Genomic DNA, 144,179 nt, shown 5'->3' on the forward strand with positions numbered 1-144,179 from the left:
TTGCAATTCTTTTCTTACCAATGTTCTTTGCTCAGCTGTATCATTCGTATTTTTCATTATGTTTCTTTTGGGAAGAAAGGGACACAGAGGAGTCTAATTATATCAGTTCTAATGGAAATGTAACTGGGAAGTGAATTGTATGTTCTTCTTGGGGTTTCAAATGTCATGTAAAATTCTCAATAATAATGCTAGTTTCTATTTTGTTGGTGTTTTCTAAAGCTATTTTATTTTATTATCTCAGCCATAGCAGTAAATTTAAAAAAAAAATATTTTTAAAAAGCTAGCTTGTTCATTGTCTGGCAGCTTTTATTATTTAAGTTATGCTCTCCTCTTAGATCGTCTATTTCAATCTAATTAATTTCAGCATCTCTCTGGTATTCCCGCAGAGAGTTTTCATTCACCCCCAGTGATTTATGATGAAACTCTTGGTTTACAGTTTCCTAGACTTTTAAAGAGTCTTTTCCTCAGGCCATGGTAAAACTCTTTGCTTCCAAAATAGGTAGAAATTGTGCTCTGACATCCCCCAACCATACAACCTCAATGGGACTGTGTGGGGTTTAAGTCAGGACAGAATTTGGTCCCTATGCCTTAAGCCCAAAATGTCAAACACAAGATAGACTTCCACCAATATACACAAGCTGGAGCACTGAGCACTACTTTCCCCAACACTCAAGACCCACAGAGAGTCAAGTATAGCTGCCTCCAATGTGGGAAAAGGTACAAGGGAAGGGGTCTCACTCACTAGCCCATCTTCTCTATGAAAGACACTCATGGACTTTACTGGTCCTTTCATCAGGCCCTAGGGCAGCTAAAAACTGACCCTTAGTGCCTGATCCAAAGCCCATTGAAGTCAGTCAAAAGACTCCAGTTGACTTAATGGGCTTTGGCCCAAATCCTTAATGAGCAATTCATCTATCACTGAACTAAAGTATAGTTTTATTTTGCAAACTCAATCAGCTTCAACTAATGAGAATCTAAACAAAACTCTCTTCCCAAATTGTTTCCGAGTTACAGCTTTGAATTGATTCCTATCAGGAAAGACCATTCTTACTTTACTTTCTTACACACACAAATACAACTCTGCTCTCCAGCTTTAATCAGGTTTAACAAAATACACTGATTTTCCCGTGTGTAGTACTAATATCAATACAATCTAAATACAATAAAACCAGATCCCTGACCTCTCTCCTTTCCATAATGCAATACTTTGTTGAAAGCAAATTATAAGTGGGAATCACTCAAAGAAGATTTTTCTATATTTCCTTTTTTGATGTAACCAGTGTTCACTTTCAACATATTTATACTAATGTTAAATCTGAAGAAACATGTACATCAGCATCTCTTTACTTTCTATAAAACCACCACTGTACTGTACCCATTCTTCAAAGAGGAAACCTTTGGGAAACTCGGGTTTGAAAAAATCCTGGGGAGCCAGCCTTGCAAACTTTGAAGCGTGGCTTTTGGGTCCTGCAAATTTGTAGCAAAAACTTCAAAGCCTTTTAGCCTTAATAGCGAAGCTGACTGGCTGTCTCCTCCGGAGAAGGTGGCTGCATTTCATGATTACTGAGGCACAGTGAAGATTTGTAACTCATCTTAGATATTATGGTGGAAGGGACCTTTGAAAGAGCATAGATGATGTTTCTTGATGATACTTGGCTCTAGAGGTAGATGGCTAGGAGGCCTGGAAAATAATGTAGTGATAATGCCAGCTGACTTTCAAAGGCCAGCCAGCTCAAGCAGGAGATGGCTGTGCTCCCAGGCTTGGAAGACCCAACGTACACTGCAAAGCCAGTGGACAAAATAATGAAATTGGTTAGCCGATATAACCAGATTCAATAAATTGCTTTTGTACTGTATAGGCTCTGAGGTTCCCTGAAGGTCACCCATGAAAACAAAATCTGCACCATGTTATCTCAGCTCGAGATTTTGCACTGGATTTAAATGAAAACACAAAGAGATCTGGGTGCATTTAACAAACAATGATTTCTTCATCAGATGCCTAACAGCTTGCATCAGGGGACTTTGTTTACTTCTTTTTAGCTAACTCAAAGGCCTCATGTTCACTAGAAACAACCAAAGTGGCATTTGGTATCAAAATCTGCCAACCTTTGGGTAAATATAACTTTAGGGAGAAACTTTGCCTGTCATTAGCATGCCACTGTGACAGCTTGCATGAACTTAGGCTTGCTGCAGTACTGCACCAAAGCTAAAGGATTACAATAGAGTTCTCTTTGCTGAGACTGTCACATCAAAAGTATCTCTTAAGCATATGGAGTGATACTGAACTCTACCCAATAATGGAAAGCATTTCTAAGAGCAAACACATCCTCAGCAAGGGGATAGACCTGAAAACCAAAGTGTCAGATATGATATTTAAGGGTCGATCTTTATCCCTTCATGTCACAAAACTCAAGGTAGTTGAAATCCAGATGTGGTTTGACTGTGCAGCCTGAAGTTATTTGGCTGGCATGAAGCCTGCAGCCAGGAAGGTGATAATCTCACAGTACTACGTGGTGAAAATACAATATTGTTGCCTGCATTGCTTCTAAGCAGATCAATTTTGTTCAGTTAGATCATGTCTGAAAGATCAATGTGATATAATAGATTAAAGCTGCACACGTTAAGACTTTGATCATAAAAAAGTATCTTAAAAAAACAAAACACAAAACAAAACAAAAAAAACTTACTTGTGTCATTTGGGTGATATTCCTGAAAACCAATGAACAGATGGAGGTAAATCCTCCATTCATCCAACTAAAGGAGGTCAACATATTGAGGAAGGATGCGGATTATTTTGTAAAATTTGATTTGCAAAATACAGGGCAGCACATCTGGGGCTACGTGATAACACTGGCATCATGCAAATGTGTCATCAGTGCATACGGTATTGTAATTAACTCATTGCAGTCGCTTGCAAATGAAATGAATATACAGACAGTTTTGCATTGGTATGAATTACAACCCATACTCAATGGGAGCCCCATCCTGAAAGAAATCTTTCCCAAATACCCTCTTCTGACCTTCAAACAACTCTCAGGCTCATCATCAGAAGCAAGCTCCCCACAGACCAGGATGCACCAACTCAAAGCAGCACTGGACCCTGCCAGAACAATAGATGCAAAACTTGCTGACATAATTCCACTGTTACTATGATCAGCACTCCCCACAACACACTTTTCAAGATCCATGGGTCCTACACTTGCCTATCACATGTGGTGTACCTCATCCAATGCACTCAAACGAACTCTAGAAAAATAAGAAAAGCCAAAAACACCATATTGCCAGTGTGCAAACCCTTTTCACAAAATGCTCACTCCATATCTGACTGCTCAGTCCTCCTCCTCAAAGGACACCTAGCACAACACTTTCAAAAGACATGCCTGGGAGCTTAAATTCATAACTTTGCTAGACACTAAAAATCCTGACCTTATTAGAAACACTGGCTATATGGCTTATTATGACAATCTGTAACTCACTTACCTGCTTTTTTTGTCCTATGACTGCAGAGGTGTTACTGGGCTATTTCACCTTGACTGGTCCCTTTGAATGTGTGTTACCTACTTATGCTAAACAACCTGTTCCACTTTGTGCTTAGCTGTGACACTCTGAGTACCTTTTCCAGACCTGAAGAAGAACTCTTTGCAGCTCAAAACTTGTCTCTTTCACCAACAGAAGTTGATCCAGTAAAATACATTACCTCGCCTACTTTGCCTCTGAGCACATTTTATAAATTTATGGCATACAAGGATGAAATGCTGTGTGAACTGGAATTGGCAGGGCTCACCTAGGTGTACCTTGACAAGTATTTTCTTTCTGAATTATTAAAAATATGGTATTTGTACTGCTTAGTTCCAAAGGGAAGGAGAATGTTTAGTTTGCCTCTTAGGATCTCACTCTGCCAGGAAAGTTGGTCAATATGTTATTTCAAAGCAGTGTCGTTATTTTGCAGAACAATTTAGTTCCAAATCCCTTGCTATAACCATAGAGATTCAGACTTCACTTATCTGACTTACAGGAAAGGGAAAGCATTGGCACTTATAGTCAGGCTAAGAAATCGATCAAACATTACAATTTCCAAACATTTTTAAGACTTTGAAAGATGACTTTATTTGCAAAACACAAAGATGAGCATATCAAAAACATTTAGCATTAGAAGGTGAGCATTTGCTAAAGCAGTAGTGTGTGTGGTTCCAACAGAGAATGCTACTACAGGTGCACTGAAACTGCAGGGCAGATGACAGATGGAACCATCTGTGGATAGTGTTATATATGGACCCAGCAGAGAAGGAGATAGATACAGGGAAGAACTCATTTAAGCATAGCTAGCTGCCAAGGAACCCTTTATTCAGGCAGAAAATCTGAAAAGAACACGAAAGTGAAGGTTTGTATTGGGGAGAGGAGAGTGTTAAAATGTTCAAAGGGACAGGATTTAGGTGGGAAGGCGATGACAGATACAGAAGCAGCTGTGGGAGTGACTCCTGTAGTGGAAGACACATTGAGGATGACGGGATGTGGAAGCTGTGGTATGTACATGATCCTGGAGGGGGGAACCGACAAGAGTTTTTTCTGCATGAAATGCCGTCTGATAGAGCTGATGGAGGAAAAGATCCGAGGTTTGGAGATGCAGGTGGAAAGTCTTGTTGAGTTTAGGAAGGAGTTTGAGCAGATGATGGAGCAAAGATATGAGGTATCTGAAGGGTAAAGCTCAGACTCATGGATGGAAGCAGGGCTGAGGAATTTTGAGGGGAGACTGGGTGAGGAAAGTGGTCAGTGGAAGCATTTGACTAAAAGAACCAGGCAGAGGAAAAGATGGGCTAGTGAAGGAGAAATAGAGCTTAGGAATAGGTTTGCAGAGTTGGAAAATGAAGAAGGGGCTCAGCAGGTACTTGTTGAAGGTGGAAGGGTAAGGAAGAAGAGGAGAGAGGCTAGTCCTATAGGAAAAGCAGAAGAGTCAAGGGAGACTACACCAAATATGAGCCCCAGGAGGATACAGGATGGGTTGAAGAGGATTATAAGGGAAAATAGGAATGGAAAGAACTTGCAGCCAGAAGGAACAGGGGAGAGACTGGAGAATAGCACCGTCACCAGGAAAAGTCAGGTCTATGTGATCGGGGACTCTTTATTGAGAAGAACAGACAGGCCAGTAACTAGAGCTGATCCAGAAAATAGAAGGGTGTGCTGTCTTCCGGGTGCTACGATACGGGATGTAGACTTGAGGTTGAAAAGGATCCTAAAGGGAGCGGGAAAGAATCCCCTAATTATCCTTCATGTGGGAACAAATGATACAGCTAGATTCTCGCTGGAAAGTATTAAGGGAGACTATGCTAGGCTGGGGAAGACGCTTAAGGAAATTGAGGCTCAGGTAATCTTTAGTGGGATTCTGCCTTTTCCTAGAGAAGGGCAACAAAGGTGTGACAAGATTATGACTGTCAACAGATGGCTTAGGCAGTGGTGCTATAAGGAGGGCTTTGGGATGTATGGCCACTGGGAGGCATTCACGGACAGAGGACAGTTCTCTCGGGATGGACTTCATCTGAGTATGGAAGGAAATAGACTTCTAGGATCAAGGCTGGCACAACTGATAAAGAGAGCTTTAAACTAGGAATTTGGGGGAGATGGTTGGGAGATGTCCAGGAAATCTCCACGCCAGATTTTAGCATTGAGAGGGAAGAAGACGAAGTAAGAAAGGATACAGCCGTGGGTAGGAGAATGTATATAAGGAGCGAGGGCGGTGTGGATACTAGTCTAATAGGTTATACTGGCTGTAGAATGACTGTGCCTAATAGGGTACAAAATGTGAGCGAGGCCAAACAGCAAAAATTAAGATGTTTGTACACCAATGCGAGGAGCCTAGGTAACAAAATGGAGGAACTAGAGCTACTGGTGCAGGAAGTGAAACCAGATATTATAGGGATAACAGAAACATGGTGGAATAGTAGTCATGACTCGACTACAGGTATTGAAGGGTATGTGCTGTTTAGGAAAGACAGAAACAAAGGTAAAGGTGGTGGAGTAGCATTGTATATCAATGATGAGGTAGAATGTAAAGAAATAAGAAGCGATGGAATGGATAAGACAGACTCCATCTGGGCAAAAATTACATTGGGGAAGAAAACTAGCAAAGCCTCTACGATAGTGCTTGGGGTGTGCTATAGACCTCCGGGATTTAATTTAGATATGGATAGAGCCCTTTTTAATATTTTTAATAAAGTAAATACTAATGGAAACTGTGTGATCATGGGAGACTTTAACTTCCCAGATATAGACTGGAGGACCAGTGCTAGTAATAATAATAGGGCTCAGATTTTCCTAGATGCGATAGCTGATGGATTCCTTCATCAAGTAGTTGCTGAACTGACTAGAGGGGATGCCATTTTAGATTTAATTTTGGTGAGTAGCGAGGACATCATAGAAGAAATGGTTATAGGGGACAATCTTGGCTCAAGTAATCATGAGCTAATTCAGTTCAAACTAAATGGAAGGATTAACAAAAATAAATCTGCAACTAGAGTTTTTGATTTCAAAAGGGCTGACTTTCAAAAATTAAGGAAATTAGTTAGGGAAGTGGATTGGACTGAAGAATTTATGGATCTAAAAGTAGAGGAGGCCTGGGATTACTTTAAATCAAAGCTGCAGAAGCTATCGGAAACCTGTATCCCAAGAAAGGGGAAAAAATTCATAGGAAGGAGTTGTAGACCAAGCTGGATGAGCAAGCATCTTAGAGAGGTAATTAAGAAGAAGCAGGAAGCATACAGGAAGTGGAAGATGGGAGGGATCAGCAAGGAAAGCTACCTAATTGAGGTCACAACATGTAGGGATAAAGTGAGACAGGCTAAAAGTCGAGTAGAGTTGGACCTTGCAAAGGGAATTAAAACCAATAGTAAAAGGTTGTATAGCCATATAAATAAGAAGAAAACTAAGAAAGAAGAAGTGGGGCCGCTTAACACTGAGGATGGAGTGGAGGTTAAAGATAATCTAGGCATGGCCCAATATCTAAACAAATACTTTGCCTCAGTCTTTAATAAGGCTAAAGAGGATCTTAGGGATAATGGTAGCATGACAAATGGGAATGAGGATATGGAGGTAGATATTACCATATCTGAGGTAGAAGCGAAACTCAAACAGCTTAATAGGACTAAATCGGGGGGCCCAGATAATCTTCATCCAAGAATATTAAAGGAATTGGCACCTGAAATTGCAAGCCCATTTGCAAGAATTTTTAATGAATCTGTAAACTCAGGAGTAGTACCGAATGATTGGAGAATTGCTAATATAGTTCCTATTTTTAAGAAAGGGAAAAAAAGTGATCCGGGTAACTACAGGCCAGTTAGTTTGACATCTGTAGTATGCAAGGTCCTGGAAAAAATTTTGAAGGAGAAATTAGTTAAGGACATTGAAGTCAATGGTAAATGGGACAAAATGCAACATGGTTTTACAAAAGGTAGATCGTGCCAAACCAACCTAATCTCCTTTTTTGAAAAAGTAACAGATTTTTTAGATAAAGGAAATGCAGTGGATCTAATTTACCTAGATTTCAGTAAGGCATTTGATACCGTGCCACATGGGGAATTATTAGTTAAATTGGAGAAGATGGGGATCAATATGAGCATCAAAAAGTGGATAAGGAATTGGTTAAAGGGGAGACTGCAACAGGTCCTACTGAAAGGCAAACTGTCAGGTTGGAGGGAGGTTACCAGTGGAGTTCCTCAGGGATCGGTTTTGGGACCAATCTTATTTAATCTTTTTATTACTGACCTTGGCACAAAAAGTGGGAGTGTGCTAATAAAGTTTGCAGATGATACAAAGCAGGGAGGCATTGCCAATTCAGAGAAGTATCGGGATATTATACAGGAGGATCTGGATGACCTTGTAAACTGGAGTAATAGTAATAGGATGAAATTTAATAGTGAGAAGTGTAAGGTTATGCATTTAGGGATTAATAACAAGAATTTTAGTTATAAGTTGGGGACGCATCAATTAGAAGTAACAGAAGAGGAGAAGGACCTTGGAGTATTGGTTGATCATAGGATGACTATGAGCTGCCAATGTGATATGGCTGTGAAAAAAGCTAATGCGGTTTTGGGATGCATCAGGAAAGGCATTTCCAGTAGGGATAAGGAGGTTTTAGTACCATTATATAAGGCACTGGTGAGACCTCACCTAGAATACTGTGTGCAGTTCTGGTCTCCCATGTTTAAAAAGGATGAATTCAAACTGGAGCAGGTACAGAGAAGGGCTACTAGGATGATCCGAGGAATGGAAAACTTGTCTTATGAAAGGAGACTTAAGGAGCTTGGCTTGTTTAGCCTAACTAAAAGAAGATTGAGGAGAGATATGATTGCCGTCTATAAATATATCAGAGGGATAAATACAAGAGAGGGAGAGGAATTATTTAAGCTCAGCACCAATGTGGACACAAGAACAAATAGGTATAAACTGGCCACCAGGAAGTTTAGACTTGAAATCAGACGAAGGTTTTTAACCATCAGAGGAGTGAAGTTTTGGAATAGCCTTCCAAGGGAAGCAGTGGGGGCAAAAGATCTATCTGGTTTTAAGATTCTACTTGATAAGTTTATGGAGGAGATGGTATGATGGGATAATGGGATTTTGGTAAGTAATTGATCTTTAAATATTCAGGGTAAATAGGCCTAATCCCCTCAGATGGGATATTAGATGGATGAGATCTGAGTTACCCAGAAAAGAATTTTCTGTAGTATCTGGCTGGTGAATCTTTCCCATATGCTCAGGGTTTAGCCGATTGCCATATTTGGGGTCGGGAAGGAATTTTCCTCCAGGGCAGATTGGAGAGGCCCTGGAGGTTTTTCGCCTTCCTCTGTAGCATGGGGCATGGTTGACTCGAGGGAGGCTTCTCTTCTCCTTGAAGTCTTTAAACCATGATTTAAGAACTTCAATAGCTCAGACATAGGTGAGGTTTTTCATAGGAGTGGGTGGGTGAGATTCTGTGGCCTGCGCTGTGCAGGAGGTCGGACTAGATGATCAGAATGGTCCCTTCTGACCTTAGTATCTATGAATCTATGAATCATACATAACTTTTACATACACATACTAACACACACATTATTTATACATATATATATATATAAATGAAGTGCATCTACCACTGCAGAAGTCACCAATAGCAACCAGACTCAACATCACAAGTGACCATAATGGACCTGTATATAACTCAAAAATAAACAATGTTTGGGCCCCTTGATTCCAATAGTGGTGGATAAGGGGAGAAGAGGTAGGGGAACAGCAGTCAGTGCTACTGGGTACAGCAGGAAAAATCCACAATCAAGGTGTTTGATCTGAGCTCCTTCGGCAGAGTCTTCTAATAATTTTCAAGAACATGGGGTGTTAGTGGACAGAGATATGGCCCTTTGTTTAATGCAAAGTCAGTGGCTGACACGAGTCACCACCACCCATGATTTGCTAAATGACAAAGCCTGCAGCTTTGCAACAACAACAGAAACCTGGTTGGATGACACGTTGAGACTCTTATTGATGCAGTTGCCTCTGGTGGAGTATTTGGTTCAGCATGAGGTGAAGGGGGAATCAGAGAGGAAGTGCTGTTCTGTATTTTGCTTCTCATCTCAAATTGTAGGAGATTACTCATTGCAAAGTTAGATCAGATTGAGGGTATGTCTACATTGAAGCTGGAAGGTGTTATTTCCCAACTCAAGTAGATACCCAGGGCATCTAGCCTGTCTGGCTTCTCTCACCACCATGGTTACACTTGTTTTTCTTAGCATACTAGTTCAATCAGAGTTAGCTCAAATATGTCTACTTGAGCTGGAAATGATACCTTCTAGGCTCCAGTGTAGACATGTCCCAAATGCATTCATCATGTGAGAGTGTCTGGGTATGAAGAAATTATAGGGTAGTTTTGGTGTATAGAGTGCCTCATTGTAGCACAGATGCCAGATCTAGACTTAGACTTCCCACATTTGTCACTACTGTGATGCTGAGGCAAATAGTGCTTGGTGACTACAGTGTCTCAGAGCAGATTACTTTTCTGGATCAGCTGAGAATTTTATGCTCCAATGAAAACCATGCAAATATTGTAGTTGGTTGATGGGTCCACTCAATGGATAAATATTCCCCCTTTGCAAAGAACAGAACTCTCTCCTTCAGTTTCAGTGACCCATTTTGATGGTCTGCACTCCAAGGTTGATGAAACTAGTGTGTTTCCCGTGAATATACTGTTTTCAGCAACTGGCCATTCCATAGATTATCAGGGGGGACTTTATAATCACCTTTTTTCCTGCTGTAATTGATATTGTTGTGGTTTCCAATCAGTATTAGTAGATACAAGCTGCCAACTCAGCATTCTTACACTTGTTTTTACTTCAGCAGATGGCTGGTAATGAGGATGTGTGTGAGTCTGCACTTGCGTGTGCACAGAAGTTTTGCAAGGCTTGAACCCACAGAATTTATTTGAGAATGGTGCCTATAGAATAGTTCCTCAGATATCTAAAACAGCACTAGGTTAAACCACCAGACTGTCTAAAACATCATACATGCATATATTTCATGAGTAGGAGTGGTATGTTTAATCTTGAGAAGTCCTATTTTCACCTATATTTGTCGTTGAAATGTTAAATAAAACTTCTTGAATTATATTGAATTGTTTCATTGAACCTCCATGTTTGGGGTAGGGGAAAAGAGAGAGAAGATTGGCCTAAGTACCAATTATTTGGGCATGCTGCCTTAACTGGCATCAGAACTGTAGTAACAACATGAGCTTGAACCTGGAGGTAATTTGACCCTGCCTGTAACAGCTATTTGGCTTGAACAAATATATTAATTGAAATTGATAATGCCCTATTACTTTTGAGGTCAATGACTAAACAAAACTACTGCCTTCCCAAATTGTTATACAGAATTTATAGAGAATTATTGTAAAATAAACTATAGTTTAAATCATCCTGCTAATTACATTAATATGAACCCATTTGATTCTAATTTGAATTGTTTTTATGTATTTTGTTTTATACGGTTGCCTAGTTATTTAATTTAATTAACAAAATATACAACTTAAAACCTGTGTGGTTCAGATGTTCCTTCCCCAGACTGAACCTGAGGAGTCCCCAGAGTAAATATAAGAGGCAACTCTGTGATTCACCTAGTGGTGATCCATAGAATTGCCCTGTAACTGGTACCTAAATATAAACACTTTGCTTTTGAGGGAAAGTTCACTTTTGGATTGATCATTTCTTTCAATAAACAACATGGTTTCCAGAACCTTTGAGGGCCTGGTGCCGTAGATATGAGTCAATCAACCTAAAGGCTGACCATTTCCCTAGAATAAGTCTGTACTCTTCATATTACTTGGCAGATAAAACCACTCAGATCTGGACTAAGCTACCTACTAACATGAAAAAAGAAGAGCAAATTGAAGGGCAAATACTCAGTCTTCTCTGAGCGAGTTTCTGTCAGTGCTGCACATGCTTGCACAAATGTTCTGCTCAAAGGCAAGTAGACAAGTGGATTTCATTTTACATCCTGGTCAAATGTCACCAAAATTGTGATTCACAAGGTCCAAGGTCAACACACATGTAATAAGGGTGCGGAAAATGCTAAGATATTGGGAACATTTTTTCTACAGGAATATTACATTCCTAACACTGTTGTCTGAACTAGATGAATATCCCCTGTTCTAGTATAGGTATGTCACAAGTCTCAAATTACATACCCACATACAAAACAGAAATCTGCAACCATTAATTTAACTCCAAATTATGCTTCTTCAAAATGCACACTAACCTTTTGTTGGAAATTGACTAGCTGATCCTAAACTATGTTAATTATTAAATTTTATGCTTGTGTCTATCCTGTAGTAGTGCTGCAAAGGCTAACAGGAAATTCATTAAAGGATAACTCACCAATATACTTTACAAACATATAAATTTTCAATGGCTCAGATTTTCATCAGCTTCCATCAAGGAAAAGTTTAATTGAGGGGTTCAGAAATAAAAAGATTCTTCCTTACCTCCTCCAGCTCAGGAGAAGAAACTTGTGCTACTGTACTCTACGTGCCTGCTACTTCGACTTCTTTCCAAGATTGCACTAGATTAAATGAGACTATAAATTATTCGGTTTTGACAACTGATGTATATATTTTGGTATATTGAGACTTTTGGGACTCAGTGTTGTCTGCTGCAAGCTATTGTAAGAAGCATTTAGGATTATTTGGACATTCTGAAATTTGTTATCTTCTAACTGCATTTGAGTGAAATAGGCCGAGTGAGACTGATTGAAGGGAAAGCTCTTGATGTTTGTTAGCTTCGTTCTGAAGTTTAACTGGCAGAGTGAGACATTTCCCAGTATTTGTCACTTGCGTTATGAAGTCCTCTCAGTTTTGAGCTGCTAGCTGCACATTTCCTGAAGCGCGAAGGAGGAAAGTTGGTGAGAAATCCTGCCGCTGAAGACTCACCATGTGCTGACAGAAACTTTTGGTACACTGACCCCCATTTGTTACAGGTTGCACATAATTGGAAGACATTTATTGAGTTATAAGGAACCATAATTCTGCAAGTGTAATCAGGAAAGCACAGTCCATGCAGTGCTTGCGTTATGACATGACATTACATTTTTAAAAGATATCCTTGTGGACTTCCATGGAGTATATGTATACCATACACAATATAAAATGTTCTTTATTGCATGGATTTAGTGAGAGGGGAAGAAAAATGGCCTTGTGCTTAAGGCACAGAAAGACCCCAGTGGTTGAGATTCTGTTCCTGGTTCTGCTACAGACTTCCTGTGTATCTTGGGTCACAATCTCTTTGTGGTTGAGATTCCTCTTCTGAAAACTAGGGATAATAATCCTTGAGATTAAAATACTATAATCTGTAAAATACATATACTGATACTGTGACTTTAGTCACTACATCATGACCACTGTCCCCATATTATTGGGAGATCAGTGAGGGGTGATAAAAACCTAGAGAGAGATAAAGTCAAGGTTTTGCCCAAAGTCAGTAGGAAAATGCTAAAATTGGAGAATAAAATGTAAATATCAACAGAAGGCAACTAATCTTATGAAACAGAAGCAGGCTCAAAGTAAAACATTTTTATCTGGAGCTGTTTAAAATCCAGATCAAGGTTTGGGATTTGAACCCCCCTCTCTCCACCTCACAATACAAAAATAGAGGTCATTTGCAAATTCATGCAACTTTCCCTAACATGCACAGGAAAATGGAGGGAAAAGCCACAGAGCTTCTAAGCTCCCACACCCTAGAATTCAGAGTCAGGTTTTGAAGCTGCTGTGCTTTTTTGGCACACAAACCATGGCTACAGAGAACTGAAATTTCTTCTTCTGTCACAATTCACAGCCAGTGGGAATTTTGCCTGAGTCAGGCCACAGTATTTGTTGCTACTTCGTTTTATACAACAAAAATGCAGTTAAAGATTTTGTTTTTAAATATAATATTGATTTTAATGAAAAGAACCAGCACAATGTATTCTCTTGCAACAGCTCTTTCTACAGAGCTCTATTAGCATTTCAAAACTGATGGACTTTCAGTGCTCCTAAATTTCAACCTTATTTTCTTTACCGGATTCACCTCCAGGCAGTCTGTCTAGAATAATATAACCTCTGTTTCTGTCTGAGTTACAGCTTGGAAAGTGCTACTGCATGTTTCTTTGAATCTTTAATTTTTCTTTAATTAGGCAATATGTAAAGATATAGATATATAGTGGTGTATTTGTTTCTGTGTCCCCTAACCTGGATGATGTGTCCCAATTGATTTAAAAATAGATAATTAAATCCACTAAAAACTGAAAATACTTTTTTGCTAAATCTCTTTGGACCATACGTTTTCAAGCAAAATACTCTACTGATTTCAAAGAGGAGCTCTGCTTAAAGACTGAAATGACTCTCTGCAGGCAATATTGTCTAAAGTGACTGCAGTTCATTTACTTTATTATTTTAATAAACAAAGGAGTAATGCTGAAAACCTTGTATGATTACAGAACCAATCCATCACGCACTGAAGTCTGTCAAAAGACTTCAAATGACTTCAATAAGAGCTGCTTTGGGACCTAGCCAATTATAATTTGCTTTACATGTGATGCTCAAATACATAATTAAGGATTACAAAATTAAAAACTATACATATTTATCAAACAAAATCAAGCAACAGACGACTTAGCTCTTTGGGGTGAGAACAGTCTTTTTGTTATGCTATACAGCACTTAGCACAATGGGGTCCTGAACCAAGACTAGAGCTCCTAGGTGCAACAGTAATACTACTAATAAAATAATAATTAAAAAGCTACAATTTATATTTTAACAATAATGGCAAAATTGAACCATTGTTTCATTTTACAAGTTCTGCTCAAAACTCAGTGGGATAGCATGGCCCTGTGAGATGGCAGCCCCACCTGGGATGCCCTCTGGCTGCAGCACAATCGGTGTGTCTACCTCAGTTTCACTTTCTTGACAGAGTCCCCGGTAATCCCATAGTTTTCCACATATAAATAGCCTTTACAGGATTATTTATTACAGAAGTCCTCTAAACATAATCCAGAATTCCCCAGCATAGTCCTAGCATTCAACATTCAATCTTTCTAGTTCCAACAGTCCATCAACAGACCAAGTACAGCCCTGATACCTCTCACCATCCCTCACCCCATCCCCTCTAGCTGGGGTGCTTCTCTGTCCTGTTTCATCCTCAAGTCTGGTTCTCTCTCTTACATGGAGAGATCAGTAGTCTGACACCTCCGTCATTCCCCAGCCTTCAGCCCTCTCTGGCCTTTTGGCTTCAGGTCTCCAGCTCAGAGCATCAGCAGACACCTTCTTCTGCTGTTCTCAGACTTCAGCCCTCTGGCCTGGAAAAGTTTGTAGGTAACACCTTGACTGTTTTCACCAGCCTGATCTGACTCCTCTGCTGACTAGAGAATTCTCACCGCTTCCTCCCTTCAGGGGGATTCCCTCCCTGCTGTTCATCTGAGCTTTCTCTCTCTTTTTTGGTCTCTGGGTTCAGAACTTTCCCTTGCCTTTAGGCAGTGTCCCATTTATAACCCCCAGGGTAGCCCTGTCCTCCTCATCATTCCAAATTAGGGCATACCTGGACCGCAACAGGAGAGCTGTTTAAGGCACCTGTTCAATTAAGGAACCAACTACCCTGTTACCAATCCCATGGTAATAATGGGATGTTAAATTAATGGTTTGGAATTTTTGACATTAGAAAAAAACAAATTAATTTGTAAAGCCCCCCCTTTCTCCCTTATCCTGACAATGAATCACTTGGGATCACAGACAACACATTAAACAACAAACAACATTTTTAAGGGCCGGATTCTGCCAGCCTTACTCAGGCTGAATAGTCTGTTACTCAGCAAGTAGTCCCATTGAAATCATTAAAACTAATCATGAAATAAGTTACTACTCAACTAGAATAAGATAACAGAATATGGCTCTTTTTATTAAATAAACCATAAAAAAACGAAAGGCCAAATAAATTAGTTTAGGTTCCTATTTTTGAAAAAATCCCAGCCATTTTCCCCCTTTGATTCTTCTTTCCCTTTATTGTGTGTAAGTCCTATATCTGGGCTGCAAGAGAATTTTTTAAATAAATACTTACAAATAAATATGTTCAGGGTAGCATAAATCCACTAAGATATGCCTGCTGTAAAATATAGACAGAAGCTCCTTCGGGAACATTAATGTCCTTTCTAGACATGCCTGTCATCACCTTTACTGTCAGCTCCTCCAACAGCACTGTTAATTTAAAAAAAAAAAGATTTGCAAACATTTTTGTTTGATATAAAGTGGGTTTGAGGTCACTGCTAACAGTAAAGTTTCCCTTTTCATAGTAAGAAATTCTATTTAAACTCTATTTGATTTAGATGAAGAATACATCTGAATATGAGAATTTAGTTGGTTCATGGTAGATGCTGTCCCATGTGAGTGATTGTTTTCTTCAGTGATTGAGTCAAAACTTTCTCACAGCCAATGTTAGTGACAAAAATCTAACTTCAATGGGAGCAGAGCTAAACTTGAGTAAATGATCTGACAATCAATTCAAGTCTGAATCCTACTCTTTTCCTCCAAGCCTAGTTTGATAGTTGAGCAAATGAAAGAACTCTAGGTTTCTTCTTTGACTGTTTCTTAGGCCTGGTGTATACTAAAAATTTAGATCAAACCAGCTACATTGCTTGGGGCTGTAAAATATCCACACCCCAGAGTAGCATAGTTAAACTAACCTAATCCCAGGTGTAGACAGTGCTAGGCTGATGGGAGAATTCTTCCATCAACCTAGCTATCGCCTCTTGGGAAGGTAGATGACATATGCCTACAGGAGAACTCCTGTCGGTATAGGTAGTATCTACACTGAAGCACTACAGCTGCGCTGCTGTAATGTTTCAAATGTAGACAAGCCCTAACTTTTCATAAGCAGTATCAAGGCTGAGCAGGATCCATGGTTTGTGTATAAGGAAGTCAGATAATCATCTGAGTGTTCATATGACTCAATTAGTCTTTCACTGTCCTTATATAAAAGCATGTGAACATATCACAGTTCCACCGTTAACTTAATTGCTAATGTAAATATCTTGCAACGCCGGCTACAACAGTGCCATGCAAACGCCTGTTCTCAATTTTAGGTGACATTGTAAACAAGAAGCGGGCAGCATTATCTCCTGCAAATTGTAACCACACTTGTTTGTCTGCGCGATTGGCTGAAGTAGGCCTGAAGATTTGTAGGCGCTGAAGTTTTACATTTGTTTTATTTTTGAATGCAGTTATATTTGTACATAATTCTACATTTGTAAGTTACATTTTCAAGATAAAGAGATCGCCCTACAGTACTTGTATTAGGTAAATTGAACGATACTATTTCTTTTGTTTTTTTACAGTGCAATATTTGGAATCAAATATAAAGTGAGCCCTGTACACTTTGTATTCTATATTTTAGTTTAAATCAATATATTTGAAAATGTAGAAAACATCCAAAAATATTTAAATAAGTGGTATGCCATTATTAACAGTGCAATTAATCCCACAACTAATCACAATTAATTTTTTTAATCTCTTGACAGCCCTAATTATACCCTAAATCCCCAAGGCTAATTATAGATTTTCCAGCACCCTCTTCAAAGTTCCCGACGCAGGAGGTAGCCACAATACTGCTGGTTTGTGGGGGGATGCGAGTCTGTTATAGCTCTCAACTAGTAAGCCTGGATCTATAAACTCAAGCTGTAGACAGCTGGGCTTTCAGCTCTGGAGGTCGCTGGTTCAATCTCCAATGTTTCAGCCACAAGAGCCGCTAATACACCTGCACCTATCTCTCTCACAATACCCTTGCATGTACAGTCTCCTTCCCCCACTGAGCTACTGGGTTGTAAGTTTGGCAGGCACTGGGATAGTTCACAATTAAAGCAGCACATTCCATAGACTGAGTACACTCAGGGGAATGAAGTGAAGATTGTATGGAAGTTGGAAGGGCAATAATTGTCTGTCAGGGCAGCCTCCGACCAGTGTGTAAAGGGCTCAGGGCTGCCTGGAAAACAATTTTGACAATTGTTTCTGATCCAGTTCCAAAGAACCACCAAACCCTTTCAAATCCATGTATGAAAAACCAAAGAGAACGACACCAGAATAGCAAGCATGGGAAACCCATGTTCAACTCCTTGCCCTGCTTGATTCAGATTAGGGATTTGAACTTTGGTCTCTCACATCAGTACTCTAACCTCTGAGCTATTGGTTCTCCTGGGTTTGCATTCTCTTTTGCTACACACAGTAATTTTAAAACTTGGGAGTCTTTCTTCCTATAGACAGTACCAAGGACAGAGGAACATTGAGTTTTACAGAAGGAGTTTGAACTACACATCTCTCTCTTTGTATTCTCACAATGGACTTTAGTCTAAAAGTGAAAACCTGTTCATGTTCTCTTCTTTAACCCATCTGTCTCTCTGTGTTCAATAGGTGTGTTCGCAATTTTTTTTAATTAATGAATTTCTTTATTATTTTGACTTGTATTTATGCAGAGGGTTTGGAAGGATTTAGTCCACAACTAAGGTAAGAGCTAGAGATCAGATATAAACCCAGCTGGGTGGTGTGCAATCTGCTCCTCTATTATACATGAGCAGTGGACTCTCCTCCCTCCCCTCCAGTTATCTCAGCTAGACTTTCAATTTATTGATGAGTCTGTGTAACTAGGATCAGATTGGGCTGGATAGTGAAAAGGGCCAGAATAATTAAAAGGCTACAATATTGTCCTCTCTTTGGAACTCTATTTAATCCTCCAAGCTCTTCAGCCATAGCAGCCAGCACCTTCAGGGCTTGGATGTGCCCTAGAACCTTCTCCCCTAGGAAAGACATACTTAGAAGACTGCTCTGTTTAGCCTTGGAGAAGATCTTGCCATGTATGCACGAAAGGAAGTGCTGTCTAATGGTTTTAGAACATGTAATGGGGAACTACTGTGAGGGTGTTTCACACAGCAAAAGAGAGAGAAACATTTAAAAAATAGGAAACATTTTGTTATGCAACATCTGCTCCTCCATCCCACTGCTAATTTGTACAAAACTTTACACTCTGTTTTAAAATTGGCTGGAATTACTATGTCCCTTTAAATCTGACAAAGCCACCTTCAATTCATAATACATTGTCTCTATACTCCAAGAGTAAGGCAAGCTTGACATACATCAGCTTTAACTTTGGAATTTCTTGGCTTTCATTGATATGTATCACAACCTTATTGTTATTTAAATGCAATATTTTAAAGACTGAATGTAGATCAGCACTGGACATCCAGTCCAGGGTAAATCAATGGATCCTTGTTAGTCTATGTCAAAGGTGCAGTGATGGAAACTGGAAAAGGACTCAGTAATACTGTTCTGCTTGAAAGACAAAGTTGGCACTCAAAGATAGTGCATGCCAGAGTATTTCTCTGGGACATTTGTTAAAAGTATTTGCCTTAAGAAGATTAAGAAAAAATATTTCATAGCAAGGTTGCCATTTACTGGGTGCCCCCTAATGGCCAGGGATGCATCTGTAGTGCCCTCACACTGTTCCCCCTCTTCAGGGCCCCTTAGGAACTTCCCACAGATTCTCACTTGGGACTACTACCAACCAACGCCGGCGGCTAAGCTGAAAACAGTTCAAAATGGCCCTCAGCGTCCCCCAAATTAAGTGCATTTTAACTCAAAACTTCATTCCCATTCCTAGTTCTTCTACCACATATGGAGCTCTTATTCTGACCCAGACTATCCTTCACGGAGCCATCGATTCGGTCATTCCTAGCACGAGCTCAGTCTTCTGACCCTGGGAACCTTCCCCTTGTCAGTGTACTGTTCTGACAGAGACAGCAGTGTATATACTGGCCTTCTTTGGAGAACTTCCCCTGATTGGTTGGGGAAGAGGGGAAGTCCTGCCTCACCCTACACTATCTGGCTCCTAGTCCTAGGCCCTTTAAGGGACAGTGTCCTGGTTTTTCTCATCCAAATACTAATTCCCCTCTTTTCCTGTTATCTGGACATTTCCAGGGCCTTATTCCACCATCTCTGGAATGGGGGTGTTCTTGTCCCTTCTAGTCTTAAAAGGGTCAGTATACCCCATTACAGACCTCCATTAGCAAAACATCAGCTGATACTCTAGCAGAAAATTAAACAATGTTTTTCACATTAATTTGTCAGCTAAATGGCCACAATTAGCCATAAACATTCCTAAACTAGACACTATGGCTTCAAAATATTGATGAAAAACCTCCACTTGCACCTCTAAGAATGTCAATTATTCAATATTTTCAGTATTCAGTCTTAAGCCCTACCAAAGGCTCTACCTGTAAAAAGAAAATGACAGAATTTGGCATTTCACCAGTTCTTTAAAAAAAAAAAAAAAAAAAAAAAAAAAAAAAAAAAGCACACCACACCACCACCACAAAAAAATTAAAAACCATTTTTTGCTGACACAGTTCAAGAGTATTGAGCATAATTAAAAAGCACACTTTGCTAGGAAGCCTTCCTGAAGTTTAAAAGGGACACTGCAGGTCAAACACACACAAATGTAGGTTTTAGAAAAGGTGGGAAAAAAACTTTACAAAATCCATCGCTCCACCTATATTATATATATAAAAAAGTGCTCACTCACCATGTTATCTAAGTGCTATCTAAAATGAAGGGCAACGTTCCCAGGAATACTATTTTAAAATGCCAGTGAGAACTACTTCAAAAAGAATTGACTGCACTGTTTTCAATCTCAATATTATACAAGTGCAAAAGAACCCAAAGGGGAAACTGCTAGAAAACTATAAACAAAAGTTTAATGGATTTCCTATTTTCATGGTCCAAGCTGAAAGAAGTATGATCAATAAACTGTGTAAATGGTGAAAAGTAATTTCTATTTTTTTTAAGTTGTTTCAGTTATAATAATCTATGGTGTTTGCGACACAGGCCCAGATTTTTGAAAATATTTTGGCGTTGCTCTTCTGAGTGTTGCCTAACTGACTTAGTGCAGAACCAGTATAGAGGCAGCCAGGCCTGGTGGTGAGAATGGGGTGGTATGTTGGGTCCCACACCAGGTTCAGAACTGGGGTCCAGGAGCCAGGGTGAGGAACCAAAAATCAGAGACCAGGAATCAGGCCGAGTCAGTAAACCAGGTGTTCAGGATCAGAAAATAAGAGCAGATAGCATTGGGTGACCAGTCCAAAGCAGTGTGGAGTCCACATTAATTCTGTATGGATTACTTCCCATTTCTCCTTCCGGTTTAAGTAGGTGGAATAGGCCAAACAGGAACTCCAGAGTTCCATCCATCAGAGCCCAGGCTGGAGCGTTTATCTGAGCTGGGCTTCAAGAAGTCTCAGTTCTAGCCTATGCCAGCTAGCCATCACATATAAGACTGGAGTGTGATGACCCCCAGGAACCCTGCAGATGTGGGTCTGAGACATGGGAGGTCATGAGGAGTCCAAGGCTAAGTCACTCCTTAACCTAAGCATTGCAAGACTGAGCAGAGCAATGCCTAAATTCCTTTAAAAATGTGCCTTATGCCTCAGCACCCCATCTGTAAAATGGAGATAATAGCACTTCCCTTCTCCACAGGGGCTGTATGAATAAGACAGACAGCTGCAGCGGCACAGGAGCTAGCAAAGAGTGCTGTAAACAGGGGAGTTTGAGTGGGAGTTCTGTTGGAAGAGAAGGTATTTGTACTTGGTTTTGTATTTTAAGTATGTGTGTGTGTGTGTGTGTAGAGGCTTGTAGGGGCTTTGTGCTGGGAGAGAAGCTGAGCCCTGATTAAAAGCGGGGCTTTTCTGACTAGGGGTCCTATAAAGGTAGCCAGCCAGTCAGGTAGTGGCAAAGGAGCTAGCAAAGAGAGCTGTAAACAGGGGAATTTGAGTGGGAGTTTGCAAGGGAAGTTTGTATTGTGCTGCTTGTTTGGGGTTTGTTTTTGCTGTGGGGGGTGGTCTTTTTGGTGTGTCTTGTGTTTCCCAGATTAACAGGATTTAGGTGGGAAGTCTATGATGGATACATAGGCAGCTGTGGGAGTGACTCCTGTAGTGGAAGACACAATGAGGATGACTGGATGTGGAAGCTGTGGTATGTACATGATCCTGGAGGGGGTACCTGGTAAGAGTTTTGTCTGCATGAAATGCCGTCTGATAGAGCTAATGGAGGAAAAGATCCGAGGTTTGGAGATGCAGGTGGAAAGTCTGGTTGAGTTTAGGAAGGGGTTTGAGCAGATGATGGAGCAAAGATATGAGGTATCTGAAGGGAAAAGCTCAGACTCACGGATGGAAGCAGGGCTGGGGAATTTTGAGGGGAGACTGGGTGAGGAAAGTGGTCAGTGGAAGCATGTGACTAAAAGAACCAGGCAGAGGAAAAGACAGGCTAGTGAAGGAGAAACAGAGCTTAGGAACAGGTAGTTGCTGAAGGTGGAAGGGCAAGGAAGAAGAGAAGAGAGGCTAGTCCTATAGGAAAAGGGAAAGAGTCAAGGGAGACTACACCAAATACGAGCCCCAGGAGGATACAGGATGGGTTGAAGAGGATTATAAGGGAAAATAGGAAAGGAAAGAACTTGCAGCCAGAGGGAACAGGGGAGAGACTGGAGAATAGCACCGTCACCAGGAAAAGGCAGGTTTATGTGATCGGGGACTCTTTATTGAGAAGAATAGACAGGCCTGTAACTAGAGCTGATCCAAAGAATAGAAGGGTGTGCTGTCTTCCGGGTGCTAAGATACGGGATGTAGACCTGAGGTTGAAAAGGATCCTAAAGGGAGCGGGAAAGAATCCCCTAATTATCCTTCATGTGGGAACAAATGATACGGCTAGATTCTCGCTGGAAAGTATTAAGGAAGACTATGCTAGTCTGGGGAAGACGCTTAAGGAAATCGAGGCTCAGGTGATCTTTAGTGGGATCCTGCCTGTTCCTAGAGAAGGGCAACAAAGGTGTGACAAGATTATGACTGTCAACAGATGTCTTAGGCAGTGGTGCTATAAGGAGGGCTTTGGGATGTATGGCCATTGGGAGGCATTCATGGACAGAGGACAGTTCTCTCGGGATGGACTTCATCTGAGTATGGAAGGAAATAGACTTCTAGGATGGAGGCTGGCACAACTGATTAAGAGAGCTTTAAACTAGAAATTTGGGGGAGATGGTTGGGAGATGTCCAGGAAATCTCCACGCCAGATTTTAGCATTGAGAGGAAAGAAGATGAAGTAAGAAAGGATACAGCCGTGGGTAGGAGAATGTATATAAGGAGCGAGGGCGATGTGGATACTAGTCTAATAGGTTATACTGGCTGTAGAATGACTGTGCCTAATAGGGTACAAAATGTGAGCGAGGCCAAACAGCAAAAATTAAGATGTTTGTACACCAATGCGAGGAGCCTAGGTAACAAAATGGAGGAACTAGAGCTACTGGTGCAGGAAGTGAAACCAGATATTATAGGGATAACAGAAACATGGTGGAATAGTAGTCATGACTCGACTACAGGTATTGAAGGGTATGTGCTGTTTAGGAAAGACAGAAACAAAGGTAAAGGTGGTGGAGTAGCATTGTATATCAATGATGAGGTAGATGTAAAGAAATAAGAAGCGATGCAATGAATAAGACAGAGTCCGTCTGGGCAAAAATTACATTGGGGAAGAAAACTAGTAAAGCCTCTCCTACGATAGTGCTTGAGGTGTGCTATAGACCTCCGGGATCTAATTTGGATATGGATAGAGCCCTTTTTAATGTTTTTAATAAAGTAAATACTAATGGAAACTGTGTGATCATGGGAGACTAACTTCCCAGATATAGACTGGAGGACCAGTGCTAGTAATAATAGGGCTCAGATTTTCCTAGATGTGACAGCTGATGGATTCCTTCATCAAGTAGTTGCTGAACCGACTAGAGGAGATGCCATTTTAGATTTAATTTTGGTGAGTAGCGAGGACCTCATAGAAGAAATGGTTGTAGGGGACAATCTTGGCTCAAGTGATCATGAGCTAATTCAGTTCAAACTAAATGGAAGGATTAACAAAAATAAATCTGCAACTAGAGTTTTTGATTTCAAAAGGGCTGACTTTCAAAAATTAAGGAAATTAGTTAAGGAAGTAGATTGGACTGAAGAACTTATGGATCTAAAGGTAGAGGAGGCCTGGGATTACTTTAAATCAAAGCTGCAGAAGCTATCGGAAGCCTGTATCCCAAGAAAGGGGAAAAAATTCATAGGCAGGAGTTGTAGACCAAGCTGGATGAGCAAGCATCTTAGGGAGGTGATTAAGAAGAAGCAGAAAGCATATAGGGAGTGGAAGATGGGAGGGATCAGCAAGGAAAGCTACCTTATTGAGGTCAGAACCTGTAGGGATAAAGTGAGACAGACTAAAAGTCGAGTAGAGTTGGACCTTGCAAAGGGAATTAAAACCAATAGTAAAAGGTTCTATAACCATATAAATAAGAAGAAAACTAAGAAAGAAGAAGTGGGGCTGCTAAACACTGAGTATGGAGTGGAGGTTAAGGACAATCTAGGCATGGCCCAATATCTAAACAAATACTTTGCCTCAGTCTTTAATAAGGCTAAAGAGGATCTTAGGGATAATAGTAGAATGACAAATGGGAATGAGGATATGGAGGTAGATATTACCATATCTGAGGTAGAAGCGAAACTCAAACAGCTTAATAGGACTAAATCGGGAGGCCCAGATAACCTTCATCCAAGAATATTAAAAGAATTAGCACATGAAATTGCAAGCCCATTAGCAAGAATTTTTAATGAATCTGTAAACTCAGGAGTAGTACCGAATGATTGGAGAATTGCTAATATAGTTCCTATTTTTAAGAAAGGGAAAAAAAGTGATCCGGGTAACTACAGACCAGTTAGTTTGACATCTGTAGTATGCAAGGTCCTGGAAAAAATTTTGAAGGAGAAATTAGTTAAGGACATTGAAGTCATGGTAAATGGGACAAAATACAACATGGTTTTACAAAGGGTAGATCGTGCCAAATCAACCTGATCTCCTTCTTTGAGAAAGTAACAGATTTTTTAGATAAAGGAAACGCAGTGGATCTAATTTACCTAGATTTCAGTAAGGCATTTGATACCATGCCACATGGGGAATTATTGGTTAAATTGGAGAAGATGGGGATCAATATGAACATCAAAAGGTGGATAAGGAATTGGTTAAAAGGGAGACTGCAACGCGTCCTACTGAACAGCGAACTGTCAGGCTGGAGGGAGGTTACCAGTGGAGTTCGTCAGGGATCAGTTTTGGGACCAGTCTTATTTCATCTTTTTATTACTGACCTTGGCACAAAAAGTGGGAGTGTGCTAATAAAGTTTGCAGATGATACAAAGCTGGGAGGTATTGCCAATTCGGAGAAGGATCGGGATATTATACAGGAGGATCTGGCTGACCTTGTAAACTGGAGTAATAGTAATAGGATGAAATTTAATAGTGAGAAGTGTAAGGCTTTGCATTAGAGATTAATAACAAGAATTTTAGTTATAAGTTGGGGACGCATCAATTAGAAGTAACGGAAGAGGAGAAGGACCTTGGAGTATTGGTTGATCATAGGACAACTATGAGCTACCAATGTGATATGGCTGTGAAAAAAGCTAATGCGGTTTTGGGATGCATCAGCAGAGCCATTTCCAGTAGGGATAAGGAGGTTTTAGTACCATTATACAAGGCACTGGTGAGACCTCACATAGAACACTGTGTGCAGTTTTGGTCTCCCATGTTTAAAAAGGATGAATTCAAACTGGAGCAGGTACAGAGAAGGGCTACTAGGATGATCAGAGGAATCGAAAACTTGTCTTATGAAAGGAGACTTAAGGAGCTTGGCTTGTTTAGCCTAACTAAAAGAAGGTTGAGGGGAGATATGATTGCTCTCTATAAATATATCAGAGGGATAAATACAGGAGAGGGAGAGGAATTATTTAAGCTCAGCACCAATGTGGACACAAGAACAAATGGCTATAAACTGGCCACCAGGAAGTTTAGACTTGAAATCAGACGAAGGTTTTTAACCATCAGAGGAGTGAAGTTTTGGAATAGCCTTCCAAGGGAAGCAGTGGGAGCAAAAGATCTATCTGGCTTTAAGATTCTACTCGATAAGTTTATGGAGGAGATGGTATGATGGGATAATGGGATTTTGGTAAGTAATTGACCTTTAAATATTCAGGGTAAATAGGCCTAATCCCCTGAGATGGGATATTAGATGGATGGGATCGGAGTTACCCAGGAAAGAATTTTCTGTAGTATCTAGCTGGTGAATCTTGCCCATATGCTCAGGGTTTAGCTGATGGCCATATTTCGGGTCGGGAAGGAATTTTCCTCCAGGGCAGATTGGAGAGGCCCTAGAGGTTTTTCGCCTTCCTCTGTAGCATGAGGCACAGGTCACTTGAGGGAGGATTCTCTGCTCCTTGAAGTCTTTAAACCACGATTTGAGGACTTCAATAGCTTAGACATAGGTGAGGTTTTTCGTAGGAGTGAGAGAGATTCTGTGGCCTGCGTTGTGCAGGAGGTCGGACTAGATGATCAGAATGGTCCCTTCTGACCTTAGTATCTATGAATCTGTGAATATAAATACAATAGAGATTGTGAGGAGTTCTGAATGGTAATGAGTGTCATGGAAGTACCATAGATAAGGATGCTTACTTATCAAAAGTACATGCATTTCAAAGTGACAGCATCTTGTTAATAGGGACAAAACTTCTGTGTCATACTGGAGGAAGAGCAGTGCCAGCCTTACAATTTACAGGCTATCTAGGGTAGTTGGAGAATATAACCCTGGTACAATGCAGGGAGATCCCTGGGTTAGGGGACACAGATGGGCCCACAGAGGTTATGCTCCAGCAGCAGCTCACTCCACAGCTATACTCCCTGGAAGGAGGGTCCTTCATTCCTGTCAGGAATTCAGTTCAGTCTGGGTTCTGGATTTGCCCCAAATTACCCCATTTCTAATACTCTCATTGCTTTGATATTGGGTTACCAATTGTGGGCTTCATTTGCAGTGTAAGCTCTGATGGTCACATAAATTAGGTGATATTAAGATGATCTGATGGTATTAAATTCAATACTGTATTTTTACTCGAAACATGTTTAAAAGTTTGAAGAGGTTTAAAAATTAAAAGTAATGTAGTAACTGTAAGTAGTGTGTTAATTACATGATCACCTCTTCCTTAGAAAACCAGACACACACTTTTTGTGGTACACCACAAGCATCTTGCTCAAGGAGTATAATTACTGGTTTTAAAAACAACATTTATGGGGAATTGTATTTTTAGCCTGGTACTAGTGGAGGACTTACAGCCTGAGAAATCTTCAGGTTTCTAAGTAAGGAAAAAGAGATGCAGACTTAATAATGGCAAACTTGTTGTTGATAAACAAAAATATTTGAGATGCTGAATTAATTGGCTATCTCTAGTTTAAAAAGAAAAAAAGGATAGTTTACCACAGTAGAATGCAGACCACAGCATGCTGTATCTTTATCATGTTCAAGGGAAGAATCTCTATGCCCATGCTGGGATACAGGTGCGAAGACAAGGAGGGCATTGGTGCCCAGTTTTCTGACTGAACAAGATGCACAATGTTTCTGAGTACTGGATGACTGATGAGCCAATAAGAGCGTGTACACTGTGTAGCAATGTACACTGTCCTCCTTGTTGGACCAGCACACCCACTGTCATGGCTTTATCTTTCTTTCCCCTTTCAGGAGTTTCTTTCCCCAATTTTTTCAAGTCTTTTTCTCCAGGACGATGACTGAAGTAATTTTCCTTTTTTGTTATTTCCTTCCCTCCTCAGGAGAAGCTGTCCATTCAGGATCTTGCCAAGATAGAAGAACTGGCAAAAAGCTTATGTAGCTCCTACTCCATTAGAAAATCTGCTTGACTGTAGCCCTTGTGACTAGTCTTTAGGCTCCAACAGCTAGAGACTGCGAGCCACCCTCTGGTTTCAAAAGGTACAATAATTTCATCCCACATTCAGCTTCCCCATTGCTTGGCAGGGAAGGAGGACTGGCAGTAACACTGCAAAAGTACACGTTATCTGAAAACATTTAGAAGTTCATGGAGCAAATGGCATTCCATTGTTTAACCTGATTTGTCCTGTCATGATGCCTGAGTGGGTGAACATCACTGAACACTTTGTATCTTTAATAACCACAGGAAACAATACAGGTAAGAGTTTTGGTGACTTTACACAGCTATAAACAAAGTCAGCCACAAGGGAGTAAACTGCATGATTTAGCTGAAGTCTACCTGGTCTTATTTTCTGCCAAGGGCAATCAAGTCAGACTGAGAGGATTAATGGCTCTGTGCAGCTAAACCTCTCTTTGGCATACTTGTCAACCTTCCACCAGAACTTGCAATTGCTTCTTAAGTCCTGGCCATCAGTCAGAGTATTTGGTGCTTTCTCTCTCGCTTTGCATTTAAGATCCCCTTGTGACCCTCATATATCTTAGTCAGAAACTCCTGTCACATTGATAAGGGAATAGCCAGTCTACTTACCTTCATTATCGATCCTTGCAGTGCTGTCACTGAATCCACTGAATATTTGTTTTGTGCCCTAAATTAGAACCACCTTCTCAGTCTGCCAATGTGTCCAGTTCATACGCTGTCTGTTTATATTATAAACTCCACATTTTCTTCACTGTTTCATTCAGTGTTGACTATATGGCTGGCACTTAGCAAATAAAATGACAATAGTGGGCTGAATCACGTCCTCATGTGGAAAGGAAAATTCAGAAATTCCTTTTATGGCATTTTCTTCTAATATTTCTATCACGGGCAGGTCTTTCCCTCCACAGGAAAGGAACAGGACCCCAAACCCAACAGATATTGAGAACCCAGGACCATCTATTTGGTGTGGGAACACAGGGCCTCTGTCACCTCATCTCCTCACTGCTATAGAAACCTACCCCTGAACTTCCTCTGCCACTGGCTGCTCCATGACCATCATGAAGGGCATTCCAAAGCACCAAAGGGTATCTTAAAAGTTAACACTTTTAGTCTTACCCTGATACCTCAAAGGGATTGAAGAGAAAGAAACTTGTCTCCCAAGCCCTCCTCAGCTGGAGATTGCTTAGTTTTGTGATAATTGGGTCTACCAATTTACCCTAATTGTGAGCTCAACTGTAAAAAGTGAGTGAAAGTTTAAAAAATGTCACAATAACCTAAATGCAAAAAGGGAGAGAGACTGAATAAGTCCAAACAAAAAGGCCTACTGATATAACTCAAGGACTGTGTTCAAATCACAGCTGGTAAACGAGGAAAGTGTGGGACCGTACATCAATGGATCAAAATTGGGGTGTCAGAAACTTGGCCTAGCTGGTGGACAAAATAATGAGAGGAGGAGATATTCCCCCCCCATAACCCCTTTTTAGGGTTCTTAAAAACATTTGGGATGGACATTGGGCATTGATGCTGGCTGACTGAAACAGGGGGAATGAATGGACCCTACTATCCTGACCAACATCTGTGTTATCTCCTGGGACCCAGGATCATGCTTGATACCACTTCCTGGTCCTGACCAGACAAAAAAGAGGGACTCAGATGACAATGCCACCTCCACCAGCTTTAGCTCAATCCCACATACGACCTGGGACGTGAGACTTTTTGTCACCCAACCCACTCATGTGTCCTTTTCCTTCCCCAGCTTCTCTCTTCTCTATCCCACTTCTTTTGACCTCTGTCTAATAAGAGTCTGGTTTAGCTGACCAAATCATTATATTTTGTAATACGGCTATAAACCTGTGACCAGAGAGGCAGATAAAAGCAATGTCCTAAGCAATTTGATGCCGATACGAATTTGCCTGGTCTCAGAATGGCTCATAAAACCATGTGCCGTGACTGTGCTGTTTCAGCAGTAAGGTTGCAAGAGACAGAATACCAGAGACAGAAGCTGCATTTTTCTTTCTTTGCTATTCTCCCTTCCATGTGTTTTGTTTGGTCTACTAGGAAACAGGATCGGACTTTAACAGCAGCAGCAAAAATGACAGCTCCAGACCATCTCAGCTAACTTTTCCTCTTTTCCCGCAAGAGGACAGTTATTACCATCAAAGAGACTGTCAAGCCTGGAGGGTTGGCCTTTAAAGACTCTCTCAGCTAAAGTGAAAAGGAACATGGGAGGTTGTTAAAATGAAAGCCTTACTTATAACTTCACATTTCAAATGCTTTATAATTAATAAAAAGTTGAATAGATTTTTTAAATATTGAGTTTGCCAGGGTGCTAAGCAGGCTGATGTATCTATACACCAAATCCTGAATGCTGTTTAACACTGTTTAATGTTGGACAGTAGCAGAGTCACATTAACACCTTTGACCCTTTGTTCCATCTAAATTAATACAACACAACACAACTCAGCAACCCATAGAGGTCAGGGCAGGCTAGGATGGTGCTATAAGATGGCCAACCCCATCACCCATGAGCACAGAGTGAGAGCCTTACTGTCACATAGTGATTTCAGGGGAGCTCTAGGGCACATTACTTCTGTTTGTACAAACTCTCTGCATTTGCACTTTTGATGTTGATAAGCCCTCATTTACCAACTTTTATGACTTGGGGGTACTTAAGAAACTGTAGGATTTCCTTGTATTTAGAACAAAATATAGCTGCACTTTCTCAGACCCCACCACATCGTGGACAGTATTGGGAAAATGTGATTTGCAATAGCAAACATTGAAATGTACAAGGCATTATATCTCAGGCTCTCAAATAATTTTAGTCATTAATTAAGTCTGACAGCACCTTTATCAAGGGCAGGTCAGTCACAGATATGTTAAGTTACTTGCTCAAGGCCAGAAAGGGAGTCAGTGTCTTAAGAGTATTAGTTTGTCTTTTATGGTAATGCTATTACCAATTTACAATATTAAAGAGATAATTAATTATATTCTTAGACTTCATATTAGAATATAGGGACAACAGCAGTTTGACTCTTGAAATTAGATGTTGATCCTTTACAAAGTACTTGGTTATTGGTAACTCTTTATTTTCATGGGCCAAATTAAATTTATTAAAATTTCTGAAGAATAATTTTAAGAAAACTTGTATTTAATATTAGAATTCAAGATTTGGTTTAAAGTTTAAGTTAATAGGCATCTATGTCAAATATCAGTTTAAAACATATTATACTATATGTAGGGTGGCCAGATGTCTCGATTTTACAGGGACAGTCCTGATTTTTGGGTCTTTTTGTTATATAGGCTCCTATTGCCCCCCACCCCGTCCCAATTTTTCACACTTGCTGTCTGGTCACCCTAAATATATGCCTTGAATTTCTTCCATACCCAAGTCCCCCACAGAAGCAAGTAGTATTTTGGAGTCCATGCAAGTATTTTGGAGTCCATTTTGTACGATGCAAGATCCAGAATAGTAACTGTAGCACAATTAAAAAGAAATAATTAGATCCTAGTGTAAGGATATGTCATGATTTCTCTAGAAGGCTTTAGCAGATCTTTGGGGTTTTTTTAATTCTAAACAAAAAGCTCAAGTGTACAGATTTCACCCACATTAAACTATAGTTTATGGATCATTTACTAATATCGTATGTTCTCTTATTCTTTAAGCTATAAAAAATAAATAGTTGGTTATGACTCACTGGTCATACCAATGCAAATGCTGCCCTTTAAATACGGCATGATTGATTTAATAGTTCACTTAGGCATGAAATTAAATGATAGGAATAAACAAGTTTCAGAGTAGCAGCCATGTTAGTCTGTATTCGCAAAAAGAAAAGGAGTACTTGTGGCACCATAGAGACTAACAAATAAACAAGTAGTTCAAATCCAATGGAATTTAATATTGTTTTTATAAACAATTTACAGCAATGACAAAGTTCTCAAAACCATTTTTAGTAGTAATCACCATTTATTGCTATTAAAAATCTCCTAATTCTTAGTTAATTACAATACTATGTAATATTTCAAAGAAAACTATAACATTTTTGCATTTAGCCTGTAATTTCCCCTGTCCTTATGTTGTGATTTTATAGGTGACTAGGATTTTGACATTGATTTTAAAAGTTAGCAGGAAGTATGGAAATCAGGCAAATGTAAATAGAGGAAGAAATTGGCATGGGAGAAAACAGAAACAAATTAAAAACAAATACACAAGTAACTAGAGTAGAATCAGATACTTTGTTTAAATACCTGTCAGTGTTTTTTCTCTTGATATAATTTGGGCATGCAGGAGATGATTATCTACAGTGAAAAAAAATAAACTAACAATATTTTGTTTGTTCATCTACATCCATCTACCATGGATTTTATTTTCACAAATCTAAATTCCCACTTCTGGTTAAAATTACAGTGATCAATGTCAGCTGTATTAATTTACAGAATGTCAGGCTGCTGAATAGGAGAATTCAGATTCATGGTACAGTGCAGCAGAAGACAGACATATAGGCCAAATTTGTCAGCCCTTACGCAGGACCAAAATGTGTTCCCATGGTGTTTCATATTCACCATCCATTTAGGAATGAGGAGCTTGCCACCTCTTTCCTCCGGGACAGGATATCATATTTCCTGGACTGTTGAATATGGCTTCAGGGTTCAACCATTTTGATCAGGTTTAACAGAATGACTGGTGTAATCATGATGGGGAAGGTGCCGCACAAGACACCACTTCTCCTTCTATTCACAACCACATAACCTCCTTATGGCTGCTACATGAAAAAGTAATGTTAGGAAGGAATTTAAGGTATTTTTCGATGAGGCAGAATAATCCACTCATCTGTTAGCACGGATTCAGGTTGGTTTCACTGATTCCCCTTCCTTGATGCCACTGTGCATTTTATTTTTGGCTCATTAATTTGTGGCTGCTGCTTTTGGCTGAAATTAAGTTTTATTTGATTTTCTTTTTAAACTAAAAGGGAAAACATAACAGCAGTCACTGGAGTCTGGATATCAACCCCTGTACGTGATGCAACATAAAGAAACAAAGTTGAGTTTCTTACTAGTGCTCCTATGTGCCACCTTTTGTAAAACTAACACAGCAAAAGAACAGAGCATGAGAGTAGAGGAGAAAGGCAGGAGCTATTGAACTAGGCTTTGGTCTCACACCGATGAACATCAGGAATAACTCCCTTAGGTCAAAAGAAAAGGAGTACTTGTGGCACCTTAGAGACTAACAAATTTATTTGAGCATAAGCTTTTGTGAGCTACAGCTCATTTCATCGATGCATTCAGTGGAAAATACAGTGAGGAGATTTATATACATAGAGAACATGAAACAATGGGTGTTACCATACACACTGTAATGAGAGTGATCACCTAAGGTGAGCTATTAACAGTAGGAAAGCGGGGGTGGGGGGGAACCTTTTGTAGTGATAATCAAGGTGGGCCATTTCCGGCAGTTGACAAGAACGTCTGAGGAACCGTGGGGGTGGAGGGGGGGGGAATAAATATGGGGAAATTGTTTTTACTTTCTGTAATGACCCATCCACTCCCAGTCTCTCTTCAAGCCTAAGTTAATTGTATCCAGTTTGCAAATTAATTCCAATTCAGCAGTCTCTCGTTGCAATCTGTTTTTGAAGTTTTTTTTTGTTGAAGAATTGCAACTTTTAGGTCTGTAATGAGTGACCAGAGAGATTGAAGTGTTCTCCAACTGGTTTTTGAATGTTATAGTTCTTGACATCTGATTTGTGTCCATTTATTCTTTTATGTAGAGACTGTCCAGTATGACCAATGTACATGGCAGAGGGGCATTGCTGGCACATGATGGCATACATCACATTGATGGATGCGCAGGTGAACAAACCTCTGATAGTGTGGCTGATGTGATTAGGCCCTATGATGGTGTCCGCAAATAGATATGTGGACATAGTTGGCAACAGGCTTTGTTGCAAGGATAGGTTCCTGGGTTAGTGGTTCTGTTGTGTGGTTGCTGGTGAGTATTTGCTTCAGGTTGGGGGGCTGTCTGTAAGCAAGGACTGGCCTGTCTCCCAAGATCTGTGACAGTGATGGGTCGTCCTTCAGGATAGGTTGTAGAGCCTTGATGATGCGTTGGAGAGGTTTTAGTTGGGGGCTGAAGGTGATGGCTAGTGGCGTTCTGTTATTTTCTTTTTTGTGCCTGTCCTGTAGTAGGTGACTTCTGGATACTCTTCTGGCTCTGTCAATCTGTTTCTTCACTTCAGCAGGTGGGTATTGTAGTTGTAAGAATGCTTGATATCTTTGAGACACCGACTTCCTGAGGAAACTACAATCCATCAGTGATCTTCCTGAAAACACCATCCTGGCTACTATGGATGTAGAAGCCCTCTACACCAACATTCCATACAAAGATGGACTACAAGCCGTCAGGAACAGTATCCCCAATAATGTCATGGCAAATCTGGTGGCTGAAGTTTGTCCTCACCCATAACTATTTCACATTTGTGGACAATGTATACCTTCAAATCAGTGGCACTGCTATGGGTACCCGCATGGCCCCACAGTATGCCAACATTTTTATGGCTGACTTAGAACAACGCTTCCTCAGCTCTCATCCCCTAATCTCAAATCCTCAGCTCTCATCTCCTGCTCTACTTGCGCTACATTGATGACATCTTCATCATCTGGACCCAAGAAAGTGAGCTGTAGCTCATGAAAGCTTATGCTCAAATAAATTCGTTAGTCTCTAAGGTGCCACAAGTACTCCTTTTCTTTTTGCGAATACAGACTAACACAGCTGCTACTCTGAAACCTCCCTTAGGTCAGAGGTTACCCTGGAATTAAACCAATGTGTGATATCAGTCAAGCCCTACACATTTCCTTTGGAATGATCTTTTCCTAAATCTTAACTTCCTCCATGTAGATTAGTAACATAAAAAAAACAACGGGACAGATTTTAATTTCAGATGCATAGTACATACTGATGCTCATCTCAAAAAAATCTGCTGCTATGTTTTCACATACATACATAGCAGGGGATTTTCCAAGCCATGTTATGAGGTCTTCTACTCATCTAAGATTCAAGTCTAGTCAAAAGCATACCATCTGCAGTGTCCCTATCAAAGTAAATTACCTTCATTTCTCACTTCCCAGAGGCCCAGGCAAACAGGAAAAAATTATCCTTAATTATGTACCTTCAGCAGTAAGTGAATTCTCCCAAAAATCTCATGTACTGAATCCAAAATAAAATTGTAGGAGCCATACAAAAATCCAGATTTCATAGACTTCTATACAATTTTAAATCATCATAAATTCCACATTAGACCCTCAGACACATGTATCACTCCTAGTATCTAGATTTCTGGGAAAAGTTTCCACAGAAAAGCAGCAAAACTCACTTGGTTTCAGGTTTCACTGCTAAGTTTATATAGAGAGAGAAGGGTAATGCTTTATGGGTCAAGTTTCCCAAAATGTTCAGGTTCTTGTGAACCCAAACAGAAGTGTACCTAGACCCTGACAAATAAACTCCACTGGTTTTGGCTCAAGAAAGTCATGTGAACTGAAACCGAGTTGTATGAATATTTCAAACCACTTTCCACAAATATTTCAGTGACTCAGTTTCATGTGTACTAATGTTTGCATAAAGCAGTCTTGGAATGTGGAAGCTCATAGCTAAGCTATTGTCACAAAAAGTGGAGTATTTTATATAGGATGCAGTAGGTCACTTTAGCACAAGGAGAGGTGCTTAAAATCCCTCTCTGGAATTCCTGGCACAGAAGTCATTGAATTACAGTTCATCTTCTGACCATATCCTTGCAACTAGGACTACATACATGATTACTTTTTGTGACTGCAACAAGAAAAAAAATCAATTTAAATTCTAGACCTAGCCAATCAATCTTACAGTTTCCTGATACTTCTAAAAACGATGCCTCGGGCAACGTGTGTGGCTCAGGAGGGAAAAGGTTTCAAATATTTTAAAATTCCCTAATTCTATCTACTATCTCTACCTAAAAACTGTTACTTGTCCCTGGAAAATTGAAAGCCTTTGTGACTTCAGCCTCTTACTCTCTTGATTATGGGCCTGATCCAAAGTCCACTGAAGTCAAAGACTTCCATTGGCTGCAAAGGGCTTTAGATCAGGTCCTGTAAGAGTTATTGCTCATCCAATCAAAGAACAAATAAGACTACTGTGCCAATTGTGTGCAGCTATGCAACATAGCTTAAATACGAACGATCATATATTAGGAGGTCAGAACTGTTCACCATCAATCCACAGAATAAAGACAAGGTGAAAAAAAATAAGTATATTTGAACAGTTAAATTCTGGTGAACCGTGGTCTAGCTCAATAAGCACTCAGTGAAAAAAAAATTCCTTGAGTAAAATATTTGGAGCTTTCCTACAGTTCTAGTTCTACCCCTCTTTCAATATCTTAATAGATATAGACCACAACAAAACACACGTGCCCACAACAAAACACACATTGGTTAAAACCAATCTGCAATATCCTCTGGGTCCGTTTCCAGAGCACTGCTACTCAGCAGCATTTTCTGAAAGTCTTCACTTTACTCCAAGAAAAAAACATGTCAGACCACCTTTGTAGTAACAATTCATAGGCAGCTGCCTATTGCAAGTTGGATGTTTCTCTCTCTCTCTCACACACACACACACACACACACACACACACACACACACACACACACGTCTACTAGTATGGAGAGATTTCTCAATGGACCTTCAATTGCAGTAAATTTCTATAAATTAATTAGTAATTTTAAAAGTGGAAATATTTCTGGGAAAAATTAAGAACAAAAAATGCTCCTCCTAGCTAAAATGAATAGTTCAGAAAAAGATTTTAACCCATTATCATGTAAGTATTATTAAAAGATTTAACCCTTAGCCAAATTGAGTCTAAAACAGCCTTAATTTAATAATATGGCTAGCATAGGTTTTCTTGCCTTTCTTTGGGCATACAAGGAAAAAGCCTTGGAGAAAAAAATGAAACAGTTTTGTATTCTAATCTATTTTTGCTTAACACCCCAAGAAGAAAATCAAAGCCATGAAATTGCTGTCTTTACAATATTTCCCCATTGTTTTCAAAGGATCTAATTGTTTACTGATCTTTATACAGTCGTAAACAAATTTACGAATTTTCATTGTTTGTACAAAGTAACATTTCAACACATTAACAAGTTTTTAAAAGATTAATGCTATGTGCATGTGTACATTATGTGCTTGTAATTGCACATATACACTACCTATCTTGCATTGACAGTCGTGATGAATACAGTTAGCATGCAATTTTGACCACCTCACACATATTCTGCCCACCAGTCTATTTCCATCTGGTCTGTTTTCAATATTCCAAATCTTTGACAGCTTCCAAAAGTGAAAAAACCCTTCTGAGGAAATGCTTCCTTTCTCACTACCCTTATCTTATCCTGATTTGAAGTGCAAGATATGCAATATTAAAATCATGCCCCAGTGACAGATTAATAATTAGGGAAAATTCCTGTAGAATTGAATAGGGATGACACCACTAAGGTCCTATAGAAATGTAATACACATTGTTGAAATTACTCTGAAGTCTTATGGGTTAAATAGAAAATAACTGCTCCATAGGCTCGTGGAACTCTCTCATACAACATGAAGTACATACAAATTTTTATGACATTCCACTGGATGATGCAAAAAATGACAATCATCATTTTCTACTGAAATCTGCAAGATTCTAATATATTGTCATCCTTCTGCAGGCAGTTCGGGACACCTGCAGGACAACAGATATTGGGCTCATGCAAGTTAGCACTTCCTTTGGGAGGAGAAATCAGCAGCACACAATTGGAGTATTTTCTTATTATAGATTGTATCATTTACACATATGTCCGCCAGCGTAGAACAGCTAGAGAACTTCTTTCAGGACCCTCAGCCCCAACACCAGTGCTCAGTTCCCAACAAGCAACTCCAGCTCCAGAATTAGGAAGAGGCTAAAGAAGGAGAACAAAGTCTCTTGCTGTTTGCAACAGCTCCTCCAATGAACCCATGTACTACAAACAAAACATAGCATTTCTTCAAAGACAGTACACTACTCACCCACTAGGGCTGTGTTTGCACTTCCAGATAGGGGTGTGATTTCCAGGCTCATGTACACATATTCATGCTAGCTCTCCTTGAGCTAGTGTGAGTAGAAACAGAAGTGTAGCTGTGGAAGCACTGATAGCAGAAACAGAGGCATGGCTGAGCCATGCCAAGTACAAACCTGCATGAAACTGATAGGTATGTACTTGGCACAACTCAGTGTACCTCTACTATTGCTATCCACGGTACTGTGGCTACGCTGCCATTTATACTTGTGCTAGTTTGATGAGAGGTAGCATGACTATGTGTATACAATGAGGAAAATCACACCCCTGGCTTGTAATGTATACATGGCCTAAAAAAATAACTAACACGACTGTGTAACAGTGCTACTTGGGGATACCTACCATAACAATATATTAATCCACTAGGCTGGAAACTGGATCTTTTTTATCATCAGATAGTGAATATTTCTAATTTACCAATGGGACACACAACACTCACTTCCAACCCTAGAAAGTCCTAGGATATCAGAACATAAACTTCCAAAGTGTTATGTACAGAAAAGCTATCACAAGGTTTCATACTAGTATTAGTTTTCATTAGTATTTAGTTCTCTGAAAACATCCACACAATGTGCAGCGGCAGTCAAAAAAGCAAACAGTGTTGGGAATCATTAAGAAAGGGGTAGATAATAAGATACAATATATCATATTGCCTATATATGAACCCATGGCATGCCCACATCTTGAATTATGCATACAGATGTGGTCGCCCCATCTCAAAAAAGATATTTTGAAATTGGAAAAGGTTCAGAAAAGGGTGACATAAATGATTAGGGGTATGGAACAGCTTCTGTATGAGGAGAGATTAATAAGACTGGGACTTTTCAGCTTGTAAAAGAGATGGCTAAGGGGGGATATGATGGAGGTCAACAAAATCATGACTGGTGTTGAGAAAGTAAATAAGGAAGTGTTATTTACTCCTTCTCAGAACACACAAACTAGGGGCCATCATATGAAATTAATAGGCAGCAGGTTTAAAACAAAACAAAAGGAAGTATTTCTTCACACAATGCACAGCCAACCTGTGGAACTCCTTGCCAGAGGATATTGTGAAGGCCAAGACCATAACAGGGTTCAAAAAAGAACAAGATAAATTCATGGAGGATAAGTCCATCAATGGCTATTAGCCAGGATGGACAGGGAGGTATCCCTAGCCTCCGTTTGCCACAAGCTAGGAATGGGCGACAGGGAATGGATCATTTGATGATTATCTGTTCTGTTCATTCCCTCTGGGGCACCGGGCATTGGCCACTGTTGGAAGACAGGATACTGGGTCAGATGGACCTTTGGTCTGATCCCATATGACCGTTCTTATGTTATGTTCTAATTTTTCCCCTGCTCTGAACCCTGAGCAGTTTGGATTAATGAAACTAAAAGACTTTGCTTTCATGGGTAGAGGAATATGAAAAAAGCACTCATCTTTTTAAGAAATACATAGTTAAAATATTTCTATAACAGCTACTTTGCAAAATATGACACATGTAGCAAATGCATTCTGGTATAATGGGAAATAAAGGACTAACTGAGACTTATTTAGGGTGACCCTAATGAAGAAGGCATCCCAAAATAAATCCAACAAATCCTTTATTCCACACCACCATGTATTCTCTATATAATCCCTACATGTGATCCAAAGTGAGAATTGTAAACGTTGTGGTTTCTGAGATTTTGCTGCCATCTTCTGATGAAAAAACAGTATATGGGGAGAAGTTATGCTGCTGGATTTAAAGCATCACCTTGTCCTTTACATTGCTCTCACTTTCAGAGGTATTACAAAAGAGACAACTGTACTTTTTTCTTTTTGGATTCTTATATTTGGTTATTTGCTGTAATTTGGAGACATGATACTTTCTTACATCCCTACATGCACACATCTGTTCTGGGGTCTTTTAGATTGTAAACTTTTTTAGGTAGAGGTTTTGTTTTCATATGTGTGGTATAGGGCCAACCACAATGGAGTCCAAACCTCTATTGGGGCTTATAAGCACTAACAAAATATAAACAACAGTTTTAGTATTGTTTGATAAGGAAAGAACCTAACTTGGTTGTCAGAGGCCAATGTGAGTTTGCGGGGCTGACAGTTACAAAGTGAATTTGTATATTGAGTAAATTGGCTATAGAATCACATGTCCATGGTAGTAATCTTAATTCTCAAACATTAAGATTTTCTACAAATAACCCATTTCAATTGTTTTTACCTTGTAACAGTCTCTCTTCTCCTTTGACAATGAGTAAATATTGATATAAAGGTCTAATTCAGTTGAATGAAACTTTAAATAGTATGCAGGAATGAGAGCATAACAAAAAACAATTCATTTTATGATAATATTGAACATCCATTCTGCATTACACAGATTTAAATCCTGAATAACACCACAGGCTTCCATGGGTTACTACATATTTACACCAGTATAACTAGAGCTCAATTGGAGCCAAGACTTCGTAATGGTTTTTCTTTAGTGTCTTTATCTGTAAAGCTTTTTCTCGATATCAGAAAGGATTTATGAATTTCCATGCCATGGTATAACCCATATCTTCCCATTTCTATTTTAGTTATATTCTTTTCAAGTCATTCCCTATTCTTCATTTCAGATGGAATCAAATGAAATAACTCTTTTAAAGCCACTTTTCTTTACTCAGACAAATGTCACATTCATAGTATTTCAGCATATAAGTAGGAACACTGGGGTTTTTTAATTTGCTGCACTTTGGACAAACGTTAAATTCCTCTATGGATGCTTACAAATTATTAATATCATTTCTGAATCAGCACAGTGTCATGTGCACTAGCCAAATAACTGAGCATTTGTTATCAACATTAACGCTTTCTTCACCACTCTCCAACCTATTCATACATTTGATAACCACCTGCGTATATCACCATAGTTGTTTCAGGGCGCAGCCAGGTGCAGGCCATCCCATAACCTGGCACTATAGACACCCTAACCTTAGTCTCCCCTCTGTTTATCTAATCAACTCATATGCAACTAGGGGTTTTAATAAGAGACCCTTTCCCACCCCATTGGGGTCTGCTTTATTAAACCATTTTGATTCTAAAACATCAGGTTGGCATTCTCCAGTCTCTGCTGTTTCTTTCTGGTCAACAGAGTTCCCCTACCACCCTCCTTTAAGGCACTGTGCCAAGTTGTCTATTAACCCTTGGCCCTCTCTAGCCTTCTTTCTAGGGACTGCAGTCATTCTGCTCTGGGAGCAAGGCTCTCAGCATCACTCCTACTAAGAATCTTAGGTCTTCCCCTGTGCCTTGGATGCAGGGTTTTCTGCAGTTCTTCCAGAAGAGCCTAAATTCTGGCATTTTTCCCCAGCTCGCTACCATCCTGGCTCTACCACAGAACCACTTTTCTGTTCCCTGCAGGTCCCACTCTCAGGAAGCAGGCAGCCCATCTTATAGGAAATGCGGCCTCCAGCCTGCCAGCACGTGATCCTTGGTCACCTGATCCAGGCACAATCCATAACCCCAGATCATGCAGTGACAGATCATGCAGTATCCAAATCAATATAAAATTATGTGTAGACTGGCAGATTCAATGCTACACCCATTGTCTATAGAATTGTTACATGGATGAGAGTCTGACTAAAGTTTTATCATACGGTATAAAAAATAAACTAAAAAGCAGCAAAATAAGCATATAAAGCAGCATAATTAACCACATAACTGTAAATGAGGATTTATAATACATCAGGAAAATAAATAGTAGGATCTAGTATTTCGGACCCTTGTTACGTTATTTATTAATCAACCTTTCATCCCCATGTCATTTGTTCAAAACTGTCCTACAGTGACCTGCGACTGACAGCCACTGTCATCTGATCACAGTTTGGCCTGCAGCTACAAGTGAACAAGTGTCTACATCATAAAGCATACCAAACAATAGCACCAGTTGATTCTCTTGTTGACAGGTTCAGCAAAGAAGCCTAGGTATAAGGGACAGAGTCCAAACTTCCTCTCACCCCCGCAGAGTTTCACTCTTTTACCTTTCTTCTTCCTGACATCACTTTGAATCCTATCCTTTTTACCACCCATCAAGGAAAGCTTCTCTCTTTTCTTGCTAACTAACAGCTTCTCGTAGATTCATTATTTTGCTGATGCCTGTAGTTTGGTATCCAACTGACCATACCAGTACATTCCTTTTTTGTGAACTTTGCTTCCCCGCTTTGCTCAGTCATCTGTTTACATGTGTATGCAATACTATACCAGAGCACATAGCTTTCTGCGGAGTGATTAGTGTTTAATCCAAGCTCCTTTTGTGCAGCTCTATTATGATGAATACTATAAAAATATACAGTACCAAGTAGGAATTGTAAAACATTTTCAATGCATCTGTTATCAACAGCAAAGTTAGTTTCATGTGAGCTCCTGGCCCCTTGTTCCAAATATTTGTACTGCTCTCTGACGTAGAGCACTGCAATCCTCTGACATGTCATGCAGAATCAATATAAAAATATATTCTAGAGTTTGGCATGATTTCGGAGCATACTTGCATTTACATGAATAGGACTTTGCCTATGCTAATTAATACATTTGGCTTCTTGTAGGATTTTGTAATCAGCCACTTTCTACAAGGTTTGATCAGAGATACGTCCTAAATTAGGATAATCACCTGATAGAATAAATCACTCCCTCATCTACTTCGCCATAATGAGCCCCACAAAATTCAGATGATGGGAAAGATAGGACTTCCATAATATCCAGAGATTATATCTGCAGTTTGTTTGCTTGGGAGAATCTAATACTATCTGATTAAGTTTTGCAATATTTACATGTTGTACTCCGAGCTTGTTCAAACGTCAGAAAATGAGGTTGACTTCTACAGAAAGTGATAAACAAATTAATGCAAATCAACTTAAAATGTGACAGATGGCATTGTTTATTATGGATGTGGATCTCAAATGTTATCAGGGTTCAAAGAATCACATTGGCACGCAGCAGACATTCTGCAAATAGGCCTACATTTTATCTAAAGAGGTTTAATTTAATATACTTATTCTCATGCAGAATTTATTACTGTTTCTTGTATAATGGCTACATTTTTAAATAGAGTTTAATGGTTGAACCTCATCTGTGCAGAATGGTTTTGGGAATCTTGGTGTAATGAACCATGGACACACAAAGTCACCACCAGCAACAGACCTGGGACATTCGCTACCAGAAGCACAAACGCCTACCTCTTAAACTAAAGGCCACAGCTGACAGTAAATTACAGGGATCAACTACTAGTTACATCATCACATGGATTAAATTCAACCTTAGCAGAGGGCCAACACAAAGCCTATGTTCTATTTAAGCCCCATTATGGCTTAGACCCCATGCCAGCCTTCTACCCCAGGGTTCATTTCACCCTACGCCACCTGTGATGTTTTGAGGAGACTGTGTTCACAGTTTATGAATTCTGACTGATCCTATGAAGTCATTATAAACATTGTTATGTCATTGACTGACTCAGTGAATGTGGAATCCATTTGCTGGCAAGGGCTGCGTCATATCCTCCCAGAGCAGATACAATGGTGGATCATTAGAAATTGATGGAATCTTATTAATGTGGAAATACCTTGGGACAATGGATTAGTTGAAGCATGTGAAATCTAGTTTTTTCCTACCTCTCTACAGGATGTTATCTGAGTGGAAAATCCTCAAATGCACAATAAAGAACCCAAGGGGTTGATGCCAGCTTTTAAAAACCACAGAGGCTGAGCGGGTCAGGAAAAGATTCAGAGCCACACAGGACACTTCGTGTAGGAGGGGGAAGAAATGGGGAGGTTTTGATAGCAGGGGTCGGGGGGGGAAAAGGATATCTTGCAGACCAGCCAAGAACAAGAAAATCTAGTTGACCTACAGAGAGATTAAATGTTTCTGGAGGGATATCACGAGCTGCAGAGGAAGGATTCTGTGCAGCTCAAGGGGCTTTGGACAAAGAACTCTCCAGAGTGGTGAGAAACCTGAAGCAAGAAAATGCAGATAGGTATGTTTATTATTTTGTCTAGATCTATGTATATCTTGTATTTCAGGCCTAGACAATTGGACTGCAGGGTCCCCACTACCAAGAGGATTGTCAGACACGAGGTCTGTATCTGGAGTGCACACCTAGAAACCCAAAGCTAAGAACAGTGCCTAAACTTTGCCCAGTCTCAGCAAGCTGAGGGTATGTAGGATTCAGTGGTTGGACCCCTCATAGCAGTCTTATGGGTGTCCAACAAGGGGAACTGTGACACCATATTACGTCCCTGCACACACAAACTAATCCCAAACATACAAGATCACAGGAGTTCAAGCCTATCTGTTACATCATTTAGTAATGGATTCACATCCAAATACATACAACCACTGTGATTATCACTGGCAATTGACTCTGGAAACTTAGAGCACCAAAAGTGTGCCCCTCTACATCAGGGGCCTCAAACTCAATTTACCTTAGGACCAGTGCCAGTCCTCAAATCCTCCCAGTGGGCCAATAATGTCACTGAAGATAGTGTTCAGAAAAAAATGTTTATATTGTATTTATTTCAAATTTCTTAGAAATAAAACTGTCATACAACTTTATAAAATTTTTCACCTACCAGACACCTGGCAATGCTTCAGTTCTGTCAGTTTGTTGATGTTTGGCCGCAGTGACTGAGCAGTTGAAACCTTCAGGATTGCAGCAAAGTGTGCATCAGATAGTTGGTATTTTGACTTGTTTATATTCATTGTGAAAAAAAAAAAAGTGATGCTGCCACCATGGCTGATTCTGCCCAGCAACTAATGATGCTGACTCTGCCAGGCAACTAATGATGGTAACTCTGTCCCTCTCCCCCAGCCAATGGGAGCTGTGGGGGGCAGCACGTGTAGCTGACATTGCGGCTGCATGCGTCTCTCCTCCATGACCCACAGTGGGGAGGTTCTCAGGCTGCAGATGGCCGTTGGCCGGGACTTTGAGACCCCCTGCTCTACATGCAGAATTTGTACTATGCACTTACTATACTTGGTACGCAATATGGGAAATACTATCTACATAAGAATGGCCATACTGGGTCAGACTAAAGGTCCATCTAGCCCAGTATCCCGTCTTCTGACAGTGGCCAATGCCAGGTACCCCCGAGGAAATGAACAGAACAGGTAATCATCAAGTGATCCATCCCGTCGCCCATTCCCAGCTTCTGGCAAATAGAGTCTAGGGACACCATTCCTACCCACCCTGGCTAATTGCCATTGATGGATCTCTCCTCCATGAATTTATCTAGTTCTTTTTTGAACCCTGTTATGGTCATGGCCTTCACAACATCCTCTGTCAAGGAGTTCCACAGGTTGACTGTGCATTGTGTGAAGAAATAGGTATTATTCTACTTCTGCTAATATTCAGTTTCCAAATGTTGTACTTCACTGCACTCATTCTCCACAGAACCTGAACCAGTGCAGAAGAGTCACTTTTCTGAAAATATTACCTTTATTAAAAATAAAACTATTTTTAAAAACATTATCTTTTTACAAACATCATTAATTCTTACTCCAGCTGGTGAGAAAGACTGGCACATCCTGAGAGGGGATGAATATTCACAAATTTTTATAAGCTCTGTTTCCAAGAAACCCCTCTGTCTCTCTCTCCTTTTCACCTTTTCTTTCAATAGTGTCAATTTAGCTAATTCAGGTGTTCTTCTTAAGGAAGATCTTTCTTGTTCTTGAGCAAATGACAGTTAAAGTTCTGCCTGCCTTTCTTCCATCACAAGATATTTAAATCTCTGCCAGGGCTGTTTCAAAGTGAGGAGAAACTATCTCCATGCCTGCAAGGTCTCAAGAAACTTAAAAGCCAAATGAAAACTTCATTCAGATTTGCTGAAGAAAAATTGCATAGAGAACCACAACATACTGCACCTCATATAATGCATACTGAACTGTTCAGTGGAAATAGAAAGCAGGTTTATATTTTTAAAAATTAGATCAGGGTTCAGCCAAAAAAGGAAGGAAGGACTGATTACATCTTTTTGTAATAAAGGCTAATGAACAGATGATAAGCAGAACTGTTTGCTTCATTTTCTACAATGACATCCATGAAGGAATCAATTGATTGTCAGGTCCCATGAAGAAACATATGTCTCCATCTTAATAATGTTAATATGCCCATATTTTGAAGTAATTAAAAGGCCACTATTATTAAACGGAATGTAATTGATATATAATGCGTCTTGTATTTCCACCTAGGGCTTTGCTTTTAAAATCTGTTCATTGCTATTTTCCATAATGCTTGTTAGTTTAATGGGCAGTTGTTCTGAAAATATGTCCATTTAACATTAGCAAAGCTCAGTGGAATTGCAAGACAAACCTGAGCTTTAAAACAGACTTTAAATGTACACTGTGCATTTCTAACTTTCACTTACTTCCTGGCTGCAGGCGTACGTAAGCCAGCGATGAAATCTGCAGCATCATTAGCACTGAATGCACCTGCTGCTGTTGTCCTTGAATCAAAGTTTATTTGGATCTATCCCTGGCCTCCTCCATCTTGATCCTCCTCTGATACGCTTTATTAGATCTTCTATCATTTGGGTTAAACCTTCTTATGAGTTGGGATAAAGATCATGCGTGTGAACGTGCCCTTCATTTAAACTAGCCGTAAGAGACAGTTAAAGAACCCCTCCTAAAACAAGGTGTAATGGAGGCTGCCCAGAAACTAGAACCATGTGGGCAGAGGGTTTCACTGGGTATTGTTTGTGTGAGAGAGGCTGGATAAAGCTGAAGTGCAGATAGATATTGAGAAAGACAGCCTGAACAAGTATAGTGTCTGATCCTGGAAGAAGAGAGGGGGCTTCTGAGCATGATGCTGGCTAAAGAGATTTGGGGCTATAAGCAAAGAAGCTCTCCCCTCCTTTTGTTTTGGGGGTTCCTCCAGCATTCAGAGAATCAGGACTTTGATGCAATCTCATATATTTACGTGTAATATACAAAGAAAATACCAGACTCCACATCAGTTTCTGCTCTCAACTGAACACCCTCATTGTCCTGAACTTTTACTAGCCACTCAGGTCAAAAAGGTTTAACAGATCTATGACTTGATCTGTGATCTCTTTCCCCAGAGTCTGATGACCATGCAACCTCCTGCTGCCACAAACCTGCTATACAAGTAAGTTCACATAGATCCAGATGAATCACAGTCTATAGTTCATGGCAGCCTGAAATAACCTGCACATACATATACTAGCCAGAAAAGATCACTGTTCTCATAGGTTACTGAAAAGCACAGTCTCCAGAACATACAAATGATGACCAGAACTCCATGGTGGCATAATATGTATTAGCCTTCTTATTCCAACGTAAGCTCTTCTTCCATCGTACAGACATCATCGTAACATCTGGACATAGGGAATATGAAATGAACAGCAACCAGGGACCAACAGAGAACCAGCCAGTGTTGCCAGGCCCTGCAAAATTACCTTTAAAGGTTGCATAGTTTCTAATCCCATTATCTCCAAGAGAGTGTAATTAGGAGGCAGAGAGCTATGAGGCCATTTAATCAACATAGGAACAGAAGAAGAGTGGTCATACTTAGAAGAATCGTGAAGAGGGAAGGGGAAATAGGAGTCTGAAATCTGGATAGTTTATTTAAGCATTTGATGTTTTAAATGCACTTCCAAGACATATCTCTTTTTGTTGTTTGCCCATCACTACTAGTTCAGATATAATCCCACTACCAGTGTAACTGATAGAACTCACATTGATTTTAGTAGAAACGGAGGTCAAACGGTTTAACTTCCTTATCTGCAAATCTAATATAGATTCTTTAATCATTCTTTTCTACAACTACCTTTTAATACCAAAAAAAGTTAGTAAGACTTTATCACCTCAGTGTACTGCAGACTAATACATTATTCTTCAAGTTCATTAGCATCAGTCTTACAGCTACTTGAAATTTTTCATCCAAAAAATTTTCCTGCCAAAAACTGGGGTTTACAAAAAAAAATTAGGAAAAAAAAGAAAATATCACTTATTATTATTATAATTAGCGATATTTTCACTTATTAATTCACTTCGGGCTATTAATTATTTTTACAGCAAGTTACAAAACAAAATTGTTATTTTTGATTTCATATTAAAGTCTTCCATTACATTTCTCCTTTCAAAAAAGTGAAATTTTTTTTTAATTTTTTGCTTTTCCACTTTTCCCCCCTCTGGCAACACTGAATGCAATAGAATTCTATGATGCCTTTTCCCCCTACTTTTTCTTTTTCCACTCCCCTTTTCAAAACTTCCTTAAATTTGCAAAATTTATAGACCAGATAAATAAAAAAATAGAAAGAAGAAAACATGAGCATTGTTCATTTTATTGAACTCAGTGGCAAAAAGGGGAAAATGTAGAAAACAGGAGATGATAAAGGTGAGAAAACAACATTTTGAAATATTTTGAAAAAGTCATAAAATTATGTAAAATGAAAATTGTTCCATTTCAAACCCTGCAAAGAAATTTTGAAACTTCATTTTTTCCAGAAATTGTTTTTCCATATTTTGATAATTTCTAACAAGTAATATACTTTATAACAAATTAAAGAGTCAATGGCAATGTTCTTCCAATCTTGCATATTGTAATTACTAAGCCAAATTTGATGTTTAATTATATTTGTGTATATCCAGGTTAACATTTTGACATAATTGGAGTTACTCTGGATTTACACCAGAGGAGTGGAAAGCAGAACTTGGCCAACTGGTTTATATGATGTTTTCATGGGTGCATTTGCAGTACATCTTTATTTTAGAAGACTATTCCTTAAATTACAATAGACTCCCATTATATACTCTGTACCATTCACTTGGAGTATGGAATGTAAAATTACGAATATGTTATAAACCATAAGATGTGAAAGGATAAAGGTTATAAGTAAAATTATTATTAAACTGCTGATCCAGAATGTTTCTGAATAACATCAGGGACAGATGTTCCCAAGTGCGTATGGCAAAGATTTTAGAAAGTAAATTAGTCCTTAGTGGTGTTTGATGTTAAGGGCACAAACTTTTTATGGATTTTCACAGATAATGAGGTGACAGGCACCAAGAAAAATTTGCATTTTTAGTTTGTGTTTGATGTATCACTTTTCAGGATGTAGCATTACAATGTAATTTTAATGTTCAAGTTTGTTTTCAAGATAAATCACTTTGTCTTGACATTTAAATGAAGATAAAATGAAGAGCTTTAGATTAGAGGGACCTTATGAATATGTTTATATTAGTAGATTAATGGGCATATTTCAAAACAATGAAATTCATTAATAATTCAATTAAGGTGCGAAATCAGAATATATGCTTCCTGCAGTAATGCTTTAAAATATCTAATATCCTATATATTACTACCTAAAATACAGAACAAGTTGGAGACATCAAAAATAAAGATACTAAATTACCAAAACTGTATACACATGCATACTCATTTCTACAGTCTTGTTTGAAGTTATGCTTTGATTAGCACTCCCCTTTATATGTTGTGTTCGCCCCTTTTAAAACACAAAATGCTGAGTACTGAAAAAGTATTTTTTAACAATTTATGATTGTCATTCTACAAGCAGGTGAGTAATCAGTTGAATTAAAGAATCAGAGGTACTCTGGGTAGCAAATCATATTATTTTAATGACAAATTATCATCGTCACGCAAAACACTAAAAGTGTGATAGATGCTTGTAACTAAATATTCTATAAGATTCCTCTTGAGTTATTAGAATAAAAGCAATAACACTGATGAAATTTTGGCTTGACAACAAAGAAAATGGAGGAGGAGGAAAATTATTAAGATTAAAACCAGCTCTGGATCCCTAACAAAGCCCGGAAGGACAGAAGACAAATTCCTTCACTTTTCTAACCAGTTATATGCAATATAAAATAAGACAGAGTTGATTTGAAATCTTAGAAAACAAAGGTCTCCCTACACTTCCTAAAGAAGGAGAATCATCTGAACTTTCCACTGAAATAACCAGAAAAGGGATCTGTTGGGTATTAAGATTCTAGCCAACAGGATCCTAATGGTTTAGCCATGGAAATGGAAAAAAAAATACTAACAACAAACTAATTTTAAGAAAGGTTGCAATTAGGCATTATATTTGGGAAATCTCACAAAATACTATATATGAGACTATTATCAGTGTACTCCCTAAAAATATAACCTACTTAAGGAATGTTGTCAACCTTCATCTCATCACTGTTCATATGACCTGATCCTGCAACCTTCGCTCACTAAATCCGTCTTTACAGAGCGAAAGGGATTACTCACATGAATAGGAATTGGAGCAATGGGCCACTTCAGGCCCAGTTCAATTCTCCCTGAAGCCTGCAGAAAGAATCCCTTTGATTGCAATGAGAGTAAGATTAGGTTTTTAGTCATTATTGTAAATCTTGCCAAACCACCATCCAATAAAACACAGGTTTCAGAGTAGCAGCTATGTTAGTCTGTATTCACAAAAAGAAAAGGAGTACTTTTGTGGCACTTTAGAGACTAACATTTATTTGAGTATAAGCTTTCGTGAGCTACAGCTCACTTCATCGGATGCAATTGAACACAGACCATTATGAAGATTACTAATGGTGAGGTTGATTTTATATTGGGAGAATATGGTAGGATAAACTAGACATATCCTTTTAAATTCTCCTCTTGATCCACTGAGGGGACAATCCTAATGTTTAGAAGCCTCCATTGATTTTTAAGAAGTCCTTAAGCCAGGTTTAAATGATTATATTTATTTCAGATCCCTTCATTCTGTTCCCTTGGGGTCTCATTGTTAGGGTGACCAGATGTCCTGTCTTTATAGGGACAGTCCCATTTTTGGGGGACTTTTTTCTTATATAGGCACCTATCACCCCCTACCCCCTGTCTCATTTTTTCCACAGTTGCTATCTGGTCACCCTACTCATTGTGAACCTTCAAGGCATCAACAGAGTCAATGAAGAAACATCTGATGATTCAAGACTGAGATTAAATGCCAGATTTGTGGCTTGTAAAACTACAAAATTCTATGATGATGTGTGGAATCACCTCCTTGACAGATCTGTGTCATGGATATGGCTGGGGAATGTAGCTGGCACTCCCCAGGCCAAGCTGAATACTGAGGGCTCAAACTAGGTTCAATCAGCCCAAATCAGAGGAAAATACTGCTCTGTAAAATGCAGCTGATTTTAAATGTCCCAGCTGTCCAAACAATGATGAGATCATTTTAATGTTTGACCTAACCTATTACACGCAAGGAGTACCTAGTTTAACATTTATCTGGATAGATAGTCTGAATTTTTATAACAAAGAATGCGTCTCCAAGCTAAGCCAGCTCCTCATTCTACCTACCCAATTTCCTCAGGTTCTTTAGTTGAATAAGCTTTCTCCTGTATTCCTTTAGCCTTACATTGTTGTGTGAAGTAGCTGGCGGCAGTACAGGATTACTGGCTTCCAGCTCAGCTGTCACTCCATTTTTGTGGTTGGTAAAGTGATCTCTAGTAATCTGCAAAGCATATTAATGCAAGTGAAAAGAACCCTATAAAAATCAGAAAACAACAATTTGGTGACCTGTTGCTATAATAGCAAGTATAAAGACAACCAGTGCTGATTTATCAGTGAAAGGGGAAGACACAAACAACTAGATAAGGGAGAACTGATTTTGCCAAATTTTGAATCTCCTCACAAATCAGGAATTCTATACTTAAATGGAATTCACACTTCAGGGAAATTTTAGTTCCATTTAGCTCTGCTGTGTCTTTTTATTTGATTCCCTTACTAGTCCTACAGGACCCAATACTGAAAAACATTTGGGATCAATGTTAGAAGTCAAATGGAGTGAAAGTGATGAGAAACCCCTCAGGAAGTGCTCAGTACCTTGCAGAAGTATTCTCATATGAGGCCAGGAATTACTTTCACAACAGTATCTATTTTATTATTGAAACAGATTTTGCAACAGGTGGCTTCTACTTTTCCCCCCTTATTCTATGTGGAGAAGTGGCATATCACAAAGAGAAGGCTCATATAATAAATATGCATTGCATATGAATGTTCATGAAAATAATATTTGCTTGAATAGTTAATTAACCCATGACATTGTAAACATGATCAGCAATCAAATAATTGATAAAGTTCATCCATTGGTTGCAAGGCGATACATAAACAGATCTGTAAAGGTGGCTTGAGGGATTTTTTTGTACTGGAGAAAATGTTACAGCAGATCTGGTTTTCTGTCAATTGTTCATGCGAATGGTACAGTTTAGCTATAGTACAGACTTTAGTGAAATGCATTTGAAAACATCAAACCATTTATGTGTATGCAAATGGTAAGACACATTTTAGGCTGTTGCTCATCATTGAGACCCTTCTCCAGCTCTGGGATGGGGTCATTTCTAAACTGAAATCCCACACAGATGTTTCTGAATCTACAGGAAATTGGTTGAATCAGTACTGTATTATTTCTGGCAGCTTCCATGGAATAGGGATTTCACAGAACTCACAGAAACTAAAAAAATCCTTATCCTTTTCCAGGTGCCACTACTATTTCTTACTATGCTGTATAAGTTATATTCAAAGTGCTACATTATAGCTATGGAAACAACCGTTTTATAAGAGTTAGGCCCTAGATAAAGGCTTAGAGTTTCTGTATGTGTTACTTCTTTAAAGCTGTGATCCGATACCACTATTCTTCCTCACTCATACCAGGCATTAATCCCCTACCTTGTTCCCTATATGTGTGGTTTGACCTGCTTCCCTGCCTGCCATTTCCTGTGCAGAATTGAGCTCAAGAGACGGCCTCTCATTCTGAAATAACCTCCCAACACAAAGGTGTCAATTCAGCCACCACCTTTGCTGGAAGCGAGGAGTGCTTTGCAGTGACACTGAAATTAGCAATGGCAATGAAGAGCACTTTTTGTGGCCCCGGTTTTGCAAGCGTTTGTCACAGGAAAGGTTTCCCTTTCAAAGGCAGGAACTTTTTGTGTAATTTCAATAGAGTGGCTGATAAATTCACAGGACGACAACAAATATGCTGGAGCCTAGCATGGTTTACATGGCAAACGGTGTAAGGAATCAATATTTTTTTTATATCCGTCATTTTTCAGCTCTGCCTTAAAAGGCAAAATCAAGAGGGCACACAATTGTACTTATTCTACAACTGCTAAAAATAGCCTGCATGCCATTTGTCTGTTAAGCTTTACTTTTCTCTCTCGTTCTCTTGGGCTGCATCTTCACTGCCAAAATTGGACCTCACAATTAGTAATGTTTCCATTAGTGCAGTTTCACTGGTGCTAGCAATGGTGGACGCTATAATATGGATAGGGCTCAGGTTTGGCTTTGTCAGCTTTTATCATTGTGTGGCAGGGAATTAGAGGACACAGAGCCAAGTCTACGCTACAGCTTCTGCTGTTGCTAGTACACTGTTTGTCTTGTCTTTACAGGCCTTGTTGTAGCAAAATGCATAAACATGATTAACTTTAAGCACATCAGCAGTCCAGTTGACCTCCTTGAAACCATGAATGTACTTAAATTTATCATATGCTTAAGTGCTTTTCCTGGACCAAGGCCTTACATTGTAATCTTGTCTGGGCAGGAATTATCCGTCAATGTGGGTATGTACAATGCATAACACTAATAGGGCATCAGGCTCAGTTGTGACTATCAGACACTGTTGTAATATAATTGATTAATAAGAAATGGGTGCAGCTATATCAATGTTGAATTACCGGTGCCATTTTTGCCAGCATAAACCAGACTTTGACACTGCTAAATTATACTGTTAACAACCTTGCTGCAACTTTGTGCAATGACTTGTCACACTATTTCCTTGGAAAGCCAACACGTTGGCTTTATCCCCATTTTTGTTTTTGGTACAAGTTACCCATTTATGCAGAAACTATTCTCACAACACATGCGTTTATGACAGGTACCTGGTGGGCTTTGTATATCAAGTACCCAACCATCTCTAGTTATGCTTTCAGCGAAAAGTTCAGCTCCTGATACAATTAAAATCGTTTCCTATGTTTGAAAGGTTGTGGAATGTTACACTGGATTGAGTTTGACACCACATCACTAAAGTGAATATAATTCACTTGATCTTCTGCCATTTAGAACCAATGGCCCATTCATGTGTAAATGCACAAAGTTTTAAAAAAACCATTCAGAACAACAAAATAAGGTTTGCTTAAAGACCAAGGGTGATACAGTCAATCAGCTTCATTGCGTCTCTATGATAAAAGTGGATGTAAATATTAAACAAAGGGATTAAACAGTTTTTATAGTTAATGGTGTGTGTAAACCCTATCATAAACTAGAGTTATAAAATGCAATTACTGGTTGTAACTTAAGTGTGTGCCTATATTTATATTCACACTTTGTATAGGTTATAAATAAGTAATATGGATAGATAATATGGGCCCCAATTCACCACTCTCTACTGAATTGGTCAATATACTTACATATGTAGTGGCAGAAAGTGAGTATGCATATAAGAAATAAATACATAAATATAGATGACTCCCTATATTACTCACTTCAAACAGGTCTACTGGCTAGTTCCTTTTAAAAGGAAATAGAATATACATTAGCAGAATCTGAGCTCTCATTCATGCTCATTCTTACATCTGAGATATCTTGGGTACACTGGGAGATGATACACTTGAGGTCCAGGAAGGGGAGGGGGCAGCTGTGTATTCTACAGTTGCATCATCAACACAATGGCACCAATATAAATTTGCGTACACATCCTGCAAGACAGAAAGCGAGTTCCATGATAACACTTTCCAGGAGAAATAGAAGGTTCAGAGCATAGCAACGTGGTAGTCCCAGAATAAGGTTTGGATTACTGGAGGACAGTGATCAGAACAAAATAAACAGAATGTGGGCAAACACTTCACTGGCTGCCTGGGAGAAGGTCCCAATCCAAAAATAAGAACAAACATAGCTACAGAATTTTTTAAACCCATCATAGCTCCTGATTTCTTTACACACATTGGGCATCACATTTTTAGTTACTGGAGTCCCACAGAACTTCAGTGCCTCTAGGTACAAATAACGCTGAAATGTTTACTCTCGCACACAACATTTTTCTAATACACCCTTATATAAAAAACAAACCAGATTCCTCGTCAGATCCCAGAGCAGTCATTTTTCACAAAGCCGTTGCCTGTATCATCATGGGTGGCATCTTGCCATTTGGTTGTATTTTTATTCACTATTTTTTTCATTCTAAACAGTATTTGGTCCCATCAAATGTACTACATGGTTGGTTTCCTGTTCTTAGTATTTATAATTCTTCTTATTACATGTTCTGAGGCTATAGTCTTGCTGTGCTATTTCCATCTATGTGCAGAGGATCATCATTGGTGGTGGAGATCGTTTATTTTTGTATGTACTTGTGTTTTGCAAACCAAGTTTTCAGAAAAAAAGTCTTTTTAGAAATCCCAAAATCATATTGTGCTCATGTGTCAAGTTTGGCTGACTGTCATATCACATTATATGATGTAACATGAAGCAATTTGGTGGGCAAATGACACCACGACTACACTTCTATTTATAGCATGCTAGCTTGATCTGAGCTGGAGCGGGTATGTCCACTTGAGTTGAAAATTACTCCTTTCAGCTTCGAATTAGGTATACCCTCAGTGTACATGCCAAGTAGGAAGTCTTCTGATCCAATTAGATCTGGTTAGGAATTTTCCAACTCAACTTTTTTCATCAGAAAATATCACTTCATCAAAACCAAGACTTTTTGTAGAAACCTATTGGCTTCAATGGACTTCTCATTCACTGCTGCTGTGGAGCCGGGACATCCATACTCTGTGGTTCCAGGGTAGACCTACCAATCTGGTTGCTTTGGATTCAAGGACCCCCAGGTTTCCACACTGCTGTGGAACAGAGAACCTGACTTCTGGGAGCCCTGGCTGTAGCAGCAGCTCTAGAGGTCTGCAGCAGGGAGTCTGCAAACTCTTAGGGTATGTCTACACAGCAACTAGACACCTGCAGCTGGCCCGTGCTAGCAAGTGGTGCTGGAATGCTTTTTATAGTGGGGGTGCTGAAAGCCAGCAAAATTATCCCCAAACTTTTTACCTCGTTCCATTCCTCCTATATACCCCCCTTCTCCCCCAGCCAGAGCTGAGGCCGGGAGCAGGGCCATGTCTACAGAAGGGGGGGAAGAGGACAGGGATAATGGGGCCATGGCTGGGTGCAGGTGTGGGGCCAGTAGTGGAGCCCACATGAGGGACTGGCAGCTGGGACCCCGTGGGTGGGGCCAGTAGCCAGGATGCGGGACCATATGCAGCCAGGAGTGGGGCTGGCAGTCAGGACCCCCAAGCACAGGGCCAGCAGCCATGATGCAGGACCCTGCATATATGGCCGGAAGTGGGGCGAGCAGCTGGGACCCCATGCGGAGCAGGGCTGGAAGCTGGGATCCTGCATGTGCAGCCAGCAGCTGGGACCCCACATAAAAGCTGGGGGTGCTGCAGCACCCCTCACACCCCTGCTTCCCATGCCTATGGTGCTAGATGACTCAGACTCAGGCTGAGGGGCTGTATCATTCTTATGTAGACTTCCAGACAGAGGCTGGAGCCCAGGCTCTAGGACACTTTGCAGTGGGAGTGTCCCAGAGCTGGGGCTCTAGCCTAAGCCCCAAAGTCTACACAGCAATGAAACAGCTCCTTAGCCTGAGTTAGCTGGCAAAGGCCAGCCACAGTTTTTTCTTTGCTGTACAAACATACCCTTGGAGCCCCAGCTTGAGAAAGTGCTCCCAGGGCTTTTGTGCTCCCTGCTCCATGGCAGAGGACTCCGGGAGAACTCCCTGGGCTGCCCCCAACTCCTCAAGAGCAGTCTAGGGAGTGCCCTACGAAAGTCCGCTGGAGGCAAGGCAGTTCAGGGAGTCCCCCAGAGGTGAGACAGGCAGATGCTCGGTTTCATTTATGAAAATATCAAACTAAAACAATTCAATTTTTCCAAAATGAAGTATTCAGAATTTCCTTCCAACAGGAAAATTTCTAAGTTTGATTCCATATCAGAACAAAAACTTCTAAGTGTCAGAACTTCCCAAGAAACAGAGATCACAACTTTCAACCAGCTTTACATTCCAACCCACCGCTTCCCAAAGTTGAATACCTAAATAGAGCAGGCAGACTACCACTGCAAAATTTTCTTACTTCCAATACGTTATAAGAAGTATGTGGTTTATACTTTAAAAAGTTATTCAGCTCTGAAAAGGGATCCTCTCAAATTGACATCAAGGGATTCCTTATTTATTCTCTAACTTTACAAGCTTAAAAGGATTTATCTAACTGTAATCTCTGCCAATTACATTGGCGATTTTAAAAATCAAGGCTTCTTTCTTCATCATGCCCATCAAGAATGCCATTTTAACTTTGCTGACAATTTTGCTGATGATGGTGAGCCACAACAGATTCCTGCTTTCTTTCATGAAGATAATGTCTCTGCAGAGGTAAAAGTTGCATTAATTTATCTCATAGTATCTCATCACAGACGAAGGCTACGTCTTCACTGGCAACTGAATGACAAAACTTTTGTCTTTCAGAGATGTTAAAAACACACGCACAAAAAGACAGAACTGCAGCCAATGGGAGCTGCGGGGGCAGAGCCTGTGGGCAGCGGCACCCAGAGACCTCCCCACCCCCCACCTAGAAGCCACTGTCAGAGGGGTGAGCAGGTCGCTTTCGGGAGCCACCCGAGCTAAGCGCCATACCCTCACACTCTCCCACTCCCCAACCCCCTGTCCCAGCCTAGACCCTGCACCAAACTCCCTCCCAAAGTCCGCACCCCTCCCTCACCCAAACTCCCTCTCAGAACCTTAGGCAAATGGGGGTGGGGAGGGACTTGGACCAGTTCTGGGCATCCCAAAAATTATACAAACCTGCCACCCCAGGATAGAGTCCCACGATCTTCTGAGTATGGACTACGCTTTTGGTTTCTTCATGTGTACATTTAGCCATATGAAAACACATATTAGCTCTTTACACCCAGTTATCAAGCAATCCAGATTGCTCTGTATCAGTCTTCATTGTTTTGCACTACCCCAATTTTTGTGACATCTGCAAACTTTATCAAAGATGCTTTTATGGTCTTCCTCCAGGTCACTGATAGTGTAGCGCCAAGAACCAATTCACATGGGACACCCCTAGAAAAACACCCACTTGATGATTCTGCATTTACAAATACATTTTGAGACCTATCAGCCAGTTTTAATCCATTTAATGTGTGGCGTGCTAATTATATTTTGTTCTAGCTTTTTAATCAAAATTCCATGTGGTACCAAGTCAAACTCCTAATAGAAGCTTAAGTATGTTACATCAACACTATTACCTTTATCAACCAAATCTGTAATCTCAACAAAAAATATATCAATTTAGTTTGAAAGGATCTATTTTGCATAAACCCATGTTGGTTTTCATTAATTACATTACCTTCACTTAATTCTTTATCAATCAAGTCCTATATCAGCTCCTCCATTATCTTGTCTGGGATCAATGACAGACTAATAGGCTTATAATTACTCAGCTCATCCCATTTACACATTTTAAATATTGGCATAAATATTAACATCCTGCTGTAAAGAGTTATCATATGACATGACTTTATCTCTATATGTTTTTTCCTAAATATAAAACAAATATTTATTGAACACTTCTGTCTTTTCTTCATTATCATTGATAATTCTACTATTTCTATCTAGTAATGGACCAATACCATTGTTAGAATTCTTTTTGTTGCTAATATACTTTAAAAATACTCCTTATTGTCCTTAACATTGCTGACTATAGATTTCTCCTTGTATCCCTTTGCTTCCCTTTTCAATTTTCTACAATTCCTAACTTCTGATTAATTTTTTTTAATTTCAACTTCCTCTTTTTTCTATTATTGTACATTATTTTATAGCTGCCTATACAACAGTATATTGTGTGATCTGAAACAAACTGGATGTGCCATCAAATCAAACTGTATGGTAGCTCTACCCTCTGTCAGTCAGGATTGGCTTTGATGAACTTAGAAAAAGATAAGAGTATTCATCAATACAACTACTGTTTCACAAAATTTCATACATATTAATAGCCAAAGAAGTTTTTCCCCCCTTCGATTGTTTTTGTACATAAAGGTTAAATCTAATTGTGTCGTGTTTAGGGACATTACACATATAGAGTGGGATAGGGACAGAATCACAGATATGAGAGATGGCAGGGAGGCTATTTTACTCATTTTTCAAATGCTTTCACCTTTTAGCAGACAACGAGCCTGGAGAAAAAGTTACCCTAAAAGGTGAACATTTGAGAGTGTTATAAAAACTCTTAGCTCGAGGAACTTTTTTTATAGCAATTGCTGGCACTCATGCCAGGATTCCACTATCCCACAGTTATAGCAATTCCCCAATAAGTAAAATTAATGATACAGCTTTAATTGTACCACAATCTGCAGGCCAGATAGCATACCATTTAAAGTTAGACAGAACACTGATAGTCTAATATAATGATACTGTAACAATTCACCCATTTATTATAAACTTGGATACCATCTGCGGTATATATAGCTACTTCTCACAGGATATAGGAAACAACAGACAACAGTTTCAGCACCAGAGATCCTAGAACGTGCAAACTAGTTCAGTTTGGGTTCATGTGCATCTCTTATGTGCTATGGGGAATAACAACATCAGCAGATTTGCTGTACAAATTGTTCAGAAGGGGTTGCTGATATAAGAAAGCTGTGGTTGGCAACTCAGATCAGGATGCTCTCTGCTAGCATTGAAGTCAATGAACTGAGGAAAACCGTATTTTCCACATGGACCTTGGAAATTGTCATGACATTCAAGTTTTGTTTGGATGCCTTCAACTGACAACGTTTTGAGTCACTCATAAAAAATTGCTGAATGGTCCACCTACTCAATCCTTAATCGCTCTCTTTTTCTCTCTGCCCCCTTTACATCTTATTAACTACATTTGCATCTTTCACATGGGCTACTTGGGAATAAACGGTTTATAATACATGCTGAATGGAACTCTGCCTTCACTAGGTAATGTACAATATAACATGCATAACCCGGCCTGCAAATTAACATTGAAATGCTACTACAGTGAAACAGAAAACAAAAGGCAGAAATATGCCCAACAGGATAATTATGCTCGTGCACAAAGTTCACACTGGAAAATTTCTTAACTACTCCTATCCTTTTAATAGCTTTGAGCATTTAAGGCACAGATTCTGCAATTAGCTTCATGGGAGCAGATCCCTGAGCCTAATCATAGCTCCGTTGACTTCAGTGGGGCTTTCTGCTGGTAGTGTGCATAGAACTGCAGATGAGGGCTTAAATCCCTTATTTAGGGGTGGTGAGGAGTAGCGATAAAATGATGGAAATATTTGGACACATAATAGAGCATAAAATGCAGTCGCTGCATTCTTCAATTTGTCTATGGGTCCAATATGATGTAGTGACTTCAGATGCACTGAGTCATCATGAGCTCCATCACATGATCAGCCAAGTGGCCTGTAAGAAGACTCTTATATAAGATTGAAATTTTACCTCATTAAGCAATCTACAAACCATAATCATTCATATTTTATTCAATTCCCTGGTCATCATGGGCTCCTTTGGCTGCTCTGTCTAATGCCGTGCAAAGTTATCATAATCACAGTAATTCCATCCTGCTGAAACACATATTTTAAGTTCATTTTAGTGCCCAAGGAGACAGTTTTCTGCCTGACCACTGGCATCTTTTTAAAATATCCACTGCTTAACACATTAAAGTTGTTTTTTGAACTATTTAGGGCATCTTGGAGGAAATTTCACTGCTATGAAATTACCTTAAGTAAAGAGAAAAATGTTGTAGGAAGGAGATCCTGGGATACATAGGTGGCCGCCTAATTGTGCTTGCCTCTGTCTTTAGGTAACAGGAGCACACTAATCATCAGCAGTAAACATGAAAGAGCTTTCTTTCCTCTTCTGTTATGACTTTGGGTGAAATCTTTTTGGGATTGAGATTGATAGATGTGAACCCATCCATGTGTGTATACCTGCCCAGGCTCTTTTGCTGTGTATTATTTTGGGTGTGTGTTGGAAGAGGACAAAGCACAAAGAAACTGAGAACAGACAAGAAAGACAGACAGAGAGACAGCAAAAAGAAGCAGCTAAAATCACTGTGGCTAACCTCAGAAGAAACCTGGGGAGATATTTTGAGTTGGGGGTGCAAGATGAAAGAAGCTCTCTTGATGCTGGCAGAAAAAGAACCTGTTCCTTGTTATATGATTACTTTTGCATTTACAGACACAGGACTTTTTAAAAAAAAAAAAAACTGCATCCAAAAAAAGCTGCTTTTTGCTGTCTCTCTGTCTCAGGCCTTGTCTACATTACCTAACTACCACCAATTTCTATCCCTAACCGGAACACCCACAAGGATAAAACTTTGACTAGCTGCTCAGTTCAAAAGGTCCAACAATATTATAAAACACTAAGCAGCATTCAGATAGCAAAATCCCTAGATTAGCTAAAGAAATTCTACTCTCCCAATTTTAAACAAAAAAAAAGGCAGCTAATTGAGTGGCACTGCAGGTCAGATTCTGCTGTCAGTTACAATAGACAGACTCCAGAAAAACACCTTTGACATCTGGGAAGTTACTCCAGATTTTTACCAGTGTAAGAGAGGAGAATTTGGTCCAGTGTTCATAATGACTGAAGGCTCCAATTGAACTCTCCATGAAATGGAGGAGGAGAATTGGAGAGAGAGGTTTGCAAGTTTTTGTTTTAAACTAAAGTTAAATTTGTATTAAAAATCCATGGCTACAGGGCTCATCTTAAAAGGGATGAACTCACATCTTACCTGAACTGCTTACTCAGAGAGAACTTTCTAATCCTGGTAGCTGCAAGTTCAAATCAGGCTATAATTTTATATAATTATTTGTATAATCATATACAATTATGTAATTGGATTAAAAATAGCCTGGAAATTATTCATTTTTTGTTTGCTTGTTATGCTTATCTTTATTAAAATATATATAATTAAGTGGTTTGAGGCTTCTGCTCAGTGAGGAAGGCAAGAGGAATGGTAGGGTTAGAGGACGAGCTTATAGGAACAAGAACATGGGGACAAGAAATATTGGAACATAGGAATTGCCATACTGTATTGGACCAGTGGTCCATCTTATTCAGTATCCTATCACCAACAGTTCTTAATACCAGATGCTTCAAATGTAGCTGCAAGAAATGCCATGATGCACATTTGTGGAATAACCTGCAGGAGATGTTTGTTCCTAAATCCTACCAGTTTCAGGCTAACTAATCCCCAAACCGTAAAAGGTTATATTCCTTATCACATAAAAAAATACTACAATTCAAGTTGCTAAATCAAGGGAAAAAATTATGAAATGGAAGAATTAAGTATGCTTGTACAATGCTTAATTTGGCCCTGTAATGCATAGGCCTTTTGATGCACGATCAAATTTAATTTAATTACATGATCATATAATATTCTTTTCCACAAGACCCCGGCCTCATTCAGTGCATAGGACAGGAGATGCTCCCTGAATGAACTCCTATTGGATACTTCGTTTTATCCTCATTCTTCAGTGTGTGGCTCTGTGCCTTCTTTACTGCACACAATTCAAATCCCGATCTGAATACAAAATTACAAATTTCCTCATTGTTTTTTTTATGGTGCTCATCATTGTATTTTCTGAATGTTTCACAAAAAATAGTTTATTTTCACAATCCTCCTTTGATATTAAGTGACATTATCACCCACCTTTTACAGAAAGATTAAGGTCAAAAGCGTCCACTAATTTGGCATTTCCAATATGAGATGTCTACGGCCTAATTTTTCAAAGTATCTAGCATTATATAGCTCTTTATGTGTTAAAAGCACAGCTACCATTGACTTTGGCTGCAATTGAATGTGCTCAATAGTTTTTCAAATCAGATCTCAGTGTCTTAAATTTTTCCCCAATGCCTGGCCCCTTCTTCTCCATCCCCTCCAGCTTGTTCTTGTCCCAGTCCAGTTTTCTCCCTCTTCTCTGCCTCCATGTCCCAGACCAAGTCTCCCTTCCCAGGGTCCACATCAAAGTCTCCTTGCCCAACCTACCTCCTCCTTCTGTTCATCTCGTCTTCATTCCTTCTCTAGGCAATCCCAGTCTTCACCCCCTGCCTACACTGGGTTCCTCATCCCAACCTCCTCCTCTTTTCCTACATCGAACTTTGTTCCCTCTGAATTTGAATCAGGCTGCTTCCTCCTCCAGATTACTTTGAAGCCACCAGGAGGATCATAGAGAGCCCAGGAGAGATGCTTCCTGCCCTCAGTTTCAGCGCCCTCAGCTGTCAGGAGGAACAATTGCAGAAGAAGTCTAGCTCAGCACTTTCTGCCCTGAGAAGAAGCATGGTCAGTCACTGTTGGGGTATAATGCATGCACCATCCAGTTATAAAGAGGAGCAGTGAGGGGATGCAACATTCCCAGTCTGATGGCATCTTTGGAGAACTTAGTGGCTAAACTCTAACAATGCTCTACTAAACATTTGCAAACAGATTTTTCAAAGGCTTGTAATTTGGACAAATGTGGGTGGATTTTCACAGGGACAGGAAGAGGAATGTCCCTGACACTAGGGCAACTCCCCTGCCAATGTTCAAGTCCCTGTTCCAAAGTATGAAGACACTAGAACTTCTCAACACAACAACTAACAAAATAATTAACATGGGCAAAACAATATTTCTTTCCTTGCTATTGTTCTCAGAACCACTTGGACTGTTTTTTTTCCTGACATTTTCTGAAACATCACCCAGGAGCAAACACCCATCATGGAAAATTTCAGCCCAAACGGTTGATGTTCAGTAAAATTATAAGCAACTGAAAACAGGGCCTTAAACTGGGAAGTGTTGGACATCTTTAGGTGACTTTACCAGTTCCCCCCTGTAATAAAAACGGGCAAGAGAAAAACTAAAGAGAAGACACAGGAAGAAAGAGAAAGAGGGGTATGGGATCAGCAGGGTGGAGAAGGGCATGATAGATAGGCAGAGCATGGCCCAGCAGTAAGGGGAGTGTGGCAGAAATAAAGAAAAAAACATAAGGAAAGTGAGATTACTAATTAGAAAACCGAAGGTTCCACTGGAGGCAGGAAGCTTTCAGTGTTGTGACAGTAAAGCAGAGATGTACACTCACTTTACTGAGCATGCTCACTGTATATCTACCAATGTGATATATGCCATCATGTGCCAGCAATGCCCCTCTGCCATGTACATTGGTCAAACTGGACAGTCTATGTAAAGGAATGAATGGACACAAATCAGACATCAAGAATTATAACATTCAAAAACCAGTTGGAGAACACTTCAATCTCTCTGGTCACTCGATTACAGACCTAAGAGTGGCTATCCTTCAACAAGAAAGCTTCAAAAACAGACTCCAGTGAGAGACTGCTGAATTGGAATTAATTTGCAAACTGGATACAATTAACTTAGGCTTGAATAGAGACTGGGAATGGATGAGTCATTACACAAAGTAAAACTATTTCCCCATGGTATTTCTCCCCCCCACCCCACCCCACCCCCCACTGTTCCTCAGATATTCTTGTTAACTGCTGGAAATAGCCTACCTTGCTTGTCACCATGAAAGGTTTTCCTCCTCCCCCCCCCCCGCTGCTGGTGATGGCTTATCTTAAGTGATCACTCTCCTTACAGTGCGTATGAGAACATTGTTTCATGTTCTCTGTGTGTGTATATATCAATCTCCCCTCTGTTTTTTCCACCAAATGCATCCGATGAAGTGAGCTGTAGCTCACGAAAGCTTATGCTCTAATAAATTTGTTAGTCTCTAAGGTGCTACAAGTACTCCTTTTCTTTTTGCGAATACAGACTAACACGGCTGCTACTCTGAAACCTGTCATCTCATGAGTGTGGAGGTGGCTTGAGGAGTAAAGAAAGAACTCTACAGGCCTAAGACGTTTTATAGGGCTTTCCATGAGGCCTCTTCCACCATCAAAGGAAGCGCAAGGGTGAGGAAGAGACTGCTGGAACTAGTGTCCCAGGTACTGTGGCAGTGCTTTCATGTAGAGATGGGGCACTGCCAGCCTTTGTACCCCTTTGCTTTGCTCCCTTTGGGAGCTGTTCTTGACTGGCGAGTAAGGAGCAGTTCAGGAGAGTTAGGAGTCTGCAGCCTTTTATTATCATCATTCTCAACACATAAATACTGGCAATTTTCTGGCTTTAACTGCCTAGAACTGTTGATATTAGTATAACAATCTAGTTTATATATTTATGAACCATTAATAAACCATTAAATGCTAACTGTACTGCTTTTATTTCTCCATTAAAACTTTCCTCTTGTTGATCTTTATTGTCTTGAACATTTTCACCCACAAACACACTGAAATAACTATTCTGTAAAGAATGGCTTCTAAATTATTAGTGAGACAAAGTGGGAGAAGTAATATCTTGTATTAGATCAACTTCTGTGGGTGAGAAAGACAGAAGAAGAGCTCTGCATAAGCTCTAAAGTTTGTCTCCCTCACCAATAGAAGTTGGTCCTGTACAAAGATATTACCTCCCCAACCATGTCTCTCCAATATTCTGGGACCAATATGGCTACAACAACACTGCATACAACAATTCTAAATTATTTACAGCCAGAAAATGGTCTTTGCCATGTTATCAGACAGTATCATTTAACAAACCATTTTATATCAGTTGAGAATCAAGAATAAACATCACCACCATAGCAGCAACTGGGACATAAGTGATCACAATGCAGCTGATTACTGTATTAACAAGGAACAAACTGGAAGGTCATACCTTGTACCATTAACTATTTCTTGACAGATCTTGCTATCTTTTACTACTTTCTAGATATGCATTTTTTAAAAATTTTCAAAATTTATAAAGTAGTTTTGCTGCTTGAGATGGTAGGAGAAGCTGCATTTGACTAATTAAAAAAAAAAACAGATCCTCTGCTCATGTAAAGTAGCTCCATTGCCTCCTACTTTTGTATCCAGACAACACAGACAGCAGTCATGCAGTACTTTGTCCCCCTGCTATCGCTATGAGCCTCCGTACTGTCCTTATTCACAGAACTAGATCTGCGATTCTGACTTAGTACTTAATACCTGCTGTTAGTTTCTAGGCAGAAATGATATGGTTCTGCACTGCAATCTAGATGGCAGGATTCGACACTGAGGCTAATATTGATTCAACCTCATTTTTACTTTTCAATAGGTTTAAGCAAGAGATGTTATCGAGGAGCTAAAAACTATCAGAGAAATGTGAAAAGAATGGAATTCATGTTTCTAATACTCCTTCGATTTTCAGCTGACCATGATTATCCCTTGTCTAAAAAGTTCCAAACCCTGGTTAATAGTAGCAAGATACCCAAAGACCAAATTCTGCTCTAACCTTCCCTTAGTTAAGTCAATGTAAAGCTGTAGCTCAAGGCACCATTTTGCCTCAAGTTCATCCAGAAGAGGCCAAAACACTTAAGTTTCAGGCTGATTTTTAGAAGCTCAGTATATGCTATTGTTTTCTAAGTGACTTTGCTCTACCATTTATTAATGAAGAAAGCAGATTCAGGAAAAAATGACATGATTATTTTCAATTTGTTATACAACAAGCTATTAAACATTATTGGAGATTTATTATTGAATATTTTTTCTTTCAGAAGGATACCAAGCCTATCATTTTCCATAAACCCAAACATGAACTGAGATGCAAACTACACAATGACTTCACGGTTGAACTGAGTACACACAGTTCTGTTTTACAAGCTTCAAAATTTGTGTGAATACATCTTTAATTTATTAGAGAGGCTTCTAGGAGTGCCACTGTACTTAATGGCCTGTCAATGCTTTCTGTAGGAACCCCAATTTCCAGGGGGTTATAACTCAGCCTAGTTTGAAACCATACTGAGTATGAAACTTGGTACTTATCTTGTCAGGTATAAAAAATGTCAACATCCCTCATATATAACCAATTTGCAGAGAGATTTGCTTTTATTGCAAACCTCTACATATATATATAAAAAGGATTACTTTTATAAAGGGGAATTTTTACTCCTTTATGTGAGCTGGTGCCTTTTGGTAGTAACAAAGTTTTGAAGTCACAGTATTTATACAGCATGTGCAATTGCTACAGGGCATATAACTTGCAGCTTTTTCATAATAGTTTTACTAATATTGTATGAGCTTTTGGAGTGTTAAATATACACTTAATTCAATTTTTAAGATTTCCAATCACATTACACAATGACTTGTTATGCAAGTTGCAAGATGAAATGAGCATTTTTGTACTAAAAATGTTAACAATTTAGTTTACTTTAAAGTTAGAGCACCATGAAGTGCTTTTTGGGAGGGCCAGGGAGGTGGTTCGGTTGCAGTATTTATAGTTTGATTTTTGAAAGCGCTCAGTGACCCAGTTCAGGATAACTGCATCTGTTCCCCCTCTATGGTCCCTTGAGGGCATCCACTCTAGCTCCTGGCTCCTCAGCCATCACCTCTCTTGAGCAGAGACCCACATCACTGTTCCTCCTGAACTGTGTCTCCATGGGTCACAACTGAGAATACCAAATTCAGAACAAACTGAAGCTTGTAGCAGTGATGGAATAAACTGCTAGCTTAAGTCAAGTCTCTGGTTGCTTCCAAATCATTGGAAGGGCCTCAGTCCCTTGGTTAGAATGTTCTCCTTAGTATAAGTCCATAGTCCAGAGGTTTGAGCAGAAAAGAGGCTTGAGCAGAAAAGAGGCCAGCAGTTTATTCCATCACAGCTACAGGCTTAAACCAAGAACTTCGCAATTATTGTATGCATTTGATTCCTTTAGCCAATTTTAACTCTCACCTTTCTTTCTTTTTTTATAAATAGACCTTTAGATTTTAGATACTAAAGGATTGGCAACAATGGTGATTATTGGGTAAGATCTAAGTGATATATTGACCTGTGTGTGTGGCTGGTCCTTTGGGATCAGAAGAACCCTTTGTTTGATGAAACTGGTTTTAAGGAACCATTCACCTGTAAGTCTAGTGCAGGAGTCTGCAACCTTTGGCATGCAGACCATCACAGTAATCTGCTGGTGGACCGCAAGATGTTTTGTTTACGTTGAGGGTCTGCTCCCAGTGGCTGAGGTTCGCCATTCCCAGACAATGGGAGCTGTGGGAAGTGGCGCAGGTAGGTGCTGGCTGCTGCTTCCTGCAACTCCAATTGACCGAGAAAGGAGAAGCTCAGAAAGGGGAGCTGTGGGGGGGAAAGCGGGGGGAGGAGCGCATGTGACTGCTGACTGTCAACATAAACAAAACGTCTCACGGCCCGCCAGCAGATTACCATGATGGGCCACGTGCCAAAGGTTGCCAACCCCTAGTCTAGTGTTTTGGTGGTAATACAAGGACTGGAATACCGAAGGAAACCACTTTTCTGACTTCTTGTTAGCCAGTGTGGTGTGGTGAAACAGTTTACTTTTGTTTCTGATTTGGTATATCTTATGGGGGAATAACCACCAGTTTGGCGGTGTATCTAACCTATTTCTCAGCAGTTTGTCCTGAATTTGGTATTCTCAGTTGTGACCAACCGGGCAAAGTTACACAGGGTTTTTCCACACTGCAGAGTTCCCTGCTTACACGATGATATTCCAGCAAGCCAGACTGCCCAAAAGTCCAGCATCCACACTTTGCTTTCTCTCCAGAACGAATGATCAGCATAATTACTCATAGTTTTAAATTACCACATAGCTCTTTATAAACAAGCACATTTACCCTTAAGGTGAAAGCATGACAGAGAAACCATATGAAAAGCAATAAAAACTTACACAGATGCTAAAAAGTTTAGCAGAATCCCCTCAACTCTGGAAGGTGTCCATCTTTCAGAACCCACGACTGGGTTTTCTCAGTGGTTACAAGCTCAGAGCTGTCTCAGATTCAGAACCAGAACAACCATGTATAGTTGTGTCTTTCCTTAATACAGCCTGGGCCTTTGATCTTGACCTCATGGAAAGGTGATCAGCAGACAGTGCCCCACACTTCAGGGCATAGATTCAAAAGGCTGGATTTTTGCATGACCAGAAGTGGTACATTTGCTTTAGGTTCCTCCTAGTTATTCCCCAGGAAAACCACTTAGCACTTTTGTTCCAGAAGTCCATCTTTGTCTGGCACATTGTTCAGTATAGTCCCTTGAAACTCCAGGCCTCACATCTAATATCTCCCCCCACAAGAGATTATATACAATCCCAGGCCACAATAATATATAAGGAACTCGTTTTATATAACGGACCTCAAAGAGACTTAAACTTAATTAAGGTCTTCCAAGGATATTGTAGCATGTGTGTCACAATCAGAGTCCACAGCTGAGGCCAGGTTTTCTGTTCCTATTTGGGCACCAGATTAAATGGGCAGATTTCACCTGGAAGCACTTTTGAAAGTCTTGCCCCAGTTGTGGCTGCTGGGCATAGCTGAAAATTTGGCTTTTCAGACTTGAAAAAAATGTCTGTTGATCATGCCAGAAATCCTACTATACAATAGTACCACTTTATTTTAAAAATATAGTATTACTCATTTTAAAATCCTGATTTTTTTTACAGTGTTAGTATATAAGGGACTGATTTAATAAGGATCTTCAGGGTTTATGCCTTTTTGAACAAGCAGGACACACTAACCCGGATTAAGTCATCTGTTTATAACTCCTCTGACTGGCAGGTAGCTGGGGTTACGCTCCCCAAAACACCAGGGATGAGATTTTTGAATGCACTCAATCATGGCCTAACACTGCTCCCATTGAAGTCAATGGGCATTTTGCCATCAACTTCTGTGGGGCTAGGATTTCAACCATCGACTTTATAGGAATTGGAGCAGAATTAGGCCAATATGGAGTACTTTTGAAAATCCCACCATAACTTGTCCTCAAAATGATTAACTAGAACATTCCTGTACACTATCCCTTGTAATTTATGCAAAGAATGAGGAAAAATGGAAAGCAAGTGAACAACTAAAACTCTGTACGAATAATCAGAATCCCAAACCCTTGCTATCTTACAGGGACCTAAATAAACAGCAAAAAAGTCTGATTGGATTCAGTGCTTTAGTCAGATCTTAAATATTTTAGACTGCATTGATGTGGTCATGGCATGACTTTTATGTGTAGGCACATTAGTCACCCACAAGATTCCTACATATATTGTGCTAGGTGCTGTATATTTTAAAGGACTTACAAATATGCTTTCCATTTTGTTGCTTTCCTCTCCTTGGCAAAGATCAGATATTTCTTAATCTCCACTCCTTTTAAAATTTCCTAGACTCAGCTCCCCAGAGACTCTTCACCCCCTTCCAGACTCTGCAGAGTTCATTGTCACTGTTGTAGAGCGCTAACTCCCGGGCCTTTCTCCCTGGAGATCAAGCTCCTCTCGAGTTGCTGAACCTCAGGGCTTCTTTCCTGGAGTCTCTCTTCTCCCAGGTCTGCTTTAGGAGTCTTGTTCTCCCATTCTCAGAGTGAGGAAACTCCTAGCTACTTCTTCCTGAGTTTTTCTCCCCATTGCCCTGCATTCTTTCCCTTTATACAAACCACCCTACCTGGTTCTTGCCAGCTGGGTCTAATCCTTAGTTACCAGTCTCCCCTCCAGGGGCCACAGAATGTGTTAATTAGGCTCACTGGCTCCCCTTAACCCTATCAATGCCAGTGTAGGGTACAGACTCCCAATCACAATTATGATCATATGTGGGCCCCAATTCAGGAAAGCATTTAAGCATGTGCTTAGTTCTCTCTCTCTACTTAGGACATCACTTAAGCACATGCTTAGCTCCCATTGACAATGATGGGATTTAAGCACTTGCTTAAATGATGTCTTGAGTCAGAGTACCTGGTTAGATAAAATGCATGAGCACTGGCTAAGAGAAATTATGGTCAAGAATCATGTTTGTACTCCTTTTCCTTCTCCTCCCATTAAAATTATTTTTAAAATGTGCAGCTTCCCTTTATCCTACTCTATTTAGTTCAATTTATTCACCACTAATACATTGATTTATTGCATGATACCACTTCTAAATAAAGTCACAAGTCAGATGTAGATGGGGCAATGAACTGTCAGTGACTTAAACCATGCTGGAAAGTTACAGATGTGACTTGGTTCCACAGGAGAAGTCCAGGAGACAAGGATATTTCTTAGTTTTAAAAACCTTTCTAATTGGATATTTGCTGGAGAAAGTAACAAAATCAATAGTGTGCAGGAGCTAGGTTGAAACCATCAACACATTTCACATACGTTGCTGAAATGCCATCAAATACTACTGTAACTTTCACAGGCAGCCAGTCTGATCTAAATCTGAACCAGCAACCTATAGGTGAAAGGTTTTGTATCCAAGTCCTGTGAACCATTCAGTTCCATAAAGCAGGGGTGCCCCACCTATGGCCCACCAAAGCACTTCATAAGGCCTATGGCCTGCTTTCACACAATATACGAACGGATGATTCATTAGCATTTTGCCACATTTACACGTCTGTAAACAGACAATACTATACATGGAAACAACCTATCTAAATACAAGCTGAACTTAAAATATAAATCAATACAGGTGACTTTAAATCCCTTATTAAAACATGTAGAATCTGTTTGGCCCACACAAGGTTATGTGGTGCTCCTATGAAATAATGTTGGGCACCATTGTCCGAAATTGTAGCAGATAAGATGAGCTGTAAAATGGAATTTTCAGTGATAGAACTATTTCTGCCTCTATCTCCAAGCATTTTTAAAATGAACACACAATTCTCTGATTGACAAGATGCTTTAAACTGGTTAAAAATAAAAGCTGTTTCCATCCCCAAAACACACTATTTTCTGCTCATGTAGATCCCACCTTTAATTACCAGCTGCTGCAAAATGATCTTATGATCAAACCCTGAAACAGTGCATCTCTTACTGCCCACTGTATTCAAATAATCCACCTGTTTCTAATTAGTCAAACTACCACAGCCTACCTACAGTAAATCTATTTAGATTATATACTACATCTGCTAAATGCTTCAGTTACTATAATGTCAGCAAGCCAATCATATTCTTTATTAAATGGCACCAACTTTCTTTACTACAACAGTGATTGAAATCAGCAATATTAAAAATCCAGAGATGGTAAACATGAAATAACAGGACAGCCATTGCTAATGATGATTACTTGTACTGGATTTTGCAGTCAGTTTTAAAGAAGGCTCACTAGCACAGGATTTCCAATAGTTCAACTTGTCTAAATTAGTCTTACCAAAATAATAAACAGGATTATATAGATGATTATGACAAAGCAGTGTAATTTTGTTTATTTGCTTTGCTCAGTTGCTGGAATATGATGGTTCTGGTCTGCAACAAACATTTTCAGTCTCTGCTACCAATGTGAATTTAATACACCCTCCTGCCCATTATTTTAAGCAAATTTAACATTTTTTCTTTGCCAGTAAAATGACTTCTGTTGCCCAGCATGAGAATAATGTAGTTTGTCAATAATTTGTCACATAGTTTCTTAGGGATGAACATGAATCAAAACCTCTAAATGTCCCTGGACTTTGGGGGGGGGGATTCTGGACCAAATGGAACTATAGCTCAGGCCCATATCTATTAACTTATAGATTAACAAAGCACATATTGGTATTTCAGATTTATTTACAATGAACCCTGACAGATTATTATAGAAAAATCCAGACTGATTAAATTCATCTGATTTTAGAGGGGAGTAGAATTTGGCTCAGCAATTTTGTGTGTGTGTGTGTGTATATATATATATATATATATATATATATATATATATATACACACATATACACATACACACACGACCATCAAAAGTCAGCTACTATCTTGTCTGGTATTTTAACAAGGATCGTAAGCCAGACCTAGATGCTTTAGCACAGTGGATAGACTTTCTGTTTAGCACAAAAGCCTCTTAGATTCCTCTGTAACATTCTTCTTATGATAATACAGTATATAATCATTGCATGTATATTTGTTTATCTAAGTAATGACATGAGTTCACAGACCAACTATAGTCAAAGAACATGTATCAAGTTTAATTTTCCTATGATTTGATGAAAAATTTTGTGAAATGTTGCTGGTGCAAAAGTCTCTGAAAACAAACTGTGAACAACAAAAATGTTCAGTTTTGCCAAACACTATCAGTCAGGCACATTTCTTAGAATGAGCCTGGTTATAAATTTAACTATACCAGTGTAAATCAGGAATACTCAGCTCCGTCAAAGTCACTGGACTAACCTCTATAAAACTGAAATGAGTTCAGAATCAGGTCCATTGCTTTAATTAAAAAATAGGTACTGAATTTAGCTCTAGTTACCAAAGAGAATCAAATGAGTCATGTGAAAACATTGACTCTAAAAGGGATTTCTAGATCTATTACTTTGTGCCTGCATGCTTTTATGCTTATTAAATTTCTCCCAAAAGAATAAAATTTCACAATGAACTGTTTAGCATGTAGATTACTCTACAATGAAACATAAAACATTTCACACCTTTCAAAGCTTTTGATTGCACATACCAAGACAAGAATCGTGCAAATGAAACAAGATTTGGGCCAGCAAACTGTAGATCTACCTGTTTAATTTAAAGCTAAATTTGTACCAGCAAAGAATAGAAACTAACTTTTAGCGCTATACATAATTCATAACAACCTTAGGGCATTTTGCAACATCTGAAATTAAATAGGAAATGAATTATTCCCTGAAGGTAGCTAGGGTTGATGTTAAAAATGCATTTAAAAATAAGTACACAAATAGTTCATTCCCTTATTGTGCACATTATTCAGCAGATCTCATTACAAATCTCGTCACATGTCTATAGTACCTCAAACCTCCTGAAAGTAATACCTCCAGCATGCTCCTGGCCACACCTTAGAGAGGCATGCTGCACAGTGGCTCTCCTAACATAAATCTATGCACAATGCCTTATGATTGCTGAAGGCTGGGTTAAGTATAAAAAAATAGCATCATCTGTTATAATTATGGGATAAAAAAAAGAAGACTCCTTTCTCACTGGTAATCCCAGACTAAAATAACCCTCCAAAGTTTTGGATAAGGTTTTTCATACTTGCTAATACTTTCGAAGTCCATACTGAAATGAATGTAGAAAGTTCCATTTCATTTCAACAAGAAAAAGAGTGAAACAACTAAAGATGTATGAAATGTCCACAATTACAGGGACAGATTCTGACCTCAAACTGAGTTGGTAGCAACGTAGCCCACTGTCATACCATTGATTTCAATTAGATTATTTGTGAAGTAACATGATGTTCATTGCGATTAAGGAGATCAGTATCTGGCTCTAAATTTTAAATGCTTGCACCTTGAGCTGTTTGGGCAGCAGGGGAGAGAATTTGGAGGAACTTTTTTAAAAAAACAACAATTGTGCAGGATCCTATTGATAGCTTAAAATGACCCTCTGGTTCAACATAGTGTATGTGCATGCCCTAGGATGTCTACACTCATATAGTGACCTATAGTAAGTAAGTTTCATTGTTCCCTTCTCACAGTCCCTCTTTAACACATTGTCTTTTTTGGTCTAGATGCATTTGCAATGTAGATACATAGTTCTGAATGCCTGACTGAAGAATTCCAGTGCAAATATGTACCTTAATCACCACACTTCACACACACTTAGAATGCCCATATTCACCTGTTCATGCAGTGTACGGATGTGCAAATAAACATGGAACTTTTCTTGTAGTGTGGGGGAGATTTTTGTTGTTGTTGTTCAAAATGCACCATGTTTCAAGGGATGTTCTCACACCTTATTGCAAGCTGGGGATTAACTGTCATCTCCTAGCCGAATATCATTTTGCCCTTTCGTATCCCTCTGTCCCTGCATTTCTATTGTGCAAGTCCCATTGACTCTGGCTTCACATTGCAGTTGAGCCCTGACTTCCTTCTTTGCCCTTATCAATTTTCATGCAAGTTGATCATATTTGAGAGAAAACACTACTTCATGAGAAACTGCAGTGGTCAATAACCTTGAACTTCACATTAAAAAATTGGGGAATCCTGACTGGCTATTTATGGTTCCTACTTAGATCATTTTGTGATGTTTCATTGATTCAGAAGATATTTATGTAAACTTAACTGAGCTTGTCATAAAACATCAATGTAAAACGCATCACATCATAATTAATTTCCAATAATGCACAAGTAAAATAATTAAATACAAGAAAGTTTCAAGACTAGAGAATCAGTTTTCTTTTATACCACTAAAATATCAGCTTTTCTTTCCTAATGCACATTAACATTTCAGATTCAATTAAAGTGTTCAAAAGCTACATTCAGTTAAAGTATCTGGCCTAGTAATGACAAACATTGGTCGTTACTTACTGCATACTATATACAGCAGAGGCTTTTTAAAAGTCAATACCCTTAGCAGATTTATTCAATTTTAAGAATGGGGAGGGGAACCTATGAGAATCTCAGATACCATTGTGTAGTGATGTTTGTCAAATGCTGACTTTTTAATGGTAACCACTCTGGTGCCATATCATATCATATTATCAGAAAATTACCCAATCAGATGATAAACCAGTTCAAGTAAAAACAGTGAGCGTTAAACTGAACTGGTGGGAACTGTTCATTGCAGCTCCCTTGGGGCAGATCAATAATGCCACTCCGGGAAGTAAGAGTTGGGACAGGAGAAGCTGACCTATGATGAACAAAAAAAAAAAAAGAGAGTAGAATGTAGATGCTAGTGACAAATTGTGGGGATGGCTAGGCATTTCAATTCAACTGGAAGACTTTTCTCTTTTATTGGAGGAAGTATATGAGCAGACCAATCCAAATGAGTCAAAGGGCAAATCAAGGTTGGGAGGAGCCCTGCCTGAGATGTTGAGGAGGCACCAGGAGAAATTACTCTAAATGATCATCCAATCTTAGTGCTATAAAATTCTGTTCAGCTTCACAAAAGTTTCTGTGCCTGTATGTGTCCTGTTAACCTCTGTTCAGAGCCTGAGACACACACAGTATTTTGAACACAGGTTATGTTTCTTCCCTTATGTAAGAATTAAGTTTAAAACAAAAAAGAATGGGACCATATGGGAAGCACAAAGAAACCAAGTAACATATAGGTAGGCAATGGACTTGTCCAGAGAGTCAAGGTTGTAAAAACAAGTACAGTTGAGTCAACTGGAAGTTAAATGGCCCAGGAATGTATGTTCTGATATATATGACCCTAGAATAATACTGCAAGTTCCTAAAAAAAAAAATAAAAATAGAGCATGAAACAGCTATCAGGCTTTGTTTCTCTTTTGCATTTCCTAAACTGTTATGTGCAGTTTTTTTCTAGATACTAATAATTACTTGTTATTTCTGACAGTAGAACCTAGTAGCCCAACCATAGATGGAACCTCAGTGTGCTTCCTGTACATACAGACACCTACTAAGAGACATTGCTTGCCTACAACACACTGTTACCTATTTGATTCAGGTACCAATTACAGGTCTTGCACTTCAATACCTTCCGTAGAGCCGTTTTAATTCTAAGGGCCTGAGCCACCTCCTATTTATGTCAATGGAAAACTTGCATAGACTGTAGTGGGGAAAAAACGTCAGCCCTTAACAGGATTAGGGTGTTAATCTGGAAGCATTGAAAGAATTCCTTTATCTTGAGGTTTTCTCCCTCAGAGAGTCTCAGATTGTTCTTTCTTGATTGATTTTCTAACTCCTTTAGTTATCTTGGGTGGGAGGGGCATTAGTGGGGTTTTCAAAGTCAGGCATTAATTTAAAATAACTTAATTTAGCAATTCTAGTTGTTACTTTTGAAAGTCTTTTTAATGGCATGAGCATCCACAGAACCCATCAATCTTGTTACTTTCCCTGATAACTCTCAAGATATTTTTGTCATTATATAAGGCCTCTTTCAAGAACATGTATAATTCAAAATACTCAGATATCTCATTATGAGTTAGCTGGAGAAAGCTCATCGACTGGGGACACATAGCTCAAATATCACTAAAAACTTACCTAATTTCAGAGACTTTTTTTTCCACTGCTTCACATACAGATATACTTGACATGAACCATGCTAAACCGTAAAGTCTCAAACACACACATAGACAGGAACTGTCATTTGAAAATCCTGTTATTCAATAGTAATATGGATGTATCAATCAATCATTCTAACTTTCAATTGGTCCACTACTATGAAGACTGAAATTAAGTTAATTTTATTTTCTGGATGCTCCTCTGTAACACTGAATTTTACTGATCCATTGATTGGCAATTGATCTCAAATACATAGATAAACCCCTGTCTACATACATCTTTATAAATCCCATGCTGCTGAATTCTGAAGTTATCACAAGGGAGATATTCTTATACTAGACCACATGTCTATCCATTTGTCTACCTGCTTTTATATAGCGAGGTTTCTGAGCACAACTTGGAAAAGGGACTTGTTCATAGACACACACTGAAAGGACCTTTTCAATGTAACTGGGTATAGTTCTAGTGGTGTCCTATATCTATCATAGCACTGGCTATTTCCCTGTCTGTTTGCCAGACTTGTCACTTAACACAAAATAAGTCACTAAAATCTGCTGCCAGAAATTCATAGCTCTAAGGTTGGGGTTTCTGGAACAGTGGCATGAAGCAAACATTTATTAGGAAATAAGGCTCTCAATGGCATGTTGTGTGTCAACTAAACTATTTTATCCTGCTTTCTAGTACCTACATGCTGGTATGTCCCAAAAAGTGATTATTTTAAGGCATACGTTTGTGTTTTTTCCCCCAAGTTAGTTCTACTGTTCTTTGAGCTCTGCATTCCATCGTAAGTGCCTAAAAAGTGTCAGGCTCACACAATAATCCCACTGTTTCTAAAGGATCTTCTTTTCCCCACTCATCACAGAGATGAGGCAAGACAATCCTGTAGCAGGATATAACCTTGGAGAGGACAATTTATATTTCCAACATTTTTAGACTATTAAGCAGTTCTTTCAAAATATGTATTACCCCCAGCCTTCTTTTCAATGAGGATGGATGTGTTCTTTAACAGAAGAGAACAATAGTGAATATGATACTTCTATTTTTTTATTCTGTCTACACTGCTGTCTGGATTTCAAAAATGTCATGGCTTCCCACATGCAGCTCTTGTGACAGAAAAACTGTTACAAGATATGAGAATTAGCACCAGAATTCCAAGAAGCTATTTCTAAACTTTTTTTGATTTGGAATTGTTCAGGAGAACATATTCCTCATTGCTACTGGCCCAGTGTGCAAGGATTTTCTACAATGGAGATAGACTAGAGGGCAGCTCTGTTTACCTGGAAGTTTTGTCAGCCACCTAGAAGCTTGGGTTCAAGTGAAAACTGTTTCAATCAAGGTGAGTGATGAAAGATTACAGTTATTATTCATTCTTTTCTACCCTTGCCAACTGCAGCTCTTGTTTGCTTAGAACTACAGAGCTGACAATAGGCCCTCACAAGTGCTGTCCTTTTCAGTGCCTATTTAGAATAAATGTGAGTTAGTTCATCTCTAAAACTGATCTCTTCTGCTCTGCCCCAGCTGTTCCCAGGCTTATTCCCTATTGCCTACTACTGTGCCAACTCTCTTTCGTTGCTGGGTTGTTTGAAAGTCTTGTATGTGCAAGGATATCCCAAAGGGCACAGCTAGTTGTGCAGTTCTTGATATGCTTGCTTTTGTGCTCTCCATTGTGCCTGTCCCTATAGCTCTTGTCGGGCACAACTCTTAATTTTCAGAAAATGTTGCCACTCTCACACTCCCCGCCTTCTTTAAAAAAAAAAAAAAAGTATGGGAACAACCGTACAGCCAGAGATTTTGTCCTCTAGCCACACACATCAGATATAATTGTATTAGGGGCATCCTGAGGGGTACTGATCACACACAATTCCCACTGACATCAGTAGATGCTCAGGATTTGATCCCTTGTGAGTTATGCATCATCTCAACATTAACCATTAATCTTCAGGGCTACCGTGAATGCAGGGTCTCAGAACCCATGGACTTGACTGGCCCTAGTAGTACTACATTAAATAATTTGTTAATTCAGGTAAACCCTCCAACCTGTGAGCAGCTTGCTATTTTCCTGCTTCACACTACAGCAGATATAAGCTTGTTAAAAATAAGTCATTCTTCAACATTCTGATTTAAGGCAATGTGTACATTATGTTGTGTCAGGTTGAATTTTGTCTGGAGTTGCAAAGTAGACTGATACAGCCTAGTGCACATATCAGGATGCATCAGAGATATACAGAAATAGTGCTCCTAATAATGGAAGTAGAAAGTGAAAATTAAGCATACATCCTGAGTTTTGTTTCTTCTGCAGATCAAAATAGCTTACAGCCCACTATGAATATCGCATATTTAGACCCAACAGCCCAAAACTAAGACATAAACCTCACTAATCTCATACTTCTGAAAATCACTTATGAAATATGGCTGTTGAATTAGAACAACAAACTTAAGTTCCATAACTGTATCTGTCTCCTATTAGCAATTGGAAAATAATGAAAATTCTGGCTGCTGGATTGCCATTGTAATGGCATCTTCACAAGGCCTATCAGTTATAGCATGGAGGTATTGAATGGGAAACAAGGTAGAAAAGAGTCTTTAGGTATTCATTTGTCAAAGTTACTATTACAATACAAAGTTGCCATAAGACAGGGCTTTAATATTAATGGCCATAAAATACATTAGTCTGCATCATGGAAAAGAATACAGAAGAAATGAAGTTAATGCACCTTGAAAAACATAAAGCATTAAATAGCTGTGGAAAAGATGCTGCATCAAAAATGTGTGTACATTTCCTAAGGACTAGGATAATAAAAATCCACCTGAACGTGTTAAAAATAATATCTTGCACTGATAATATTCATAAATCATAGCACATTAGTTAATTCAATTCAAAACTCTGTAATGTCATAAAAAGTCATTACTACAATAATCCCTTTGTACCAAAATCTCAGCATTCACACAGTGTTAGCAGAACCAAAGTTAATTGATACACAATCTAGATTTTTTTTTAAAACTGTGTTTTCTTTTAACCTGATAATGTCATTTCAAAAGGCAAAATGGGACACTCACCTTTTCTGTGTAAGAGAGTATTTAACAAGCTATGAAAATAACTACTTTGGCAAACAAAACACAGAAAACCTAATGGTACCTGGGGTAAATAATAATAAACAAATAAATAAATAAATAAATAGAGATTCACAGAAAGGAATGGTGCAGAAACATTAATTAGTAATAAAGAAAACTGGAAGAATTTGACAAGGAATGTGTGAAAGGATCAGCTGTTAATTGCTACAGCAGCTAAATATATAACACAATAATACTATAATTTGGATAGTATGCAAAAGTCCTGTTGAGAATGCTGTCCCTCACACTCTATATCATACGTTGGCTGCAATCATCCCAAAAAGGGCCATATGGTGATTTGAGGATAATATATAGAATAGATTTATATCTATTCTTATCTAACATCTTTGGACATTAGTTCAAATGACATGGGAAGCAGCAAAAAACTGATAATATCTCCTCTAGCTAAGATCTCACTCATGTATAAAAAACCCCAATGAGCCTTATAAACAGGAAAGGGAAAACTGGGGAGAAATGGAACAGGAAATAAAAATACTTACCAACTGAAAAACAGGCAGCTGAAACAAGCATTTGTCAGCTGGAAAATGGCCACTTTAGGCCCGCAGCTGCTTCCCTTTCTCAAATTTAAAGGCCCAGCCCTAGAAGGGCAAACAGAGTAATTTTTTCCTACTGGAAGGCAATCCTTCAATCAGAGGGTTGCTAGATGACTCCTCAGAAAGGGACTGTTTCTGCTAATATTTTCAGCTGGATTAACCTGACAATTCAAACTCTTCCCTACAATGACTATTTCATTAAGGAAGTAGTGTAAGATGTTGGTATTTGCATAAAATGCTGATCTTGGTTTTGACTATTTCAAACATAAAAACTCAAAGTGAAATATCCAGGTTACAAATTCAAGCAACTCGAAACCAAAAGACAGGTGTGCTATAACCAGTAATCTGGATCTGAACATTCCTAAATATTAGAGGTTTTGCAGGGGCAGAGCAGAAGATCAAATCTGGATCTAAATCTTTTTGACTATTTCAAACATAAAAACTCAAAGTGAAATATCCAGGTTACAAATTCAAGCAACTCAAAACCAAAAGACAGGTGTGCTGTAACCAGTAATCTGGATCTGAACATTCCTAAATATTAGAGGTTTAGCAGGGGCAGAGCAGAAGATCAAATCTGGATCTAAATCTTTTGACGTGGGCCCATTTCTTCAAAACAAAGGTTCCCACAAACTCCTGTAAACCAAAAGCTCCAGGTTTCATATCTCTGTCAGGCAACCAGAGGAGAAAATGCAAAGAGAGTCCCAACAGTGCCAAAGATTTGCTTATGCTTCAACTCATGTTATTATTTATTTTAATTGTAGATTACTTCTGAAGAAAGATCCTCTTGTGAATTGCATCCCTTCCAACTCTGATCTCACACCTGGCTTGATACAGCCACAGCACTTGGATATATGAAGAAAAAAATGCTAGTAGGACAATATCTTAATATACTAGGGCTAGATTTACAAAGGGATTTAGGTGCTAAAAACCCACTGGGGTTTACAAAGCTGGAGTTAGGTGCTCAGGCTTCCTTTACGATGAATGGAGAGAGATAGGTGCTTAAAAATGGGATTCACAAACGCCAGCAAACTGCCCAAGCTGGAGTTAGGCATGCTAAGAACATGTCTATCTTAGTGGACTCTCCAAGTGAGTTAGGTGAGTCAACCCCTATCTTTCCCTGGCTTCATGCATTGCACTGGGGCTTAAGGGAGAGAGAGGCGCATCCAGACCCCTACAGTGAGGCAGCAGTGCTTATGCCTAGAGGCAGAAACACAGGGTATGTCTATGCTGCAATTAGACACTTGTGGTCTAGCACCCTCCCAACTCACAGAGTCCTAGGGCCCAGGCTGCAGTACAGCTGGAGCCTGAAAGTCTACACTGCAATTAAACAGCCCCTTAGCCTGAGGCCCACAAGCCTGAGTTAGCTGACATGGGGCAGCTGCATCTTTTTAATTGCAATGTAGACATACCCATAGGCAGCTAGAGAACTTTTACATAAAGAACTTGAGTGAGTTTAGGCATCTACAGCATTTGGCAGCAGCTGAGTGGCAGTTTTGCGAATACGAGTAGTGCCTGATTCTGGAATTTAGTCACTAACAGTGGCAGTTAGGCACCTAAATCCCTTTGTTAATCTAGCTCTTAGGATAAATCCCTGCCCCTGCATTAATAACAATAATTAATAATCAGGCCTAGCTTCTATATAGAACTTTTCATCAGCTTTAAAAAGGAGGTAAGTATTAGTATCTCCCTTTGACAGACTGGGAAAGTGAGGCACATAGAGGTGAAGTGACTTGCCCAAGGCCATCCAACAAGCCAGTGGCAGAGACAGGCATAGAATCTAGAGCTCTTAAGTCCCAGTCCAATCTTCATCCATTAATTCATACTGCCTCCATGGAGCCTGCTGGAAGGCAATGGGGTTCCAGGCAAGCTCATGGGTTCATCCACATCATTCATGTGCAACAAGGTGTAGGATCAGTGTCTAATACTGCACTTGCCCATGTAGTATCCCAAGAAAAGCATGGCAGTAGAGACATGAATTTCTGTGAAAAATTACCCAAAAAAATAAAGACTTCGAAGAAATAAAAAGCATTCACTATGTTTATACAACATAAAGAAGCAAAAAAACAAAGAAGAAAAAAACAAATCTTTTTCTTCTTCTTCTCTCTCCCCTCACCTGCACGCCCAGGTGTCCTTTAAAGGAGACAAGATGAAAATAAACTCATTTTAATACACCTGGTACAGCTGTTTTGTTACCTCCCCAGTGCTGTTTGTTTCTCTCCCTGGGTGTTGAACTGGGCTGCATTAAGCATCACTGTTCACATACTGACAGAAGCTTTACCACTGTGATAGAAATTGCTCTGTAGACCACATGGGAATGAAAAGCTTGCAAAACACTGATTCAGAAAGCTGCTCGGAGATTGCACATCAGCTAAACCCCACTGCACAGATACAGTATGTTAACAGAAATAAAATATCCCTTTTAAATATGTACGGCTGTGACCCTGCAATGATTGTTTTGTGGGCAGACCTCTGAAGTCAATCAGCCTGAGCAAGAGCAGAGGTGTCTACTCACTCACACTCATTGTGGGATCGGGGCCAGATGATGATGAAGCATTACTGAAATGTACTTAACAGTTTATAGATGACCATCGCTGATTAATGTGTTCTCTAGATGCAAGTTCAGGAGAATCTCCCCAGCATGCTGCTAACCTTTCACAAAATGATAAATATCCTCCATTATCATACACTTGATTCATAGCGATAATTACCAATAAAACCCAAACAACTCTACCATATTTAATTCTAAGTTCAAACCTAATTACCTAAATTTTTATTTATGACATGCTCCTAAAGCATGAGTCTTGTGGCATGTTATCTGAATTGTTGGCATTTTTTTGATAAGAATAATAAATGTCTATTGAAAACACAGTACTTTACATGGTAATGGCATAGAAAGACTTATCGATAACAAGCAATACAAAGAGACATTCATTGGTTGATTTCCCACACTGGTTCATTTGTAAAGGATGCTAACTGAACACAAAAGTTAAAATGTGCATTAAAAATTGTTTTGTAATTGTATTTTAATTAGAAACAGTAGGTTGCAGATGATTAACTGTATTCAATTCACATATAAATACCACATAATTCCAAAAAAACCATGGCTCATAAAAATAAATAAACTTTATATTTTCTATAAGACCATTCTCAATATTTTCTCTGAAGTGAGTGTAGGTTCACACACTCACCTTTAGAGTACCTCTCTATGAACAGGCACAGTGTGGCAGGGTCCTTTCAGTCTAACACCCCCCTTCAGTCCTTCGGCTGTCAAGTCTGGTGTCTGTGGCCTTTATGTGGCCTAGTTCCAGGGCCGGCTCTAGGCACCAGCTAAGCAAGCTGGTAACTGGGGCGGCGCTACTGAAGGGGCGTCACTCCGGCTGTTCTTGGGGTGGCACGCTGGCAGCAGCCTTGGAGGCAATTCGGCGGCAGCTCCTACTTCTCCATTGTTTTCCGCAGCAGCAATTCAGAGTCGACTCTTCTGGCTTAGGTCCTGCCATTGGCCGCAATTCATAGATTCATAGATACTAAGGTCAGAAGGGACCATTCTGATCATCTAGTCTGACCTCCTGCACAGTGCAGGCCACAGAATCTCACCCACCCACTCCTATGAAAAACCTCACCCATGTCTGAGCTATTGAAGTCCTTAAATCATGGTTTAAAGACTTCAAGGAGCAGAGAAGCCTCCCTCAAGTCAACCATGCCCCATGCTACAGAGGAAGGCGAAAAACCTCCAGGACCTCTCCAATCTGCCCTGGAGGAAAATTCCTTCCCGACCCCAAATATGGCAATCATCTAAACCCTGAGCATATGGGCAAGATTCGCCAGCCAGATACTACAGAAAATTCTTTCCTGGGTAACTCAGATCCCATCCATCTAATATCCCATCTCAGGGGATTTGGCCTATTTACCCTGAATATTTAAAGATCAATTACTTACCAAAATCCCATTATCCCATCATACCATCTCCTCCATAAACTTATCAAGTAGAATCTTAAAACCAGATAGATCTTTTGCCCCCACTGCTTCCCTTGGAAGGCTATTCCAAAACTTCACTCCTCTGATGGTTAAAAACCTTCGTCTGATTTCAAGTCTAAACTTCCTGGTGGCCAGTTTATACCCATTTGTTCTTGTGTCCACATTGGTGCTGAGCTCTCCTGTATTTATCCCTCTGATATATTTATAGAGAGCAATCATATCTCCCCTCAACCTTCTTTTAGTTAGGCTAAACAAGCCAAGCTCCTTAAGTCTCCTTTCATCAGACAAGTTTTCCATTCCTCGGATCATCCTAGTGGCCCTTCTCTGTACCTGCTCCAGCTTGAATTCATCCTTTTTAAACATGGGAGACCAGAACTGCACACAGTATTCTAGGTGAGGTCTCACCAGTGCCTTGTATAACGGTACTAAAACCTCCTTATCCCTACTGGAAATGCCTCTCCTGATGCATCCCAAAACCGCATTAGCTTTTTTCACAGCCATATCACATTGGCAGCTCATAGTCATCCTATGATCAACCAATACTCCAAGGTCCTTCTCCTCTTCCGTTACTTCTAATTGATGCGTCCCCAATTTATAACTAAAATTATTGTTATTAATCCCTAAATGCATAACCTTACACTTCTCACTATTAAATTTCATCCTATTACTATTACTCCAGTTTACAAGGTCAGCCAGATCCTCCTGTATAATATCCCGATCCTTCTCCGAATTGGCAATACCTCCCAGCTTTGTATCATCTGCAAACTTTATTAGCACACTCCCACTTTTTGTGCCAAGGTCAGTAATAAAAAGATTAAATAAGATTGGTCCCAAAACCGATCCCTGAGGAACTCCACTGGTAACCTCCCTCCAACATGACAGTTTGCCTTTCAGTAGGACCCGTTGCAGTCTCCCCTTTAACCAATTCCTTATCCACCTTTTGATGTTCATATTGATCCCCATTTTCTCCCATTTAACTAATAATTCCCCATGTGGCACGGTATCAAATGCCTTACTGAAATCTAGGTAAATTAGATCCACTGCATTTCCTTTATCTAAAAAATCTGTTACCTTTTCAAAAAAGGAGATTAGGTTGGTTTGGCACGATCTACCTTTTGTAAAACCATGTTGTATTTTGTCCCATTTACCATTGACTTCAATGTCCTTAACTAATTTCTCCTTCAAAATTTTTTCCAGGACCTTGCATACTACAGATGTCAAACTAACTGGCCTGTAGTTACCCGGATCACTTTTTTTTCCTTTCTTAAAAATAGGAACTATATTAGTAATTCTCCAATCATTCGGTACAACTCCTGAGTTTACAGATTCATTAAAAATTCTTGCTAATGGGCTTGCAATTTCAGGTGCCAATTCTTTTAATATTCTTGGATGAAGATTATCTGGGCCCCCCGATTTAGTCCCATTAAGCTGTTTCAGTTTCGCTTCTACCTCAGATATGGTAATATTTACCTCTATATCCTCATTCCCATTTGTCATGCTACCATTATCCCTAAGATCCTCTTTAGCCTTATTAAAGACTGAGGCAAAGTATTTGTTTAGATATTGGGCCATGCCTAGATTATCTTTAACTTCCACTCCATCCTCAGTGTTAAGCAGCCCCACTTCTTCTTTCTTAGTTTTCTTCTTATTTATATGGCTATACAACCTTTTACTATTGGTTTTAATTCCCTTTGCAAGGTCCAACTCTACTCGACTTTTAGCCTGTCTCACTTTATCCCTACATCTTCTGACCTCAATTAGGTAGCTTTCCTTGCTGATCCCTCCCATCTTCCACTCCCTGTATGCTTCCTGCTTCTTCTTAATTACCTCTCTAAGATGCTTGCTCATCCAGCTTGGTCTACAACTCCTTCCTATGAATTTTTTCCCCTTTCTTGGGATACAGGCTTCCGATAGCTTCTGCAGCTTTGATTTAAAGTAATCCCAGGCCTCCTCTACCTTTAGATCCATAAATTCTTCAGTCCAATCCACTTCCCTAACTAATTTCCTTAATTTTTGAAAGTCAGCCCTTTTGAAATCAAAAACCTTAGTTGCAGATTTATTTTTGTTAATCCTTCCATTTAGTTTGAACTGAATTAGCTCATGATCACTTGAGCCAAGATTGTCCCCTACAACCATTTCTTCTATGAGGTCCTCGCTACTCACCAAAATTAAATCTAAAATGGCATCCCCTCTAGTCGGTTCAGCAACTACTTGATGAAGGAATCCATCAGCTATCGCATCTAGGAAAATCTGAGCCCTATTATTATTACTAGCATTGGTCCTCCAGTCTATATCTGGGAAGTTAAATTCGGCAGCAGCTCCCTCCGATGTTCCTATATTTATTTTTTTTTTTGGCTGCTTGGAGCAGCAAAAAACGTAGAGCCGGCCCTGCCTAGCTCTCTGGCTAAGTCACTGCTCTCGCTATCCCCTTTCGTGGATAACAGAAAAGTCCAAAAGTATGGAACTCAAAGTAGTACCAAGTTTACAATGGCACCGAAGGGGCCAAACCCACACTTAGAGGGGGCCCTGGTGCCTGTACCGTGGTCTCCCCCACCCACTTTGCCCAACGCTGCCCCAAGGCCCCACCCTGACTCAGCCTCTTCCCCTGAGTGCCTGCCCGCCTCTTGTTCCCCTCCATCTCTCCCTCATTGTCCTCTGCTTGATCCTCTCCGCCCTCTACCTCCCTGTGTGAGCAGTGGGTGGAGCCTCAGGGGGAAGAGGTTGAGTGGGGGTGGAGCGTCCGGGCTGGGCCACAGTCTGGGCACCAGGGCTCACAAAAGATTAATCCAGCCCTGACTCAAAGTCCAGCAGTCTTGGAGTCTCTCGCCTCTGTTTAATATTTGTCGTCCTCAGCAGTTTTCCTTCTCCCTTCTTAGTCTGCGGAAGAGTTAGGGGAACCCAGGCCTGCTCACACCACTGGGTTCCAATTCAGGACCCTGGTTCAGAGCAGTCAGCGTTAACCCTTTCCAAGTCCCTTGTTGTTCCCTGAGCTGCTTCCTACTTCTGTGGGCTCTCTAGCCTCTTGTTCTGTTTTTCTGTGCCTGGAATACTTCCACCACTGAAAGGGGGGATTAATAGGGTCAGTTGCACCTGCTTGGGGGCCCTCTAGTTGGCAATCAGGATGGGATATGCAATAATCCCTTGCATCCTTGTGGATTCCCAGACAAAAGAAGCAAGGCAACAGATGGGATAGCATCATTTCATAGCCCAGCTTTCCAGCCATTGGTATTTCATGGGATAGCTTCAATAATTCCCACCTGAATACTCAGACATGAGGAGCTGGCTGTACTGTCCACCTCCCAGAGTCCAGTGGCCTATGCAGTATAGGAGGTGGGACCGGGTGCCTAGAATGGACAACACAGAGAATGCCACATTCAGGGCAAAGAAACAGGGCAGGCACACCCCAAAACTGGTGGTTTATACTACAATTAGATTGACCAAACCAATAACAAAAGAGCTTCTGCAGTACCACACTGCTTAACAAGAAGCCAAAACACAGTTCCCTTTAGGCATTTCAGTCGTTGATTTCCGTTCAGACAAATTGGTTTTGTACAGTTAGAAGTTACTGAAAACCCAATTCACCATACATGAGGTTCTACCAATCCCAAAGGATCAGACACTTATCCCCAGGTCAATATGTATCTCAGATCTTACCCAAATATCACGCTGTCAGCCAATCCTTAGTAAATTAACTAAAGATATATTTAGTTAATGGAGTTATAAATGGTTAAAAGATCATATACACACAAATGATTGCAAGTCTTTAGATTAGGTTTGTATCAGTGATAGAATAGACTGCTGGCTTGCAAAAGTCTCTCTGGTAATTTCCAAAAGATTGGAAGGTCCTCAGTCCATTGTTCAAAATATTCCTTTTAGTTGTAAATCCACAGTCCAGAGAATTGGAGCAGGAATGAGGCAAAATGGAGATTTTCCGTTCCATTTATACCCTCTCCCATGTGCATGTAAAGTTACTGTCCCAAGCAATGCCCTTAGCCTATATGCATGGAAAGTTACTGGCAACGATGGAGTTCTAGGTGACATGTCCATATCACACATCCTTACACATTTTGCTGAATCATAGGGGTAGCCATTAGCTCCATGTTGTCTGAGGCATCCTCAGGATGAGCTATCTGGAGAGTTGATTCTTCTTAATGGCCCATCAAGGTTAAATAATCCATTCAAAATGGGCTGGTGAGACTGGATGTAAACTACCTTGCAAATGTCACCCCAAGAACAAACACATTTGAGATACAAATACATAGCCAATATTTGTAACTTCAGATACAGTTATGATATATGGATTTGGGGGGAGGGATAGCTCAGTGATTGCGCATTGGCCTGCTAAACCCAGGATTGTGAGTTCAATCCTTGAGGGGGCCATTTAGGGATCTGGGGAAAAAATTGGGGATTGGTCCAGCTTTGATCAGGGAGTTGGACTAGATGACCTCCTGTGATCCCTTCCAACCCTGATATTCTATGATTTAACCAGGATAATTATACCTGACATACTGTAACTTTTCCATTGATATCTTACATGATATACTTTGCACAAGATTTGTTGCAATTATATAATAATGGTATCAGTAATAGTATAAATGGTCATCCACATTTTATATAGCATCACAGGAAGTTTCCTCGTAATTGGAAGCATGGTAGTCATGTAGACTATTCTGGTCTTATTCTGTCTATGAGAGCTATCCCTTCTTCATAACCCTCTAGTCCTCTCTTTTTTACTCAAGACACAAATTAGAGGACCCCGGCAGTTTCCCAGCATCACTGGGACCCTGTTTGGGAGGTAGAACAATGGGAACATCAGCCACTATGGGCATATCTGAGTCACCCACACAACAGTCTAGGTTCCTTTTGTGCAAGTCTCAGTCCTTATGTCCAATGTCATGCTTCTCCCACTTAGTGTGTTGGGTCTGTCTGGAGCAGGAAGGGGTCCTCATCCTCAAAAGAAAACAGGTTGCTGAACATCCATTTCCCTGGCTAAATCTGCTGTCTCCCTCAACAAAGTCTGTAGAAGCATCTTGATGTGACGCTAATCACACCCAAGAAGGACTGAGTATGGTGACTTCTGGGCTATGCCTTCTGTGGTGTGGTTTGTTTGTGCACAGTGGTTAAGTAGACCCCAGTGTAGGGACTGATTCTCACATCACCATGAAGACAAGTTAGAGACACTATGCCCTCTGGCCTCCCTCAGCTGGCTTTCCCTTATTAGGGTTTGTTCACAGCCCAGATCTACCAAGTCTTTCAGTTCCCACCCATTAATCTGTACCATCATTGTTAACTTTGAACTGATGGTGATCAGTTAAGGCGGGAAGAGGTTAACTCTCTTTTGCAATTGCATTCCACAGTCAAACAATCTTTCTTGATATGTCTTTCTTGCCCTTACTGGAAGCAGATCCCCTTGGGGTTCAGATGTTGGAGACTGGGGGGAGAGTTGGTTGGGGGGTAGCTTCTGTTATGAATCCAATCTGTCTGGGTGAAGAGAGCCTCCACCTCATAGCTTTAGAGTTGCCAGCCCTCATATGTTCCCCTGTCATTGGCCTTGGAGAGGTTGGCTTGGTTTTCCTGTACCAACCTTGCAAGGTGTCAGCCTCGGCAATTTTCAGCAAGCCCCATGGCCTCATCCTCATCTTGGTAGTGGACATTGTGCATTTTAGACTAAGACCATTTTACCTAACTGTAGCAGCTAAAAATAATCTTGTGGAGCTAAAATAATCAATAGTTATATATCATTTTATCTAAATTAGGAATGTGGGCCTCTTTGCTTTCTTCAGTAACAGAATGTAATGCCTCTTCAAGAGCTAGTTGTAAAATAACTACACTAACAAAGTACATCATATCAAGGAGCACTGGAAAATTATTACATTTCCTTCATGTACTGTACCAAAAATGTTATTTTATACTAAGTGAAATGAACCTTGAACTGTTCTAACATTTTGCTACCATTTTTCAAATGAAAATACCATGAAATCACTAAGCTCAGTATTTGATCAATTCTTGTCTTTCATATCAAACTTCAGTCTTTCTTAGTGGTTCCATTATCACCATGGTGTTATTAGCTTCCCCTTAATTTCTGAGTGCATTAAAGAAGTTTAATTAGACTAAAATAAAAAGCAGCTAAACCTCAGATCCTTTCTGTTCCTAAATTAATTAGCAGTTATGCTTATATTAATGTAAGCTGACTAATAATAAATTACATTTTTATTTGTCTTAATTATCAAATTCAGTTGTAGTCAGCAACACTGATATAAGATTACTTTGAAATAATGTAGGGCCAAATTCTGCCCTCAGTTATGCCAGTTTGAAACTGGAGTAACGCCACTGACAGCAGCAGAATTACTCTAAACTTACCTCGGTGCAACTGACATCAGAATCCGGTCCTTATTACTTAGAATGTTAACACAGTGCTGCAGTTTGGACATTTTTTCAGCGTTTCTGATTATTAAACGCACTGCATAGTCCCAGATTGGAGGTTCCCAGAGCCGCATAGATGACATTCTATAGATGGCATTCCATAGGAAACAGATTTATTTTAGAACTTTGTTAAACAAGCTCTTTGTAAAACAAGCAAACTGTAGCAGACTTAGCTTGCTAAGCTTAGCATCTTGCTATCCATGGGCCAAAATCTGACTTCAGATAAACATGTCCAGCACCTCTTGGAAGCTGGGCACTGATGCAAGGACAAAATTTGATTCTGTGAGGCCTAATTCTCCTCCAATTTTATACCATTTTAATGCCTTTACTCATTATTTATATTCATAAAAAATTGTTTAACATAAGGTAAGGTTGCTCTCATCAATAAATTAAACCATAACAAACTAGAAAATACAAAATCCAGTTTATAATGAAAACTCAGTTGCAAATTTTACTGTGAAACAGCTGTGCATGCTAGAGGAGCGGAGAAGATTGCCACAGAGCCTTTATGAATTTGTAAGACCATATAAGGACCTGTTCACACTTATAAATACACCCAAATCAGGGGATCCAGTTACAAGAAGGTTGCAGTGTAGTGAAAACAAGACCTTAAATATGTTCTGGAACCAAGTTAAAGCCTTGGACATATTGTAACTGGTTCTTTTGACATGATTGTATTTATAATGTAAACAGACCCTGAAAGTGTACATTTACAGCCAGCTTCACTTAAAGAACCATTTTAGCAGAAGTTTCCTGCCCAGAATACAGCAATGTGGAAATTATACATATCACTGTCAAGTGCATGCTTTTGTTACTATGAAATCTCTTTGAATTAAACCTATTTATGAATAATGAGGAACCTGCTTTGCCATTTCCTTCCTCACTCTCCCCTGTCTTCATAATTCCTATCTAGTCTGCTCTTCAGGTTTTATATTTTCCAATCAGATTGTTAGAGGGCTAGACTTCAGATGAGGAAATCTCAGACTTGAAACTTTTTATAGCCATGTATTAAGAGGGCCAATGTAAAAGCTCTGTCAGCAAGAAGAAGGGCAGGAAATAGCCTATCTTGTAAGAAGTTTCAAGATTTTGTAATTTTTCCCCATCCCAAATAGGGATGAAAGGTAGAAATTTCATAAAAGTTTGCGAACCAAAAATTGAAAAAGAATTAACGTGGGGTCAATTGAATTGTTATACTTCTATTATTTCAAAACAGTTCAATTTGGTTTTGACTTTTTTCTTGTGATTAATTAATTAATGCATTTATTTTACATTTTTACTATCAATTAACTTAAATTACTAGACAACAATGTGTTTCAACCCCAAAAATGGAACTTTTTTCTTTTTTAAAAAGTCAAAATGACAGTTTCAGAACTTTTTTTTTAATTTCTTTTTTAAATTAGAGAAGGCATTGGAGGAGGGAATCTTGTCCCTTGGAGAGTCCTTGAAAGAGGTCCTGCCTCCTTCCTAATTTTCATTTTGTTGCAGGTAAAGGGTTAATGTTTATCCTGAATGGAGCTGTCACACAGGAATATCCCAACTACTTCATGTCATGTGGTCACTTTAAAAATCTTTCCCACCCAACTGAAGATTGATTAACCAGGTAAGGAACTGTTCTTAAGGTACTGTGGGAGACATGCTCAGTGTGTGTCCCAATGTTATTTTCCTGGCCCAAGTTACCACGTACAGCATGACACTCTCACAGTTTAGGAGTTTATAATTTGTTGTGAGAGATGGGTGGCCACCACTCTGACAGAAACACCTGTCAGAGTTGGGAGCAAAGTGTAGGTCCATGGATTATAATATCTATCTATCTATCTATATATATAATTTAAAGCCACTTTAAGAAACTGCTACTTTTAATTATGTTTATTGCTATAGAAGCTAGTTGTTACTGATATTCAGAGGTGTCTTTAGTGAAGGTACATGGGTTCAATTGCACCCACAGAAACCACCCAATTGCACCCAGTTTTGAAACCACGGGTGCAAAAACTCCCTGTAGGGAGCTACATTCACTCTTTTGCAAGAGAAACCGTGCATGACTCCATAGCCCAGGCCCCGTGCCATGGTGGCACTGTTCCTAGCCATGCCACTGCACAATGACGTCAGAATCATGTGCTGCTAGGGAGGCCTGAAGAGCAAAAATCTGTCAGAGGGAGCAGCGGGGGCAAGGCCAGTCCCAGTGCGTGTCCCAGCCTCTAAGCAGCAAGGCCATGGACGTGAGGCTCTGTGTTCATGCGGGGGCCTCTCCCCACTCTGAGCAGCTGGGATCAATTGTTGAGGCTGGGACTGGGCCATTCACCAGACACACCTGTGCACCCAAAGCTCTTATTGTATTATTCTCTCTTTGTAGCAATTTTTTGTTTTGTTTCATATTGTGATTACTCTAGAATTAGTATAGTGCACCCACTGAAGAGGGAGGCTACATCTGCCACTGCTGAAAATGCTGGGGGAGGAGGAATGGTATGACAGTAAAAGGCAAACAGATATGGAAGCCAGAAGAACAGCTTGGGGAGTAAGAAGAAACCGAGTGGGGAAAAAACACCGAGTACTGGGCATAAGATTGTCAACAGTCCCGTATTACAAGGGACGTTCCTTATTTAAATAGAAAATTACCTGTCTCGTACTAAATCAGTACAGGATGCCTTTTATCCTGTATTTCAACAGCAAGGGGCCGGTACTCATGGGTGGACTCCCCTGCTGACCCTGACCCTTCAGTGCTGAACAGGGAAAGCAGACGGACCTGCACTCAAGGGCCAGGACCAGGAGGGGAGTGCAAAGTTGCATCCATGAGTATGGGCCCCCTGCTGGACAGGGTTCCCTGCTGACTCCAGCCCTTGAGCGCGACCCGTCTGCTTTCCTTGCAAAGGCTTTGTCTGGCAGGACAAACTCCGGGGCTGGATGCCCGGAGTTATGCTGAGGAGCCAGGGTCAGGAAAGAGCTGTGCTAGCAGGGAGGTCAGTACTCCCAGAGTGTAGCCTCCCTGCTCGCACAGCCTGTGACAATGTCCCCAGCACTGCGTGCCCAGTGCAGCAGCAAGCAAAGACCGGCAACAGCAGCCTCCACTTTAGCTCCTGGCACCCATGCAGAAGCTGAACAGAAGCCGCAGCAGCTGCTGGTCCAGCACCTGAGGCCCTGGGTTCTCTGCAGCATCCAGAACTGGAGAGAGAGAAACCATAGGAAGCACAGCGGTGGGAGAAAAGGGTTCAAGTCCAGACTGGGGACATCTGAGGTTTGTCCTATATTTTTTAAACACAATATTGGCAATCCTAATTGGGAACCAGCCACCAAGGATCAGCAGTAGGAACTGCCAGGACACCCCTTCCCAGACTGAAGCCAGCTCGCTCCTCCACCCCGACACTCCTGCTACCGAGTCTCAGTAGCCCCCCTTCCTCACCCTCCTATCCCTCCACCACCACCACCCCATTCCAAGCAAGCGTCTCTCCTGCCCCCATGTTCCAGAAAGCACATTTCACAAGAGTATCTATTATTTACTATGCTAAAGATGTCAATAGAATTAGTGCATGGCAACCTGGCATGAAAAGATACTGTTTGTGTAACAGCCATTTGTTACTTTTAATAAAAAAGAATGCTCCAAATCACAGTTTTAGAAGTAAAAAAAATACCTAAAGGACACCTTTGTTGTTATTTCATTAAGCTCTCCTATTTCAGTTATTTATTTTAGGAAGCAGAATATCCATCATCAAGCATTATACCTATGAAATTTGTGATACAGTAATCTTTCCATTTATATTAATTCTATATCATTGCTCTGTTACAATCCTATTGCATTATGAGATATATACATTATTAATTCTCATTTTTGTGCATTATATTATAATAAAAAAGATGTTAGCATGATAGAACAGAGAAAGGAAATGTTTTGTATTAAGTGAGCTGGAATGGAGCATATAGCCATCTAATCTTTGATAAATCCTTATCTGAGCAACCTGTTTGTAGGAACATCTTCTCAGTCACACCAAGTATCCAGGGTCATAGGAAACTTCCATTTTCATTTAACCTGTTTTGGAAAAGAAAACTTTGCAACTTGTCATGCAGGAAGTTCCAATTTATTATTTGTTTGTTTGATCAGTTTAATATTCCTGTATAATATTTCCTGACCGTTCTTCTGTCAGCAGGATCACTGTGGAATTTCCCAGCATCATACACCACTGCCTAGTTTTGTGGCCAGTTGTAGATTCATAGATTCTAAGGCCAGCAAGAACTGTTGTGATCATGTAATCTATTAGACCTCCTGTGTAACCCAGGCCATAGAACTGCTCTGATTTCTGATCTAAACCAGTACTCCCAGATATTCACAGAGAGAATCAATGAAATTTAACCAGCCATTGACTGGAATGCTAGCATGTTTCATGTTTATTCACAATGAATAAATGAATTTCATATTTATTCATTAGGATTAAAGCTGGGCAAAATTTTCCAGCCAACAATTTTTTGGTTAAAAAATGCAGATTTGTCTACACTGAAATGAATGTAAATTCATGAAACATTTTGCCAAATTGTGTATCAAACTAAAATCTGAAAAAATAAATTTTATTTTCTTAAATATTTTGTTAAAAGTCGTGATTCAGAAAAAATATTTTTCAACTTTTCAAAAAAAATGTTAAGAAATTGTTTTTGGTTGACCCCAAAGTTTTTTCTCCCAGAATTGCCACTGAACCAAAAAATACCTTTACACTGTTCAAATAATGAAACACAAAACCAGTCCAGACCAAAAAAAAGTTACCTATTCACTACCAACCTTCATTTTGGAAATCTTGTTTAGCTCTAATGCTAACGTAAGAACATAATATAAGGATGGCCATACTGGGTCATACCAAAGGTCCATCTAGCCCCGTATCCTGTCTTCTGACAGTGGCCAATGCCAGGTGCCCCAGAGGGAATGAACAGAACAGGTAATCATCAATTGATCCATTCCCTGTTGCCCATTCCCAGCTTCTGGCAAACAGAGGCTAGGGATACCATTTTGTTTATTGTATATAAACCAACTATATATATTGATTATTATAGAACTATATAACAAGTCCCATTATATGTATATATAACAAATCCCATTATTTACTTCATTTCTGGACATTCCACAGCCATTGTTCGGAACCAGGAAATCAGTCTTTGACATCACATTGTAATAGTTTGATAGATCAGCAACCCTGTATCCTTCAATTCAGACAATGGCTGCGGCAGTGCCAGTGAGAACAAGTTGCTTTATCAAGACTCAAAGCAATCAAATCAAAATTTGTTAATGTTGGCTGCCTTGACCACCTGACAGATCTCTGGGGAAAGGCATAGTCAATACTACTTGAAAAGTGGATATATGATATTTATTGTCACTCTCCAGCCACCTCCCAAGGACTGAAATTACTAAAGAAATTGGCAATGTTTCCTAAAGTTGAGCCACTGAATATCATCAAGTATGTGGTCACAACATGGCTTAGCTTTCTGAAGAGAGTGGAGGATATGTGACCTGCTTTGATATAGTATTTTCTTACTTGTGAGCAACAGATTGCCAAAGAAGAGCTCATTTGTCAGTGACTGTAGAGCCGTGAATTGAAGATGGTATTGCTGTTCTTGATATATGTCAGGGATCCTTGGCAGTAATTTAATTTGAAGTTATGAAACAGGGACAGTGAGATCATGACTAGACTGCACATGATTGCAGCATGCTAAAGACCCAGGGTGAAATCTTGGTCTTATTGAAGTTAATAGCAAAACTCACAGGCACTAATCCTCAAAGGTATTGAGGTGCTTTACTCTCATTGATTGTAACTGGAGTTACTCATCTAAACATATTTGAGAATCTGTGCCCCAGTGACTTCAGTGGAGCCAGCATTTCACACAGAGCTGGATTCTGATCTCACACTATTGTAACTTCACAGGACATCATTTGGATCTAACTCAGATACGAGTTTCACAGAAATGTGACTCCATTGACCTCACTGAATTACTCCTGGCTTGCACCAGTGTGAGAATCAAGCCCATTTACTTCAATGAACTTACACTACTATAAGATCAGAACCATTTTCAAAGATTCATTTAGCTGGTTAAGACCTTTGGGCCTTATTCTCCACAATATTGCAGAAGTTTTATGCCAGTGGATATCCATTGCCTTCAGTAGAGCATAACTGGGGTAGAATTGGAGAAATGCAGCTAAGAATCAGACCTTATGGGTTGTTTTTTTCAGTTCTCAGATATTATGTTCTGACCATTCCTTCCAACTTGCTGCTATAAACCTCAGGTTAGAAATTAAGATGGATCAGGAGGATGAGTGGGATGAAGATTTTAGGAGGGATCCAAACCTGGAACTATACTTGAATTTCAACTTTATTTCTTTAAAAGGCTGAACCAAAAATCCCAGGACAACCCCAACTTCTGAAGAGTTTGAAATCAAGTGCAAACCCAGATGTTAACGGTTTGAGCCAATCTAAGTAAAGCTGTATATTGAGGATACTGATTGTGCTGTTTTTTTCACACTCCTGTAGAGAATGCTTCTAAACAAAAAAGAAGGAATTAAATATGGTTACAACACATGCTACTCCCAGCAACATATAAGTAAAATTCCTAGCTCTGAGCCAATTTAGTTGGTATAAAATTATTGTTTACATAGTAGTTTTCATGTTTAAAGTGTTGTTCGAATATTAATGAATGGATTAATCCTTACAACCCTGTAATATAGATAAGGATTTTTATCTGTTGTACAGATGTGGAAACTAAGGCATAGAAAGATTAAGCAGTTTGCCAAAAACAACATAGCAAGTCAATGTCAGAGTTGGAATTAGAGGTCAGGTCTGTGTCTAGATCCTACTAGCATATGTTATTTATTAAATATTATATTATTAATATGGCTGATCAGGAAGGAAATTCATCACAGTTTTTGAAATGAATGAAGAAAAATAAATAGCTAAATCCCCTGGTCTTTCTGTATGAACTAGATATAATAATAATAGGTCTAGGCATTTTTTGTGTGTAGCTGCTTGATTTTATTCACATGTACAGTGCATTTAAGACTGGACACACAGAACCAAATTCTGGGCCTCCACAGTGTGTCTCTCTGAAATAACTCCACTGAGAACAGAATCTACCATATAGCATTAGTATTGGTCTTGTTTTCAGTTGGATAAAAAAAACTCTTGATGAGGGCTCAGTGTTTAATGAACAATTTTCAGTTATCTAGAAAAGTCAAACATATGAATTACAATGCAAAGATTTCTGTCTAAATATCAGGGTTTATTACAGAGAAGGATTGAGAATTGCAAGGAAGGGAAACTGGGCACTAATGAAACAAAATCATATGAACCTTGGGCATGTTCAAATATATATGCTAAAATTATTTAAAATCAAAGACTTGTTTCTCTTTCTATGTGGAAAAGGAAGCCAAATGTCCTGAAAGTGCAAATAATACCACGGCATGAGTTGGCATTCCTTTTAAAGGACTTGCAACTGGGAAATGTTATTTCTTGGCATTGTACATCTATACCTTACTCCATTTGCATATCTAAATATGAATGTATTCCAGGCAACGCTTATAAAAACAACAAGGCATTTGGCATTTTGCAATAAAAGTAACAGCTTTGTCTTGATCCCCCACAGGATATAAGTGAATATATATAATTGCAAAGAGTGTGATTAATCATCATTAGGTTTGTCATATTTTCAAAAGGCCATATAAGAAACAAGAACTTATGACACTCAGATGATCACATTTTTATGGCAGTAACCAGTAGAATCTCTATAGTTTATGGCTTATCAGTGTTTCCACTGAAAAAACACAATTTTTCAGAGGTTTTTATAACACAATCAATAAAATCTTCTTGGATACTTAAAGTTGGTTGAAGTCATACTGGTCATTTCCCTCCTAAAATGGGCCTTCACCTAGGATTTTGTATTGCATTTTGTTATGGGTTGCTTGTTCTAAAACCCCACTAGAGCACTTTTCAAGTGAGATTTTCAAAAGTGCTCCATGTGGGCTAAGCTTTGTTGCCATTTTACTCAATAGGAATTTTACCATTGAATTCAATGGGAGCAGAGTTAAACCAACAGTGAGACATTTGGAAAAACCCATCTTTGCGGTTCAGATGGAGCCGTTAGTAGCCAGAGAGATGAATAGTGCAACACCAGGCCCCCCACTTTTATGGGGGTGGATATGGGGGGTGTCTAGAACTCTGACGTATACAATGCCTCCTGGGCTTGGGCCCTGCATAATATTTTTTGACCATGGGGACAAGCAATTTAGCGGAGAGCAAAAATGTCCATCTTCTGTGTGGTTTTGGAAATGAAACTGAGTTGTATTTGGGACAAATATGACCTAGGGCTGATATTAATTTGCCCAAAAATATTGTTTTGCACATGTTCAAGTATAATTCAATCCAAATCTAAAATTCAGCTTGTATTATTCACTAATTGGGGAACAATGGCTTTGTTACAGGGGCAAGGAGCAAGGCAGAAGATCATTAACCTGTGTTCTTTGAAAAGAAAATACAAAGGAATAATGATAATAAAAAGGTCCATGTCCAGCAACCCACACATAACAAAAACCTAACAACAGTTTGTCTACTAACACATTAGGTGAGGTCCAATTCACAGCCAGCAATGAAGCTCCTAGAAAACTTTTTCTAAATATTTTGTCACTTTTTTTTAATGTTGGTGAACTGGAGTAGCTGTAATTTGCAGCCACATGTTATTTAATACTGACACTGTCTGAAATAATGTTAAATACAATTTATTTAACAATCCTAAACAGCTAGATTTTTGGGTCAATGGATATAATAATCAAACCATTGGGCCATCTTTATTTTCCAGTTAGCCAAATACCATTGGTGGTTTTTCAGGGTGAGAAATATATCACACACTCAGAGGTGTCCTGGCACAGCCATGGAACATGATTGGTGTCTGCTGCTGTTTTGTATGTTAGCTAGGTACAGTAGAATGGGATTCTACCCTTTCTGTTCCTATTACTTCTTTGCTTTTGAATTTTCTTCAACTGTTTCTGCTCTTTCTTCTTAATACAGAATACGCCACTATTTCCACTGCCTTATTCCTCCCTCTCCCCACCCCAGTAAACTGCTCTTGGAATATAACGCCCTAATGGGTAATGTAGAGGCTGAACATATAGAACCTAATCCTGTAAAGTGATGCTCAACACTTGGGAGATGCAGAGAGCCATCCACTCCCATTGAAGAAGAGTCTATGAATATTGAGGGCATCTCCCAGAACTCAGCATCTCCTAGAATTATGCCCATACTCTAGTGAAATATTTATAAAGTCCTTTGAGTCTGAGGGAGATGATACGTACCTTCACTTACTCTGCCCCTATTATTGTTTATATGGCATTGCCAAATCTAGTGTCTTAAAGCACTTGGCAGCCACATTTAACTTGAAGCAAATTAATGTAAAAAGTGATATAATTTCCACCTTTTTATGAAACAGATTACAGATAAAAAGATTGGTTGGTTTCTTATGCATGATTTTTTGTAATGTGCCCAGTTCTGGTTACAATTAGAGTTTAAAATAATCCATACTCCCCCATTTCAAATACAACAATAAGTCTGCCAACCTATGTAGTAAAGTAAATAGTCTACTTCAAATCTGACTTCTCACAATCATAATTAATTTAATGCTTATCTCTAAAAATCCTCTAACTGACTCTTGTCACATATACATTTCCACATTTGGACTTATTGTATGTGCTACGTTCTCTGAAGCTTGTGTTGTATCTGGTGCATAAATCATAAACTCCTATTTGACAAACAGTGAACATTTCAGCCCATCCGCAGACTCAGGGGAATACAAATGTTGCACTATTTCTGGGTAGGTTTGACCCAGACAGCATGACATAAGTGGATTTATTTGTGCATTACCAAATAAACAGAGATTTAAAATCAAAAATTGGGCAATACTGTTGCAGAACTAGGAACTGCAGAGGCATACCACAAAGTGCTAATACTATCATATTGTTTGGTCTTGTATTGTCAGAAACTAATGTCTTTTTCTCCTGGTTTTGTTTCTGAAATGAAGACGCAGTTTTAATAATGGCTAAAAATTAAACTTTTTATTCTTTTGGTAAAGTTAAGTTATAACAGTTCAACCACAAGTTGCTGGGCTACATTCAGGAATCTATGGGTGAAATTATGCCAGTGATCAGATTAGATGGGATAATCTGTCTTTAAAAATCTACAGATCTCTGGATAATGAAACAGGAGATTATAACCAAACTATTAATTGAGGCATTGTTACTACATCCATTTTGTAGCTGAATGAACAAACTGACAGAAGGTGAAATTCTAGCCCCACTGAAGTCAGTACCAAAACTCCCATGGACTTCAATGCGGTCAGGATCTTACTTAAATGCCAGATTTTTAAAAATGTTCAGCATTCATAATTGGGGCCTAATTTTCAAAAGACTTCAGCTCTCACTTAGACACTTCAATTAAGTGGGCTAGATTTTTGAACAATAATTGCTTCTGGGTGCTGAAAAACTGCCCATTTTATTTAGGTGCTTAAATGGAAGCTGAGCTCTTTTGAAAATCTGGAGTCCCATTTACATGCATAAATTGGAACTGTTTGGTGTGAGCTCTTTTGAGAATGTGACCCTAATTTTTTTTTTTGCATGGTCATACAGCTGTTCAATAGCAGAGCTTGGAATTGAGTTCCCGAGTCCTGATTTCCATTACCTTCCTCTAACCACTATACCAAACATTTTCCAAGGTCTAGTCCTTTGTTGGAAAGGTTGTTGTTTTGAGGGAGGAAAAGTAGGGAAAATTTGCAGTTAGAGGATAATCATCATCAGAGCTGTTAAAGGGAATTGTAGGCCCTGAGGAACACATGAGAGATGTGATACAAACCCAGCAATTACATTAAGTTTCTACTAAAGGTGACCACATATAAGCTATAATGAATAGGTAACTGATTGAGGGAGGAGGCTGAACTGAATTAAAGAAATCCAGAAAACTCTGAAATTGTGGCTTTTCTGGGTTTAAGACAGGCAGTTATCATTATTTTAATGTAATCTTATGTTTCAAAGACACAGCAATGTGTACTACATTAAAAGTTTGTTTCACATTGTAAAAAAAATCAGCTTTGCTTCACCTGATCCTATTTTGAGACAAGATCCAATGCTACCAGCATAAGTCCAGTAATAGAAAACAGAGTTCCTTTGGAATTATTAATAACTAGTCATGAGAGAGACTATTGTTCATTAATTATTAACTGGTAATCAGTGCACTTCTGTGGGGGGACATTAGTAGCTTTATGTTAAGCAGATACTACTTCAGTGTTGTGAATAGTTTTCCCTTTTCACTGTTACAAGTTTATTCAATGATGTTCCAGTGCAGATAGAAATACTCCGATGAAACAATATAACAGTGAAGAAGTTTCTGAAATTATAAGACAGAGAACATTCTACATAGTCTGATCTTTGATCAACTAAGTAGTCTAGCCTACAGGGATATATTATGCATAAAACTACAACTACAATAGGTCTTACATTAACTGAAGACAAGGAAAATTATATTTTATATGGAGTCCTGTTGTTATTTCCTATCTTAGACATGCTTACCATTCTGATATATAGCTACAGGCAGTGACATTATAAATAATGGCGCATTGATGATTGTGAGAAGATTAACCTGTACTATAAATAGTGCTTTGAGATACAGACTTGCTAAAAATTTCATATGGAAGTTGTGCCTGCAAGGACCAGTGGGGAGATACCAGCGAAAGGAGGACACTCTGGCCTAAGAATAGTAAACTATGCCTTATTGAAGGAAGGAAGAACTTACGGTCCAATCTGCGCGAGGAGCCCCTAGGACGCGCAGAGGGGCTGCAGGGGACTCTGGCCGTTCGAGACAGCTGACCAGGCAGGACTCCGCCGGGGGGGGGGAGTGTCCTCTGCAGTGCTATATTCTCCACGCTTATCTCGCGGTTACATGGGGTCAACAGCTGGTTACATTCTTATTTGTATGATTTATGCTTATTACATAAACTAACTTGTTTACAGGCAAAAATATGCTGAGCTAGGCTAAGATATCTTAGTACCAGACCTTTGGCAGGGTCTGTAGGACAAAGTTCATTGAAACTGCCTGCATCTTCCGCTGACATCCAGTCACATACTCAGTCCACCACTTAGCTCCTTGCCAATCTTTCACAACCTGCCCCTACAGAAGTGCTAGAAAATTACTATATGACTCTTTCATTTCCTAATGAATATTTCTACAACCTGACCCAGTCCCCATCTGGACAGTCACCAGTCTAGTACAAGTGGACCCAATCACTGAGTCCCCTGTGATTCTAAGCCAGCTGGGACTGGGCTGAGTCTAGTCACTCTTCATAGCTCTAGGACTCTGGGGCAAACTCCCAGTCTCAGACCTCTCATCTAAGTGCTTCCTTGGAACATGGGACTCTGCAGCTGAGCCACCTCAGACCATGGAATCAGTGCCTCAGACCTCCCAAGCCCCCAAGTTGCTTAGATGCATGACCCCAGAGTTCCACCTGATGGTGGGAGCTCTTGTTTCTAGTATAACCCCTTCAGGGACAACCTGGCTTAGCAAAGGAATTAATTGATCACCGTCACTCTGCTCTTAAAACGCACTAGAGAGTTACTGAACTTGGCAAAATAACAAAAGCCCTGAAATGCAGACACCCCAACCCATCCTTATAATTTGATCTCACCCCTTTTGCAAGCCTGATATCTTATCAGCATTTCTGTCTTGTCAGACAATCAGAGCTGATGGCTCCAGATTGCTCTGTCATTGCTTCTCAGTCATAGTCATTCAATTAGGTGTCAAGCAAGACTGGATGACTATCTGGAATGCATCATAATAACTTTATGTGAGGCCAAGTTAAACATGATTTCAGCACATAGCTCAAAATAGATGTCCTAGAATACAAAATGAAGGTTACACTACAAAACAGAGTTCATAGTTTGATCTAGACATATCCTACTCCACCACAGGTATAAAGTGGCAAGATAAAATGCCCAAACAACACTGTTTTTAGAGCACACTGGTTTCATCAGAGAACAGGCAATGCTAATAAAGATTCATTTTACAAATCCAGCTGGTCTGGGGGCAAATTAGGCTGACAAAATGCATATATAACTGCAGAGTATTCAGAAATTCCAATAGGCCATCAAATTGTGAAATACCATAAAACTAGCTAAGATGATTGAGTGGTTTTAATGAGAATATTGGCCAAGAATTTCAAAACTGGAGACATATTTTCAAAGCTGTCTAAGGAATTTGGACACCTACTTTCCATTAAAATGAATGAGAAATGAGTGTTCAAATTCCCCAAACAGTTTTGAAAATCTCAGCCTGGGTGTCTAAACTTAGACTTCTAAATCCATGTTTAGTACATTGACACAAAAATGAGAATTTCAAGTCTTACAGCATTTCATTTTGTCCTAAATCAGGATAAAAAGTCAAAATATCAAAATTTTCTATGGAATGAAAAGTTATGGAAAAAAATCAATTTTGAAATATCAAAATGTTTCATTTTGAGTCAGTGTGACAATAAACTGCATCTGCCTAACATGTGGTGGTGCCGCGTGGTAGCTGAAATTTGGGTACCTCGTGCCCTCATTCTTCCCTATGGACTGGGCTTCCTGGCGGACCACATTGGCCATAATTCTCCACAGTCACTTTCATGATACACTACGCAGCCTGGTCAGGGGGTAGACTGCAGTGCATCATGAAAGATATAGTTCACCTCAAGAAGCCTGACCCAAAAGAAAGAATGGGAGTATGAAACATCCACACTACTACACCCAGGAGGTACTGTGGCACCCTTAGGCAGATGCAGTTGAATGTCTAATTGTCTTGAAACAAAATGCTTTGGATCAGTTCAACAAATCAAAATATTTCCTTTTGGGTTGAACCAGCCTAACATGAAACATTTGTTTTGATTTTCCTGGTGGAAAATTTTGATTTTGCGGAAACTACATTTTTGTTAAAAAATTATTTCAGTGGAAAAGTCTCAACCAGCAATAATATTAAGGCACCTAAATTAGGAATGTTTATCAAATGTGCTGTGCATCCAGTAACTTCCAGGCCACTTATTTAGTTGATGTAATATGAATGTAGAAGAACTAACTTTTGAAAATATCAGCTATTAAGTTTGACAGTTATCAAGAGGTCAGTTTAAAATTCTTCACCCCCCTTAATTAAACCACCTACTCAGCATGTACACATTTGACATTTACTGGAAGTTCCATTGTTTCTTCAGTCAGGCATTAGTACAAACAATCTACATTCTCACTACCCTACCATGTGAGTACCCCATGATATAGAGTATACTTTTTATCTAAAAACCAGAGTGTTTTAAGTGAATGCACACACTGAACTGACTTCCTCTGAGCTTTTATGGTTTCATCCCAGTAGCATTTTGTTCTCTGTCAATTAACACCACATATGTTCTGGAAGCTGTTAAATTGAGTCAATTTTTTTCCTTCTAACCTTGATGGACTTTGTTCAATAAAGTTACTCACTGAATAGAAGCATTGGTAGATGACACAGCACAGCCTTTGATTTACACAAACTGTATTAATGTCAGTGAAATATGCCAGACTGTCAAGCTATTTCAATAAATCCTTAGTAATAACATTAAAAATGACACAATCCAGAATGAAAGTTTCACAGTGCAAAGTACACTATTTTGGATTCCTGGCAAATGTTTCCTTCTTGTTATGCAAATGACAGATATTGCATGCGCTCTTTTTAAAAAGAGTGTTATGGACAGGAAATCAGCATAGTTGGTAGCCTGTTCCTGCATCTATGATTGCCATGATGGCTTCCTACACACACACACTCACAGTTTCCTCAAAATCAATTACACTAATGGAAAAAGCAATTATTGGTAAAATGCCACATCATTAAGAAGTGCTTAAAAATACTTTCCTTATTATTAAAGTCTCTTTCTCACCATTGTAATGTCTCTTTTAAAGCCCAAAATTCTGTTTATTACAGTCTTTTTCCACCTTCCCACCAGAAGCAAGTAGAGTTGTGACCACCAGAACCACATGTTGGACGCAGGGGTGATTCTGGAGAGCCCTAACAGACTCTGCTACCATACCCACCCCTAAAGAGCTCCAAAAGCTCCTAATATATATGGTTCCCCCAGATGAGGGAATGGGCTATGGAGGCTATGTACCAAGTTCAGTAGTACATTATTTATGGAGAACTACGTCCACTGCCCACTCTGGCAAGTGCCGGACCTCCTAGTACGCTGTGTGCTGCTGCTGCTATTTGGCAGTACTGTGGACCCAGCTCTTAGAATGTCCATGGTGCCAAACTATTCCTGAGGACTAAAAACAAGAGACAGGACATGGCGATTTACAATTTTATGCCTCCGTCAAACATGTAAGGAATTTCACAGGACAAGCAAAGGTATGTCTCTAGCCCCAGGACTTTGTCCATGTTGAGTATCAAAGCCCTCCTGAAAACAAAGAAGATGTCAGAGAGCTTCCCAAAAAAAGATCACAAGCATGTTTTATAATGGAAAGTGTTAGATTGTGTTTAGATAATAAGGGATTATTATTATTATAAAGGTTTGTCAGCAAATATCACTAAGCCTGCTTTCATTTGGCTGTGCTGCAGAGACTGCAGCAGATCCAATCCATGGTAACGAGGATTTCAAACCCCTCTGCTGCAGCAACTCTTGCCGAGTCACTTATTTAAGTAGCCTTAGTGGTATTTATTTATTTAAACCAGCTCTGCATTTATCAGGCATTTAATTTAAGTAAGTCCCTTTGTAATTCTAATCATCACTGTTGTACTTGGAAGCACATTGGAATGAAAAAGTTGCATTGGTTTATGTATTAAGGACCCTATTTAACATTCCTCACGCATACAAGATTCCCATTCGCTGCAATGGGTATGGACCAAAAACAATTCAACATGATGCTAAAAACCTGCATTGAAGTGGCCTATTTTTGAATCCCAATGGATAGCATAGTTCCAAGCCTGCAAGGTTCTGCAAAGGTGGATCCCTGAACTCATTGAAGGATTGATCCCTATGTCATTTGCAGAAGGCAGTTGGGATCCAATCTAATTCCCACTGAAGTCACTGGAAAAATTCCCACCAGGACATGAACAGAAATTGAATCAGGCCCTTGACTTCCATAGGGATAATCCAACCAGTTGTATCAATCTATAATCACCATCTTCCTGTTATTAATTAGAGTAGCATATAAGTATCCTTAGAGTGTAGACAGGAAAGTGGAAAATCAGAAAAAGATAAAAGGGGAAAATTCAGTAGTCCCCAGGTTAGAATTTCCCTGTACTAACCACAGGAGTGAGCAAGAGCCCCGCCAACAAAAAAAATGATGAACAAAAGACTTGAAAATCTTTTTCATAGTGGAGCTGATCTATATAAATGTAGCATTTAATCAGACTGAAAAAAATTCCCACTTGTATGTGAATTAGTCCCAGGAAGAGGGATGATGCTATTGCTGCTATTTTAATTCCTCTGAGGAAGGAAAAAAAAAGAAGCAGTACTGTAATTTATCATCCTTATCAGGGTGACAAATAAACAAAGGTGTATGTTTATTGTTTACTGTCCCACTTTCCAAATGCTGATGGAATTTCCTTTTGAAGGTGAAAAACAGAGCATTATTCAATTATCTTCTCAGTGAACTCTCAGAATCAGTGCTCGCACTGTAATTTTGGTATATAGTTTTTCTGACTGGGGTAGACACCATTTCAACAGGAGTCATAGCTAATGTGATGAAAGTGTCAAGTTCACACATACTGATCTATTGCATACAAGTGCAGCATGCAATTGATAAAAGTGGTCTGTCAGAGCGAGACTGATGAGAATGTATTTCATTTCAAACCTTATCCCTGGCTAATGATAAGAAACAAGGAAAACAGAGAGAACATAACTCATGGTTCTGGGGAAGGGGGGAATTAATTTCAATATTATTTCAAGTCATTCTATCAAGAAATGTCATTTTCATTAAACCCAAATGTGCAGGTTTCATTCCTAGCTATCAGAAAAGATTACAACATTTCCTTAAGAGTAAAATGAGAAAAATTTAAAGATACGTCTTGCCATCACTTATGCAGCACTTGCCCAGATGTCCAGGTAATTTACATGACTTAGACAAATATTATGGCTGTGTCATACAGTGTATAGTACCTTAAATGAAAGTGGTATTCTTGCAAATGTAACTGATTTTCAGGAGACCATTATCACTTTTTTAAAATGCAGTCTTTAAAATGTATTTTCAAAGTTGAAATGTAAAACTTGGTAAAGTTTGCTTATATGCATGGATAAATAACTTTTGTTAACACACTGATAGGACCATAGAGGACACTTTAAGCCACCTATGAGATGTTAACAGAGATTATTCTCCAGTATGGGAGATGGTACAATAAGCACATTATTAACAACTGTGGTTGTCAAAAGTATCCTGCAGAGATTGAAGTAAAATGTTTTTCTCTCAACTAAACATTTGATTCTTTGCATTGGTTATTGGTAATTTACTAGAAATTGACTGCACGTATTTTGCAGGCTTACATTCTTGTGGAACTGAGTATTCTTTCAGGTATAAATTAAGTAAATCATGTACTCAGGCTATTTTTCTCAGTATCTATTGTTCATAGGTTTAGAAAGGTCTTCCTCCTCGATCTGTGTACACACAATACTCATTTCTATTACCATGAGTTATATATAAAACCATTTTGTGCTTTTCACACAGAAAAATGCATCGTTTCTGTACTAATTGCTACTGTATTAATCCTTTTGTCTGGCGAATTTGGTTTTCTGGACCAGAAAAATCACTCATCCATGTACTTACTGCAAGTTTCAGTAAATCAAAAAGGCAAAAAACCCAAATGAGAGAGAAAGAGAAGACAAATCAGTGAGATTGTTCTTTTATACTGTGTCATGTCAAAGTACTGTAAGGTAGCACATTCTATAGATTTAAGATTCTGTTCACAAGCCACTAAGATACTGTTATATTCCTAACAAATTTATTAGAGCATAAGCTTTCATGAGCTACAGCTCACTTCATCAAATGCATCCGATGAAGTGAGCTGTAGCTCACGAAAGCTTATGCTCTAATAAATTTGTTAGTCTCTAAGGTGCCACAAGTACTCCTTTTCTTTTTGCGAATACAGACTAACACGGCTGCTACTCTGAAACCTGTTATATTCCTGATATTCTTTAATGGAGAAGGGTACTTTTCTAAAGATGATTGGCAACTACCTAATGTTTTATCATTTATTTCAGTTCTTTGATTCAATCTCAACTAAAAAGAGCAAAAGATACCCAATTATGGTTGTGGTTATTATTGTAATGCCAATTGATTATATCCAAGAAATTATTTTTTGGACAAATACTTTTATCCCTTAAGCTACATACCAGCAATATTAATGTCATTTCTGTTTCTCTGTTGTAAGAGATAATGTAATCTGTGGACCACTGTCTGTGTCATATAAACCTCAAATTAGGTTAGTCTATTTCCTTCTTCTCCCTACCCCCATTTTGTAGATTGTATCACTCTGTATGAATGTTAAGTTTCCACGTTGTATGTCAAGGTAGAATGTTAAGGAGACAATGACATTTCCATTTTCATGATCAGCTTTCTGTTGTAAGTAAAAAGACAATTCTTTTGCCTATTTTACTCTTCATTCATTTTTTTTTATTTTGTCTTCTAAAAATTATAAAAGTGCCAACAGAGAAGATCTGTAGCCAGTTTCAAAAATGGAAGATAAATGTGTGATTAAAATGTGTGTGAGCACTTGGATGATTTAATTCAATTTTCCCTAGCATAATTTCATGTTATTTTCTGAAGAAAAGAGTTTTTTGGTGAATATTATTTTAAGATTTGGATGTGGCAGTCAACTATTAAAACAGATCCTTTAAAGAAAATTTTGGTCAGAGTCTCAGATAAATTAATATAGCTACACTGGCTTAAATGGTATGAGAATATGGTGCAACAATTACATCCTTAACTCCTCAACACACTGAGAAGAGGATAGAGACCCAGTCTTCCAAAACCTTACTCACCTAATCTAATTAGGAACTTCTCATGTGAGTAAGGGCAGTAGGTCCAGGTCAGTGAGTGAAGACTCGTCTATCTATGCAAATTGAACTGTTTTCTATTGTAGTACCCTGTGGACTGAAGTATGCATACATGCTTCCCAATAATTTCTGCAGCAGGATACATGGATGTACACTACAGAATGCAGAATTGGTTCCTGTATTACAATGTTCAGTGTAATTTTTGTCACAAAGAAAGCTCTTGTGAGCCTTATTGGTTTCAGAAGGAGACAAATCTCAGGTATAAGTTCTCTTCCCTTTAATAAGTTATTACTTTTTTTAAAAGTACAATAAATGGGAACAGGTTTCTAACCAAATCCACAAGATCTTTGGCTGTGCCTTAGAAGGGGAATGTACAAGGGGTACATGTACTACACACTGAGTTTTTGCACACAAACTGGTTCATATTAGATAGTCTGCAATGATTGTGTACACACAATCAATTGTTTTCTGTTTCAATCCATATCATTGTATCTACATGACATATTCACAGTAAACACATAGTATTCTGGGTGGTTTCAGAGTAGCAGCCGTGTTAGTCTGTATGCGCAAAAAGAAAAGGAGTACTTGTGGCACCTTAGAGACTAACAAATTTATTAGAGCATAAGCTTTCGTGAGCTACAGCTCAAACGCATCCGATGAAGTGAGCTGTAGCTCACGAAAGCTTATGCTCTAATAAATTTGTTAGTCTCTAAGGTGCCACAAGAACTCCTTTTCTTTTTATTCTGGGTGGGTATCCCACGTTTTGCCTCGCTGCTGGACTCCATGCATTTTGGGACTTTTCTCAATGCCCATTGTGAGATACATATCAAAAGCCAAGCAAGTCTGCTAATTCTTATGGACCTTTTAGAAGACCTGAGTCAAGTTTCAGGCAGACCTAGACCAGTTTATGGTTTCACATGGAAATCATGCAAAAACATTTTTAATAAAAGCAAATGTCAGAAGGTATGAACCCACATGAATCAAAAGGAAAATTTCCTGTGGACCTCTGCCTTGCGGCAGGCAGGGTGTATGTATTTGTTCTTCTAACTCATCTCTAGCTATGTTACAATATAGAGTGTAATGGACTGTGCTAACTGTGCAGAATAAAACAGTGATTGTCCATTCCTGAGAATGAATGGGTACTCTGATCAGGGAGATTCCTTTGAAGCAGTGGATGAGCAAATAGAGGGGAGAGCAGACAACTATCCCTCCAGCTGTATTTAGGTGTATGTGTGGCACCTTTTCAAGCATATTATGCAATAAAAAATAGGAGCCGTATGACGCAAATTTTCACACAACTCTGGACAGCAACCTCACCCCGCACTCATCCACCAGTGATGGCTCTTGTCCCACAAGGCTGGGCCCAGCTTCCCACTTTCGGCATTGCAACATGGCTCAGGGGGTCACCTGGTGCTGTGACCCATGTGCCATGTCACTCTGCCATTCACTCACATTTGGTCCGGCTGCCTCTCCTTCATGACAGAGGAGTATCCAGGCCAGATGTGAATGGTGCTGGGACCCTGTGCACCAGGTCACAACATCCAGCTGAATCCTGTGGGACAAAAGCCACCACTGCTGGGTCACTGTGAGGTGGGCTTGCTCTCCAGCCAACCCCCAATGGTCCATTGACCCCCAGTTGCAAATCCTGACTCCACCACTGCTTCGAAGTCAGTTGCAGTGCCATCCCATTCACTCACAGATTAGCAGAATCTAGCCCTAAAAATATTAACTGTTTCCTTTGCCTCTGTTTCTATTCTATTTCTAATCTCTCTCTCTCTCTCTGTTCCCCCCACCACCATCCAGTGTTACAAATCTATGTCTCTCTTTCTCTACATCCAGATCTTTGCTTCCATCTTTATCTTCTGTCTAGTTTCCCTGCCTCTTTGTCCCCTGGGCTGTCTCTCTTGTAACTTCCACTTCCTTTATCTACCCTCATGTTCCTCTGTCACATGTCTCCTCCTCCACATTCTCTTCTCTAAGCACTACCTCCACTTCTCTGTGCTGGACCTTTCGACCAACTCCCTCTGTATTCTCTTCTCTCTTCCTGAGGAAAGTTAGGAAAATCTCTAATCCTGTTACCCTGTTTTGAGACACAGCATAATCTTTACCTTTGCCATAAACTGGTACTGGACATATTTTATGGGTCAGCACAGCCTACTCACTTTCAGATATCACCAGCTCTCATGGCTTTCTTCTGTACACTCCTTGATGGTTTTTTGTGATGATGACTGTAACAGGGCAGTATCCCACTTTAGAGGGGCCAGGGAGCAGCCAGTTCTGTCCTGGAGACGAGCCCAGCAAGCAGGTGCTGGGCATCATCTGACCTAGCTGGAGAACATTTAGTGATTGGGGTTGATGATTCCCCGCCAGGGGATATAAAGGAGGTACCCAACTCCATAAGAGAGGCTAGGATTGGGAGACTGTAGAGAACACACACCTCTGTGGGTGCAGAAGAAAGCTGCAAGAGGTCAGGAAAGCCCTGCAGACCCTTCTAGGCTGGGGGAAGGTCCAGCACATTAAGCTATCAGAGGCAAGAGGGCCTCACAATCTTAGCTGAAGAACAGGACTGCTGCTTTTTGTGTGCTTTTTGTTCCAGATTCCTTTTTGGGCTTGTGTATTAAAGAATAAACTGTGCCCTGAGGCTGATTGGGTCCACCAGCCTACAGTGACTTTTGCTGATTTTAATATAGCATAACCACCTTCAACCAAAGTGCTATCACTGCCAAAGTTATCAAGAAGTTACTCTATGTCCATGTAATATGTAACCCTTTTACATTCCATGTAGTTTCATGAGCTTTCAAATCCTTGAAATCTGAGTTTTAATGGTCTGATATCCTTCCTCATTTTAAGTTAACAGAAAGAATAGTTCCTTTTTTACTGGTAATAGACTTGTCGGTTTCCAAAGAGATTTTCTGTATTAATATCACTGCATTTATTAAAGCTATGATATTGTGTGGCACTTAGCCATGGATAGGGCAGTATCTCTGATCAATGTTTATGGGTCAGTGTGCGTGTTCACTGCTTTTTTTATATTCACCAACCATGTTGGCTACTATTAGTGGATCAAGGAAAAAAGAAATGTCTTAAGGGTAGGCTGAAATTTTCCTTATCCCCCTCTGTTGGATATATTTATACTAGCTGCAGAATAAGCTTTGAGCAAACAGAGAAGTATGTATAAGTATGTACAGGTGTTACGTTTATGATGAGTTCCATATTACCATATGAATCTGTTGTTCTCAGAAACTCATTTAATTGCAAAGCTAATTATTCAACTTTCAATAAATGGAATGCTAGTCCTAATATTGTAACCAGTGTGATATCACATAGAAATGATGGAAATAAAATTTTGTTAGTTTCTGTTGTTCTTTTTCTACAAAGTTCATGGGAACACAATTGAAAAAAATTATTTTGATTAATAAGAAACATGAATAACTAATCTCTAGCTGTTCACATACATATTACATTTTGTAATCTGTAGGTCAGTGCTGCAAACAAGACTTGAAAGCATCACCAGCCTGACTCAAGAATTTGTTGATCAACCTTGTAGTATTCTGCTACACTTATGACCCATGCAGAAAAGTTATTCCTCTTACCAACTGCTTCTGCCCTAGAAAAAATTTAATATTCCTTAGAACTGCCACCACTTGTCTAGTAAAATTAATCAGTACATCTTAATTAGCCAGGGCTTTGCACATTTTAGCACACATCTTAATAATACTTAGAGCGTGACCAGAAGAATTTACGGACCAAGAAAAAAAAGCAAGACAATCGTTTTCTGTCTGTTCAGAGTGAACTGTTTATCTGTGGAATATATAAACCATTCAAAACACAATTAAAATAAAAATACTGATGATTTGATTACTGAAGTTGTTCCTTTTATTAATGACTATATTTAAAGTTTATGCAGCTTAAACAAGTAATATCCCTTTCTTTGTTTCTTTCTTTCTATCAGTTAATGGTGTTCAGCCAGTCTTGGTGAATACTAAAGAAAACAGTAGAATATATCAGTGGTGAATTGTGGAGATTCTTTGCAATCATAAAGATTAGAAAACTCTTAGCATCTGAAGATAGATACAAGAAATGTCCAGATTTTTTCAGAGCAGATGTTTCAGCTCAGTAAGAGTCCCGATGGGTCTGCTTCCCAACTGGTCTGTCCCACTGCATCTGCAGATGATTGGTCCATTCCCTTGTAGCCACAGTTGCCAGATCCCACCCACCCAGGCCCCTGCTCCCAACCCTGGGGAGCAGGTCCCACTGGGAGGCACTGACTGACTGCTGTTGCTGCAATCTGGGCTTGCGCCAGACACCATGACAGGGAGTCCCCCACCTCCAGTGAGTACTCCTGATGCAGGTACCCCCTCCAGCACTCCCAACTGTACCTCCCCTCCAGCTCCCACTCCCCTTTCCTCCCCCCTTCCCCCTGCAGTGTCCCCTTTTTGGCAACCTGAAATAAGGTAACCCTATATTAACTAGAATAGTTTCCTTTTCCTCCCTCCTCTGTTTCATATTTGTATCTAAGCCAAATATTGATCCATTTCAATATTTGTACTCATACCATATTGTACATGTCAATTGAGATACAGAAATGCAAACATATCTCCACTGCTACAATGATCAACACCCGCCACAATGCCCCTTTCAAAATCCATGGATCCTACACATGCCTCTCACAAGATGTGGTATACCTGATCCAGTGCACTAAATGTCCAAATAACAGCTATGTATGAAACCAGACAATCACTATGCTCTTGAATTAGCTCACACAGGAAAATGATAAAAGAAGGAAACACCATATCACATATGGGTGAACACTTTTCACAAACAGGGGCAAAATCATCCCAAAGCAAACCCTGCAGTAGGCTGGGGTAACTCCCATATAGCATCCAGATTTTCAGTAGTGCCCAGCACTATGCAGCCACTTCCATTATGACCCGTACATTTACGTACCTAGCCCTTTTGGAAACCTGGCCCTTGGGATACACACTCCTCTACTCTCCAATGGGTTGCTCTTCCTGCTACAGCTCCAATCTGCCCCACTGCTATGCAAGTTACATGGCTGTTACACACCCACTGACTGCCAAATTACCACTCCCATTCACTTTATTTCTGATGTGTAACTTACACCACTGTTTCCATCACCTCAGCGTGTGGTATAATTGACAGTAATACTTCAGTTATTCAACAATTCAATTAAACTGTGACAGTACAATTCTCTCACTCTCATGCCTCCCACATTGTGTTTCTATCTCCTTTTCCTCAGGATCCTAACTCATGATTGAATATTGCCATAAACAATATAATTATCCTACCACAGAACACTACAGTATTTTCTGACCAATTAATCTTGCATGATAGACTATAACATGGGTCCTTGAAATCCAAGTAAATTATGTCTGTTTTTACCAATTTCATAATATTGTGCTCATAATAAAGTGTACATCTGTTTCCCTGATTTTTTTTTATAAAAAGTCTTCCCAAATGCTTTGCTGTCATACATTTTCATGCTGTCTCCATTAATTCTCCCACCCCCATGCCCACAATTTATGTCAGCCTTGAAAGTCTAATGAGTACTTTGCATCATCCATTGTTTCCAAAAGCTACATTAATTGACCATCTCACCAGTACTAATTCATCCCTATTCTCTGCCTTCCCCTTGGCTATTAATTTTTCATTCCCCATGCTACTTCATTCAGAATTTTGGAATGTCAGTCATCTGCCTTGGACAATTTGCCAACTTTAATAGTTTGTAATTGGATCATTATCTGTTGTGATAGATTGGATCCATGATTGTAAAGGAAAGGTCAATACATGATTTATAAAATTTCCAGATGGATTTTTCTAGGAAATCTAGATATAGGGTCATCACATTACTCAGTCTTTCCACTTGTGTCATCCTTTCTCCCCTCCTCCAATTGCCTACCACTATTTCTCCTTTGGGGAAGAAAGTGGCTGCACTGCAAACTTTTCCACTTCTTTGGGTACATGCTGAAATCTTCTGGCTTGCTGCAGAGGAGGTGCACTTATTTTGGTGTGCTACACCTGTAAATATGCAGTAAATCATTCCTATTGTGGTAGATCACTAATTCAAAAGTAGTTTGGATCCTTCCATTCTTTTTTCCCTTTTAGGTTATTCAGGAATCTGAGGGATATTTTCAATTAAAAAAACACCAAATTAAAATGGCACAGAAGCTTTCCCCTAGTGGCTGTGGGAAAGAGAAGGGAATGGATGGTAATTAGCTGGATAAGACAGAACCTGGGTAAAATGGGAGTGATGTATATTTGATGAAAAACAGCATAAAGGAGCAAGGTGTCTGTAAAGTTCAGGGGTGCTGAATTGATAAACACTAGCTCCGCTTGTCAGCTGACAGCAGCAGGAACAGAAGAGGCAGCTGATGTTCTTCTTTTCCCCCTGCCTTTGACTGGCAAAGCATGTTCTGTGGTCCCAATGAGAAGAGTCATCAGATTCTTGCCTGCTGCACCAGCCCCTGCTTCCTCTACATCAAAAGGCAATTTTTCATGCCTCTCTCATGAAAGATTTTGGGCACAAATGGTGGCTGTTTCACAAGAACTGCTGATCCGGTGAGATTTTGGCCAGTAAAAGCCATCTTATCCTCATCATTCATTTTAATTACAACCCTGAACCAAAGATAACACAGTAAATTTAGGTTTCAGAGTAGCAGCCGTGTTAGTCTGTATTGGCAAATAGAAAAGGAGTACTTGTGACTATCAAATTTGATATGAGTGAGATGAAGTGAGCTGTAGCTCACGAAAGCTTATGCTCAAATAAATTTGTTAGTCTCTAAGGTGCCACAAGTACTCCTTTTCTTTTTACAGTAAATTTAGACCCAGTACCCTGAATCTGATCCTGGGATAGAGGTGAATGCTGATAGAATTAAAAACACAGAGATAAAGATATGGTGTCAGTATTCAGAGCCTGGTGTTAAGCTCACCATATATATATATATATATATGTATTCAATCCACATATATGTTCCAATTTTAGGGTGTATTCAAGGAACTGGAAGAGATTGCACATAATTACACAAATACAATATTTACTAATATGCATAAGTTAGAACTATCTGTAAAATACTATTATTTGCTGTTATTATGGGAGAATACAGTTTGTAGCTATAGTCTGCAAATTGTGGCTTTTTGAGTCAGCCAGATAGTCCAATGGTATAAGTTGATAAGACCCCTTTGAAGTCAATGGAGCTATGCTGATTTACACAAGCTGAGGCTCTAGACCTTGGTGAGGATCTGACCTGTTGCTGTTGATACTAAAGATATGTCTCTTCAGTTAAAAACCTGCAGCTGGCCTGTAGCAGCTGACTTAGGCTCACAGGTCTCAGGGCTCTTTCACTGCAGTGTAGATGACTGGGCTTGGTCTGCAATATAGTCTCTAGGACCCTGCGAGGTGGGAGCATCCCAAACATCAAAAGCACAATTAAACAGCCCGTTAGCCTAAGCCCCATGAACCTGAGTCTGTTACAGTGTCACCAACTCTCATGATTTTGTCATGAGTCTCATGATCATTATTGTTTTCCTTAAAGCCCTGCCTCTTGGAGTCAGGTGGATATGTGATGATTTCAGCCTTCATTCTTAAAGAAAAAGTAAGTTTCTAGCCCCCATGTCTGTGGGGAAAGCTTCAAAATGTAACCCCAGTCCCCCTAAAGGCTCAAAAGGCAAATAAAAAGAACACTAAATCTATTATTTTTACATAATCGCATGATTTTAAATCCAATCTCACGATTTTTGGCAAGCCTGACTCATGATTTTTTGAACATTTGGAGTTGGCAATACTGTAGTCATCTGGCACGTGCCAGTCGCTGGTGTCAAACTGCAGTGTAGACATAGCCTAAGGCGGGGTGAGTAAACTACAGCCCGGGGGCCACATCCGGCCCTTCAGACATTTTAATCTAGCCCTCAAGCTCCCGCCAGGGAGCAGGGTCTGGGGCTTGCCCTGCTCCATGCCGTGGCTCTGCATGGCTCCCAAAAGCAGCAGTGTGTCCTCTTCTGGCTCCTATGCATAGGGGCAGCCAGGGGGCTCTGCCCACTGCCCCCGGGTCCAAGTGCCACCCCAGCAGCTCCCATTGGCCAGGAACCGTTGCCAATGGGAACTACAAGGGTGGATCTGTGGATGGGGCAGGGAACAGAGCTGTCTGACCGCGCCTCCACGTAGGAGCCAGAGCGGGACATGCCGCTGCTTCCAGGAGCTGCTTGAGGTAAGCGCCATCTGGATCCTGCACCCCTGACCCCCTCCTGTGCCCCAACCCCCTGCCCTATCCCTGATCCCCCTCCTGCCCTCTGTACTCCTCAGTCCCAGCTCAGAGTACCCTCCTGCACCCCCTGATCCCCAGCTCCACACCAGAGCCCACACCCACAGCTGGAGCCCTCACCCCCCTATACCCTAACCCCCTGCCCTAATCTGGAGCCCCCTCCCAAACCCTGAACTCCTAATTTCTGGCCCCACCCTGTAGCCCTAACCCCTTCCTGAACCCCAACCCCCAATTTCATGAGCATTCATGGCCTGCCATACAATTTGCATACCCAGATGTGGCCCTCGGGCCAAAAAGTTTGCTCATCCCTGGTCTAAGGACACATCTTCATAGCCAAAAATTCTCAGGCATGACAGCGAGTCTGAGTCCAGGTCAGCTGACTTGGGCTCATGGTGGTGGTGCTATGGGGGATAAAAATAGTTGTGTGGACGTTCCCACTTGGGCTGGAGCCCAGGCTCTGAAACCTGGCAAGGGAGGAGCATCTCAGAGCCCTGGCTGAGCAGGAACATCTATACTGCTGTTTTTAGCCCCTTAGTGCAAGCCACGCACGCCTAAATCCATTGACCCAGGCTCTGAGACTTGCTGCTGCAAGGTTTTTTTATACTGTGTAGATATACTGTGTAGCTATACTCCTCCTGCCCCATTAAAATGTATTTCGGTTTCTGGTATATTATCTTTTTCTTCCTTTGTGAATAATGAGAGAACCAGCGAAATCATAGGAGGTGTTTGTTAGTAACAGCAATCTAACACATCATTAACTTTCCATGTTTTCACCTATTGTCTCCTTAACTCTTTGCCTTACTTAAGTACTACCCTAAGGACTTAAAGAAATTCTTGTTTATCTTTACTTACTGTGATTTAGGCCAACATTTTCCAAAGTGTCCATTTATTAGCAGGAGCCCAATTTGCAATGTCTGGGGTTTGATTTTCAAAAGTGCTGCACTCCCACAACTGTCACTGAAGTCAGCAGCACTGAAAACTAGGCTCTAAATGTTGCAATTTGGGCACCCAGAAAAATTAAGCCTAGTGTTTTCAGACCATCCTCAGAGTTATGATATTAGAGCATCCCCCACCCCAGCTGAGGAGGGTTAGATGTGGCTTCCCCTGGATCCAATCAACTGGCCAGAGCGTGATGCTAGAAATTAGCAGAAGACACTTCTTCCTCTAAGAGATTAATACCCTGCCTCACCTGAAATGGCAAAAAATGTCTATAGATGAAGAAAAAGCCTTGGATAAGCAGAGCCATCCTATTGGCAATCCCCTGGATGCCCCTATTTTAAACGCTGATAGTTTGGTCATCTTTAGGTCATTCTTCACAAATGGGGTGGGGAGGACTTTAAGTCTCAGCATCAGTATCTAACCTCGGCACTTCCTCTTGACTTGGAAAATTACCGTTTCAAAATCTGCTCTCTTTTTTGTCATCACCAAAGCTCATTGTGCAACTGGACATTTCCATGTGTCTTTTAATAAGTGGTGCAAAATCTGTGGCTATGCAAACAGATGGGACTGGTGGGTACAGTAAGCTCAGCCCTTGTTTAAGTATGACTATAAGATACTGGCATGTTTTTGACACCCATGACAAATAAATTATTTAGATAATTAACATCTGCATTCAAGCAGCTTAGAACATTCCATTCCATCTATTATTTACTTTTCAGTTGGAGCTGACATGGAGCCCCATAATCTGGGTGTTGCTGAGCCTTTCTGCAATTGTTTTTCTTGACTGTTTGAGACTGATTTTGCACATCATAAATATTTAGTGACTTTTTACTCTGTATTTTAGTTCACCAGAGTCCTGTTTAACTGAGACACTGAGAGCCACAATGTCAGCCCAGCACCCTGTGGAATCACAGCAGCTCTAACCTTTCCAGAAGGAACCAAAACACTTGTCTAGCCTGTCCAGTGCTGCCTGCCTGCCTCACAACATTTGCTCTCTTCCCAGGCCCTTCACCTCTTTCTGTCAGAAAACTAAGGGAGTTCTCACTCATCAGAATCAACTTTGGTTAAACTCTCTCCAATGCAAATTAAAAATGAGCAATCTCACTATGATTAAAACCATCAGCAAAGCACATTTTTTTCTTTAACCCCCTTTGGTTAGGCTTTGATTTAACACCCACACACCCTCCATTCCTAGCTAATGGTGTTGGTGTTACCCTGCTCTGGTCTTTCTCAGATTATAGCGGGGGGGGGGGTAGAGAGAGGGGGGAGAAATATCCACCTTGCTCCTAGAACCCAATCAGGATTTTTCACATGCAATTAAGCTAATTGCTGCCAAGTTTAATACATTTCTTCATTATGGCTGCAAACACTTAAAAATAAAGAAAAACACAAGCCTAAACATCTGTTTTAAAAAAAAAAGTCCCTAATGAAACTGAACAAGGTTAGCATATAAGCATCAAATCCTGCTCCTTTTGAAGTCATGGGGATTTTGTTATTAACTCCAATGGAATTAGGATCGGGGCCAAAATGAGATTAAAAATGAGGCAATCATATGACAAAATATTCAGACACAGAATATTATTGCATGGGCTACTCTACTGTTCCCAAGAGTAGCTTCAGGCTGTTTTCCATTTTAATGCTAATGAACAATATTATCATGAAACTTTTACCATTTGACCCTGCTTTGAATTATCCTGCTGCAAACTACAGCTACAGCACTCCCCTCAAGCCTGTGCACAGCTTATATGAACAAATATAAAACTAGTTTATATGTACCTTGTATTGCAGTAGAGGTTTATTATCCTCAAGGGATTGTGGGGTCTACTGCTACACGGGGTCCAGTCTTCAACTGATGTAAATTGCTGCAGCTCTGCTGATGTGAATGGAGATACGCTGCTTTACAACAGCTAAGGGGCTGGCCCACAGAGTGCTAAGTATAGCTAATGAATTTTAATATATTGCAAGGCGTACATGCCCTTTCCACACAGCATACTTTATAGTCTAAACCTACTTGTACCATAAAAATGAAACAATTCAGAGTTAATGTGGTACTGGAAGACGGCAATGCAAACATTTTACAGCATGTTTTGTTAGGGATAGAAAGCACATTACAAATGCTTATTGCCACATGCTACAATCTGCAGTTATCTAGCGGAGGGATATGAATTGTTGTAACTAACAATTCAAAGCACCTTGTGGCACTGTTTGTTTTGCCATTTGCAACCTAATGCCAGAATTCGCTCACTGCTGCTATGGTCCATTTCCTCTCCAGGCAGGGGTTCATGTCCTGAAGAATGCAGTTCCTCAGACAATGCCCAATACACTTTCCTTAGTTTTGATTCTGGAACCTGCAGCAAGACAATGCTGCACACTCAGTGAGCAAAGAAATCCTCCCTGTGTCATAGCCAATTTAACAGCACTAGACTTGTTTCTGTGGGCACAGGACCAGATGCTAGTCTCCTATTTGTCACTTTGGTAGTGTGTATAGACCACAAAAGACCCATAACAGCCTTGGGGAGTGCTGCACTACTGTCCCTCACAGCCTTCAGTGTAGGTCTATATTGGAGGTAGGGCCAGCAGCGGAGAGGCATGCCAGGAGAAGAAAGGGATGTGATCACAGTACTTTGTTCTTCAGCTGCTTTGGGCTGCAGAGGAAACCATAAGCAGCCATGGGGACCTTACCAGAAATTTGAGCAATCCTGGGGCTGCTCTAACTTATGCCAGAGACCATACCAACTCCAGGTAAAGCAGGTAAATTTGAGCTTTGTTTGTCTCCCACCCCACCCACCTGATCTTCTGTGCTGCTTCTAAGGGATGTAGCAGAAAATGACCCCAAATTTTGTATTTTGATAAACTCAGTAATAATGAGATATTGCAATTCAGTCCTCTTTTCATTCTTTTTGCCTTTATGAGAGTCTCAGAGGCAGAGGGTATTGGGTTACTGAAGACATCTTGAGGTGCTCCAGGGATTTGTTCTCTTGTTTCAGAGTGACAATGTTCTACCATATCTTTTTAATATCACTCCTGTCAGAGCCTTCAGGAATCTCTAGATGTTTTTTTCCTTCTGAGAAACACAGACAATTTAAACTTCTAAATTTTCAGCTACTCTTTCAAAATAACAGCAGTGGAACCTCTAAAATTCTGGTGGTTTGTTTCAGAGAAGTACCAGAAAGTAAAACTTAACTGGACCTGTTGAGTCTGCATCATTGGGTTAGGAATCTCAAAGACCTGTCAATTCATTGATGTTAATGGGGCCAGGATTTTGCCCCTTAAGAACAAAGCATTACAGAACTTTCATGTATAAACCCTGTTAGTACAGAGAAGTTGAACAAAAAAGAAAAATAACAGGAAAAAAAGTGAACTAGCATTCAAGGCAGATGTTTGGGGTCAAATCAAGTTCTGGACACAAGTTCAGGTAGTTCCTAATTTTTCCAAATAAATTTGTTCGTATTCCTAAAACCTTCTTAATAAACATAGGCCTAAATTATACCTCTACTTCTCAGCTGCCTCAACTTTTGATGTGTCCTATCTGACATGAGTTTTGAAGACTCAATCCTGTACCCAGAGGACAAGCATCCACATAACAAAATCCACTACTATAATTGCCACTAATTAGTAATGTGCTGGCAATCTCAATAAAAGGGCCAAGGCATGTCTAGGCACTGAGAATAAACTAACCCCTCACTCCTTGCTTGTGAGAATCCAGGCTCATGGCCAGGGAAGCATGGGGTAGCTTACCTTATTGGTGACTGTGCTGTATAGTACCTGTCCACCTGATAAATAAAGGATTTCTGTCTCCAGATACCAAGTCCACTCACCCACAAACAAATAAATTCTGTAAACCCTTCAGGATATTAAAAATCAAAAAGGCAAAGATGGCATCAAAGTTCACAGGAAACTAAATGACTCTTGCAGCAGTTACATAATTATGGAATAAAATGGTGCGAATTAGTTCAGGAGGGAGATGGGTTTATAGCTCGAGGAGGGAATAAGCAGATAGTAGAGCAATTCCCCAGATGTTTCATTACAGACTTCTTGGGCTCGCAGGACAAATCTCAGTGAAATATGTTAATCTTCTCCGGTTGTGCAAGTCTCAGTTTTCACATTATTCAGCAGATTTGTGAATATGAAAAAGGTCCCATAAATATATTATTGTGACTTTCTTCCCTAAAGATCCTAAAGTGCTTTACAAATTATACACATGGGGTCACTTCTGCTCCTGAAATGGAGCAACAATTTTAAAAATTCCACAAAGGATATTACAACAACAGGGGGAATTAAGGAGGGCAAGATGTAATTGGGTGAGTTGGACTTTGGCTTAAAAACTTTGGGTAAACATATCTGTTCTTGAAAAAAAAAATTCAAGGCATCTTTAATGAGCACAAGTGTTCAGAACTTTAGTTCCGCTTCTCATTTGAAATGTGGCACTCCTGTGGGACAGCGCCCCCACTTCCTGCTAGCATTTGGTTTGGCTTAAAGGGAGGTGTACCCCTATTACCGACTGAATTACTCACCTGACTTACTGTTATTCCTTGGAGATCACCCATTCAGCTCCAGACACAACCCAATCCTAGTATGGGGGAGCAGTTGGAAATATGGAAGTTGCATGGCTGCAGACATGAGGAGATGTCATCTGTGTTGAAATTCTGCTCTTTTTTTTTTTTTAGCAAACCATTATGAAAACAGAATCATTCCCAATTGCTCAACACCACAAAGTTTGCTAATAGGACCTGAGCTAAAATTTTGCCAGACAACTGTATAATTTTGTTGTGAAATGGCTAAATGACATTCTCAGCCTAGTGATTGGGTAATATCTAGCCTAGGAAGCATGACTCTGAGATGGAAAAAAAACCTGGAAGTGTCAGATATGTTGCTGGAAAATTCAGGATCAGAGGAAAAGTTAAATGCATAAAGAAAAGGAGTACTTGTGGCACCTTAGAGACTAACAAATTTATTAGAGCATAAGCTTTCGTGAGCTACAGCTCACTTCATCGGATGCATTTGGTGGAAAAAACAGAGTAGAGATTTATATACACACACACAGAGAACATGAAACAATGGGTTTATCATACACACTGTAAGGAGAGTGATCACTTAAGATAAGCCATCACCAACAGCAGGGGGGGGAAGGAGGAAAACCTTTCATGGTGACAAGCAGGTAGGCTAATTCCAGCAGTTAACAAGAATATCAGAGGAACAGTGGGGGGTGGGGTGGGAGGGAGAAATACCATGGGGAAATAGTTTTACTTTGTGTAATGACTCATCCATTCCCAGTCTCTATTCAAAAAGAAGGATTCTAGGTGGACTCCTCCTGAAGGTCGAAACAGCAGCCTGGATTTCTACATAGACTGCTTCCGCCGACGTGCACGAGCTGAAATTGTGGAAAAGCAGCATCGCTTACCCCATAACCTCAGCCATGCAGAACACAGTGCCATCCACAGCCTCAGAAACAACTCTGACATCATAATCAAAAAGGCTGACAAAGGAGGTGCTGTCGTCATCATGAATAGGTCAGAGTATGAACAAGAGGCTACTAGGCAGCTCTCGAACACCACTTTCTACAAGCCATTACCCTCTGATCCCACTGAGAGTTACCAAAAGAAACTACAGCATTTGCTCAAGAAACTCCCTGAAAAAGCACAAGAACAAATCCGCACAGACACACCCCTGGAGCCAGGACCTGGGGTATTCTATCTGCTACCCAAGATCCATAAACCTGGAAATCCTGGACGCCCCATCATCTCAGGCATTGGCACCCTGACAGCAGGATTGTCTGGCTATGTAGACTCCCTCCTCAGGCCCTTCGTTACCAGCACTCCCAGCTATCTTCGAGACACCACCGATTTCCTGAGGAAACTACAGTCCATTGGTGATCTTCCTAAAAACACCATCCTAGCCACTATGGATGTAGAAGCCCTCTACACCAACATTCCACACAAAGATGGACTACAAGCCGTCAGGAACAGTATCCCCGATACTGTCACGGCTAACCTGGTGGCAGAACTTTGTGACTTTGTCCTGACCCATAACTATTTCACATTTGGTGACAATGTATACCTTCAAATCAGCGGCACTGCGATGGGTACCCGCATGGCCCCACAGTATGCCAACACTTTTATGGCTGACTTAGAACAACGCTTCCTCAGCTCTCGTTCCCTAATGCCCCTACTCTACTTGCGCTACATTGATGACATCTTCATCATCTGGACCCATGGAAAAGAAGCTCTTGAGGAATTCCACCATGATTTCAACAATTTCCATCCCACCATCAACCTCAGCCTGGACCAGTCCACACAAGAGATCCACTTCCTGGACACTACGGTGCTAATAAGCGATGGTCACATAAACACCACCCTATATCGGAAACCTACTGACCGCTATTCCTACCTACATGCCTCTAGCTTTCATCCAGATCATACCACTCGATCCATTGTCTACAGCCAAGCGCAACGATATAACCGCATTTGCTCCAACCCCTCAGACAGAGACAAACACCTACAAGATCTCTATCATGCATTCCTACAACTACAGTACCCACCTGCTGAAGTGAAGAAACAGATTGACAGAGCCAGAAGAGTACCCAGAAGTCACCTACTACAGGACAGGCCCAACAAAGAAAACAACAGAACGCCACTAGCCATCACCTTCAGCCCCCAACTAAAACCCCTCCAACGCATCATCAAGGATCTACAACCTATCCTGAAGGACGAGCCATCGCTCTCTCAGATCTTGGGAGACAGACCAGTCCTTGCTTACAGACAGCCCCCCAATCTGAAGCAAATACTCACCAGCAACCACACACCACACAACAGAACCACTAACCCAGGAACCTATCCTTGCAACAAAGCCCGTTGCCAACTCTGTCCACATATCTATTCAGGGGATACCATCATAGGGCCTAATCACATCAGCCACACTATCAGAGGCTCGTTCACCTGCGCATCTACCAATGTGATATATGCCATCATGTGCCAGCAATGCCCCTCTGCCATGTACATTGGCCAAACTGGACAGTCTCTACGTAAAAGAATGAATGGACACAAATCAGACGTCAAGAATTATAACATTCAAAAACCAGTTGGAGAACACTTCAATCTCTCTGGTCACTCGATCACAGACCTAAGAGTGGCTATACTTCAACAAAAAAGCTTCAAAAACAGATTCCAACGAGAGACTGCTGAATTGGAATTAATTTGCAAACTGGATACAATTAACTTAGGCTTGAATAGAGACTGGGAATGGATGAGTCATTACACAAAGTAAAACTATTTCCCCATGGTATTTCTCCCTCCCACCCCACCCCCCACTGTTCCTCTGATATTCTTGTTAACTGCTGGAATTAGCCTACCTGCTTGTCACCATGAAAGGTTTTCCTCCTTCCCCCCCCTGCTGTTGGTGATGGCTTATCTTAAGTGATCACTCTCCTTACAGTGTGTATGATAAACCCATTGTTTCATGTTCTCTGTGTGTGTGTATATAAATCTCTACTCTGTTTTTTCCACCAAATGCATCCGATGAAGTGAGCTGTAGCTCACGAAAGCTTATGCTCTAATAAATTTGTTAGTCTCTAAGGTGCCACAAGTACTCCTTTTCTTTTTGCGAATACAGACTAACAGGGCTGCTACTCTGAAACCTGTTAAATGCATAGTTAGCTTCACAGCATGCACAGCATGTAGCTACATCTGCGAATGACTCAGTAATTCAACTGCAGGCAGGGCCTCTGGACAGCAAACAGTGAAGGGATATAGAAATACAGCCGGGGTAGCTATTCTTTTCATTTGCAAGAACGTATGTATTTTTAAATACTAACAGAGAGACACAGCTATGTCAGCACTTCTGGAATTTTTGATGAGTGTACATTAACCCAAGCACACATGCTAACAGAGAGCTTTGGGTAAAGGACAAGTAACTTTCAGGCATAAAATTAACTTCTTGAGACAAGGTGATTAGAAGGTGAGCACTCAGTCTACCACCAAAGGACATATCAGACGTGCTACTGAACAGTGAGGCAGTAATAGGCTTGAGTTAGACAGTGGGACAAATCCCACAGAAAAACTGGTGCAAATATGGAGTATGAGATTTACTCTGGATTTGTTCCACAGCAAATGAGTGCCAAATCTGGTCCAGTGTATTGAACACAATCTGGTTTACACAAGAGAGCTGGTGTCAACTGTCATAGCACCACTGAATTCAGTGATGGAAGTTTCCCAGCAATTGTCAATGGAGCTATGACAATTGACACCTGCTAAGGAGCTGCCCCCTTTTTTTGCTTCTTTATTGAATTTGACGCCAGGAACCTAAGAAGATTCCCCCTTCCCACCAGCCCTGTCACCAGGCAACATTTTTTTTTCCAACCCAGGAGAGCAGGAAAGGTTAATCTTTAATTTGCCATAGCTGTTCACTTTTTTCAGCGTGCGCGTAACCTTGGCAGGGGAAATAATGGTGCTATTAAACATATGACATTAATTAAATAAATGATATTCATGACTTTGTTTTGTGTTGAGAACTTTGAAACACTCTGCCTGGCATAGGTTTTATTCTTTCATCTCCATTATGCCTTGATATAAAAATCCTGAATAATTTATAAATGTTAATAAAAAAAAAGTTTTCAGCATTTTTGTTAAGTTATGGCAAAGCTCAAAATCTGTGATAGTTAATAGGTTTGCCTGAGACTATGTCTACAACACAATCCTTGACTCTGCTCCTTTATTTTAAAAGGTATGTTTCATATATTAGGGGTTTATACTGCCAGCTATTTCTATAGAATCCAAGCCCCTTTCACATTAAATCAATAGCAATAGTGAAGCCCCTAGTGGATTTCATAGAAACTCTGACTTTTCTCCTTTTGGGGGCGGGGGATGTACAAATCCTGTTTGGGATAGGATTTGTGATTTTTTTTAAGTTAAATTAATTTGGATTGTTTGATTGTTTTTAGATGGATTTGTTTCAGGATTGTTGGGTGGTCAGGAGGGTTGGAATAGAAGGGGCTGTTAACAGTGTGTCATTTTTGTGGTGGAAATGCCTTGCCAAAGACCAAGATTTTACCATGTTTGCTCCAGAGGTTCAGAATCTGGATTCACCTAATCCTGTCTGGAAGTTTGTTCCAAACACGGATCCCTTCTACCGAGAATGACATTCACATTTTCAAATTAAAGCAATCTATGAAAGTTTATCCAGAGCAGAAAAAAGTTCAGTTTACAAGAAAGCTAGAGTCACTGTGTATGACATTTCTGTGGAATTTATTCTAAAAATGCTGATGTGCAGGAAAAAAATTAAAACCAAAAAAATGGTATTATTTTTGTTTACGGAACACTTTCCCATGCAAATAATTCATTCCTTAATGTGCCAACAGAAGGTTTATAAACTAATAAACAGAGTGGATGGATTCGACTGAAAAAGTGCACTTTTGACTCAAAAGGGAAATTATTGCAGTTCCTGAATGGATAATCTGAGGCCCCACTCCAATTCCACAGACCCCTTCAAACATGCATGCGGCTGCTGATATGACTGGGACGGAGTCTGCAAGGCTCAGGAGTCTACTCTCATCGCTTGTGATTAATAATAATACCTCATTCTTCTTATAGCACTTTTCATCAGTAGATCTCAAAGTGCTTTATCATTATCACTATTTAACAAATGGGGAAACTGAGTCACAGAGAGGGGAAGTGTCTTGTCCAAGGTCACGCAGCAGGTCAGTGGCAGAGCCAAGAACAGAACCCAGGTCTTCTGACTCCCAGTCTAGACCCTATGCACTAGTCTCAGTACACTGCTCAGTCCATTAGGCCCCTCTCAATCACAATTAAGGACTTAAATTATTTATCGTTTTCAAAAATAGGGATAGAAAAGAGGGATACTGGTATAATGGAGGAGAGTTGAAAGAAGAGCAACCAAAATAATCACAGGTCTGGAAATCTGCCTTGCAAATAAAAACTGAAAGAATATGGATTAATTGAAGGAGGAGAAGGTGGACACATAATAATCTACAAATATTTGAAGGTTGTAAACACCCACAAGAGAAAAGAATAGTTTAGAATAGCGTAATAGACCTACAGCTAATGGGACGCATCTGAGACAAGGATTATGTAAAATTAATAGATCTGATCCAATTCCCACTGAAGCCATAGATTGAAATGGGAGTTTGTCAGGGTTCCTTCTCCACTCTGAACTCTGGGGTACAGATGTGGGGACCTGCATGAAAGACCCCCTAAGCTTATTCTTACCAGCTTAGGTTAAAACTTCCCCAAGGCACAGATTCCTTTCTTGCCACCACCAAGTGATTTAACAAATAATCAGAGAAAGGACTACTTGGAGTCCTATTCTCCCCAAATATTCCCCCAAGCCTGCACCCCCTTTCCTGGGGAAGGCTTGAGTATATATCCTCATCAAGTGGTTACAAAAGCACTACAGACCCAAACCCCTGGGTCTTAGAACAACGGAAAAATCAGTCAGGTTCTTAAAAAGAAGGATTTTATTTAAAGAGAAAAAGGTAAAAGAATCACCTCCATAAACTTAGTCTGGTAGTTAACCTTACAGAGTAACAGAAAATTCAAAGAGCACAGAGGAACCCCCTCTAGCCTTAGTTTCAAAATTACAACAAAACAGGGATAAACCTCCTGGTAGCAAAGGGAAAATTCACAGGTTGAGAAAACAAAGATAAACTAATACACCTTGCCTGACTGTTACTTACAAGCTTGAAATATGAGAGATTTTTTTAAAAAGATTTTAAGAACATGGATTGACATCCGGGCCCTCTCAGTCCCAAGAGCGAACAGCAACAGAAACAAAGAACGCAAAACAAAACCTCTCCTCCCCACCAGATTTGAAAGTATCTTTTGTCTCCATTGGTTCTTTTGATCAGGTGCCAACCAGGTTACTTGAGCTTCTTAACCCCTTACAGGTAAGGAGGAATTTAGGCTACCCCTATGGTTATGACAGAGCTGCTTTGGGTTCAGACTTAGAAAAGAAAACTTCCTGCCAGTGAGATTTCTTAGGCTGTCTAAGGTCAGCTTTGAACTCTACAATAGCTTTCAAAGGAAAGTTTATTTTATTCTATTATTTTTTGATTATTTATAATAAAGCACTTTAAATGCTTTTATTTTAATGCTATTTTGATTTTTAATTGAGCTTTTCAGGCAGATTAATAATGAACAACAATAATGAATCAAAATTGACCTTTTGCTTGAAGATAAATTCTTGTATAGCAAAATCAGGAGAGCAAAAGGAGTGCCAGCTTTTCTTTCTCTGGGCTTTTACTGTATTTCCTGGTGTGCCTCAAAGTAAACTGTGGGCTCAGAGGCCTTTACAAGGGAGTTACTGGATTACCCCTTCTACAATGGAATGTGGGAGAGGGCCACCTTGAAGGAACCGAGCTGGGTTAGAAGAAGGATGCTGCCTACTCCCCTCACAAAGAAGACAGGCTTGGATAAATAAAGCAGGCTGCCAAGCCTCTCAATGAAAAGACGACCTAACCCCAGAGTTTGGAAACAGTTCTCCCCTGCCTAAAAAGGAGCTGCTTCTGCTGGTAAGGAGAAAGGACAGAGGTGGGGAATCCTGTCCTTAATAAAAAAAAAGAAATTGGGGTGGTGGGGTCAGAGAAGGACAGAACTGTTCTAATTTCACTGGAATTACTTTCAGTGTGTTTCATGGAATCAAGGCTGTTTCAAGAACCTCCAGACATGCTTGTGGATCCATTCAGGTGGGAATCCCTTCCTATGTGCTCACATCCTACTGCCCACTAGCTGATTACCAAAGCTGTGTGCTGTCAGAATACAATAAATAAATCAATAGCTTCTATCCGTCCTCCCATTTTCCCTGAGCAGCTTGGGTAGAGGAGATTTAGTGGCAGGCTAGCTTCTGGGCACGTGAGAGGGGAGTTGGTATAGGCATAGGAAATGACAGGCAGCATGACGTTTCAGTGATGTGTGTGGTGGCGGGAGGGAGAGAGGAAGACCCGGAAAGGAACAGTTTGAAGCAGTCAAGGTAGGAAGGCCCTGACAGGAGCTGTAGCAGGACCAGGTAATGGGGAGGCTTGGAGGAAAGCACAAGAAACTCCCAGGAAGGACAGACTGAAGGAAACTTAGTTGAGACAGGAACAGCTATGAGGGGCACAGAAGAAGCAGGGGCTGAGAGCTATTAAGGAAAGGGAAGGATGCTGGCATCCCACAAACATACATCTGTTCTATCATTGTGTGCATGAATGGGTCGAACATTCAACTAGGTAGGAACATAAAGGATAACAAGAAAACATTTTACAAATACATTAGAACCAAGAAGACGACCAAGGATAGGGTAGGCCCATTATTCAACGAGAAGTGAAAGACAATAACAGAAAATTCAGCAACGGCCAAAGTGCAGAATGCCTTTTTTGTTTCAGTATTCACCAAAAAGGTTAGCAGTGATTAGGTAAAAGGTTAGCAGTGACATAATGAACATCAGTATAAACGGGGTCAGATCTGAGTCTAAAATAGGGAAAGAACAAGTTAAGAATTACTTAGACAAGTTAGATGTCTTCAAGTTGGCAGGGCCTGATGAAATACATCCTAGAATACTTAAGCAACAAGCTGAAGAGATCTCTGAGCCATTAGCAATTATCTTTGAGAACTCATGGAGGAAGGGAAAGATCCCAGAGAACTGGAAAAGGGCAGATATAGTATTTATCTATAAATGGGGGAATAAGGACAACCTAGGAAATTATAGACCAGACAGCTTCACTTTGGTACCTGGAAAGATAATTTTCAGAGTAGCAGCCGTGTTAGTCTGTATTTGCAAAAAGAAAAGGAGTACTTGTGGCACCTTAGAGACTAACAAATTTATTAGAACATAAGCTTTCATGAGCTACAGCTCACTTCATTGGATGCATTTGGTGGATAAAGATAAAGATAATGGAGCAAATAATCAAGCAATCAATTTGTAAACACCTAGGAGATAATAAGGTGATAAGTAACAGTCAACATGGATTTGTCAAGAAAAAAACATGTCAAACCAACCTAGTATCTTTCTTTGACAGGATAACAAGCCTTGTGGATAGGGGGAAAGCGGAAGATGTGATATATGTTGACTTTAGTAAGGCTGCTGTTGCTTTCTTACATTACTCTCTCATAAACAAACTAGGGAAATATAGCCCAGAAGAATCTACTATAAGGTAAGTGCACAACTGGTTGGAAAACTGTACTTAGAGAGTAGTTATCAAAGGTTCACAGTCAAGCTGGAAGGACAAATCATGTGGGACCCCGCAGGGATCTATCCTAGATCTGGTTCTATTCAATATCTTCATAAATGATTTGGATAATAGCAAAGAGAGTACACTTATAAAGTTAGCAGACGGGTTGCAAGCTGGGAGGGGTTGCAAGTGCTTTGGAGGACAGGATTACAATTTGAAATGATCTTGACAAATGAGAAATGATCTGAAATAAACAGGATGAAATTCAATAAGGACAAATGCAAAGTACTGCACTTAAGAAGGAATAATCAATTGCACAAATGCAAAATGGAAAATAACTACCTAGGAAGGAGTACTGCCAAAAAGGATTTGGGGGTTATAGTGGTTCACAAACTAAACATATGAGTCAACAATGCAATACTGTTGCAAAAAAAGCGAGCATCATTCTGGGATACATTAGCGAGAGTGTTGTGAGTGAGACGTGAGAAGAAATTCTTCCACTCTAATCAGCACTGATAAGGCCACAGCTGGAGTACTGTGTCCAGTTTTGGGCACCACACTTCAGGAAAAATATGGACAAATTGTAGAAAGTCGAGAGGAGAGCAACAAAAATAACTGGCTGTCTAGAAAACATGACCTACATGGAAAGATTTTAAAAGTTGGGTTTGTTTAGTCTGGAGAAGAGAAGACTGGGCAGCGGTGTGATAACAGTCTGCAAGTATGTACAAGGTTGTTATAAAGAAGTGGGTGATAAATTGTTCTCCTTATCCCCCGAGGTCAGTAAAAGAAGTAATGGGTTTAAATTGCAGCAAGGGAGATTTAGGTTAGACATAAGGAAAAACTTCCTAATTGGAAGGGTAGTTAAGCATTGGAACAAATTACCTAGGGAGGTTGTAGAATTCTCTGCAAGGGCCTCCTAACCCGAAGCCCCCATCAGCAACATGCTTCTTCACCTTGCCTGGACTGGGTCTGCCAGAAAATAATCAGAGGTTACCCATTCTGAAAACAAAATTTTTCACCTTCTCCTAGTATAGAGGCCAGTTGGTTGTGCTGGGAAATGCAAACAAGGCCGTGTCTGCTTTCCATTCACCTTCACTGACATAAGAAATAGCCCGCCACATATGTGCACACACATGCACACACACACACAGAGCGGGGTGGCAGAACTCTACTATTTAAGAAAAGATAAATACTTTGTCATGTCAAAAATCTCATACACCAAGAACCCAAGTACTCAGCACAGCCATTTATTATTCTGTATATGGGTCAGTCGGCTGTGTATGTAGCACTGGGCCACTTGACTGGAATAATTCAACAAATAACTGGCCGAATACTACAAACTACAAAGCAAAAGTGTTCCCCCAAAAGTCTGCAAGGGAGAGAGGCAAGATGACTTTAAAAGGCTTAAGCATCTTACACTCAACAAAACAAAATGTACTGCACCAGCATAATGCCTATCTAGCACTTGTGAACAGGAAAAGCCCATAATAGGGTTCAATCATTCAGAAATACTACACTGCATGTAAATGAAGAAAGAATTGCCTCCTTTGGGATCAAAATAGCAAAGTAAATATCATACGACAGAGAAAGAAGGCACACATTGTGGCCTGACTGATAGTAAATAAAAACCCAAATGAAAAAAACACCACTTTAATTAGATCCCGAAGAGAATATCTTTCCAGTGGCAAAAGCTAGCTGCTTCCTTGTTATGTTAACATTTGACTTTTACGCTCATTAACCTTACAATCAGCTCACCAATCTGGAGCAAAAGTAGCATACATTAGAAAGTAAATAAAGTCCATACATCATTATAAAAGAGCTTCCTTTAGCCTCTTATCTATATAGAGTTTCTCCTGCATTTCAATAAAAAAAAATGAAGTGGCGCAATTGTGTTTTGAGGAGGAAATTTCCCCAATTGAATAATCACTTTATCTATGAAGTTAAAGTGCCATCTTGTGTTTATATGAAGCACTTCAAAGGTATCTTCCCCTGTTTTCATCAATATACCAGTTCCTACATGCTGGGGATGTGTTAGCAGAATGTTTTAAAACCTTTTCTGCCAAATTAATTATTTAAATATCAAGCCATTTCATAATAACTATAAATGTACATTTCATTTTATACAATTTAACTTCTTACTGATGATAGTCTCAAGTCTTGCTGTTTGATTCTGTCTTTGCACTATCAGCATGATGTATGCTACAATGTACTGAAGACCCAGCGTCCTCAGAGCACTAGGAAGTGTCTAAACCCCGTAGGGCCCAATTCATGCTGAGTAGCCCTTACTCACACAAGTAATTCTATGGGACTGTATGTGTGAGTAAGGGTTCCAGAAATGAATCTTCACTGGTTATTGAAGAGCCCAGAAGCACTTGCCCCCAACAAACTACCATCATCTGAACCAATCATATTATTTCGCAACTAGCACACTATATTTGGCCATGAATTGCAATGAATGCGATGCATAAACAATATGTAAGTAAGTTTTCAAATGAGACTTTAGCAGTTGAGGTTTTGTTTGCTTTACATAGACGTTAAAGATCCCATGGACTTTTGATAAGAGGAGGGTTTTGTCCCAGGATCCGGGGCTAAAATTCCACTTCTTCTCTGTCACACCCACACATGTGCTGTTATGCAGGAGCAGGATGATTACTCCATCACCAGCAGCAGAAGTGGCTCCATTTATATGTAGTCTGAGCCTCACTGAGTTCTCATTAGGTTTGATAGCAAGATTCCTATTGACTTCAGCTGGAGCAGGAGGAGGCCCATTCCTGGTAATCCAGTTTGGGTTCCATTGGGATAAAAAGTGTTTACACACACACGCTGCTCTAACACTAGGCCAGATATTTAGCTGTGCTCTTGCAGACAATAGGGCCATGCCAATTTATGCCAGTTAAGCATATGGCTCAGGCACATGAGAGTGCTTTCTGAAATCAAATAGCTTAAACATAGTAGGTTTAAAATCATCAGTCTTTGGCATACAACAGCCATCAATGCATAAATATATGCACACAATTATTAGTGTGATAAAAATCAGCCATTGCTGGGCTTTTGTATTGCAAAGAATGCTCATTGTAATGTACTTACATTACATTTATATTTAAATCGATTGTATTTAAGATATCTGATTTCAGAAAGCAGTCTCATGTGACTGGCCGTATCCTTAGCTGGAGTAAATTGGCATGGTTCCATTGTTTCCAAGAGTCCAGCTGAAGATCTGGCAAGTGTTAGAGTTGGCTGGGAAACAGTTTTCCCATACCACAAGAGTTTTTGAATTTTTTCTTCCATCCCAAAATAAAACAAAAAGTCAAATCTTGAAAATTTTCATGAACCAATAATTCAATATTTTTTCATTGGGTCAATCGAACGGCTGCATTTTGATAATTTCAAAATGTTTCATTCCTCTTTTGACCTTTAAAAATATTTTTTTAGCAAAAATTAACTAAAATTTTGAAACAAAAGACAATTTCAAATCGAAAAACAAAACCTTATGATTTTAAAAACTCAAAATGGAACATTCAACAATTTATAAACTTTTTAAAAAAAAATCAGATCATGAGATTCTTCAAAACCAATCCTTTCCCACAAAAAGATTTGGTTTTGACAAATCAATGTTCTCTGATGAAACAACATTGAAAAAGGAACAACAAATGAAAAAAAGTAATTTGAAATTTCCCAAACAACTCTACCCCATAGGATCAATGACTCCAGTACATCTGTTGTTCATAGTGTACTAAGAACCAGAATAAGATCAGAAATTTTATTTCCCTTTTCTTTTCAACTTTTTGAGTGAATTTTGTATAATTTAAAGTAACACAGATGAAAGAAAAGGAGTACTTGTGGCACCTTAGAGACTAACATTTATTTGAGCATAAGCTTTCGTGAGCTACAGCTCACTTCATCGGATGCATGCAGCTCACGAAAGCTTATGCTCAAACAAATTTGTTAGTCTCTAAGGTGCCACAAGTACTCCTTTTCTTTTTGTGGATACAGACTAACACGGCTGCTACTCTGAAACAGATGAAAGACTAATGCGCTGACCTAGTGCTTTCACAGGGACACCACAAAAAAGGAAATGTTTAATGATAACATTTTGATGTGCAGAAAACATGCATTTTTAATATAGATACTCTCATTTATTTTGACATCACAGACAAATACTTTTCTCCTACACCTGCGTTAAGAGTATTTTCAATTAATTAGTCATAAAATTTGAGAAGTTCTTGTTTTTCCTAGAGTATATAGCTTTATATCAACTCTTTCTCCTAAAGTAGCCAGCAAAAGACTCAAGCATAAAACCTGAGCAAAGGAAATGATGCAGAAATTAATGAGCGAGGTTACTGGCTAAAGTTCTTTGACCTGTGTTATGCAGGAGATCACACTAGATAAGTCCCTTCTGGCTTTAAGATCTATGAATATAAATGAAAACTCCAAATTCCTGGAAGAATTATTCTTAAAAACTTTTAAAGCAAACACCTGAAAACTATTTACAGTATGGAACAATAGAGACTCCACATACTGAGCAACTCTGGAAAATTCTACTCCGTCACTTAAGTAGGATGAGTAATTTTTTAAAATTATTTATTTTTGTTTAATCAGTTGTTGTACCATTCTTGTTAGCTATCATGATAAAGGGCAGGTTATTAAAAAAAAAGTGTGGCCTGGTAAATTTTATAGAAGTTTTGCGAGGCTGGCTTAGAACAACTTCCTTTCAAACACAAACTCTTGCAGAAAACAACTGCAAAAAATTGGATGATGTAGAGTACCAATGATCGAACTATACTTAATTCTGCCATGGAAAAGGATTAGATGACCTCTTGAGGTCCCTCTGAGCCCTATATTTCTGTGATTCTATAGACTATAGATACAGTGATGTAAATATACTCCAAGGACACTTTGGGATTAACACTATGAAAGCAGGATCATGTTAATATTCTACTCAGCATTACAGCACATGTGAGCATCTATTGAACATCACTGGTGTTCTCACATTCAGATATTAGATCATCTTGCCCAAGGAGTGCACAACTTGTATTTCAAGTCTCACCACTCGGAGTCCTCTTCCTTGGGCATGAGGTGGTATGATTTCTTGTCTAGCCTTGAGCAATAGAATGTACCCCGGAGTTCACATCCTACACACTATTGTAATAATCTTTGTACAAAGTATGCCGTGTAAAGTATCATCTGAAAACTCTTAATTTGCTGATCAGTATCATCCTGATAAAATATGTGTGGCAACATTGTATGTGAAGTTATAAGATTCCACTGTATGGAGTTATTAAAACAGGTTCCAAACTGAGGTTGGCAAACAGCTCTGTCCTAAATAAAGTGTTCTACTTCATTTGCATTTAAGCTGTAAACAGAGTCATCAAGCAGGAAGGGAAACAAAGGAAGCTCAAACAAGTGAGGAAAATCATGAGGAACATCCTTCCCCATTGACTTTTTGTCTCCTGGTACCCAGTTGGAAATGTTTTTGAGGGGGACTGAAACTATAAAAAGGAGGGACAAACTCCCCAAGGCTCTGCCCCTCGATTCACTGCACCAGAAGGGACAAAGCCATTGGACTGGAGAAGGGGTCCTGACCTAAGAAGTTTTGTCATTAAGTCTACTGAAAGCTTGTCGTGAGAAAACTTTGCTTTGAATTTAACATAATTTGTTCAGTTCAGCACCAGTTGTGTTTTATCTCTGTTTTTATTGTAACCATTTCTGACTTTTATGCCTCATTATTTATACTCATTTAAAATCTCTCTGTGTAGTTAATAACTTGTTTTATTGTTTGATCTAATCCAGTGTGTTTAAATTGAAGTGTTTGGGAAACTCCATTTGGGATGGCAAGTTGTATGCATACTATTTCTATTAAAGAAATAACGGACTTATATAAACTTATATTGTCCAGGAGAGGGCTGGGGAATATAGGACTTACATTTCTGGGGGGAAATCTAAGACGGGGAGTGTGTTGGGGGTCACCTGGCAATATAACCAAGGCTAATGAGAGCCGGAGTGTAACCCAAGTGTGGCTGGCAGGCTGCAGTTGCACACAAACATTCAGGGTCTAACTTGCATGCTGGAAGGCTGTTTGTGAGCGGCACAGGTGGGAAGTCATTCAGCAAAGCATCATAAGACATCCAAGGTGGCAGGGCAAAGCTGGCATAGCTGCTCATTAGTCTGGATTGAACCCTAGAATGTCACTCCTTGACATTATATACATAGTAACCTGCAGCTCAAGCAGTACATAACACAGAGTTATGTTTTGTCATCTCATATGGGGCTTGACCCAAAGCCCATTGAAGTCAATGAAAATACTCACATTGATTTCAGTGAGTTTTGGAACAGATGCATGGGTTTCCAAGGCCCCAGCAGCAACATAGCTTGTCACTGACAGCCACCAGTCTCTATTCCTTCAGCTGGTCAGGTATTCTATTGCATATAACACAATGTCAACAGGAGAAATCCCATATAAAGAAGTGTGTAGGGCAGAAATCTTCCTTTAGATATAAAGGCAGCTTTCTACTAAAGAAATGGCACTTTCGGTTTTATTCAGCCTACTCAACCAGCCACATTTCAGACAGGGAACAATATCTTATTGAAAATGGCATGCCACATTGTGTGAGTATGTAATGCCCCCTACAGGAGGAGGTCATATCAAGGAAATAAATGTGGGCCAGGAATATTTAAATAGCAGTCATTCCTGATCTTTTGCTTTAAAGATAAGGAAATTACTACCATTGTTCCACAGCTCCTGTACAAGGCTCTGGTTTCACATTCAGGCTATGCTGTTAAAACAAAAAATGTACTGACACTCCATTGAACTATATTGTACTAGAACATAACACTCTATAGGTGCAAACACTATGTAGAGGGAGGATATACTTCTCAGTATATTGGGCACAATTATGGCACAGTTACATTCAGGGCAGGAAGGATTGTTCAAAAGATGAAATTAAGAAGGGAAAATTTAAGGTGAGTATCAGGAAAACCTTCTTGATTGATATCTACTATATTGTGGAATAGACTGGGAAGTGGTAGAAACCCCAGTGCTTGGGACATTTATATTCATATTGGACAAAACATAAGGAATAGTGCATACCAAACAGTCTTGCATTGGCAATGGGCTGGACGAGATGAAGTAATAGGGTTTTCATCTGTGATATCAGTGGAGTTGTTTGTATAACTGATAGCAGAATTTAGCTTAACTTGCTGTTTCAAAGCCACTATATAAATCACTGGGCTCAATTCTCATCTCAATTACACTTATGTAAATCCAAAGTAATTGGATTTACAGAGGTGTAAATGAGATTCAAATCTGTCTCACTGGGTATAAGCAAAATCTGTATTAGGATTTATTAGTGATGGACCTGTTACCTGGGGTTCTTTCAACCAAAAGCTCTTGGTAACTTTTACTCTGTGCGAGGTGGTGTCAGGAAATAAATCAAGGGAGACACAGCCGTCCGACTGGTAGATGGCTGGCACAAACAGGGCAACACAAGAATGCTTTCACTTAAAGCTAAACTTTACTTAGTCTCAAGCACTTACACACATCTGCAACAGGTTAGTAAAACACGCCCAACCCTCAATTATTACTGAAGCTGGTATGGCTCTCAAGTGGCACAGCAGCAGCCCGTCTGCCTGTGGTGAACACAAGATGCATCCAGAGGGAAAGTCCCCCTTACCTCAAACTTTTTCCCCTTATTCATACATTAAGTGATACAATGACATGCCACTTGAAGAAAACTTGTTAAGCAAGCAGTTTCGAAGGTCAGGCAAGAGGTTTCCTTCTGGTCATCGATTAACCAGGTGTGTTTTTTTCAGAGTTTGCACTCCTTGAGACATCTACAATGCATGTATCAGCAATTTCAACACAATTCTTATCCAGAAGGAGGTGGGGTCAAGCTGCCCTTTATATGGCACCCAAAAACCCTTCCCCTCCTGTCTTGGTTAAGCTAAGGCTGCTGTATGGCCACTTTATGGCCTGCTGACATGGCTGCTTTTACAATAAGCAATAGTGGTTTCAAGCACTTTACTGGTTTTCCAAAATCTCCCGGTACCATATCAGGAAACTCTAATATGAACCCATTGTAACTTCTCAGTAGTTTGGATTTGAAACCCTGGACTTAAACTTTTATTTTATTGATCCCATTTCACAAATCAGATGCACCTAAAATATCACAAGAACAGGCATTCTCTCAGGATCTTGACCTAAACTAGCAGAAATTCTGGCAACAAAAGTTGGCCTTGTGGAAATAATCATCACATCAGCTGATGTCAGATGGATTCCCACCATCTGGAGCCAAATCTCATGAGGACAACTGTTGAGATTTCAGTATTGCCAAATTCTTGATTTGGTCTCAGACCTGCAAACAACCTAAATCTAATCTCTGTGTGGATTCAAACACTGTCTCCTTGGCCCATCTCTGGTATTTGCAATGTAAGGTAATAAAAATGGTCAGTGCAATCATTTGGTGTAAGTCAGAGGCCAGATTTACCCCCGCTAATGAAGACACGTGCACACTGATCCCCCGCAGAAGATTCCCCCCGGGGGAAAGGAAGTGTTGATTTCACCACAAACCCCTTTTGGGATTTACAGCAGGGTGGGCATTTCTAATGATATGGGAACACTACAGCTGTCCTGCCTGGTAAGTGCCAAGAGGAAGCACTGAATCAGCTAACAGGTTTCAGAGTAGCAGCCGTGTTAGTCTGTATTCGCAAAAAGAAAAGGAGTACTTGTGGCACCTTAGAGACTAACAAATTTGAGGAAGATGATGTCTGTCTGTATCTGTACGAGTTTTTTCATGAAGTTGACAGATTTCCACTCTATACGGCTAAATTCAGTGCATTGCATAATGACAGGTTTCAGAGTAGCAGCTGTCTCTAAGGTGCCACAAGTACTCCTTTTCTTTTTTTGAATCAGCTAATGCTCCCACCTTAGGGCTGCTCTGACCCCCTGCATCTCCATCAGTGAGAAGGTTTAAGAAGTCAGTATAGAAGTAGGGTGAATTTTTAGCCACGGGTCTATAATAATAGCAACCAGCTGACTCCATCTTATCTTTAAAACTGTCAAACAATTCCTCTTCCAATGTAAAAAGGAGCTTGTGGGAGTGAACTTTGTTGCCATGAAGACTTCCAGAGATAATTCCCAAGCAGAAGCAAATTTAGTGAGTCAAGTGATTGAAGGTAACTGTGAAGAAAGTTTACATCCATTAAATGTAATGATGCTGAATCAGTGTAGTCAACTCAAGCATAATAATATAACATAAAGACAGAAAGTTTTGGAAACACTGCAGTTCTGTACACAAAACTTACTAAGTAGCTTATGCTGGACATGATACAGGAACAATTTGCTTTATTGGCACTCAGCTATCATGGTGATGGGCAACCTTATAAAAAACTAAACAAATATATAACCACATTCAATTTTATTCTGACCAAACTGAATGCAAAATTATGTGTATAGTTTTTCTAGAATTAGGAATTTTACCCTTCAACCTTGTTGACTAAAATGTTCCACACTGAAGGGTTTTTTTTTCTTTTTTGGATTTTATGATTTAGCTATAGATGTGCCTGAAAATAAATTGGAGACTGATAATTTAATATTATAACATTTTATAAAATAAAAACAAATTATAATCTTCACTGGATATTTCCACTTATAAACCAATAATAGGAATGATATGGTCTTGAAAATAGCATGTTAATTAGTTTTGACAGGAGGTTGAGGAAAAAGGAAATGAAACAAAAAATTTAATTGTTAGTAGAAGGGATTTCTATATTGTATATCTCTCTGATTCTACCCGTTTATGATTTTGATAGTTGCTTCTCCAGCTAGATACAATCAGGCTTTTCAGGGGTTGAACTAAAATCCACAGAAGGTTAACCTTCCTCTCAATTCAGAATCATCTAGAATATTCTTGACTCATAGTAGAACTCCCATTGATACATCCTTATTCAGACAATGCTCCCATTGATTTCAGCAGCAGCTTTGCCCAAGTAGAAACATCACATTTAGGGCAGATCCTCAGCTAGTGGAGCTATGACAATTTCCATCAGCTAAGGATCTATCCCATTGTCTTCAAGTAAAGGCTAAAAAAAATTGGACTGCAATCTGGGAGTGCTTAAAATGGTTGCTCAAGACAAAGACTGGCAGTTGTCTTTAGTGAAAGTTTCACTGAATATACGTCTCAGTATGTAATGAATACTGAAACCCAAATATCATTTAAAAATAACCGCAATTAGTAAGAGAATTTACTGACTAGATGTGGTATATAATAAATATAATAACTTTTTGTTTGCTTTGGAAAACTGCAATCTTTTATTCTCATAAAAAAGATGTTTCTGTCAATGTATACAGACCATATAATAACGAAGCCATTCCACCTAATAATGAAGATACCTTATCCTCTATGGTATTCCCCCTGAAGTCAATGGGACTACTTGTGGAGTAAGGTACTACTACTGCTCACTATTGGTTCGTCTACACACCAGCTGGAATGGTGCTTCCCAGCACAGGTAGACAGACATGCCAGCACTACTGGAGCTCGCATGCTAAAAACAGTGTAACTTCAATGTCTTGGATGGCAGCTCAGGCTAGCACCTGAGTATGTACATCGTGCAGGATTGAGGTGGACACAGCAGCAAAATGAGAACAGACACATGCATGGAAGAAAGCAGCAGGCCACAACTTTTATTAAACTTTTAACACAAGGGAGGGGCACAACCCATCCATCACCCATACTCTCCTATACCAGGCATTTAATTGGTTCCAGTGTGAGGGTTACAGGGCTACTTATCATATAACCTGTAATATGGGGTAGACTCTCCTCATCCTACCTCCCAGGACTCAGCTCCCTCTGAGTCCTAGCACCATCCCTACTACAAGGGGGACAGAGCGTGCAACAGCGTGAGGACCTCTGCTCTCAAGGGCCACAAGGTCTGACCTCAGCATACAAAAGACATTGCTTATCTTGTTCCAAATTATTAGTTGATACTGAGTATGTCAACAAAATGGAGACTTAGTGATGTTAACATGAATTTGTGTATTTAAGAAAAGTCTGGGAAAAGTTAATAGAGTAGAAACAGATTTAAGAGTTAATATCTTAGTTCTTTAAGTTGTACATTTTAGTTATTATTAAAAAGGATATAAAAAGGCCTTAGTTCATCTTCTGTATGATTAGATTTTTTTTTAAATCAATACGAGTTTGAATTATAGAACCACAAAATATACCTGAAACCTGTATACCCCTTTAACTTAAAAACTCCTTTGAATTTCTTTAATATTTCTTTAAAATTGCTGCCAGCCTGAGAATCTATTATAAGATATAGCTGGAGGAAATTTTTATGGCTGAGTTATACTACCGCTCCCTAAAAATAGGAAGACCATAAAAAATGGAATAGCAATAGTCAAGGAAAGAATTGATTTTTTTTAAAGGCATAGATAAGAAGATTTAAATAGAGACAAGGACAGGGGAGGGATGAACTCTGAAAGTGACAATAAATCATATTATAAACTAATCATGAAAATAATTGTATAAAAGGGCTGATCCCTGGAATATCATATGTGGTATATCATATGTGGTGTGTGTGTGTGTGTGTTCGTTCCTCTTGTATATCCTTTTCTTTCATTTGTAGATCTCTTAGGGCCAGATTCAGATCTAGGAAAGAGAGTATTGACCCTAGGACTTTTTAGGAGAAACTTCACTGAATACTTCTAATAATTAAACACTAAGTGCTATATGTAGTTAGGGATTGGTGAATCTTAGCAAGTTTTGAGTTCAGCTTTATTTCAGATATGGAAAGCACCCAAAAGTTCAAAAGCTTATCCAAATCTCTTGGGACTAGAAAATTAGGCTGGAAATCTCATGCTAACAGGCTTCCTCACAAAATGTCCAGCACTTCTATTTCCAGTCCGTAGTAATAGTCTTTGTCATGGTATTTTGGCTCATCCTCTTCTGATCGCTACAAGAACCTGAAAGTACAAAGGGACAGGAAAAAGAAAAATAATCACTTAATCGGACTTTTCAAAACCTTGAAAAAATGATAGGTTTAATGGTAGGTTTGAGAAATAAGTGAAGATGTGAAGAAGATGGAAGTTAGAGGATCTATATTTCCATATCAGTTACCCAGCCCAAATTTTTATGATTGTCAAGGTAGTCTGATTAAATTGTGTGTTTTTCTCCTTACACTCTGATAAAAACTTTTACACAGTTAAAAGTACAGAAAACTCGGCAGATCTCTAATTAGTCTGTTATATTCACAGAGATCTTGAATCTGCAAGGTGCTGAACATTCTGCCACTGCCAGCAAGCACTTGGAAACAAAAATAATTCAATTGCCTTC

At 39.6% G+C, this 144,179-nt stretch overlaps 1 long non-coding RNA gene across 1 annotated transcript; it reads right to left on the reverse strand.

Moving 5' to 3' along the window:
* Positions 1-11,735: 11,735 nt before the first annotated feature.
* On the reverse strand, positions 11,736-80,361 carry LOC122455849. The gene is made up of 5 exons (XR_006274345.1): positions 79,984-80,361; positions 53,921-54,133; positions 50,742-50,895; positions 15,594-15,730; positions 11,736-12,811 (listed from the first exon to the last, which is right to left on the reverse strand). It is a non-coding gene; the product is annotated as an uncharacterized LOC122455849 (long non-coding RNA).
* Positions 80,362-144,179: the final 63,818 nt, after the last annotated feature.

This window comes from Dermochelys coriacea, chromosome 9, assembly GCF_009764565.3.
Source record: "Dermochelys coriacea isolate rDerCor1 chromosome 9, rDerCor1.pri.v4, whole genome shotgun sequence".
In the NCBI taxonomy this organism is placed as follows: domain Eukaryota; kingdom Metazoa; phylum Chordata; order Testudines; family Dermochelyidae; genus Dermochelys; species Dermochelys coriacea.